Source organism: Delphinapterus leucas, chromosome 19, assembly GCF_059928025.1.
Source record: "Delphinapterus leucas isolate spDelLeu-1000000601 "Yukka" chromosome 19, BTC_Dleu_Yukka2, whole genome shotgun sequence".
Taxonomy (NCBI): Eukaryota; Metazoa; Chordata; class Mammalia; order Artiodactyla; family Monodontidae; genus Delphinapterus; species Delphinapterus leucas.
In genome coordinates this window covers 59033895-59171304 of record NC_143147.1, presented here as the reverse complement: position 1 = coordinate 59171304, position 137410 = coordinate 59033895, and the positions used below count along the sequence as shown (strand labels likewise).

At 58.6% G+C, this 137410-nt stretch overlaps 4 protein-coding genes across 17 annotated transcripts in view; 3 read left to right on the top strand and 1 right to left on the bottom strand.

Annotated features, from left to right (window-relative positions):
* Window positions 1-6654, top strand: part of RPTOR (regulatory associated protein of MTOR complex 1) — a 349270-nt gene extending 342616 nt beyond the window's left edge. For 2 of the 6 annotated variants that reach the window (XM_089901573.1, XM_089901575.1), the window contains 5 exons: window positions 141-268; window positions 2001-2087; window positions 2957-3073; window positions 3343-3472; window positions 4136-6649. In XM_089901573.1, the coding sequence (XP_089757699.1) occupies window positions 141-268; window positions 2001-2087; window positions 2957-3073; window positions 3343-3472; window positions 4136-4204 (531 nt within the window). In that variant the 3' untranslated portion in view covers window positions 4205-6649. Of the gene's footprint in view, window positions 1-140; window positions 269-2000; window positions 2088-2956; window positions 3074-3342; window positions 3473-4135 lie in introns of all 6 variants that reach the window. The other 4 variants (XM_089901577.1, XM_089901571.1, XM_089901574.1 and 1 more) reach the window with 3 other exon arrangements.
* A 10741-nt stretch (window positions 6655-17395) lies between these two features.
* On the top strand, window positions 17396-29023 carry CHMP6 (charged multivesicular body protein 6). 2 transcript variants are annotated; one of them, XM_089901570.1, is made up of 9 exons: window positions 17419-17524; window positions 18523-18608; window positions 18985-19094; window positions 19246-19333; window positions 19912-19998; window positions 20798-20863; window positions 21101-21181; window positions 22222-22276; window positions 22924-29023. In XM_089901570.1, the coding sequence occupies exons 2-9, from the start codon at window positions 18600-18602 to the stop codon at window positions 22977-22979; spliced, it is 552 nt and encodes a 183-aa protein (XP_089757696.1). In that variant the 5' UTR covers window positions 17419-17524; window positions 18523-18599; the 3' UTR covers window positions 22980-29023. The 2 variants fall into 2 exon arrangements, with proteins under 2 accessions (XP_022445092.1, XP_089757696.1); XM_022589384.2 differs by lacking the exon at window positions 18523-18608 and having other exon boundaries at window positions 17396-17524.
* A 22225-nt stretch (window positions 29024-51248) lies between these two features.
* On the top strand, window positions 51249-121545 carry BAIAP2 (BAR/IMD domain containing adaptor protein 2). 8 transcript variants are annotated; one of them, XM_089901568.1, is made up of 15 exons: window positions 51250-51414; window positions 66604-66679; window positions 68130-68216; window positions 92306-92367; window positions 93060-93131; window positions 93764-93901; window positions 105051-105203; window positions 107884-108108; window positions 108290-108491; window positions 109146-109347; window positions 110319-110387; window positions 110799-110961; window positions 112808-112842; window positions 115542-115585; window positions 121069-121545. In XM_089901568.1, the coding sequence occupies exons 1-14, from the start codon at window positions 51361-51363 to the stop codon at window positions 115567-115569; spliced, it is 1566 nt and encodes a 521-aa protein (XP_089757694.1). In that variant the 5' UTR covers window positions 51250-51360; the 3' UTR covers window positions 115570-115585; window positions 121069-121545. The 8 variants fall into 8 exon arrangements, with proteins under 8 accessions (XP_089757689.1, XP_089757691.1, XP_089757694.1 ...); XM_022589380.2 differs by having other exon boundaries at window positions 115542-115589; XM_089901563.1 differs by lacking the exons at window positions 115542-115585; window positions 121069-121545 and adding an exon at window positions 113818-115137 and having other exon boundaries at window positions 51249-51414.
* Window positions 121546-123119: 1574 nt separating this feature from the next.
* Window positions 123120-136426, bottom strand: LMTK1 (lemur tail kinase 1). The gene is given in 14 exon segments (XM_089901836.1): window positions 123120-124483; window positions 124485-124560; window positions 124674-124811; window positions 124938-125114; window positions 125329-125476; window positions 125572-128227; window positions 128656-128805; window positions 130245-130366; window positions 130443-130527; window positions 131818-131951; window positions 132889-133054; window positions 133134-133252; window positions 133795-133874; window positions 136279-136426. Coding segments are annotated over 14 exon segments (4137 nt in total). The 5' UTR covers window positions 136304-136426; the 3' UTR covers window positions 123120-124422.
* Window positions 136427-137410: the final 984 nt, after the last annotated feature.

Here is a 137410-nt window from a genome sequence, read left to right as displayed (position 1 = left end):
CCCGGTGGAGAGAAAGGAAGCAGCTCCACGCCAGGGTGACGAACGCACCCACGGCGGCTGTAAAAGGGATCCAGCAGCTAGTGGGGGTGGGGTGGGGGGCCTGATGCCAGGGTGCCTCACGGGGTCTGTGTCGGCCCTAGGACATCCCCACAGGTGCCGACAGCTGCGTGACGAGCCTGTCCTGCGACTCCCACCGCTCCCTCATCGTGGCTGGGCTCGGCGACGGCTCCATCCGCGTCTACGACAGGAGGATGGCGCTCAGCGAATGGTAATTGGGCCACGCCTTCCCCTCCCTCTGCCAGACAGAGCCAGCCCCCAGAGCCAGCTGGGCACTCCCCGCAGAGCCACATCCCCCAGCGTGTGGAGGAGCACGGCTTCCCACCAGCTGTGGATGGGCTGTTTGGAACACAGGTTTGGGGGTCGGGGGGTCCCAGCAAGGCGCTGCCCTCCTGGGCTCCATTCCCACCTGAACATAGAGAAGGCTACTGCCTCCCGGGTTGAACTCAAGAATAGCCAAGAAGATGGCGTCAGGGACACGCGTGGGTGCTGTACAGCGCTGGGCCACATGCATTGTCACGGCTTTTCTGGGCACTGCCCCTCAGCCCTGGGCTGAGGCCCAGGTGGGGCCCAGCACCGTGCCCTGTGTGGGCCAGTGAGCATGGAGGTCCAGACGCCAGTCACACACGGATGGTAAATGGCAGAGCAACGCTGGAACCCAGGCCCAGCCGTCGCGGGCTCCCGGGTGATGTTTACTGAACACCCACCTTGTCCCTGAAAACAGGCCTGGCCTTTGAATGGGAAGCAGCAGGTGGGCCCATGTGCAGCCACAGGAGCTAAAGGAGCCCTCGTGGGAGGGGACGAGGGGACAGGACTGAGCTGGGCCTGAGAGCAGGCGAGCACCATCAGTGACCCCAGCCGGAAGAGAGGGCAGCTGTGAGGTTGCAGGGCCGGGAGCAGTCAGGGGAGTCGGTGCAGGACCCAGGCAGGCAGCAGAGGCGTCAGCCAGACTGTGGCGGGAATTTGGGCCTGAGGCTTGGATGGCGAGTGGGCCCAGGCAGCCCCTGGCTTGCATGTTCCCTGTGGGTCTCTATGGGAGGGTGCCCACTGAAAACCCACACTACCCACCAAAAGCAGCCATCGTGGAGGTGGGGGAGCAGGGTTTCTTTTTGGGGTGATGAAAATGTTCTAAAATTAGATGTGTGATGGGCGCATAGCTGTAAGAATGTGCGAAAGTCACTGAATATGTGCTTTTAAAGGGAGAGTCTTACAGTATGTGAATCAAATCTCAGTCAAACTGTTATTTTAAGAAGCCTCTCTAGGCAGGCAGTTAACTGGCAAACCAACCCAAGAAGATCTGAGGGTCACAGAACGGCCGTGAGGGAGGGGCTGGGGTCTCCAGAGCCCCCTCTTTGGCCCAAGGTCTGAGGACAGAGACGTGGGGTCTTCTGTGCATCCCCAGGCACCGAGACTTATGTGTGCTGGGTGTGACCTGTGTCCTGGATGCCTTCCCAGATGTCACACTCTGCCCCCACCTCCCCAGCACGTGCATCCCCCGTCCCGTACTCCCTGTCAGGGACCCTCACCAGGCCTCCGGGAAAGCCCCTGTGCCCCTCCATTTCGGCAGCCTTAGAGTCTGGGCTTCTTGGTCTTGACCCTCAAACCCACAGGGAGATGCCAGTGTGAAGTCCTGGTAGGGGGGCTGGCGGTGCCCAGGCCCCGGGAGGGCATGACAGCCACCCTGCCTCCGGAGGTCCCAGCGTGGCCCAAGGTGTTTGGGAGGCACCCAGGGAGGGGCGTACCTGGGGGGTTCAGTCACTCACAGTGAACACAAGAGGGTGAGGGCAGACCTCGCAGCACCGGCGGACCCCGGATGCTTTAAATAAATGCTCTGTTCCCTCTACTCAAAACAAAGTCCACCCTGCCTCCCATCCTGATGCCTCGGAGCATCAGGGACACCCACAGTTGTCACTGGGCCCTGACCCCACCTTTCTCCCCTCCAGCCGCGTCATGACATACCGGGAGCACACGGCCTGGGTGGTGAAGGCCTACCTCCAGAAGCACCCTGAGGGCCACATCATGAGCGTCAGGTAATGAGCATGGAATATTCATGAGACATTTTGCTGTAAAAACATTATTTTCCCTCCATCTAAAATATGTCCTTGGTATTTAAACAGTTGGGAAATGATGGCATTTCAGGGTAGTAATTAACTTCTGCTCTGGGACTGGCCAGAAAGGTCAGAGCCGGCACAAGGGTGGGGACAGCAGGTCCTCCCACTGGAGAACTTTGCCTGTGGGTGACTTGCAGCGGCAGGGGACGGGGTGGCAAGGTGGCTGGGCAAAGCCTCCCCGCAGCAGCGGCATCTGCCTGGCGTGTGCCAGTATCACTGTGCGGATCCGTTGTCTGCCCATAAGTCCATTCCTGCTGCCGGTAAGTCCTGTGCTGAGAGCAGCGCATGTTTATTTGCCCGTTAAAGGGACAGAAAATGTAATTTACTGTCACAAAGCCACCATTTCTTCAAAGAGATGCTCTTCCCTTGTTTGTAACGTGAAAACAGAACATAGCTCTCAAAACGATGTCCGCCAGGCCCAGGGCAGGGAAGAGGTGGCCTACTGTCCTCACCTCCCGCCCGTCGCCGCATCCGCAGCTGCACAAAATCTAATCTCCGGCCGGAAATGAATAACTCACAGCCTCCCCTGTGTCTTTGCTCACCGCTGCTTCGTGCCTCGGCAGCTGGGCCCTTTCTGGCTCTGGGGAGGGGTCCAAGGGGCTCGGCAGCAGGCCTGGCTGCCAGGGTCGGTGGGGTGGGCCCATGTGCCATCCAGGGGCCTCCCTGGACACTCTGAGGGTCCAGGGGGCCATGGCCTTGAGCTGCACGTGTGGACGGCCCCTGACCACACATGGCCCGTCCTGGGGCCGGTAGGCCCGCCCAGCGTCACCACAACACCCTCTCGGCAGCGTCAACGGGGACGTGCGCTTCTTCGACCCTCGGATGCCGGAGTCCGTGAACGTCCTGCAGATCATTAAGGGGCTGACAGCCCTTGACATCCACCCCCAGGCAAACCTGATCGCGTGGTAGGTGCCGGCCCTCTTCTCTCTCCCCGCCCTGCCTGACCAACTCCCGGGGCCCTGTGTAAACCGCAGGCACTACTGCCCGCCCCCACACCTGTGGAGGAGAGCTGGGTGGAGGGACTGAGTGTGTGGCCCCTTTGCTGCTCCTCACCTGCCTGGCCTCCCGGCCCTTGAGGCCCAAGTCCTCTCGTGGGGGTGACCAGAGAGGAGCCCCATCTCCTTGTGAGCACGCCCGCCTCCCCACGCTGACTGCCAGGCCTTCTCGTGTGCAGTGGCTCCATGAACCAGTTCACCGCCATCTACAATGGCAGCGGAGATCTGATCAACCACATCAAGTACTACGACGGCTTCATGGGCCAGCGAGTCGGCGCCATCAGCTGCCTGGCTTTCCACCCACACTGGGTCTGTGTCCCCGCGGGAGGCGAGGAGGGCGGGCGGGAGGCTAGCAGCAGCAGCAGGAGGGGTGCTGCAGCCAGGCCCCTCCCCGCACCACAGTGTGGCCCAGGGTCTCCAGGGGCCGTAGCCCCCAGACTGCACTCACTGTAGAAGCAGCACCAAATTCCCTGTCAATCAAAGCAGATGTGAAGTAGCCCCGCCCTTTCTGACCCCTTCGGCCCCTATAGAGACCCAAGTCCTGGAGAAACTTCCCCCTGGAAAGCCCACTGGGGCAGGAGCAGCCCAGACCCCTGTGACCCGGCTGACAGCGCCGTCCTTCGTTACAGTCGGCCGTGTGGTTGGGGGCTGCTGTGTTTTAAATTAGGATTCTGCCAACCTGCCTTCGTGCAGCGTGAGGCTCCCTGGGAGCCTGGCGTGTGGCTCTCTGCCTAAACGCACGACATCAGGCTCCCAGAGCTGTCCCTGGGAGGCCATCCTGAAAAAAAAAAGTGTGGGAGGCATGGGGAGTGTGCGGATTCCCTGTGACAGGGAGGAGATGATGCATCTCTGCAGAAGCCGCAGCCGATGGGCCCTCGTTCCTGCGCCTGCCTCGTGGGCGGAGTTGGGGTGTCAGGGCCCGGCCGGCACCCCCCTGGATGCTCACTGCCTGCTCTCTGCTCCCTCCTGCAGCCTCACCTCGCCGTGGGCAGCAACGACTACTACATCTCCGTGTACTCGGTGGAGAAGCGCGTCAGATAGCGGCCCCTCCCCACAGGCCGCCATGTACATAGTGGACCCACCGCACTGCCCTGAGCACCTGCCTGACCTGGCTGCTGAGGGCTCGAGAGGGCCCGCACTGTCTGTCTGTCTGTCTTCGCTGTCATGCCCAGGAGCCCAGAGAAGGGGGCTCTGCTGGAGTCCTCGGTGTGATGGTTGCTGCTCTGATGAAACACAGCTCCTGGCCTGAGGACACAGTAGCTGTACATCCCAGTCCCCTTCCCGTCCTGTTTTCTTCTGAGGTTTTTAAGGGGGAAACACTTGTTTTGTTTTCCGAGTGATGCATTAGTCCACAAAGGCTCCAGACGGAAGCCAGCCTCCTGGGGCTGCACGTCGTGCCCCCTCCCCCCCACCCCCGGGTGTCCTCCTGGGGATGGTCTGAGCGCACTGGATGAGCTTGAGATGGAGTGAAGGACAGATGGAGGCGGCCTGCCACCCACTGGGTCCTCACCCCGGGCCCATCCGGCCAAACGGCGAGGCCGAGCGTGCCCCTCCCCACACAGCCACCCTCCCCGCAGGCAGGACTTCCGTCTGAGTGTCAGCTGTTCTTGCTGCAGGTCTGTCAGCAGGAGGGGCCCTGGTTTGGAAGGAGAGACAGGTCCCGTGGACCACAGAGCTTGTTTCTCTCAAGTGCTGCTCTTCCCCAGCAGGTGTGGGAACCGTGGCCTCCCCACCTGCACCCCACACGCATCACACGAGCACACATGGAGGGGCCACCAAACCCCAAGAGTATCGGGGTGAACGGTGCCACCCCAGCCCTCTGTCCCCACACAAAGGGGTGCAGCTCACGCTTGCGAGGGACACCGGAGAGCTCCCGGGAGGGCAGCAGCTTCACATATGTCCATGCACACGCGTCTGTGACGGCGCGCTGAGCAGCCACACCTGGAACACGAGACACAGCCACAATGATATTTTGAAAAGCATTTTTTCCATTTTCCTTGGGAATCAGGATTATTCAGAAATAGAGGGATGAGCTGGCTTAGCTACTTCTGCCAATAAGAGGCCAATAATAGTGAGAATGTGAGGGAGAGCCATGCTGTGGATGTGGGTGGGCTTGGCGGGGCGCAGGGCTGGGCAAGGGGAACAGCCCTTCTGCAGCCCATAGGCCATGCCTGCTCCCCCGAGAAAGTTCCAGGACAGCATCCGCCATGTTCTGGGCAAGCGAGCAGCGTGGGGTCGGGGAGACCGCAGAAAGCTCAGCTCCCCCGCACACAGCCGGTCACCTCCACCCGGCGCTCCAGACGGCGACTTGGGAACCTTCCAGAAGCTGAGCTCCACGCACAGATGCAGAGTTGACTACCCACAGCCAATTCACGGAGCGGTTCCACTCCAGATTTTGAGCTCATATGCAGTTCTGTTTGTTTTGAGACAAAACCATCCCCTGGCCAAGCGCAGAGGCCCCGCAGAGGGGCTGTCTTCAAAGGTCTGATGCGAAAATTCAATCATGAAGTTACAGAGTCTCGAGAGAGCGTGACCTAAGGGTTCATTTATCTCTATTTATTTTACCAAAATGAGAATTGAAAGACTTTGATGAAACATGGAATTGTAATACGAGAGTAAGAGCGATAAACTGTTAATAAAAGATAAATATGCAGAGGGTTGGCTGGAGGCTCTGTCTTTTAAGGCAAGTCCTCTGTGCCCTCGGGGACTCCAGGCACCAAGCAGGTGGTTCTCGGCCCTAGTTCCCCTTAGGCACAGCCCCAGCCCTGTGGCTTGGACAGTTGGTCCAAGAAAAGGCACTTGGGGTGCCTTTTAAATGTGGGGTCACCCCACTCTACCTGTGAGCCCAGGCTCCCAGAGGGATTCCTGCTGCCACTTCTTGTGTCTCTTTTATTTACCACCTGCAGTTAGAGGCCAGGAGGCTGCGTCCGCTCTATTCTGGGCATCTGCCTTCCCACGCCCATCCCATGGCTCGGGGACCGCAACTCCACCCTCAGCCAGCATCCCCTCTGACCCCAGCCTAAAAGGTCTTCCGCTGTCAGCGCATGACTCCTCAGGCCCACCTGGTGGTCCAGGGTCGTCCCCCCTTTGGGGGCTGGAACGTCATCTACTGCAGGCCCCCCCTGCTCCAAATGGCTCCTGATTCTAGACGGGACCCTGTGGCTCCGCAGGCCTTGCCATCCCTGGACACTTCCTGAGGTTGGGTGGGGATGTTCGCACAGATGCGGTCAACAGGCCCGTGGGGTCCCGGCCCCTCAAGCGCACCTCACATCTCAGGGGTCCCACTGAGATGTGGGTCCCACTGGAGACGGCTTGGGCACCGGCTCTTGCTGCCCCCGTGACAGGAAGTGGGGCCCAGGCGTTAAGTAACTCACCCAAAGCCACACCCATTGGGTGGTGGCAGGAACCTGCATCCCAGCCAGGCATCCTGACCTCAAGGCCCGGAGAAAGACCTTCGCTCCGCAGAGGGGTTGTGGTGGGCGGGGAGGCAGGTGGCATCGGGTACCAGCCATGTACAGTGGGGCTGAAGGGGCAACCGGAAGTGAATGGGGTTCACTGGGCTAGACGGGGTCGACCTGACCAAGGACGAGGGGCGGGCCCCCGGGGAGACCAGGTAGGCTGTGACAAGGGACTCAGTTGCTGGGGGCACAGGGGGAAGAAAGGGGCCAGGACTTGGGAAGGAGGCGGGCCACCCGGGCCCTGGTCCCAGACCAATGAAGCCCCCATGTCAGCCCCCATGACTGCTGTAGCAAATCACTCCAAACGTGTTAGCCAGGACAGACTTACCCTCCCGATCCTGGAGAGCCCCACGCCGGACCTAAAACCAGGAGTCAGCAAGGTTCCTTCCGCAGCTTCCAGGGGAGAATCCCTCTTCCCCCTTTTCCAGCTTCTAGAATCTGCCCTCATCCCTTGGCTTGTGGCCCCTTCCTCTTCCTTCAGAGCCGGCGGTGCTGGTGAAGTCTTTCTCATAGGGCATCACTCTGACTCAGACTCTGCCCCCTCACTCTTTCAAGGACCCTGTGATGACATGGCCCCATAGGATAATCCAGGACAATCTCCCCACACGAGTCACCGATTGGCAACCTTAATCCCCTTTGCCACGTGACCGACCTAACAAGGTCCCAGCTCCCAGGATTAGGATGTGGGCCCCTTTGGGAGACTTCATTCTGCTGACCACTCTCTCTGTCTACAAGTCCCCCACCAAGCAGAGCCCCCAAAGGCCAAGGGGCGGGGGCTGGCCAAGAGGAGGTGGATGGACGCTGAGATGGGAAGGAAGACGTCAATCCCTGTTCTCAGTGCCAGGAGAGGACTGGGAAAAGGGCATCAGGCCATGGCCCCTGCTCTCCAGAGCCATCCGTGCAGGGCCAGCTGCCCCCACATCCCTGGGGAGTCCCCCAGGCCTGGCGCATGAGGGAGGCTGCCGGGAAGTGGGTGGATTCCCCAGCACAGCCAGCGCCTGCTCCAAGGTGGGGAGGGGAGCTGTTGCCATGGAAACCCAGGGTCTGAGCAGCTGGAACTCCTGAATTAAATTATGGTTTGTTTTAAACAAGAAGGATACCCAGCATTTACTCAGCTGCACCCGACACGCTTCAGTGGAGAGAGTAATATTTTTCCCATTAGCATCAGTTATTCTGTCACCAGCCCTTGAGTACAAATCAAGTGCTCATAAAAATGAAAGATGGGCACGTGGAAGGAGCTACCACAGGAGGGCGCCAGGCCAGGCCCAGGCCCACACCCTCCACTCGGCCCCGCACAGCCGCGGTGAAGGGCCGGAAAAGAGAGCCCAGCTGCACCAAATGACCAGTGTCGGCCTGCAGGCCAGGAGCTAGGGACGACTGTATGGGGCAGCTGTGCAGAGACAGCCATCCAGCCGAGGAGAGAGTGGGCAGGGAAGTGGCATCTCATGAGGTCATCCAGCTCGGCAAGGCTCTGCTCTGTGGGTCACTTGGAACCAGGGAGGTCCCTCCTGGCTCAGCAGCTTTCGGCACAGGACCACCTGAGACGTGGCCGCAGGCTGGTCCTCCTGCCGGTGCTGACGCTGTGCTTCCACACACAGGAGGGGCCAAGAATTCCCGGCAAAGACGTGTTCCCCACGGCCGACACGCAGACACACATGCGCGTGCAGGCGGGTGGTGGTGATTCCAATCTCAGGATATGGGGCCGGCAGAGGGAGTTTGGGAAAAGGTGACTACAGACAAAGGCTGGGGGTGCCATGAGGCTGGCCGGCCACTATCTTGTTCCTGGAATTTCTGCAGGTGCTCCTCTGGGAAGGGGTCAGAGGGGTTGACCTCTCAAGTTTGTTCTGTTTCTCAGGTTCAGTTGCACAAGCTCGTTGGAGGCCCATGTGCCCCAAAAAGTGGCCAGTGCCTCACAGCCTGGGGCAGGTGAAGATGGGGTACGACCAGAACAGGTGAAGGAAGAGGGGGACCAGAGAGAGGCTGGCAGCTGGTATGTGCCCAGTTGTGTCCTCTAAACTCAGGCTGAAGTCTGAACCCCCCTAACTCCCTGCAGCCCTGCCCCAGCGCCCCGTCTGGAGGGGCCAATTCGGCACAGCCCCTGCCATGTGCTGGACAGGGGGGACAGTGGTGCTTTGTGGGTGGGGACAGGGACTCTGGCGAAAGCATGGGGTGCAGGCACGGACAAGGTGGCTCTGAGGCCGAGTCTCATAGGACCAGAAGCAAGTGGGGGAGGATGTGGGAGACCCAGGCTGGGTGGGGAGGGCAGAGGCCCCTCCCGAGCCCTGTGGTCCCGGCAGGTGGCCCGGCCTCGAGGGTCAGCGTGGGGCTTCGGGGAGAGATCGAATTGGGCTGTTGTCAGCCCCTGAGCTAGTTGGTTTCCACCAATTTCTCCTCAGCAGCATCAGGTGGAAGAGACACCCTGACAGGTTGATTGCAGCCCCTGGATCTGCGTCTTGGAGCAAAGGTCTCCTTTGCCTCCACCTGGTGGGGCCGGGACTCTTTCCGATGGTGGGAGGTGGGCTTCATGTCCCCACCCCTCTCCCCGGCCAGCAGGCACATCCTGAGACACCCACCCACCCGCCAGCCCCCCTGGTCCCCAGGGCTGATGTGCAGGGAGGGAGCCAGGGGCCAGCACAGGAAGCCGCAGCCCCACATCCACACGGCCTGAAAGTGTGCAGCTGGGACAAGTGGCTGAGGATCAGAAATCCGGGTGAGGCATCCGATACACCGACCCAGACGTTGCTGCTGTGTGAAGGAGGAGAGGCCGTGAAAGAGGAGCTGAGGGGACAAGCCACTGCCCGAGTGTGGGGCAGACACCAGCGGGGCACAGGTTCTGGTCCAGCAGAGCCTGCCCAGTGCCTCTCCACACAGGAGACAAGACAGCGGAGCTCCCAGAGAGGCCCCCTAACTGCGGGGGAGGGACTGGGGTGAGGAGGGAGGGGCCCGGTCCAGAGCTTGTCACCAGCACCCACTGTGCCCTGCCCTGCAGGAGGAGTGGCTTGGGGGCTGTGCTGTGAGAGAGCCCGGCCACACTGGACAGCAGCCCTAGTTCCACAGGGAAGGTGGCAGCCGCCAGCAACAAGCATCACCAAAGCCCAGGCAGAACCACATGGAGTTCCCTATTGGCAACTGATTCTCAAAAAGGGTGACAAAACCATTCATTGGGGAAAGAATAGTCTTTTAATAAATGGTGCTGGGACAACTGAATATTCACACACAAAAGGTGGGCCCTTACCTCACACCATATTCGAAAACTAACTCATAATGGATCAGTGACGTAAATATAGGAGCTAAAACTATAAAACTCCTAAAAAAAAAACATGGGGGTAAATTTTCATGACCTTGAGTTTGGCAATGGATTCTTAGATTTGACACCAGAAGCACAACACAAAAACTAGATAAACTGGACTTCATATAAGTGAAACAATTTCATGCATCAAGAATGTGAAAAAAAAAAAAGAATGTGAAAGAAAATAACCTACAGAGAAAATATTTGCAAATCATATATCTGATAAGGGTTTAATATCCAGAACGCATAAAGAGCTCTCACAGCTCACCAACTGAAAAACAAACAACTCAATTCAAAACTGGGCAAAGGACTTGAACAGACATTTCTCCAAAGAAGATGTGTTATGGAACTAAACTTGGCTCTGTTGCCCACACACAGTAAAGCCAGTCTATTGACACCAGGTTGTGGTGAAGGAGCACAGCACTGATTGTAGGCACTAAGCAAGGAGTCCAGACAGCTAGTGCTTAAAAGGCCCAAACTCCCTGAAGGCTTTCAGGGAAAAGTTTTTAAAGACGGGGCGCGGGTGGGGGGGGGCAGGGGGTGATCAGCGCGTGAACATTCTTCTGATTGGTTGGAGGTGAGGTAATTGGGAGTCAACATCATCAACCTTCTGGTTCCAATCGTTCGTTCTGGGGTCTCCATGCTTGTGGGCAGCACACAGTTAACTTCTTCCACCTGGTGGGGGTTTCAGTATCAGCAGAACACCTCAAAGGACGTGGCTTCTCCCAGCTTCTCCCAGCTAGGGCAGACCCATGGCAGATCCTCCCCCCACCCCATCTGTTCTTCTTGGACCCACCTTCCTGAAAGCCCTGCAGGGGTCGCTGCCTGTTGGTGCTGGGTGCTGTAGTGCAGGGATGCCAGGGCGCTACGATGCTGGGTGTGGGATGCCAGATGCTGGGGTGCCAGGTGGCTGGTGTGTTGGGACCGGTGCAGGGTGCTGGGATGTGGGGTGCTGCCCCCACGGGGCACAGTGTCCGAGATGCTGAGGTGAGGGGTGCCAGGTGCTGGGGTACCAGATGGCCTGTGTCCGGGGGTGGGTTCCCGGTGTGGGGTGTGAGGTGCGGGGTTCTAGGTGTGGGAGTGCTGAGGTTCCCAGTGCTGGGATGCGGAGTGCTGGGGGACGGGTATCCGTACCGCCTTGCAGGGAGCCGGCCCACATCCCAGGCCCTGGCGTTGTCCCGCGTCCGCCCGGCTGTCCTGCAGCGCCACCGCGTGGCCGCTGCGGGGCTAGCCTTTGCCCTCCCGCAGCCCGGCTGAGCGTCCTGCGCTACACTTCCAGGAATGAAGGTGGACGCCCCTGCGGCCCTGCACCCCTCCCCGAGGCCCCGCGTTTCTTCTGCTCTCAAGCCCCCAAAAGATGTGTCTCAACCCTTGACCCGCTGCGGCCCAGCGTCCCCACTCATGGGTCCCTCGAGGGTCACCAGCAGGCAGGGCCTTCCCCTGCAGCCCCTCTCCCCGCGGCCTCTCTGAGCTCCGCCCTTCCCCAGGACGTCCCCCCTCCCAGGACGCCCACCTGGGAACTCCCACCGGCCCGCACCCGGGGCTACCCCATCCTCTGTGCCCACGTAGCGTCCATGCAGCTGGTCCCGCCAACACCTCATCTGTGTCTTCAGCACTATTTCCTGGGCTCATACCCAATGTCTGGGACTTGGCCTGGATTCTTCCGACTTCTTCCAAAAGATTCCTTGGCTCACCCCGCGTTCTCTGCTGCTGTCACCCACCGCCTCCTTAGTCTGACCCCCCAGGACCCCTGACCCTGGGGACCCCTGACCAGGACACTGACAGTTTTTAACATGCTGCACGTTCACCCCCGGCCAGCCCCCCAGCTCGTCCTCCCTGGGGTGTCCTAGCCCGACCAGGCATCGGCATGACCCACATTCTCACGTTGGGTTTGTCCCAGAATCGCTGGTGTTTCGTGGCCTCGAAGAGCGCCTATTTTGGAGGAAATTCCCTCCTCTCTGCCCGCGAGCACCCGCCCACCCCTCTGCGGATTGGCTCAGGTGAGGGCATGACGCCCGCAAGGCCACAGCTGATTGGCCTGGAGAGAACCAATCAGAGCCCTTGTCTGGGAGTGAAACCTGGAGGCCTGGGAAGGTGGGCACCCAGCGGAGGCTGAGAGGTGGGCAGAGAAGGTGGACGGAGGATGAAGGCTGAGGAACGACGACGGGACGGGCAGGAGGTCCCGGATGGCCTCCCGCGCTGGTCACCCAAGGTGGCCTCAGTTGGTGGAGGTTCGAGTCCTGCCATGTGTTCCTTGGCCCGCCACCCCGGCCCACAAGGCCCTGTCAGCTACACCTGTGAGCAAACCGGCCCGCGCGGCCGCACTTGCACTCCGCCTGCTTGCCCCAGTCTGCGAGTCAGGTAAGGGCCATCCCGTTGTACCTTCCCTGGAAGGCCTCCCATCAGGATTCCAGGTTAATTTCCTCCGGTACTAAGTGTTCCATCCGAGCTGTGGATGGTGGAAGAGGTGTAGGGGCGGCCAACTGGGGCCTTGGCAGGTGTGGTTGTGAGGCAGGGGGTCACTGTGCCGAGCCTTTCCTTTCGAGTCTACGAAAGCTCCCACGCCCCCAGGATCCAGTGATGGGACCCCTGACCTTCATTCCTGAAACCCTGGTTTTGAAGGGCTGAATCTCTGTAATAAACACCTTCCTGCTTGAAATTCCCAGAGAGATGCCAGTTTACAGAGGATTCCATGATGCATAGTTAGTGCCAGAAGTCAGTCCAGGACAGAGCCCTTCGAAGACAGAAACCCAGAACTGGTTGTACACAGCGATGATCTCATTATTGTGTTATGGACTGAACTGTGTCCCCCCAAAATTCAGATGTTGAAGTCCTAACCCCCAATAGCTCAGAATATGCCCTTATTTAGGGAGACGGTCTCTACAGAGGTGATCAAGTTAAAAGGAAGTCATTCAGGTCGGCCCTGATCCAACATGACTGGAGTCCTTATGAAAAGGGGAAATCTGGACACAGATAGGAGGCTACGTGAAGATGGAGGCAGAGGCCCGGTGATGCTTCCACATGCCAGGCCTTGCTGGCAAACCACCAGAAGCTGGGAGAGAAGCTGGGACAGAGTACCCCTCACAGCCTCAGAGGGAGCCAGCCCTGCTGACACCTTGATCTCAGACTTCCAACCTGCAGACTGTGAGACAATAAGTTTCTGTTGTCTAAGTGGCCCAGCCCGTGGTAATTTGTCATGGCAGCCAGGGAGACTAATACAGTCTGTGGCAAATTGGACGCGGGTGGTGGAGACATGCTGCAGCCACACACTTTTCTGTGATGACCTGGAAGGAAGTGTTTCCTGAAAGCCAGGTTCTGGGAGCCCAAGCAGCCGCAAAGCAACACCCTGGGGGAAATCCGGACTGTGGGGTGGGCTGGTGATTTCTGACCACACTGGGAAGATTTCATTTTTTTAAATGACAAGCAAGGGATTTTAAATTCTCTGTTCAAGGTAGAGTCAGAAAAGCAGAAAATGTGTAGGACTACTATAAAAGAAAATCTTGTTTCTTGTAGCAAGACTGCTGTGTCTGGAAATCATTCCCCAAGTTTTATCCTGTGGGTTGTAGGATTACAATGTAAATTGAATTCTCAGCCTCACCAGGTCAGAGCTTTAAGTGTGAAAGAGTCAGATGGAGAGAGCTGAGTGGACTGATCGTGACCCCCCATAATCCCATTGAGCCTTGCCTCCCAGCAGAAGCAACCCTGCTCCCTGTCTGAGGCAGCCCTCCCGCCCCCACTCGTGAAGACCCCACCGAAGCAGCTACCTGCTTCATGCCCCAAGAATACCAAGATATTGCTGACTCACACTGGAGAGTCTTGCGGGGGCGTCCCTCACAGGTGCCCGTGGCAGCCGACCCCCAGGGAGCTGGACAGAGTATGGGCACCTGAGACTCGGGGCCCCACTGTTTGCTTGTGTCTGTGAGAAGCTCCTTTGTTGCTGGAAACTTGAACTTAACATGGCCCAGCTAAGGTGCCAGGAATTTCTTGGTATAATACAGAGGAAAGCCTACAAGGGCTGGGGCAGACAAGGACTTGACATGAATTTATCAGGTGCAACCAGCTCCTTGAGCCCTTCATGGCCCCGAAGCACACACACTGGACAGAGGCCCCAAGAAAGCCCTTGGTGAGGACCTCGGGTTCTTGAAAAGCCCTCCGAAGTCTGCAGGCCAGGCATGACGGTAGAGGTGCTGCCCTCAAAACAGGGTCCCTGATTTCTCCTGGGAACCCAGTGGGGCAAGGCCCAGAGCTAAGGTGGGCAGGTCACTGAAAAAGCAGCAAATCCAAGGGACTTCCCTGGTGGTCCAGTGGTTAGGACTCCGCTCCCAGTGCAGGGGGCCCGAGTTCGATCCCTGGTGGGGGAAATAGATCCTGCATGCCACAACTAAGACTCGGTGCAGCCTAAATAAATAAATAAATAAATATTTTTTTTAAAAGACCCAATTGGCAAAAAATTTCAAAACAAATAAAATGAAAAATGTTAACCATCGTCTGAGCCTTCAGCGAGTCATAGTAACATCAAAGACCACTGATCACCATAACAAATATAATAATGAAGAAGTTTGAAATATTGTGAGAATTAGCAAAACATGACACAGAGACAGGAGGTGAGCAAATGCTGTTGGAAAAATGGTGCCAATAGACTTGCTCAATACAAGGTTGTCATGAACCTTCAATTGTTAAAAAATGCAATATCTGTGAAGTGAAATAAAACGAGGTACACCTGTATTGTAATTGTTTTGGCCCCTTTTTTTTGGCTGCACTGCACAGCTTATGGGATCTTAGTTACCCAGCCAGGGATTGAACCCGGGTCCTCAGCAGTGAAAGCATGGAGTCCTAACTACTGAACCACCAGGGAGTTCCCTGTTTCAGCATTTTTTAAGCAGTAAAGCATTTTTTTAAAGATTTTTTTGATGTGAACCATTTTTAAAGTCTTTATTGAATTTGTTACAATATTGCTTCTGTTTTATGTTTTGGTTTTTTGGCCGCAAGGCATGAGGGATCCCAGCTCCCCAACCAGGAATCAAACCTACACCCCCTGCATTGGAAGGTAAAGTCCTAACCACTGGACTGCCAGGGAAGTCCCAGCAATAAAGCTTTTTTTTTTTTTTTTTTTGCGGTACGCGGGCCTCTCACCGCTGTGGCCTCTCCCGCTGCAGAGCACAGGCTCCGGACGCGCGGGCCCAGCGTCCATGGCTCATGGGCCCAGCCGCTCTGCGGCATGTGGGATCTTCCCGGACCGGGGCACGAACCCGTGTCCCCTGCATCGGCAGGCAGACTTTCAACCACTGCGCCACCAGGGAAGCCCCTTAAATACATAGTATTTTAAAGAACATTATTTAAAAGGTCTGCACACCATCTAAAATCACCTGAAGGATCCCACATAGTAGTCTGGATAAAGCTCTTTGGGGCTTTATCCAGTCCATCTTTGGGGTAGACTGCACTAAAGGGAAGTTGTATTTCCCTTATATTCCCTGGAGTGTCAGGAACTTGGTCTTCTTAGAAACTATCCCTGGGTCAACAGCAGCTTATAACTGAAGAGCAAATTAGTGAAAGTCAATCCCATGATCACCTAATAATAAGAAAAGCCAACATTTGTTGAGCACTTACTATATATGCCCATGTGGTTTTCATACTTTTGAGTCTTATTTTCTAATTCTAAAAACTAAAATAGATTTTTACTGAATAGTGGTATGACTGATGGTATATGTTTCTTAAAGGTCCAAATGTAATAAAAAATGGAAAAAAGAGTATAGTTGATTTATAATATCGTGTTAGTTTCAGGTGGACAACTCAGTGATTCAGTTATACAAAAAGACCTCTGAGTATTTCAAGACAGCTGCCCCTGGGGATCCTGCCATAGAACACAATTTCTCTCTTCCAATGTCTCTCTTGATGGACTGGGGGTAATAAAGCATTTTAAATTAAGGTATAAAAAAATTAATGTATGTACATAAAGGTATGTACATCTTTTTTTCAGACATAATGTTATTGCACATTTAATAGACTACAGTATACCATAAAACATAACTTTTATATGCACTGGGAGAGCAAGAAATTCCTGTGAAATATTGCAATATTTGCTTTCTTGCAGTGGTCTGGATCAGAACCCTCAGTGTCTCGGAGTCGTGCCTGTATGTGTGCGGTGAGGGGTGGCAAGAAGTTACATCTGTATTGAATCACAGGCAGCTGCTAAGGTGTGACTGAACGGGCAGGGACTTGGAAGAAACAGGACCTGGAAGATTGGTCACAGGAAGTCTGGGGGAGAGATGTGGATGGACTTCTCAGAGTGGACACAACACATTTGTGTCCCAGGGAAGGCTCACAAAAGAGCACCCTCTGCCCAGGAGGCTCTCCATGGCCAGGTGGATGCATTGCACAATCTCTGGACATGAGCCAACGGCTTTTCCCAGGCCCCCAGCGCTCGGTCAATGGGCCTATGGACAAAGTGACCATGTGGGCAGGGATGGAGGCTCTACGGGGCTCAGTTACATGGACTTCCCCTCACTGAGGCTCACCTGGCCACCGCTGCTGAGGGCCCAGTGGGTCAAGAGCACTGAGCCCCCCAGATGGCATTATTACCTGTGGGACCAGCCAGCTGCCAAACAGCAGATTAGCTAATCAGGACTCTTCCCTCAGGGGGCAGTGATGTGTCCTCACGGGAACAGATACTCTGGATACAGATTTGCCTCCCCCCTCGCCCAGGCGGCTTCTGCCAGCGGCACTGTTGTGGACTGAGAGGCCCATCGTGGTGTCCTCGCAGCACTGCTTCTGATCAAGGAGTTCATTTCACAGAAAGGGGTGAGCGCTGGACTCATGCCATGGGACGCCTCATCTTATCATGACCCCACCGCCCAGGAGCTGCTAGGCTGCTAGAAAGGTGGCGGGGCCCATGCAGACTGGGCTGCGGGATCAGTTGGGGAGACCAAACAGGGCTGGGTGCCATCCTATGACCCCCACCCCAGCCAGGACACACGGGTGGGAGCCAAAGCTGCAGGTGTACGTGGCGCCCCGCCCTATATCCCCGATGCCCCGTAGGGGCTTCTGCCCGGGCCCACGGAACCAGAAGGTGGGCTCCTCCGGGGACTAGTCACCGGCCCGAAGGACAGAGCGGGTGGAGCATGCTGCGCAGGGCGCGGTTCAGCGGACACTCTGACGCGCAGGGTTGTAACATCACTAAACGCAGCATTTTGTGGTCCGAGCCGGCGGCGCAGTGACTTGTGAACAAGATTTCTGACCGCCCGGGAGACGGTACACGCTGTCACCCTGCGAGGGTCCCACCGTAGTGGGAGATGGAACTTTTAGTCTTGAAGTCCGCGCAGGTGAGGCATTCTGGAAATGCACGTGAACCACGTGATCCAGGGCCCCAGAACCCCGGCCGCTTCTCGGGGCGGGGCCTCCGTCTGCGGACAGCCGCGTTCCGCGTTCTGCGGCGCTTGGCCCCGCGCGGCCGCCGTAGCGGGGGTGGGTTGGGTCCGAACTACGGTGGCCGCGACGTGCGGAGCCGACCGGGCTGGGCGGCGGGGCGGGGGCCGGGCCGCGCCGGCCGCCATGGGCAACCTGTTCGGCCGTAAGAAGCAGCAGAGCCGGGTCACGGAGCAGGACAAAGCCATCCTGGTAAGACGCCGGGCCCCGCAGGCGGATGGACGCGAGCCGGGGACACCTGGGCCGGGCGGGGAAACCGAGGCACGGCGGCTACCGGCTGCGTTTCCGCTCTCGCCACGGGCTTCGGCCCCTCCGGCCGCCCAGCCCCACGCCGGGGCCGCAGCCCCGGAGCCCGTCTGGGGCGGTGAGCGGTGGGCTCCCGGTGGGGAGCGTGTCCGGGTCCGGTTCCCAGCGAGTCTGAGCGAATCCGGTTGCTGCGGGTGTAGGCGGTCCCAGTGCGGCGACTGAGCTGTGCCTCGGGTCCCGGGAGGCGGTGCCCGCGTTTCACTGTTTCCTGGTTGTACCTTGTCAGCGGGCAGGCTGGTCACGGGGTGGGAAGGCGGGCGCCTCTCACGGCAGCAGGGACAGGACGTGCGGCTGTCGCCGAGCCTGACCCACCGGCCATGGGTTGCGCTGGGGCAGACGACCTCTAAAGAGAATGGAGCTGTGGAGGGAACTGGGGAGCGGCCGCTTGAGACAGACTGACCACGTCTACACTGGGGGCTAGTTTCTCACCATGTTGAGTTTTAAAGATGTGCACACCTTTGACCCAGTTAACTCACTCCCCATAACCGACCCTGAAGACATAATCTTCTATCTGAGAAGTGCCTTGTGCTTGCAGGTGCTCACTGTAGCGTTACCTGAAATGATGAAATCTGGAAGAAGTGTAAATGGCTTAAAATAGGGAAGGAGAGACTAAGGCGTGTAAATGGCCTTGCATCCTTTTTGGGACACTGGGGTCCTAGGTGATTGGCACGGTCACGTGAACCTCTCACCTCAGTGCACCATCTGTTGTCCACTCACGTATGGTGATAAGTGTCAACAGCAGGGGAGCTGATGGCAAATGGCTGAAGTCCACAGAGGAGTGAAGCTGGGAGGGAAGGCCCCAGTCTCCAGCCATGGCTGGGCTGGGATGGTGGCACACGGGTGACTGTCACCAGTGACTTCTGCGTCATCTCTTCGCCTCGGAGGTGCTGGCCACACTCCCTGACCAGCGCTCACACTCCTCGCTGATGGCGATGCCCTGCCATGACGGCGATGCCGCGCCATGACGGCGGTGAGAGCATGCCCTCCACCCCGGTGCTGAGGACATTAGGACTGGCTCTCTGTCTGGGGTGGGGGAGATTTGTAGGATATTGAGCTGCATCCCTGGCCTCCACCTCCTAGATGCCAGTGGCATCCCCAGTGTGACAGCCAGGGATGTCTCCAGATAGTGCCCCACTTGCCCTGGGGGGCAAACTTGTCCCCATGGAGAACTCAGTTTCAGAGGATGTGCTTCCATTGGTGACAGTTGGGGCAGCCTGGCCTGTGGGGGGCCCTTCAGTGACCCCAGCAGCCTCTGTACTGGCTCTCCTGGACACCGGGTAGCCCGGTGAGTGTCCAGCGTGCCCTGAGGGGGCTTGGTGTCAACACAAGGCCTGCTTTCCCGGCAGCAACTGAAGCAGCAGCGGGATAAGCTGAAGCAGTACCAGAAGAGGATCACCCAGCAGCTGGAGCGGGAGCGGGAGATTGCCCGGCAGCTCCTGCGCGACGGCAGGAAGGAGTGAGTGGGGCTGGGGGCCAGTCTTCGGGAGATGGGCTCTGTTCCGCATCGGCCTAGAGCAGAGGTGGGGTAGGCCAGGAGGCTGGTCAGTGCCAGGCCAGGGCACCTGATGGCCATGGCTGCTCGGTCACTGCTTGGGTTCCCTCTGCAGACGGGCCAAGCTGCTGCTCAAGAAGAAGCGATACCGGGAGCAGCTCCTGGACAAGACAGAAAACCAGATCACCAGCCTGGAGACCATGGTAGGCCTAGTAGGGGTCGGGGGGTGTGGACCATGGACCATGTAGGCACCAGAGTCCCCTCAGAGGACTGAAACCTATCATTTTCCTCTCCTGGACCTCTCAGCCCGCGGCTATGGAATGGGTCAGGCCTGGAGGTGGAGGAGAATCTTTGATGGGAGCCTGACCGTCTTAAGGGGCTGCAGCAGGTTGGCTCTTGCAGGATGGTGGCTGGGGGACTAGGCCACTTATGGGTGGTGGAGTGGGCGGGGAGTCTGCCCCAGTGACTGAAGAGGTGTTGGGATCTGCAGGAGGCTCCCAAAATGATCCAGTTTCAGGACCCAGAGCTCTAGTTCTGCTCTTTTGCTAACAGAGCTGCTGGTTATAAGCAGTCTACTTTGCGGTTCCTCCCACGCCCTCTCAGTTCTGCCTAAGTTTTGGTCAGGGCAGCGGGAAAGGATAGAAGGAGGAGGAAGGCAGAGACAGTTTGCTCTGAGGCCCAGCAGTCTTTGTCAGTGATAGTGTGATCCTAACTCCCTTCCATGGGTCTACATGAGGCGGCAGAGAAGGTGGGCCCCTGACCACATGGGTTTCTTCCTCAGGTCCAGAGTATTGAGTTCACTCAGATTGAAATGAAGGTGATTGAGGGGCTGCAGTTTGGAAATGAGTGTCTGAATAAGATGCACCAGGTAAGTCTCGCAGGACTGGGGAAAGAGAGGAAGGGCAGCCAGTGGAACAAGGAGAGGGTTAGTCCCTGAGGCCACACCTGCACGCAGGCCTTTGGGCATGAGAGAAAGCCAGTCACTACCGGGAGAGGGTGATGGGAGAGGGTGACAGTCTAGTGGTACAAAAAAAATTGTACCGTATCCAGAGATGCTAAGGTGACTAGAGGGACAGTCTGGTTTTAGTGGGGGGGGTGGGGGGGGTGAACTAATCTGGAGGACTTCCTGGAGGAGGTGAACACAGCTTCATTTCAAGAAACAGCACAGAGGTAGATGGTAAAAGGAGAGGTGAGGTGCAGAGATGGCATGCCCCGGCCCCCACCCCGTCTCATTCCTGATGAGTGGATGGCAGTGGGGCTGGGCAGAGAGCTGAGGTTACACTGCCTTTCTGACTGTCCAATGTGGTGGTGACCAGTCAAGCAAAGGTGCCGCTTTGAACCCAAAAGAAATCAAGTCATCTGGCCAGGGAAAAATTTTTATACTTCTGACTACCGCTAGGGTTGATTTGGATGCCAGAAGGGCCAGCAGGAGTCCAAGGAGGTCAGTTGAGGCTTCTGAAAAGACTGTCTGACAGCTCCATGCCTCTGTGGACGGGCCCTGCCTGGGACAGAAATAACCAAAGATGTGTTATATCCCGCTTGGCATGGCTTCATTTAAACAGGAACAGAGGGGCTAGGCCGTGCGCCCTGCCAATGCAGGTGACCTTCGTGTAGGGGGTTCTGTTACGTGCTTCACTGACAAGACTCAAAAACTTGTAACCGATCAGGTGATGTCCATAGAAGAGGTGGAGCGGATACTGGACGAGACGCAGGAGGCTGTGGAGTACCAGCGGGTAGGTGTTGCCGCACCACGGGGCCCGCCATCTGGCAGCCAGCGAGGACAGTGGCCAACTCGCTGAATGTCCTGCGCCACCCTCAAGGGCCAGGCCTTCCCGCACCACGTGGGGGCTGCCTTCTTTCTTTCGAGTGAGAGGAGCCTTAAGCTGGGGTTGTCTCCTTCCTCCATGAGGGCCCACCTTTCCCCCACCCCAGCCCAGCCATGCTCCTCACCTCTGCTCCTCCTTTTGCAGCAAATAGATGAGCTGTTGGCAGGAAGCTTCACTCAGGAGGACGAAGATGCCATCCTGGAGGAGCTGGACGCAATCACTCAGGTAACAGGACCCCCGGCACTAACACAGGCCCAGGTGTAGGGACCCCCCCTCCAGGAGGACTCTGCTCACTGGCCTCAGCGAGCGACTGTGTCAGGTTTCACTTGAGCACACAGCCCTGGTTCTGCAGCTTGTTTTCTTCCCTAAAACAACTGGTATTTGTGCTAAACTGAGGTCCCTTCTCCCCATCCACCTGGCTGACTGCAGGGCAGGACTGGCCTGGAAAGAACATTTTGCAGGTTGTCCACCCAGGTGTTGCAGGCCTCAGAGCGAACCAGGTGCCAGGACAGAGCAGAATGCCGACCCTCCTAGCTCCCTCAGCCCTTTCCTCCCCAGTGGGCAGTGTGTGGGTTTTAGATCAAATGGGGGCTTTTTCCCTCTTGTGGCCGGTCACTTGCTGTCACACACAGGGCCTCCATGTGTTGGCCCAGAGGCCTCTAACCAGCCAGCCATCACTTCAGGCCCTGAGTCTGTGTTTGCTCCCTGATGGAGGGCATCTCCATCTCTGTGGGCCCCTGCCTAAGCAAGCCGAATTCACACCGTGCCCACCAGCCTGCCACCCCCAGCCATAGACCAGGCCAGGCAAGCAGGTCCTTAGCACTGCTGCTCGCTGCCTGGGGGCCCTATGTGCACCTGCCTGCTGAATTACTTCCTCCCAAGGCCCGAGAGGTAGACCAGCACTCGCTGGAACAACAGGTGCACCCAGGTACCACCACCTGAGGCAGAGGCGCCACTGGGGCCCCTGACCTGCATGGGTGCCTGTTTCAAAGCCCTTGTCTCAGACTCAGAATGGAACTTTGGGTTGGGAGCCCCTCAGGCTCTGGGCCGTTGGAAGCAGCCACCTTTTGTGGTCACTGTGCCCCCGGTGATATGAGTTGCAGAGATGCCAGAAGCCAGGGAGGATGCACCCTGGGCTTGCATGCTGGAGGATTTGTGTCCTATTTAAATCCCGCTGAGAGCGGCTAAGTGAACAGGATGCTGTTCTCTCCAAGAGAAGGACAAGGTGATTGTATCTCACAGCCTTTATCCTCTGTTTCTTGCAGGAACAGATAGAGCTGCCAGAGGTTCCTTCAGAGCCCCTTCCTGAAAAGATCCCAGGTACCCTCCTCGTTATGTCCTTTGGAGAACCGTGTGTTCTAGAGCAAAGCAAAATATCCTGGCCTCTGGGCCCTGCCCTTCCTGCCTGCTTGGTGGGCGTGCTTGCTGGCACCAGCTCAGGCGGAGTGCGGGCCTCGCCCTGGGGTTGAGCCCAGGTTTCTGAGCAGTTTCGGTAACCTAGTAAGAGCCAGACCCCGTTCAGAGAGGCGAATCCCAAAGTTAGAGTCGGGAAAGGGCCAGTTGAGCTGTGCAGGCTCTTCTGGGTCCAGCCCAGGACCAGCCGTCCACTAAATGTCACTGGGACGACCTTCCCCGTGGCATCGCATAACACGCCTTCAGAAATTCTCTATCCGCCCGGACTCGTCTTTCGCGATTCCTCCTTAGTTCTTTCTGCTCCCTTGCTGCTGCTTGGCCTCCTTTCTGGGGTCCGTGGGTTAGGGGTGCACGTCCTGAGTGCTTGTGCCCAGTGCCTGCTGTTTGTCATCCCTCCTGGCTTCTGTGTGTAACTCGCCTTTCTCAGAGCTGTGCCCGTTCTTCCCAGAGCGCGAAGCCCTGACCTGGCTCCTTGCTGCCTCCTGTCCTTTTCGGGAAGTTCCCGCTTCTGGGGTCTTCTGTACGCGACAGACATCTCTATGTTTCCTCCACAGAGAAAGTGCCCGTCAAGGCCAGGCCCCGACAGGCGGAAGTGGTGGCAGCCTCGTAACTTGTGTGGGACTCACGGGGATTCCAGAGGACTGGGGCCCACAGAGTTTGGGTGCATGTCCGGCCCTGGCCGGGCTCCCAGGAGGCTGGCGCCGGGCCAGGCGGGCCGGGAGCTGACGGAGCAGCACAGCACCCACAGGGCTCCTGATCAGGATGACTACGGAGCATTTCCCTGGCGCTGCTGTCTTGCTCTCGTTTCTGGATTAAATGGCAACATTCAGACTCTCCAGCCAAACGCAGCTTCTGCAGCTGTGGTTCCCATGGGCCACGGCCAGGCCCAACGCTCCTGGTGCTGGTCACACCTCCTGTCCCGGGTCGCGCGGCTCCACGGGCCAGTGTCTCCGCCACCCTGTCTTCTGTGGAAGGCACATCAGACCTGGCCTCCCCACCCTTCCCTTTCCCTTCTTCCTGCTGCTCCCATTAGCTGGCAGGGCTTTGGTTAAGGGGGCCCTCCCTTGGCCTGGCTCCTGGACGTGCCCAGTTTCCATGTAGACTTGGGGGTGGTAACCTCTCTGCTTCCACCTCGGCGTTTGTGGGTGGTGGACCAGGAGGGGTGCATCCCTGCTGGATTTTGATGACTCTAGGAGGTCTGCCCACCCCATCACTCCTGGGGCCATACAGAGGCCCAGTCCTGCTGACGGACATTCCAGGATAGCCGGCCGGTGTGGCTGCGGGTCCCCGAGCTGCCAGCTTCGAGCTGTTAGCAGCCAAGTGGAGACTGGGAAGGATGGAAATGACTTCCCTAGTTCACAGTTCATTTTGGAATTAGACAATCTCCCTGAGATTTCACTCCCAACAGGAAGACAAAGGGGACCCTCTTAGCCCCCCAGACAGGCCAGCCCCATATTAAAGTTGACACCCACACAGCCTGCTGCCTTGTGGACTGGGGTCCGTGGAAGGGCAGGTTGGTGTGGTTCCTCCCTCAGGTCCCTGGAACACAGTCCCTTGACCCTCCCGGGGCACTTGGCACCTGGCTGGTCAGTGCCATACAGGGGCTGGGGCCTCAGGAGCCAGGTTCTAGCCCTGCCCGGCTGTGGGTGGAAGGCAGTCACCTGTGGGCACCTGCCCACAGCAAGGTGCAGGGCGGTACTCTGGCCCCACCTCCCTTAGAAGGGGTGCTGCTGGTTTCTCATTTTTCAAGGGGTTTTGTGTGACTCCCGTGGCTGGTGGCTGGGAGGGCGTGCAGTTTGGTGCCTCTGGGGTGTGGGGGTCTGGTTTGGAGTCCTGATGTCTAGGTAGGAAGCCAGATGCCCCAGGGAGCGAGCAGGCAACAGCAAGGACAGACAAGTGGGTGTCCCACCTGAGGGGGGCCTCCACACCCTCCACCCAGAGGGCATGGTGGGCTGTGGCCAAGTTGCCAGGTCTGGAGTTCTTCAAGAGGAGCTAGAAACCCAGGCTTTCAGCGGACAGTCTTGCTTTGTGTGAAAGCACCCTTACCGGGTGCATGCACACCTCAGCCAGGAGGGGGCTCTGTGCCAGCTGATTTGGAGGATTTTGCCAGAAGCCGACCTTTCCAGCGCCACTCTGGCTGCTGGGCCCCACCCCGGTCCTAGGGGCAGTTCTGATTGAGGAGGGGAAGGAGGTCCTGCCTCTCCTGCCTGTGAGTGACCCATCCCTCTGCAGCAGTGGGTCCCAGGCTGGGGGAGGGAGGGGCAGCCTCTCCAGACCCCACAAGCAGGGTGGACACCTCCCCTTTCCCTCTGCCTCCCAGGACCCAGAGCTTGGGGCGGCCTGGGAAGCTGCCCATGGCAGTGCCCTGCCTCGTCTCTTAAACCGTTTCACCACTGGGAGCTGTGTGGTGGGCTGTGGGGCACCAACCCCTGGCCCTGGTGAGCGCTTGGAGAGCCTGCTCACGGGTGTGTGTGGCCCAGCTCCCTGGGATACACCCGTTCCCAGGACGGGAGGGTCATGACCAGCCTCCTCCTGACCTGGGCAAGGGGTACCCTCGTGTGGAACAACCCAAGAGTTGGGGAGGGGAGCCTCATCCTCTCGCTGTCAACAAGTGAGATTTCACGTACCAACCAACATGCCTTTTTCTTTGTAAAAGTTCATCCCTGGACCTAGGGAGGCCGTACTCTGAATCCCAGCTGACCTAGAGCTGACTCCTGGGCTCCAGCCTTGGAGGTCACCTGGCTCATAGGCCCCCTGTGTGTGTGTTGGGGCAGGGGGAGCCCATGCAGCCAGGATGAGACTCACATCTTCCTGCCCAGCGCTGAGCCCCAGTCTTAAAATACCAGCTGTGTGAGCCTGACCTGACCTCCTAATCTGGGGGGCATAGAACTCATGACGATCACAAACCAGTCACAGTTAAGTACAAAATCTGGGAGCAGAGCTGGCATCCTGCCCAAGATCAGTGGGGGCCTGGTGGGGGGCTTGGAGGAAAAGGAGAGGCCGCAGTGAGCCGCCTGCAGAGGGCCTGGTAGCAGCTGTGCCTGGTGGGTGAGAGGGGCGTAAGGGGGAGCCATGGGGGCCTTCTGACCACAGAGAGGACTTCCTGGGAAGCTGGCAAGCCTGGCATCTAGAAGGGATAGACCGGGACAGTAGAGAAAAGGACCCAGGGACCAGGACCGTTTGGCTGGAGGCACATTTGTGGTACAAGCAGCGTGGAAAGTAGAAAAGCAGGGGATGGGGAGTTGGGGGAAGAGGGCACCCAGGATTGGGTGGGGGTACTACTGGGACAGGGTAGGGGAGACAGAATGGGAGGTGCCTAGACAGGGTGGGGGCCGTGTCCTGGTTGCACTGTGTGCCCTGCCCTGGGGAGGTGTTTGCCCTCCCCCCTACCCACTGCTGCCCCATGGGGTCTCCCGGTGACCCCCACCTGCCCATGGGGAGAGCTTGGTGATGTCAAGTGGGGCGTTGTCATGACAACACGGGAGCTTTGCCTTCCCAGGAGAGGTCCAGAGCCAGGTCACTGGCCACATCCCCAAACTCAGCAGGAGACCCCACCACCCCTTGCATCTCTGCTGGCGCTTGGCCACTGGGGTGGGGGCAGCAGGTCAGCAGGTGGAGCTGGCCTCATGGCCCCAGTCAGAGCCTTGACTGCGTGAGCCAAGACACCCAGCCTGGGGCCTCCCCAGTGGACACCTGCACCCCTTGGCCAGGACAGCTGTCACCTTGGCATGTGCTTCACCCTTTCAACGATCCCTAGCATCCTTGCGGCCCTGTGTCTGGGGATCTCAGTGAGAAAATGGGAACACTCCAGATGTTTCTTCCTTAGTCATCTGCCCCCTCTCTGCCCAGCTTTCCTGAGTGACCCTGCACACAACCCCATCTCATCCCTGGTGCCCCGCCCTCCCCAAGGACCAGGTCTCAGGCTGGGGGCTGTGGCGTCCTCCAGGGCTGCTCTCGCTACTTGTGATCTTGTTCCTGAGGAGTCTGAGGACTGGTCTTGGAAGGAAGGAAGGTGTGTTCTTTCCTGAGGCAGGCACAGGCTAGTGTAGGGAAGGCATTTAAGGGTCATGAGCGACACTGGCCTCTGATCTGGCTTATGGAGTAAGTAAACCTTCCTTAAGAAGCAGAAGTTCTGAAACGAACTCAAAAGAGTAAGAGCACAGGGAATGAGGACCGTGGAAGCTGAACTGTGGATGCAAGGTGCTTGGCGGCGCTCTGACACCCGAAGAGTGATCTTCACTTCGTTTTTGTGGGTTTTTTGGTAAAAGCTTCATTGATTGTGCAGTTCAGTCATTTTTATTATGTTCTCAGAGTTGTGCAACCGTCACCACAATCAATTTTAGAACAATCCCATCATCCCTAAGGAAACCTTGTACCCTCTCGCTAGTGCCCTCATCTCCCCTCCCCACAGTCCCTGGCAGCCACTAGTCTGCTTTCTGTCTCTATGGATTTTCCCATTCTGGACATTCATACACGTGGAGTCACACGATGAATGACCTTTAGTGTCTGGCCTCTTTTACTTAGTGTGATGTTTTTGAGGTTTACCCATGTTGGAGTGTGTATCAGTTCTTCATTCCTTTTTATGGTTGAATAATGTTCCATTGTGTAGACGGACCACATTTTATCTGTTCATCACCTGATGGACATTTGCGTTTTTTCCACTTATTCACTTTTATGAATAATGCTCCTTTCTGTACACATTTTTGTGTAGACAAGTTTTCATTTCTCTTGGGTATAAACCCAGAGTGAGTTCCACTCTGGGTCATGCAGTGACTCTTAACGTTTGGCCACTGGAGGAAGTGCTGCATGTTTTCCTCAATGGCTGCACCATCTTTCATCCCCAGAAGCAGGTGTGAGGGCTCCACTTTGTCCACAGCCTGCCCAGCACTAGCTATTTCATATCTTTTTCATTATAGCCATCCTAGTAGGAGTTATCTCATTGTGGTTTTGATTTGCATTTTCCTAATGACTAATGATGTTGAGCATCTTTTCTTATGCTTAGCGGCCATTTGTACATCTTCTTGGGAGAAATGTCTGTTTAGATCTTTTACTCATTTTAATTAGGTTGTCTTTTTATTATTGAGTTGCACGACTTCTTTATATATCCTTGATATTAGACTCTGATCAGATATAAGATTTGCAAAAATTTTCTCCCATTCTGTGGGTTGGTCCTTTCACATTTTTACTAATTTCCTTTGAAACACAAGTGTTCTTTAATTTTGATGAAGTCCAGTTTATTTTTTCTTTTGTTGCTTGTGCTTTTGGTGTCATATCTAAGATACCATTACCTAATCCAAGGTCATGAAGATTTATTTCTATGGGGCTTTTTTAAGAGTTTTATAGTTTAGTGCTTACATTTAGGTCTTTCATCCATTTCAAGTTAATTTTTCTATATGATGTTAGGTTGGTGGTCCAATTCATTGTTTTGCACGTGGATTTTTGTTGTTGTTTTGTTTTGTTTTTTTGTTTTTTGCGGTACGCAGGCCTCTCACTGCCGCGGCCTCTCCCGTTGCGGAGCACAGGCTCCGGACGCGCAGGCTCAGCGGCCATGGCTCACGGGCCCAGCCGTTCCGTGGCATGTGGGATCTTCCCAGACCGGGGCACGAACCCGTGTCCCCCGCATCGGCAGGCGGACTCTCAACCACTGCGCCACCAGGGAAGCCCAGGATTTTTTTTTTTTTTTTAAGAGTTGGTTTCTTTTTTTGTTTTTTAGAGTTGGTTTCTTTTTTTTTAATAAATTTATTTTGCATTTATTTATTTTTGGCTGCGTTGAGTCTTCGTTTCTGTGCGTGGGCTTTCTCTAGTTGCTGCGAGCGGGGGCTAGTCTTCATTGCAGCACCCGTGCTTCTCACGGTGGCTTCTCTCGTTGCGGAGCACGGGCTCTAGGTGCACAGGCTTCAGTAGTTGTGGCACACGGGCTCAGTAGTTGTGGCTCACAGGCTCTAGAGCACAGGCTCAGTAGTTGTGGCGCATGGGCTTAGTTGCTCCGCGGCTAGAGTTGGTTTCTGTTTATTCGGGAATAACTGTGGTCAACTTTCATTAATGTGGAAGCTTACTGATTAATTCTTTTCCAATCATTCTAGTACCATTTGAAAAGACAGTTATTTCCCCCGTTGAATCCTTGGCACCTTTGTCAAATATCAGTTGACCAAATGTGAGAGTTTATTTGCAGACTCTCAATCCTATCCCATTTATATGTTTATCCTTATATCCTTATTGTAGCTTTGTAGTAAGTTTTGAAATCAGGAAGCGTGAATCCTCTAACTTTGTTCTTTTTCACGGTTGTGTTTGCTATTCTGGGTCTCCTGAATTTCCATATGAATTTTAGGATCAGCTTGTTAATTTCTGGAACGAAGCCAGGTGAGATTTTGATGGGGATTTTGTTGGATCCATAGATGAATTTGGGGAGTGCTGCCATCATAGCAATATTAAGTCTTATGATTCATGAACACAAGTGTCTTTTCATTTATTCATTAATTCCTTTCAACAATGTTTTATAGTTTTCAGAGTGTAAGTTTTATACTTCTTTTGTTAACTTTATTGTTAAGTATTTTCTTCTTTTTGATGCTATTGTAAATGGAGTTTTTTTCTTAATTTCAATTTCAGATTATTCACTGCAAGGGTATAAAAATAAAATTGATTTTTGTATGTTGATCTTGTATCCTTCAACCATGCTGAACTTGTGTATTAGTTCTAGTAGGTTTTTAGTGCAACCCTTAGGATTTTCTATATGCAAGATCATATCACGTGCAAATAGAGATAGTTTTACTTCTCCCCAAACTGGATGTCTTTTAGTTCATTTCCTTGCCTAATCTCCCTGGCGGAGACCTCCAGGGCAGGGTTGAATAGAAATGGATATCTTCATTTTATATGTTTCTATTCCACTCCCACCCCTAAAATACTAAAAACAGGAAGAACAAGTTCTTACAAGTTTTTGAACAAAATCCAGCTCATTTCTTTTTCCTTTCCCATTCATCCCTTCCTACCTTTCTCCCTTCTTCTACTTTTCTTTTTGAGCAGGGTGGGGTGGGGCTGACAGGCCAGGTCACGCCTGGCCCACCCGGTCTTCAAGCTGCACTTGTCAGTCTTTGAGATGTTCCCGTGGATTCCGTCGTGAAATGTGAGCTTGATAATGGCATCATCGTGTGTGGGTTTGCTGCCAGGCGGGAACTGGCCAGTGGCTCTGCAGCAGCAGAGGGAGAAGATCTCCCATGCTGTGATTCCAAGCTGAGAGGGGCAGCAAGAGAGTGAGCAACACTCAAGATGATGGCCCCAGTGGTAACCAAAGCCCCCAGACAAATGTGTTAACAAAGGACGTGTTAAGTCCCATAAAGGCCGCCAGTGTATGGGTTTATAGGTTAAAGCCTTGTTTGGTAGCGATGTATTTGAAGAAGGTCTGGGAATTTTGCTTGCAAACTCTGCAGGTGAACTGTGGGTGCAGCTGCTAAATCTTCGATGGAACCTTAGGCTTCACCACTAGAATATCCTCTTAGTGGGATGCTGCAGTCCCCTCACCAGCTACGTTTACAGTGCTGCCCCTGCGTCAGCAATAAAAGACTAGGTTCTCTGCTTCAGCAAACAGTGCCACGGAGAAGGGCAGAGACGGGTCTGACGTGTTTGCTGTGCTGCCCCCGCCTCCTGAGTGCTGATGTGCTCATATAATAGGTACCCCCACAGCTGTGTTCGATTCACGATGATCGACATTTCCAAAGTGCTCACTGGCTAAACAGGCAGATTGCAGCCGTCTAATTCCTCAGGCAGAACGTGTCATTCCCCGGTGACGTCTGCAGAGCGAGAGAGGGTCTCTGTGTGTCTTTATATATTGTTCTCCTCGTGTGTTTAAAAAACAATACATTCTTAAATACAGTATTGCCTTAGTACTGTAGTTTCCCCCTTGTAGTCTTGCTTACTCCACTTATTTTTTAATAAATAATATAAAAATATACCCGTCTCAGTTTCTCTACATTAGTTCCAAATCAGTAGCATTTAACCTAAGTTTAGCTGTAGATTTAAAGAAGCCATAAGAACACATTCGTCTATACAAGGGGAAGTGGGCACTTCCTTATCAAGGGTGATAACCCAGAGGAAACCCATTTTCCCATGGACCGTTCGTCTGACCCACTGAGGCACACCTCGTGCCTGTACTACCGACTGAACAACCTCATGTGGAGGAGGTGACCTGTGGCTTATCCTGTGCATCTGTTGCTTTGCCTACCCTCAGTGTACTGGCATGAAGGGAAGTGAGGGGAAGCAAACACACTTTTTTTTTAATTGATGTATAGTTGATTTACAATGTCGTGTTCATTTCAGGTGTCCAGCAAAGTGATTCAGATATATACAGAGATATAGATATATATAGAAATATAGATAGATATAGATATTCTTTTTCAGAGTCTTTTCCATTATAGGTTATTACAAAATATTGAGTATAGTTTCCCGTGCTATACAGTAGGACCTTGTGTTTATCTATTTTATATATAGTAGTGTGTATATGTTAATCCCAAGCTCCTAATTTATTCCCCACGACCACCACTTTCCTCTTTGGTAACCATAAGTTTGTTTTCTGTGTCTGTGAATCTGTTTCTCTTTGGTAAGTAAGTTCATTTGTATTATTTTTTAGATTCCACATATAAGTGATATATGATATTTGTCTTTGACTTACTTAATATGATAATCCCTAGGTTCATCCATGTTGCTGCAAATGGCAGTATTTCATTATTTTTTTATGGCTGAGTAATATTCCATTTTGTGTGTGTGTGTGTGTGTGTGTGTATATATATATATATATATATATATATATATATATATACACCACATCTTCTTTATCCATTTATCTGTCAGTGAACACTTAGGTTGCTTCCATATCTTGGCTTTTGTAAATAGTGCTGCTGTGTACATTAAGGTGCATGTATCTTTTTGAATTAGAGTTTTTGTCTTTTCTGGATATATGCCCAGGAGTGGGATTGCTGGACCATATGGTAACTCTATTTTCAATTTCTTAAAGAACCTCCATAAAGTTCTTCATAGTGGCTGCACCAAGTTACATTCCCACCAACAGTGTAGGAGGGTTTCCTTTTTACCACCCCTCTCCAGCATTTATTTGTAGACTTTTTTGATGATGGCCATTCTGGTGTGTGGTGAAACCTCATTGTAGTTTTGATTTGCATTTCTCTAATAATTAGCAATATTGAGCATCTTTTCATGTGCCTGTTGGCCATCTATATGTCTTCTTTTGAGAAATGTCTGTTTAAGTCTTCTGCCCATTTTTTGATTGGGGTATTAGTTTTCTTGATATTGAGCTATATGAGCTGTTTGTATATTTTAGAAATTAATCCCTTATCAGTCACATCGTTTGCAAATATTTTCTCCCATTCCACAGGTTGTCTTTTCATTTTGTTTATGGTTTCCTTTGCTGTGCAAAAGCTTTTAAGTTTAATTAGGTCCCATTTGTTTATTTCTGCTTTAATTTCCATTACTCTAGGAGACGGTTCCAAAAAATTATTGCCTTGATTTATGTCAAAGAGTGTCCTGCCTATGTTTTCCTCTAGGAGTTTTATAGTATTCAGTCTTATATTTAGGTCTTTAATCCATTTTGAGTTTATTTTTGTATATGGTGTTAGAGAATGTTCTAATTTCATTCTTTTATAAGTAGCTTTCCAGTTTTCCCAGCACAACTTATTGAAGAGACTGTCTTTTCTCCATTGTATATTTTTGCCTCCTTTGTCATAGATTAATTGACCTATGAGGTGTGTGGGTTTATTCCTGGACTTTCTATCCTGTTCCATTGATCTATATGTCTGTTTTTGTGCCAGTACCATACTGTTTTGATTACTATAGCTTTTATAGTCTGAAGTTAGGGAGTGTGATTCCTCCAGCTCTGTTCTTCTTTCTCCAGATTGTTTTGGCTATTTGGGGTGTTTTGTGTTTCCATACAAATTTTAAAATTATTTGTTCTAGTTCTGTGAAAAATGCCATTGGTAATTTGATAGGTTTTGCATTGAATCTATAGTTTGCCTTGGATAGTGTGGTCATTTTAACAATATTGATTCTTCTAATCCAAGAACATGGTATATCTTTCCATCTGTTGGTGTTATCTTCATTTTCTTTCATCGGTGTCTTATAGTTTTCACAGTACAGGTCTCTTGCCTCCTTAGGTAGGTTTATTCCTAGGTATTTTATTCTTTTTGATGTGATGGTAAATGGGATTATTTCCTTAATTTCTCTTTCTGATATTTTGTTGGTAGTGTATAGAAATGCAAAAGATTTCTGTATATTAATTTTGTATCCTGCAACTACCGAATTCATTGATGAACTCTAGCAGTTTTCTGGTGGCATCTTTAGAATTTTCTGTGTATAGTATCATGTCATCTGTAAACAGTGACAGTTTTACTTCTTCCTTTCCAATTTGGATTCCTTTTATTTCTTTTTCTTCTCTGATTGTTGTGACTAGGACTTCCAATACTATGTTGAATAAAAGTAGCAAGAGTGGGTGTCTTTGTCTTGTTTCTGATCTTAGAGGAAATTCTTTCATCTTTTCACTATTGATGTAATGTTAGCTGTGGGTTTGTTATACATGGCCTTTATTATGTTGAGGTATGTTCCCTCTATGCCCAAAAACACACTTTAATTCTGACTTATGTGGCACACAGCCAGCAAGGGAACTTGGACGTAGTGAAGTTCTGAATAATAGGTAAAGCTGAAACCTCAAACAAAGTAGAAATTCTACAAATCAATTGTTTGGGATTAACTGCATCATCTCCAGATTATTTTTCTTACATTTTAAAGTAATATATGGAGTGTCTGGCTCTGTTATGGTAGCATAAGCTCACTTCAGCCCATCTCTGTCACTGTTACAACTGAAAACTCAAGGGGAAAAAAAAGGAGCTCCCTAAGGACTCTGCAAAGTGAACCAAAGCAGGTGGATTGTGGAGGCAAGTTCAGACTTGCTGCTGTGACCCATGTGGGGAGGAGTTTCCATTTTATTTTCTCTTTTCTTTTTGCTGTGGGCGGCCTCAGTTGCAGGACCACACAGCAACACCAAACAAAAATTCTGGTAGAACTCTGCCTTTCTGGCAAGAGGAACTCTACCAGAGGAGCTGAGTTCTGGAAAGTGCAAGGGTCCTGGAGAGGAGAGAGTTGGAGAAAGGGACCTGTGCCCTAGATAAACCAGCAGAAGTCTTGGGTTCACCTCCAAGTTACACATGCGCAGGACAGACCCAAAGCAGCACAAAAAGCTTTTGATAACTGAACTTAGACTGAAACCACTGGCCACTGGAGGCAAGTGGGGCTTGTGGTCTGAGCTAACCAGGTTGATGGGCTGCTGAGGCAGAACAACATTCTCCAGACCCAGAGCCTACACAACAGTCAAAATGTCCAGTTTACAACCCCAAATTATGCAAGGAGAGAGACGGTCAACAGATGCCAGCTCTGAGATGACCCAGGTGGTAGAATCATCAGACAGAAACCTTAAAGTGACTGACTTACTGTGACTGCATCAAATAAGGCAAGGCCAAACACACCTGTAACAGATGCAAAGATAGACATTCTCAGCTGAAAAGGAGAAACTGTGTCAATGAACAAAATGGAAACTTCAGAACTGAAAACTAAAGTGCCAGAAATCTAAAACAGTACTGAACATGCTCAACAGCGGAAAGGAGATGGCCGAGGAAAGACTCAGTGAACTTGAAGATAGAGCAACAGAAATTACTCAATTTGGAGAACCGGGAAAGAGAAAAGATTGGGGTGGGGTGGAGTGAGGGGGAGCCTGAGCCTCAGGAACTTGTGGGACAATATCAAAAGGACTAACATGTGTTTTTACAATCCCAGGAGAAGAGAAAGAGATTACAGCAGAAAAAACATTTGAAGAAATAATGGATGAAAATTTCCCACATTGGTGAAGGATATCAATTTAGAGATTCAAAAAGCTTGGGTCCCCAAACAGGATAAATTCAAAGGAAAACATGCCTAGACATATCATAATTAAACTGCTAAAAGTCAAAGGCAAAGAAAAAATCTTGAAAGCTGATAGATAAAAATGAAACATTACATGCAGAGGAACAACAATGTGAATGACTACAGATTTCTAATCAGAAACCACAGAGGCTAGAAAATAGTGAAACAGTGTCTTTAAAGTACTGAAGGACTTCCCTGGTGGCGCAGTGGTTAAGAATCTGCCTGCCAGTGCAGGGGACATGGGTTCAGGCCCTGGTCTGGGAAGATTCCACATGCCGCAGAGCAACTAAGCCCATGTGCCACAACTACTGAGCCTGCACTCTAGAGCCTGCAAGCCACAACTACTGAGCCTGCATGCCACAACAACTGAAGCCCGCATGCCTAGAGCCCGTGCTCCACAACAAGAGAAGCCACCGCAATGAGAAGCCCGCACACCGCAACAAAGAGTAGCCCCCCCTCGACGCAACTAGAGAAAAGCCCACACACAGCAACAAAGACCCAATGCAGCCTAAAATAAATACATAAATTTAAAGTACCAGAGAATAGAACTGTCAACCCAGAGTCAATATCTGGCAAAAATATGCTTCAGGAATGAAGGGAAATTAAAGACATTCTTCGATGAAGGAAAACTAAGAGAATTCACTGTGTAGTCCTGCTCTAAAAGAACTACTGAAAGAAATTATTCAGGCTGCAGGGAAATGACACCAGATGGAAAATGAAGGAAGAACAACAGAAATGGTAAATATATGGGTAAATTAAAAAGATAAATTTTCCTTTTAAGGTTTAAAAAGTATGTATGACTGTTGAAAGCAAAAATTATAATGTTGCCTGGTGGGATTTTCAACATATGTAAATGTAATAGGTGTGGCAACTATAACACAAATGGGGAAGGTAGAGGAACTTACATGGGGGTAAGGCCTCCACATTTTAGTTGAAATGGTATAACACTAACTAAATAAACTGTGAAAGGATAGGAATGTATATATCAAAATCCCTAGTGTGACCATTAAAAGAATAGAGATACAGCCTAAAAGTCAGTAGGTAAGTTAAAGTGGAATACTCAAAAGATTCTCAAATAATCCAGAAGGTGGCAGAAAAGGGGACCAGAGGAGACAAATAGAAAACAATAAAATAGGAGACCGAAATTCAACTACTTTAATAATTACATTAAATGTAGATGGTCTAAACACACCAACTAAAGGCAGAGACAGTCAAATTGGAATTTTTTAAGAAAACACTATATGCTGTCTACAAGAAACCCACTTTATTTTTTTAAATTATTTATTTATTTTGCTGCGTTGGGTCTTTGTTGCTGTGTGTGGGCTTTCTCTAGTTGTGGCGAGCGAGGGCTACTCCTCATTGCGGTGCGTGGGCTTCTCATTGTGGTGGCTTGTCTTGTTGCGGAGCACAGGCTCTAGGCATGCAGGCTCAGTAGTTGTGGTACACGGGCTTAGTTGCTCCACAGCATGTGGCATCTTCCCAGACCAGGGCTCGAACCTGTGTCCCCTGCAGTGGCAGGCGGATTCTTAACCACTGCACCACCAGGGAAGCCCCAAGAAACCCACTTTAAATAGGAAGACAGAGATAGGTTAAATGTAGAGAAATGGGGAAAATATACCATGGGAACACTAATCAAAGGAAATCTGGAGTGGTATATTAATATCATACAGAGATAATTACATAATAATAAAAGAAGGCATAATAATCCTAAATGTGTTTGCCTAACAGTAGAACTTCAACATACAGAAGGCAAAAACTGACAATTAAAGGACAAATAGTCTCTTAGAAAGTAGACACCCCTCCTTCAGTAAGTGAGAGACAGCAGGAAGTCATTAAGGATATGGTCAACCTGAGCATTACCCTGATACCAAATCACATGAGGTCATCACAAGAAACCTGAAGACTACTATCCCTCATGAACATAGATGCAAAATCCTCAACAAAATATTAGCAGATTGAATCCAGCAATATATAAACAGGGGTCTTTGTCCTGGAATAACCTGTTTTTTACAGGATAAATCACATGGGGTTTATCCTGGAAATGCAAGGTAGGCTCAACCTTCAAATATTAATATATTTCACCATATCAACAGACTAAAGAAGAAAAACCTTATGATATCTCAACAGATACCAGAAAAGCATTTTTAAAACTCTTAGCAAAGTAGGAATAAAAGAGAATTTCTTTAACATTATAAAAGTCATTTACAGGGACTTCTCTGGTGGTCCAGTGGCTAAGACTCCACACTCCCAATGCAGGGGGCCCAGGTTCAATCCCTGGTCAGGGAACAAGATCCCACATGCCGCAAATAAAAGATCCCACATGCTGCAACTAAAGATCCCGCATGCCGCAAAGAAGATCCCACACATGGCAACGAAGATCCCACGTGCCGCAACTAAGACCCGGCACAGCCAAATAAATAAATAAAATAAATATTTTTTTAAAAGTCATTTACAAAAACCCTATAGCTAACACTACACTTCATGGTGAAAGGCTGCATGCTTTCCCCATAAGATTGGGAACAAGGCAAAGATGACTACTCTTACCACTTCTATTCAACATCACATTGGAAGTCCTAGTCAGCATATTAAGCAAGAAAAAGAAAGTGCACACATGTTGGGAAGGAAGAAACAAAACTTTCTATTTGTGGATGACAAGACTACATATGTACAAAACCCCAAAGGAATCTATAAGAAATCTACTAGAACTAATCAGTACATTTAGCAAGATGACAGAATGCAAATATGCAAAATTCAATACGTGTTTCCTAGCAATGAACAACTGGAAACTGAAATTAAAAATTTAAACACGGGAAACAGACTTCCCAAGCAGGATGGGACAGTGTGTGGCAGATCAGTGCTCCCGCTAAGAACTAGAGAAGCTAGACAAAATATATAAATCATCTCTTTAAATGTATCAGAGAACTGCAGCAGCAATGGAAATGAACAGGGGGCAAAACAACAAAAAGATGAGCTGACCATCTGTAGGCAGTGCTTGCCAAGCATTGGTTTATGCTGGGTTTAGTGACAGACCTGGAGATTTGAGGGGCATCTAATCATGAGAAGAATGGAGACTTGGGGGCTGATCTTTCCTTCAAGACTTTGACAAATTTAGGAACATATGAGGATGCTAGTTAAAGAGCTAATGTGAGAACCTCTGGAAAGTTGTCTACCATCCTTCAGTGCTGAGGACACAAAGACCCACCAAGGGAGGCGCTGGTGTTCACCCCGGGCTTTCTGGTTAATGTCCTGGAGGACCAACCCCTGGAAGGAGAAGCAGATGGACTTACCAAAACCATAAACCACCCCAAGTGCAGCTCCGTCCTGGTTGGGTTAAGGTGGTCAGCCTTCTTATGGAGGAAAAGGTTGATTCTTACCTGCTGGAACACATCATCATCTAGAGGAGGAGTTGCCAAACTTTTCCTTAAAGAGCCAGATAGTAAATGTCTCAGGAGGTATGGTCTCTGACTACTGAACTCTACTGTCTCCATGGAGATGCTGTGTAAACAAATGGTCATGGCTGTGTTACAATAAAACTTTATTTACAAAAACAGGTATCTGACCCTTGGGCTCTAGTTAGCTGACCCCTGATCCGTTGCTCCCACCATCTTTAATACTTGACACCAGCATTCATTCAGAGGGCCAGATGACTGAAAACCAAGAGGAAAAACCCATCAGTGGCAGCAGGTCCACAGGTTCTCTGGGCAGTGGTGTAGCAGGTGAGAACTGTGAAAGATCTGGAGCCAGAACGTTTTTCTAAATAGAGGAAACAGTGGAGAAAGTAGATTAAAAGGTGGAGAATCGGAATCTATATAAACAAACGTTTAAGAGTCTGCAAACCCCAGGCTTCCCTGTCCAAGCAGGTCTGAGCACAAGTCACTTCATCCTGGGCAAGTTAGTCTGCGTCTCGATATTTCACCTGATAAATGAAGCTGTTCTTGTGACCATAAGTGGCCAGAGGACATTAACTGCCTGCCAGGGGTGGGGGTGAGGGTCCCCATTGGGGCTGAGCCTGTCCTACATAGGTCACAGGCCCCCTTCCCTGCCCCCTCTCCTGTGTGCCTGCTCTCTGGGGGAGCTTGTGAGCAGCCTGGTGTGAGGAGGCCAAGGACAGAGGACCACACAGGCGTCCAAGGTCACTCTCACGGCCCTGGGGGGAGGAGGCAGTGAGGTGGGAGTGCAGGGGCTGCTCGAGGATCTCATCCTCATCCCTGTGGTGCTGTGGGATGGCACTGCAGCACCACAGGGGACGGGGTCAGGGCTACATCTGAGAGCCTCGCGGGGCTGCAGTGTAGGGACTGGTTTGTACGGGGCAGAAGAATGCGGGGATCAGGGGAGGGACCAGTGCCTGGGTCTAGGGTGGAGGGGCGGATTGGAGAATAAGGAGCACAAAGCTGAGGGGCTTGGGGGCGGGGCGGGGGGCAGGTAAAGCAAGAGAAACTCACCCAAGGTGGAGAAGCCGTGGTGGGATGGGACCTGGACTTGGTCCCCAAAGGGGGACTGACAGAGGGGATTCTGGGTTGGTGGTCAGAGCTGGAGCCCAGGGAAGAGGTCTGGGCAGGAAATACATACTGTGGAGCCATCTGAGTTTAAAGGGGGGAACTGAGCTCCACCAGGAGCCAGGGTGAGTGAGGGGCGGGCCTGCAGGCAGGGGCCCTGCACCAGGCTCACTCTGTGGTCCCAGGGGAGCAGGTGAGGCAGCCTCTTGACTCCCTGCCTGGGGTCTTGGTCAGCCCCACTCCGCAGGGCAGTTCCTTCCTGGGGCCAGTTCCCTCATCAGCAAATGAGGGCCTCAGTGGAATCGACGTGGTGAGCTGTGGAGAGGCGCCTGGTGTGGCCCATGGAGGCAGTAGTCACGGTCAGTTCCTGCTGCCCTGGGGCCCTCGGGTGCCTCAGTCTGCAACCGTTTCTTGTGCTTGTTTTGAGAAATTAACTTGATTCTTAGGCCTGTCGATACTGGCAGCCCTTCACAGGAAACCTTCAGGCTCGGGCTCCCTTTGATTAGCACCCTGAGGAAGACTGGGGCTTACTGAGGGAGGACAGGGCCCCTGGGGGTTTCCAGAGTTAAAACCATCTGCGTGAGTACGATGTGCGTGTCCCCAGCTGTGATCTTGGGAGCTGTGTATGGTGCAGGGTCAGGGCAGGTGAGTGAGGGCGCCATGAGTCAGTAGTTGGCACAGCGGGTGTCAGATTCCCCCTCTCAGGTTGGGGGACCCTCAGTGTGGGGAGTTTGTGGAGACGGCCACCAGAGGATGGGAGGGGGCTGGGAGGCAGGGGGAGCCATGGTGCCAGCTGTGGGAGTGCAGTGGGCAGAGGTGGCGGCGACAGCAGCAGCCCCTGGGTCAGGTTCGCAGGGCCAGCTGGGCCTGCTTGATGGACCAGGTGGTCCTTGGGCCAGGCCTGGCTCAGGTGGCTCTTCAGCTTTCCTGGAAACCCAGTAATCTACCTGATCTTTCAACAAAGCCCATTTCTGCTGGAGTCTCTGAGGCTCTCGCCCACCAGGGCCAGCAGATGCAGCTGCCCATGCCCTAGGTGGGGTGGCTCTGACTCCCCGTGGCCAGCCGCGTGGCCTTGGGAAAGCCCCTCCCAGCCGGTGCCTCAGCGCGATGAGGCTAATGGATGCCCGTCCCGCCCCGCCTGTCCTGTGGGCTGGTGGTCAGAGGCCTTGGGGGGTTGCTGAGCCCAGCTCCCTGGCTCCGGGCCACCACCTGGCAGCACAATCCTGCCAGGATCTCAGACAGTCTGGGCTCCCACCCAAGGCAGCAGGTCAGGACTTCCACTCACTCTGCATGGCCAAGCGTGGGGGCCGTAGGGCCTTTTTTTTTTTTTTTTTTTTTGAGGTACGCGGGCCTCTCACTGCTGTGGCCTCTCCCGTTGCGGAGCACAGGCTCCGGACGCGCAGGCTTAGCGGCCATGGCTCACGGGCCCAGCCGCTCCACGGCATGTGGGATCTTCCCGGACCGGGGCACAAACCCGCGTCCCCTGCATCGGCAGGTGGACCCTCAACCACTGCGCCACCAGGGAAGCCCCATAGGGCCTTCTTAACACACATCTCAGGTGCCCGGTCTGCTCGGGAACCCCCAGCCCACACGCCACTCTCATCAGACCACGGGCTTCAACTTAAAGGCGCACAGGAATTGCTCAGCTCATAGAAGTAGTTTTGGTGGTCCTTGCTGCTTCTAGAACTCTGCTAGGCTGGAAGATTCAGCTGAACTGGGTCCAGGGAGCCCCTCGTTCAGCTGGGGAAGCCAAGTTTTGGTCAGAAGCCTGTGAGAGGAGGCCCAGGTGCAGGCTGGTTGGCCTCCATGGAGTATCCCAGGCTCACTCCCCTGATGGAGTTCTCAAGGAAAGGTACTGAAATTCTACAGAATTCTGGTTCCTTTTAAAAAGGGTGCTGGACTTCACTGGTGGTGCAGTGGTTAGGAATCCACCTGCCAGTGCAGGAGACACGGGTTTGATCCCTTGTCCAGGAAGATCCCACATGCTGCGGAGCAACTAAGCCCGTGCTCTACAACTACTGAGCCTGCGCTCTAGAGCCCACAAACCACAACTACTGAAGCCCGCGCGCCTAGAGCCCGTGCTCCAGAACAAGAGAAGCCACCGCAATGAGAAGCCTGCGCACCATAGCAAAGAGTAGCGCCCACTCGCCACAACTAGAGAAAACTCAAGCACGGTAACAAAGACCCAACGTAGCCAAAAATAAATAATAAATTAATTAATTAAATTAAATAAAAAGGATGCCATACACACGAAAAGACATTCAATTAGGCATTGGGGAAGTTAAAACCACAATAAGATTGCACCCAACTAAGATGGCTAGAATTAAAACAGAACAAAAAGACAGAAAATAACAAGTGTTGGTGAGGATATGGAGGGAGTGGAACCCTTGTGCTGGAGGGAGTGGAACCCTTGTGCTGGTGGGAGTGCTCAAGGGTGCAGCCGCTAGGAAGACAGCTCGGTGGCTCCTCAAAAACTAAACATGAAACTACCATGTGACCCAGCAATTCACTCCTAGAGTAAAGTGAAAACAGGTGTTCAAACCAAAACTGTACTTGACTGTTCATAGCAGCACTATTCACAGTCACCTAGAGGCGGTAACAACCAAATACCCGCCACCAATGAATGGATGGACAAAATGTGTTCTCCCCACACTGGAATGTTCACTCAGCCATGAGGACGGATGAAGCACTGGCACATGAGACAGCATGGATGCTCCTCAGACACTGAGTGAAAAATGCCAGGCACGAAAGATCACACCTCGTATGATTCCACTGATGTGAAGTGACCACAGAGACAGGCCAGGGGCTGGGGGAGGGAGCAACGAGACCTAACTGTTAATGGGCACGGCACGGGGTTTCCCTTCGGGTGATGGAAGTGTTTCAGGACTAAATAGAGTTAGTGGCTACACAACGCTGTGAATGCACAAAACGCCACTAAAGTGGACAGAATTGTATACTTTAAAATGGTCAATTTTCTGTTATGTAACTTTTATCTCAATTTTGAAAAAAAAAGATGTCATAGGACCCTTTGAAAATACGCATCACAGGGAGCAATTTTCTCATAGAGTGTAAGTGGCCAGGGGTCCGCACAATCCCCACGTTCCCTCTGGAGGTTCCAGGCGGCCTCTCCCATGCACTATTTTCATCCCTGCTGGGTCCTGGCGGGGTGGTACTCCCCTCCTGAAGATGCGTCTTAGGAGAGTCTGGTCCCCAAAGCCAGTGCCCTGACAGCCACCTGCTGACTGCCCAGTTTCAGGGGCAAGCATGGACACCGCCACCCTAGGCCAGGTGGCCCCTTCCCTGTCTCCACCGCTCTGCTCCCTGCAGCCCCTACACCGGGGTGTCCTCCTCTGGCCTGGGGCCACCACTCTGCGCCTGCCACGCGTCCCATCACCTTTCCATGCTGTCCACCAGGTGGCAGCGGAGGCTCCCCATGTGGAGTCCCTGCCTACCAGCAACACCAGCACCCCGCGTCCTCTGAAGACCAGAAGCTGAGATGCCGGGATCACATCTCCCTCAGGGCAGAGCTCGTCATCAGCACGAGCACGGCCGCAACCTCAGTCCTCTCTGCCCAACTCGGGAGGCCGAGCTCCAGACGCTGCACTGGGAGCCTGAAGGCTGGAGTCTGTCCTGCAAAACACCACAGGGCCGTGCTCCTGCAGCTGACACCCCATGAGACCCCACCTGCCTGGAACCACTTGCAAGCCACCACCTCAGCTTTCCGGGAGGGCTGCACGGCAAGCCCACCACTTTCCAGCAGGGAGCCTGTTCCTGGTGGGGAGCCTTGGCTTTGATTTTTCCTGAGGTGGAATCAAGGTCTCTGGGGTTTTCCTGGTGGGAAATCTATGAGCCAAGGAATGAAGGAAAATTACAACCGAATCCAACACCACCAGCCCCAGGGGTTCTGAAAACCCAAGACCTGAGGCTGCACAAAGGACTCTATTGGCTCCTGCGGCCGCAGAGAAAATCTCAAAATCTGGGTGAGAATTAACAGCAGATTCCAGGGGCTGAGCTGCCAGATCTCCACAGGGGCCTCGTTTCTGCCAGCAACAGAGCGACACTGCAAAGGTCACGTGGAGCCAGTGTCTGGTTGGACTGGGGGTTAAAGGTCACCTGGATCTGTTTAAATTGTTTTTCCCCCATGGATGGAATCTTCTTTTTGTTTGGACAGCTAGTCAACAGCTAAGGTTTTCCATGAACCTCTACAAAGATGTCTGTCTTCCCATTTTTGAGGGGAAAAAAAGAGCCTAACGGGGCAAATGATATTCTCAAGCTTGACCCTAAAATAATTTTTTCAAAATCCTACTACTTTCTGACCGGACCTGTCAGTGAAGAAATTCCAAACCACTCCATGTTTCCTGAGGCTTTGACAGCTCGGTTAGCAGTTTGAGTACCGTTCAGACAGCTGCCTGGTTCTGGACAGAAAGGGGTGCCCCACCGTGTCCCTGCAGCCGGCATCAATTCAGCCCAGTCTTCGCTGGACCACCGTGGGGCCTCCTGGGGGGACCTGCCCAGGCATCTGGGTGGTTCTGGGGCTTGGGGTTTGCTTTCACTACAGACTGGACTCGGGGCGTCGCAGACTCTCCAAAGACCCCAGCCCCTCTGCTCTCAGGCTTCCTGCCACTTGCTGCAGGAGCTCGTGGTCAGACAAATAAACTCGGTCCCACACAGGGGTCCAGCCAGCACCCCCCAGGCCCGTGGAGCCCAGCTTGGCCCCTCAGCCAGTTTTGCCTTCTCACTATCCAGTTTCATCACAGTCCTTCTATCACGTTCTGGGGTGAGCCACAGAAGCAGGTGATGGTGGTTACGTGCTACTCAAAGGGACGGGACCTCACGTTTCCTGAGCGCCCACCACCACTTGGGCTGGGTCCGTGGGTCACCTCGCCTGTGGGACAGAGCTCCCTGCTGTCCAGCATCGGCGTCTGATGGCCACGGTGGCCATCCAGCATTGGCTGTCCCACACTGTGCAAACCCACAGGTGGACAGTGGGCCGATGTCTTCCTATGAGAGCAGTCTCGTTTGGTGTCCACATAGTCAGAACACGGAGAGCGCCCTCAATATCCTTGGTTCCCAAATACAAGCGAAACGGGGAGACCTGAGTGCCAGAAAGAACAGAGGTGGGAGAGAAGCCCACACTGCAGGCCAGCAGCTGCTGCCCAGTGCGCAGGAACTGCCCGTCTGGTCCCTCCCCACCTCCAGGGGACACACCTGGACCAGGCAGGCCCAGCTGCCTTAGGGCCTAGACAGGGAGACGATAGGCGGGTGGCTCCAGACCCCCATCTCCTGGGAACACCTGGCACCAAGGCAGATGTGCTCGCCTCTCCCGAGACCCGTACACTGCTTCTCGTGCATTTGGGAACCGAGGACGTCAGGGGGGCGGGGGCGGAGCTCTCCGTGTTCTGGCTGTGTCGACACCACACGAGACTGCCCTGATAGGAAAACATCCTCCAGTTGTCCAAATGCCACAGTGCTGGACAACCGGGGGTGGGGGTGGGGAGCGTCTGTCCCACCGTCAAGTTGACCCACAGACCCACGCGAGTCGGCCTCAAAGCTCCCCGTTCGGGAGCTGTGGGACCCTAGGTGGGGTTTTAGGACCTGCAGCAAAAGGAGAAAGTCAGATTTCAGGGCTGAAGACATTTTCTAGTCTGGCTTTAAATAAACATGGAATTTAAAAAGAGAGAGAGAGAGAGTGCGGAGCCCCCAGCAGCTGAAATTAGAAGCAGCAGCCTGGGCAGGGAAGCCATCTGCGCACGCGAGGCAGAGCCTGGGCCTCGCTAGCAGCACCAGGAGCCGGCGCTGCAGGTACAGGTCTGCCCTCTCTGCCGGGACATCCAGGCATGTTTCCTGGAGTGTCCTCTAAGTTCACGTTCCAAAGAACAGATTTCCTCCTCTCCGCTCCAAACATACCTTTGAGATCACTTTCAAGGCAATTTAAGTCATTTAAGAGGCAGAGTGATATGAAAAAATGGCATTTCAGGGGTAAAGGAAGTAATTACATTGAGGGTGAAGCCAGCGTCTTTCCTCATCCTTCCCCTGAAGCCGAGTGACCACCGAGCCGGTGTGCCTGCGGTGGCCGGCCTGGGCACACAGCACTCAGCCCCTGGGCCCTTCGAGTCGCTCACCTCTGGCCTCCTGACCCAAAACGCCGTGTTCTTTTGACCCAGGGGCTTGCACGAGGGCCGACGCTGGCTTCCTTAGCTTGCGGTCTCCCCGCTCACAGAACCCTGTCGCAAGCTGGGTTTGCACATAAGGTGGTGAGTGTGCCCGAGATGGGGGTGGGGGGTGTTTGGATGGGCTCCTCGGCTGCCTGCCTTCGGCTCCCCCCTCCCCACCCAACCCAGCCCAGACCTGGCCCCTGAGCTTGGGCTGCCCTTCCCAGCCCGCCCCGTCCAGCTCTGGACACAAGGCCCAAGCAGGCAGCTTGCCTTGGCGTCCTTCCTCTGACCCAGCCCTCCTGCCTCACCTGGGCCAGTACAGGAGGCCCAGGTACAGGGGACTCTGCCCAAGGCCTCATCACCTGCCCAAGGTATCTAAATCTGCATTGTCAGTTAATATATTCGAACAAGCGAGTGGGTGACCGAGCTGGCAGACGCAGGATGACGCTGAAATGTAATAAGAGGGGGAGAAACACCGAGTGAAGCTGAGACTCGTCCTCGCCCCTGCGCTCACCCCCACGCTGCCTCCCACAGGCACCTGGAGTCACGCCGATGCGCCGGATTATGTAAGAGGGCCCGCTGCTGGCGAACCTCTCCCCACCCAGCCCGGTGACAGGGTGGCACCTCCTCTGGCCCCTCCACCCTCAGTGGAAGCCCCTGTTGGCCCCTCCTGGGCCTGGCCAGTAGGAAAGCTCTGGGAACTTCCTAAGCTGCCTTGCTAAGAGGGTTGAAGCTAAACCAGGAAGGGCATGGGAGCCACACTCCTTCATCTCGGAGAGGGCAGAGGGCCCTGCTGGTCCAGGCGGTGCCCATGGCCGGGCAGATAGGCGCCCCCTCCTCTCAGGCGGGGCCCGGCTCAGAGGTCCTGCGAGGGCAAAGAGGGCAATGTCACTGATCCCTGGAGGCACAGGGTGAAGCCCGTGCCATCTGCAGCCAACATTTTGGTCAGAGAGATGAAAGCCTCTGAACCACGTTCAGCTCAAGGGGGAGCAGGTTTTGAGGGAAGAGCAAATCTAAGTAAAAGTCTGGGGAGGAGGGAGCTAGGAGCCGCATCTGGGTGGCAGGAGATCGGCCATCAGCTGGGCCCACTCCCCCCATGCCAGCCTCCTGCACGGAAGCCACGTGGCAGAGCGGGCCCGGGGCACCCTGTGGGGACAGGGCCACTGCTCTGCCTACTGAACCTACAGACACCAGACTCTGGGGTGAGGTGTAGGTGCCCTCCTTCAGACCCCCAGGCCAAATGGAGGCTTGTGCCAAGGTCATGGGTGCCCCCCCTTTAGTAAACTTTACATTTTAGGACTGTTTACATTTACAAAATTACTGCAAAGATAGCCCACACCCAACAGTCTCCCCTATTGTCAACATCTCACATTGCTGTGATGTGTTTGCTACAATTAAAGGACCAACATGGAATCACTGTTGTTAACTAGAGTCTGGACTTTATTCAGGTTTTCTTAGTTTTTACCTCGTGTCTTTCTACTGCTTCAGGACCCGTCCCGGACCCCAGGTGACATTTAGTCATCATGTCTTCTCGGGCTCCTCTTGGCCAGGACAGTCTCAGGCTTCCCTGGCTCAGATGATGTGCTGGGCAGGGATCTGCAGACTGTCCCTCTGCTGGGATTGGTGATGTTCCTCTCATGATAAGCCTGGGGTGATAGGTTTGGGGAGGAAGAGTACAGCGAAGTGCCTTTCTCAGCACGTCAAGGCCACGTACGGTCCCCGTGGCTCACCCTGCACATGTGGCCTGGCTGGCCTGGCTGAGGTATGCTTGTCAACGTCTTCCTGGCACCTGTGCTCTCTGGAAGTCGCTGCGCAGCCCACACCGAAGCTGGGGGTCTCCTGGAGCAGCCGCTGTAAAGGGCAGCTTCTCACGTGCTTTCCCACGGGCACTCGGGTGCTCTCTGGAAGGTCCTGTCTAACCACTGACGATGACAATCTCTAAGACACACTGAGGGCTCGCCATGTGCCGGGCACAGTTCTCGGTGCTTTTTCTGCCACCTACACCTCGGCTCTCCCAACACCCTGCTCAGGTACCTTGCCCGCCTAGAATCTACCCAGGCCCCCATGGCCGTCACACTGCTGCTGTCCCAGCAACTGGCCCCGGGTACTGGCTCCCCAAGTTGGTGGTCATGCCATCAGCAGCAGCCCCAGGTAGACGCCAGGCTTCGCCCTGTGGCAGGCAACATGGCCCTGCCTCATGCTGGACAAAGCCACAGTGTGCTAGAAGCCGCTGAGGTTACCTTCCTGACAGCAGGACACAGGCCTCCGCCCACCCCGGAGCTTCTGGCTCCAGGCACCCCCATGCCCTCTTGCTGACAACGCCGACAGTGTGAAGAATGTGGGCCGAGGACCAAAAAGACAGTACTCTGGACACAAGTCGGACAGTTCTGCCCAGTGACCCTGCCCGGGCCGGTCGCCCAGAGCACCTGGCGTGGAAGGAAGAGGCAGCAGTGGCCAGAGAGGATGGGGAAGATGAGACAGTGCCCATGCCTCCGCTCTCTTCTGCTCTGGAACTTTCTGGTTACTGATTACAAGTGCTCTAATCCAGGAAGGAGAAAAGGAAGAGGAGTTCTGATTGGGTGGATTCTTCTCTTAGAGAGACAGGGAGGCTGCCAGGAGGAGGGGGGTGGTGGAGAAACAGCTCCCTTGACAGGCACGAAATTTCCCTGTGATCTGAGACACATCGCCACCCCCTTAGGCCAAGCTCAGCAGAAACCGGGTTGGGCTGGTCAGAGAGAGAGATGGTGGTGAAAACCCTTCAAAGTTTTGCGGTCACCTCAGAAAGGGCTCCTTCTGTTTAGCAAAAATTCACAAATCCTTGTGCCTGCCTTGCCAGGAGAACAGCTTGCTTGAAAAGCAGAGGCTGTCATCCTGTAATTAAATCTGAGACCCCCCCTCCCTACGTGACGTTGAAATGAAACCACTTACATAACGCAACTAAAAATAAGTTGATGAAGAGATGCACTTTGATTCTCCCTTTTTCTAGCCTTTTTCTCCGGGGCCACCCATGCTGGGGTCAGCTGACCCGGGGTCAGTGTCCGCAGCACCACGTGGTCAGATTCTTGCCTCCGACCCCTGCTCCGCACCCTGTGTGCGCGAGGCCCCATCACCGGTGCACGGGGCAGGGGGACCTCAGGTTCAGAAGTGGGATGCTGTGGGTCGCCATGGCTACACACCTCCCTCGTCGCTCGGCCTGTGGAGGTGAGGACCGGCAGTAAGAAGTGACGGGAAACCGGCATCGGGCAGATTCCAGCCCATCTGCTTTCTCAGTGATTCCTGATGAGCTGCTCATTTATAGAAAGCCGCTCCCCGACCCCAAGTAGTGCAGGAAGAACAACACCCTGGTCCGGGTGAGAGCAGTAGGCTTGGAGTGCTGGGGGCTGAGTGTTCTGTCTGGTCCTGGCCCTCTTGCTAGTCCCTGCAGAGCAGGCGGGAAAAGCAAAGCCTCTCCATCATGACAATGGCTTCTTACTGGTCTAGGAGAGGGATGGGCCTGACCCCAAGTCTAAACAACCCCCGCGGCACTGACCACCAACCTCCAGGCAAGTCACTCGATCCCACAGCACCCCGACGAACTCTCAGAGTCCAGGGGAAGGGAAGGAGGTGGCGTTGGTAAAGGTACCGAGACAAGCAGGCCCTCCTGACTCCCGGGAGTGGCACTGGGGCTGCCTTGGCAACCAGCCCACCCCCTGGCCCTGGGCACTGCTCAGGCTCTAGGTCCTCACCTGTGGTACTCAGCCCTGCCCAGACACTGCTGCCATCTGAAAGGCCTCCCACCTAAGAAGGGCCTGAGAGGACACTGGTGGTCTCCTGGCCCGAGGCTCTGACCTCCTCCTTGCAGCTGAAGGGGTGAGCACCCAGCGCTGGGCACCTTGGCAGGCTGGTGGCTGGGGGAAGCTGCCCGGTAGGGGGCGGACTTTCTCGCTGCGGTTCTCCAGGCCCAGGTGCGACCCCCTCGCCAGTCCTGCTCTGCACCTGCCATCAGCCCCACGTTTCTCAGTGCTATTGGGCAATGCGCTTATTTTCACTCGCCCCAGGTGCTCTGTGAGCACACTTCTTACTGATGGCTTCCCTTCTAACTGTTCACCTCCTGCCCAGCTGTCAGCTGGAGGGTGCAGGCCAGAGGTGAGGCTGCAAAGCACTTAGCCCAAATCAGGCAGGCCAGGCTCTGAGTGGGTCTCCTGCCTCAGCTGCTACCAAATGTGAGCGTCCCGTTGGGCAGGAGGAGGGCAGTCAGGAGCAGGGCCTTCTAGAGGGTGGGGCGGGGCTCAGGGCCATGGAAGATTTTCTGGTGAGGCCCCTCTCCTTTCTCTACTGTCTTGTGGCTGATGGGAGCAGACAGCCCGGGGGGAATTCTCCCCAGGCTAATTCCCCTCCCAGAGTGATGAGCCCCTCTTTTCTCCCGCCAGCCTCCACCCACCATTCCCCTAGTCCCGGTCACTCCACTCCCTTCAGACGAGCAACAGCTCTTGCCCTGCACCCACCCAGCTCCATGTTGGCCCGTGACTCCATGCAGGTCAATGGATGTCAGTCCTAGGGCTGGAAGGATGTAAGCGTGCGCTGCATCTAGCTGGCCTGGAGGAAAGGGAGCTGGGGGAGGAAGACGGGCCTGACTTCTGTCACCTGAGCCAACAACGCCCTCATTGTCAGAGCCAGTTTGAGCTGGCTTTCTGTTACTTGCAACCAAAAGAATCCCAGAAATTACTTACACCGGAATCTACCTTAAAACACTGCAAGCAATAAAACGGGGGCTGGTAGCAGAAAGGAAATTAAACCAAGAAGAATCTCTGTGAACGAAGGCTGGAGGTTAGGACAGAAGGCAAATGCTTCCTGAATATCCCTTCCAGTTTCTTCGAATCCACGTGAAGCAGAGTGTAGTCCATTCAAGTCAACGACCCTGTGGAAGAAACCTGTCTTATGTCCCTGCTGTCTTCTGGACTCCCCCACCTCTCTGGGGTGGGGCACGGGGGTGGGGAGGGAGTCTGTCTCCTGGGGCGCCTGCACTTGAAGGGATGACTGTCCAGGGATGGGATGCTGGCAGAGAGTGTCAGGTTTAATTAAAGGGAAACACTTAGATCTGGTGTTTTACGATGTAAAGCAATTAATTCCTCTACGTTAGTCTAATTTACGTAAATACTTCTCCAAGGGAATTGTACGGAACCCTCTGTGCCAACTTGGTCAGCTTATTCAGCAGAACCTCCCAGGAATCGCCTTCAAAAACCAGGCATCTCTGACCCCTTGATCCACCTGGGAAGGTTCCCCCTCCCCCAGGTTTTCCTACCCCACCAGAGTCCTCCCTGCCCCCCCTCCCCTTGAGTCCTCCCTCCCCAAGGAAACTGCCCCCAAAGAGGATCTTCTGCCACTACGAGGGTCCTCTGTTTCCCTAAGCGTTCGCCCTCAATCCTTCCCACAGGATCGTCTCCCCACACCCCCTCCAGAATCTGCCCCCCAAATCCCCCCTCCCCAGAGTCCTCTTCTGCAACCCAGGGCCCTCCCCTCTCCAGAATCCCAGCCTCAGGCCCCCCTCAAGATGCACCCCTCACAGGGTCCACCCTTCTCCAGCGTTCTCCCCAGGGTCCTCCCTCCTCCGAGACTTCCCTCAGGGTCCTCCCTCCCCAGAAGGGCTGGCCCGGGGATCGCAGCCACCCAGTGAACTTACCTACTAAAATGCCGGGTCGCGGCCGGACCCCCAGGGCACAGCGGCGGCCTCTCACCATCCTGCACCAAGCCCGTGCGGCAGGCATCCGAGCGCCCAGGGACCCTCCCCTACCCAGCGAGGGCACCCGACCCCGACCGCGTTCGGGGGAGCGGCGCCCAGGACCCGGCCACCCCGACTCGCCACTTTGCTGAGTGCCTCCCCCACGCGCGTTCGCGGCCGGCGTGCCCCCCCAGCTTCTGCTCCCTTCTTCCTGCGCCACCCCGCCCCCGCCTCCCCGCCCCCAGCCCGGCTGTCGCCCGGGCCCCCAAGGCTGTTCCCAGGGCCCCAGCCTGAGCCGCGCCTCCGCCTCCTCCCCCGCGATCGACGGCGCCAAGGGCCAATCGCTGCCTGAAGCCGGCCCACAAGCCCCGCCCCTTACCCGCCCCCTTCCCCGGGCTCCGGAACCCGCCAATGGGAAAGGCGTTGCGGGGTCGGGGCCTGTCGGTTGCCTAGCAGCAGCGACTGGGCGGGGGCGCCAGGCCGGGGGCGGAGATCCGGGTGCGGCGGGGGCGAGCACGAGGTGGGCGGGGCCTCAGGGGGCGGGGCCTGATCGGCTATAAAGGCGGACGCCGGCCGGACGCCGCGCTTTTGGTTTGGCTCTGCGCGCTTCGCGTTAGTAGTCGTTGCCGCGTCCGCAGTCGCAGCTGCTTGCGCCCCCGCTCCGGTCAGTGTTGCAGCCGGACCAGCACCATGTCCCTCTCTCGGTCGGAGGAGATGCATAGGCTCACGGAAAATGTCTACAAGGTGAGCTCTGCGCCACCCGCGCGCTCGCGCCCGCCCGGGCGGTCCCTGGGCTCTCGGGGGTCGTCCCGGCGCGGCCGCGAGGACCCAGTACCGGCACGGCATAAGTTGGCGCGGGCGCCCTCGTCCAGACAGCCCCCTGCTGCTCCCGGGGGCCGGAGCCCTCGGACCCGAGTGAGGTGGGGGCACGGGCGCGGGCTGCGGTGTCCGGGGTCTGCCGGGGTCCGGGGCCGTGGCTGCTCGTCGCTCTGCGCTCTGTGGTGGTCCCGCCGGGAGCGGTTACGCAAGTCTCGGGCACTTTTTTCTCAACAGGCTTTTCCTTTCCACAACTCCTTCCCGGGCGTCTGTGGACGTGGCCGGGTGGGAGGTCGCGCAGGGGCAGCTTCGATGGGTGGACAGATAATCCGTCATCTTATGTAACCGCGGAGGGAGAAGACTAATTGTGTAGGAGGCTGGCGCGCCCGCCTCTGCTTCTGATGTGTGAGGAGTCGGCTCGCAGCCCCCGGTGCGGAACGCGGGTGTGCCCGCCGGACCCTCGTCGCCCCCGCCCCGGCATGTTTTGCGCCTGTGTGCACGTGGGCAGACACCCGAGTTTCAGTTTCTTAGCATCCATTTTTTCGGGTTGGACCCCCGCCCCCACCAGCACAGACCCAGGCTCCGGTGGCTCAGGGCTGTTCCCGGCAGCATTTCCTCACGGGAGATTCGTTCCTTGGGCGGTCCACGCAGTCCTCTTACAAAACCGTGCTCTGTTTCAAAACTGTGCCTCGGGGTTAAGCGGTGGTCGGGGGCGGGGAGGGGAGGGGGGTTCGGAGTTGGTATTTACGCGGCGGCGGCTGGTTCATGGCGGCGGAGTGGGTTTGCAGCGCGCTGGCAGAGCAACAGTTTCTAATTGTGTTAAACAACTACGCTGTGCCTCTTTAGCCAGCGGCCTGCCAAGCCCTCTTGGCGCGTGGCGGGGGAGGGCGGGGAGAGGCCTCTGGGGGGCCGTTAGCTTTCAGCTGGAGTCCGGCGCGGCTGGAGTCGATCATGGCTGCTAATAAAGGTTTTTAAAGTTGTAGCTAGGTCACCTGGAAGAATCCTGAAGCTGGGTCAGGGTAGACTAAGTCAGTTCTGAAGCCATGTTAGAGGTGCTGGTAAACAGGAGACTGACGAAGAAGCAGCGCGTAAAAGGAACAGCTCTTGGGGGTTTTATATTTGTCTCACATAGAGTCGGTGGCATAGGTTTTTGGTCGTGTTGCTCTGGAAATGCTCTCAGGGGAGGGAGGTTTATTAAATTATTAGTCATTAGTTCTATTTCGACTTGCTCATTATTGCAGGGGGTAGAAGAGAAATGTCTGGCTTGGAGTTTTTTTTTCCCTGCTTCTGCACTGAAACCACTAAACATGAACTTTAATGGCGAGAACTAGGAGGGAGTGTGTGGCGTGGCTTTGCTCTGGAGAATCCCATGATCAGCCTTAATAAAACACTTATAACCGAGCAGTCAGGCGTGTTGTTCCAGCTGAGCAGCTTCTGGATGGAGCTATGATTTGTCTGTAGGTCTGAAGTGAAATCTGTCGGCAGGATGGTGGCAGAAAACGGTTAGGATCCCAGCTTTGGGGGTTGGGGCACACGTTCAACAGGCTAGTTTGCGGTTTGTGCTCGGCGGGTCAGCTGATGACTGAGCTCCCACGGGAAGGTGTGGCTGAGACCAAGGACTTTCATGTTGGACACATCGGAAAGTGGGTGTCCACAGGCTGGGCACCTCACACACTCCTGGCTGGTGACGGCTGCAGAGCCCGTTGGCAGGTCGGTTTGTGGGCGGTGCTCCCCTGCCACTTTGCGACCTGACTGGTGGGTTTTTGGTCCGGCGCTCTTACTGTTTGTGGTTTGTCACTGGGAGCTCGGGTTCTGCAGCAGAGCCAGGACAGGTTGGGCAGCTTCAGCACACTGGCTGGGCAGAGACCAGGCCACCTGAGGCGCAGTCAGGATACAGCCAAAGCCACTGTGTGTGGACCCAGGCCGGTCCGGCTGGTCCTCTGCTCTGTCCAGGGATGCTGCTGCCTCTGTGTCTGGGTTGGCAACTTGTGGGAGAGTGGCTGAGACGTGGCCCTGCTTGGTGTCACCCCAAGCTGCAGCTCAGCTGTTTGTTTTGGCCCCTGTGTCTTACCAGCTGCAGTTCTGAGCGGTGTTTGTCTTGTCAGAGAAGGGAACGGTGGGGACACTTGTCCTTGGCCTTGCTGATTAAAAATGCGAGACTAAAATGTACAGTTTTGATTCTCTTCCCTGGAAGAAGCCCTAGCGCCGGATTTAATCTCTCTCCCTGTGGCCCGGTTCCCGTGGGAGCTGTCCTTGGGGAATTTCATGGAAGATTAAGGGGCGAGAAATGGAATGGTTTCCAGACATCTGCTGAGAGCTCACCCTCAGACCACGGGTGCAGGGACAGGGACTGAAGCCCTCTGGGGGCTCCCTGGGCTGGGCCCTCAGGGGATGGGGGTGCAGGCAGCAGAGCCTGGAGCCCAGGACTTGGCTCTCAGGCAGCCCTGGGTAATTTGCCTGGGGTGAGGAACAGAGTTGCGGGGTGGGGGTGGGGAGTCTGCTGCTCAGGATTAAGCCCAAATTGCAGCTCTCTTGGGAGAGGCCGCCAAGCATCCCCTTGTGCTGGAGAAAGAGGGCCTTCTTTAACAGCTGACCCTAGACCCCGGCTTCAGGCGAGTGACTGTCAGGTTCGTGTATTTCTCCCGGTCCTGTATCTCAAGAGAAGCCCTGGCTCCAGGCACCCCGATGACCTTGGAGGGGGGTGGCTCTGGCACCTTTTGTAGGAACAGCACCACGGGTCTCCGTCCTGTCCTGAGGATGTGGGAAGGTGGGGGACAGCCTGAGGAGAAGGATGTCTCTGGGAAAGCTTCAGGCATGGCTCTTCAGGGTGTCGTGGGCCTTGGGCCTTGGTCACCAGAGGCCGTCCAGTGGTCCTCACTCTGCAGCTGTGTGGGGAAGCTGGCCTGGCCTTGCGTACCCGCCCTGCGAAGGCTGCTGTGGCCAGCAGGTCCCTGCAGCCGGAGTCGGTCAGGTTTGCCACCATTGGTGCAAGGTGGTGGGCGTCAGCGCTGGCAGGAGAGACCCCACCTGGTAGGTGAGAGCCCACTGCTGGCCAGGCCTTGCCCGCCACCCTCCTCCAGGTGGGAGCAGAGGGAAGCACGAGGGCCCAGGTCCTCTACTGCTGACCCTAGACCCCCTTCCACTGCTCAGCAGTCACAGCAAACTGTTGGCCGCCGTCAGAAGCCTGGCGCCTAGAGTGGACAGAGCTCCGCCGGCTCCCCGTTGGGGATGGTGAAGTGGCTGCTCTGACAGGCGCTTCCTTGGCAACAGAAACGCCTGCTGGGGAGCAGACCTGAGGGCTGTGTGTGTGCATGTGAGTGTGTGCTTGTGTGACCAGGAACATGTGTGCACATGTGTGTATGTGCAGACGTGTGTGAGCTCGAGCACATGCATGCAAGTGCCTGCTGGTATATTCACAAGTCTGTCCAAGTGAGCACGTGTGTGCATGAGTGCACGCATGTGCGTGCATGTGGTGCTTTGTTTTGCTTTAAAGGTGCCTCGGGTGCTGCATTGGGGTAGAATCTTCTCATAAAAAGAGGGGCCTGATGTCCCTGAGTGTCCTCAGAGCTGCCCTTCCATGGAGCGCGCTGCGTGGTACCCACTCTTTCCACCACCAGCGCAGCAGCAGTACTGCACCTTCCATCCCTTCTGGAGTAGCCGGGGCAGTTTCTTTGTTGCATTGATCTCTGGGTAACTGGCTTCAGCTGCTCGTGCCCAGGTCGCGCCCCTGAGGTTGCTGCTGGACCTTGCCGAAGTTTGCGGATGGTCATGAGGTGGCTTGGTGCCTGGGGTGTGGTGGCTCTGCAGAGTTCCTCACTGGGCCAGGAGTGTTTTGCCTGCGCTGCCATCCCTATTGGTCTCTCCTGGAGAACGTGTCTTTTGTTGGGGAGGCTGCTCGGTTCACGGGACAGACCATGTGCACTTGAGGTTCTGGGTACTGGTCCAGGGCTCTCGGGGCATCAGTGGGGAGGGCCATGGGAGGTGCTGTGGAAGCTGCGTGCTTGTTGCCACCTTGTTTTAGGCCAGAGCTCCTTGAGAGCCAGCAGATCCGTCCACCTCCCTCCCTCCCTCCCTCCCTCTTCGGCACAGGTGGTGCTGGCTGGGCTGCCCAGGTTTTGGGGCCTTTCAGGGGAGGACAGGCCATTGAACAGAGGGCCCCGTCCCCTCCGGGCAGGAAGGCAGGCTGGCAGGGAGCCCGAGGCCCTCCTGGCACTCCCCCCCAGTTTGCAGGTCTGGGTCCTGCTCAGGGGAGCCCCACACAGGACTGAATGGGTGGCGGGCAGGGCTGGCCTTGTCACTCGGCGGTCCCCACTCAGGCTTGCATGGCCCCCGGGACAGGCGCTGCCTGGGCTGCCCTCCAAGGGCAGGCACACCTGAGCAGTGATCTGGTGGGGGGCTCCCTGGGGCACTGGCTGGCTGGCTCCTGTCCTCTTTCCTCGACCCTCAAGTGCACCGGGCCAGGGCCCACCCCATGAGGCCTTCCTGGCCACTGTGCCCGGGCAGTTTCCCATGAGGCCTCAGAGTGGAGAGGCTGTCCTCATTACGGTGCAGGCCTGTGCCCGCTGAACACGCTGCACCGGCGTGCCCGGTGGGGCTGTCTGCACTCTGCTGCTGCCTGCGGCCGTGGTAATTACAGGCGGGCGTGGACTGTGCCTGCCCGGTACTTGCCCCACCCCCCAGCTCTGATTCATTCGGGCCCTGATTGTGCTGCACAGCTGTGAGATGACTCAAGGGGCCCCAACCAGAGGGTGCAGGGCGCACGAGGGTATGCACCCATTTCCCCCACCAGGTGGGTTCCCAAGGGCTCCAGCCAGCGGGCCTGGGAGGAGGTTGGCACCCAGGCTTCTCTTATTGGAGAAGATCCTTTTGTCCCTACCTGACGTGCTCCCGAGCAACAAGGTGTGGTGACTCAGGACCCACATGGCCCCTGACTGTGGGGACCCTGGCCTGGAAGGGTGGCCAGCACATGTGTGTCAGTGCTTGGGAATGGATGAACCTCGTTTCTGATTCTGGGGCTCTCGCTTTGCTCACTGTGACCATCTCTGTCGTGAGTCTGCTCTCTTAGCTGTTTGCTCCACAAGCAGTGGCCCAGGACCCCCGCAAGTTCTGAAGGCGGTGCCAGGCTCCTGTCCCCACGCAGAGTTCCTTTTTCTCAGGGCCTGAAGGCAAGCCAGGGCGTTAGCCAGAAGCACCTGGTCCTGCCATGTCCTGGGGGCCCAAGGGGTCAGTTGGTGGTGTGAAGGCAGGGCCTGATGGGAGTCCTGTCTCTAAGAGGCGACCTTGGAAACCTCAGGGGCAGGCAGGGGGCCTGCACCTGCCAGTGAGCTTGCAGTGGGTGTCAGCAGGACCCCTTTCTGTCTGTCAAGGGGCAGTGGGGTGGCAGGTTGGCCCCTCCAGCTGCCTTTGGCCCCTCCTCCCAACTTTCACCGCAGGAGCCATCCTCTGCCTTGGAGGTCTTGTCTGGTGCTCTGCTCCTGCAGCGAGCACAATGACCAGGATGGTCGCAGGTCCCTGCAGGCTCCCCTTGCAGCTCCAGTGCCTGTCTGGGGCCTGGTGGAGCCAGTCCTGACGCCCTGGGCTGTGAGTTGAGCATCCCGAGGGCCTCCTGCAGACCCCTCGGGGCATGTGCGTGAGAGAGGGACCCCGCGCCCTTGGGTCCCAGGTACCCTGTGGCGTAAGGGGCTGGGAGAGGTTGTGCACCACAAGGAGGAATCAGGGCCAACAAAGGGGAACAGCGTGCTTTTTTTCTTGCTTGGGATATTTATTTTCTAGTTATGAAAACAGTTCTTTTAGAATTACTTGGACAGGTTTTTTAAAAGTCATATGTCAAAGGCACATGACATAGGGCTTCCCTGGTGGCACAGTGGTTAAGAATCCGCCTGCCAATGCAGGGGACACGGGTTCAAGCCCTGGTCCGGGAAGGTCCCACATGCCGCGGAGCAACTAAGCCCGTGCGCCACAACTACTGAGCCCGTGCTCTAGAGCCTGTGAGCCACAACTGCTGAAGCCCACACACCTAGAGCCCGTGCTCCGCAACAAGAGAAGGCACTGCAATGAAGAGAAAAAGAAAAAGAGAAAGCCCGCGCCCAGCAACGAAGACCCAATGCAGCCAAAAATAAAATAAATAAAATAAATTAATAAATTAAAAAATAATAATAAAGACATGAAATTAATTGGTAGGGTTTTCCTAAAACCTCTTCGGATTCAGAGTCTGACTCTTCGGAGCTTTGTTTCAGCTCACAGTCATCAGGGTCAGGGTGTCGCCTGGGCCTCACCTCTGGCCGTCCAGGTGTTGGTGAAATGGGGAGTTTCCTGAGCACGGCTGTGGGATTTCTTCCAAGCCCTCAAACCCTTGTTCTGCCACTTTTGTTTGCTGGCATTTTGTTTCTTGACCAAAGAAGGTTTCCCCACGACAGCCAGGATCTCTGTTCCTTCTTACTCGCTAAGTGGTCTGTAGATGTAATGTCCCCGCTTGCCCCTGCCCAGCGGTGCCAGGAACAGTCACCAAGCAGCCCTGTGCCGGGTGACGACACACATGTAACAGGTTGTGAAACGTGCTGGGATTTCACAGGTGTCTGTGCTGTGAAAGAAATCGACATCCTGACGTTGGAATGGGGGTGGGAGCTTTGTGGAGGAGAGGCTGTGCCCCCCCACCTCTGGGAGCTAGAATTCCATCCAGCAGGGCGTTTGCATCTCTGAGAGCCAAGCATGGGCAGAGCTGACCTGCTGAGCCAGAGTGGCCTTGCTGCTTCCAGCGGGGCTATTAAAAGAAGGGGGTGTGGTAGAGCCTGCATTGGTGCTGATGTGCCCCAGGTGGAGGGGACCGGGGGTCCCTCCACACCCACTGCCCCTCTGAACCCACTGTGGGGCAAGTAAAGCCCCTCTGCCCTAGCCAGCACCTTGGCAGAAGCAGTTGTCGTCCACACCTCTATTTATTCCCTCCTGCCCTCCCATGGAAGGCACGTCCTTTGCAATCCAGGGACTAATGGTTCTCAGGCTGTGGCCAGTCCTGCCCTTGGGGATCCAGGGCCTTGCTGGCCACAGGCAGGGAGGCAGCCAGGGGCTACAGTCAAGCCCCGGCAGGAGACCTGATTTCAGGCTTCTTGCACAGGCCCCCCCCTGGGCAGGGGACCATGAAGTTGGGTGAAGGGGCTGGACCGTCTCACGCTCTCATTCTGGCTGTGCACTGTGGGAGGTGCCGTGGCCGCCTGGGCTTTGCAGTTGGCTGGTAATCCTGAATCATCGTGAAGAACCTTCAGTGGGTTGCTCGGTCCAGGCACCATGCTGGGAGTGGTGTTTGTGACCTCATTTATCTCTAAACCTGCTTCACGAGGGGCCCTGGGTGTCCCAGCGGGTGGGGGAGGCTCAGAGCCGTGAAGCAGCACATCGCAGCCCGTCCCGGGTGCCCGGCTGAGCCAGAGCCTGCTTGAGCTGGGCCCTATGGCTTCAATCCTGCTTCTCTGTTTTTCCATTTGGGAGCCCTGAGGGCTTCGGGCGAGGGTTTTTAGCTTCTGTGCCACCGCTTTCTCATTCGTGATTAGCTGGAACCAGAGAACCCTTCCTGGCCACAGGGAGCATCAGGAAAGTGGTGGCTATGGTTGGGAGCTTTCAGGATGAAAAGTTCTTGGAGGAGCTGGAAGTCCGTGGAGAGGGCAGGGAGACCCAGCCAAGGCCTCTGTTGCTGCCGTCTGATTTCCCGGGTGCTGAGTGGCCTGTGTACCCACTGGCATGACAGCCTCCCCAGCTGGCTCGTCCCACCTGGCGGAGGGCGGCAAGAGGAGAAGCAGCTCCAGAGTGTTCCGGGGCTGTGTCCCTGCTTGCTCATCGAGGTTCCTCGTCCAGCGGGGAGCCCAGCCCTGTGAAACTCGGGTCAGAGCCTTGTCGGGGACAAGGACAGGTCAGTGGCCCTAGAATGTTCTAACCAGTTGAGCAGTAACCAGATGATAAGAGAAGTGATGGTTGGGCCTTCATAGGGCAAGTGGGGATCGGCCCAGCGACTGGGTCTGCTCGGGCAGCCAAACAGAGCGCCACGGGTGCTTGAACAGGCAGAGAGGTGTGTCTCATCTGAGGCCTGGAGGCCAGTGTCCAGGTGTGGGCAGGGTGGTTCCTCCTGTGGTCTCTCTCCTGGGCATGTGCAGGCCACCTTCTGCCTGTGTCCTCACATGGTCTTCCCTCTAAGTGTTGTGTCCTGATTTTTTCTTAGAAGGACACCAGTCCTGTGGGAGTGGGACCCACCCAGATGACCTCGTTTTACCTTGATTGTCTCTGTAAAGACTCCCTGCAAAAGCAGTCACCAATGAGGTGCTGGGGTTAGGCCTAACACATGAATTCTTAGGGGACGAATTCAGTCCCTGACACCCAGCAGCCGTAAGGCCCCCACCTCAAGGTGCAGTGGGCTGGTATGTGGGGGGTCACGTGCCCTGGGGCAGGGCTGAGAAGTCAGGCAGGTGTGGCAGGGCCTGGATGCTGGAAGGCGTCTGGGGCCTTGCAGGGTCCTGCTCCTCTGAAGTCGGGACTGGCCGGATGTGCCTCTGGATAGGAAGGAAGTGGCCGGGCTGGTGGGGCCCGCGTGTGGACCCTGCTGTGCGGCTCCTGGTCTGAGGGGGAGGCTCTCCCAGTGGCACAGACCCCACCCAGCGCTCACTGGCCCCTCCCCAACCTGAGCCCACTTGTGGCTTCCTGCCCCCAAGACCTATTCCAGGAGGGGTCAGTCGGGTTGGGGGCACCTGAGGATCCAGGTCCTGAGGGAGAGCAGGGGTGGGAGGCGGGTGTCCACAGCACCAGGAATCGGTGATGGTGCTTGGTCCCTGAACGTGGGCCTCTGGGGCTGTGGGAGCTTGGCTGCCCCTTCCTTACCTTGCATCGCCTATGCCCATCCCCTGCAGGGGCCCAGAAAGGTCCCACCCTCAGATCAGGACCGGGAGAGTTGGCCAGAATTTTGTCTTTTTCCTGGTGTCGCCCAGCCCGTGGCTCAGGGCCTCCTGGGCCCCCTGCCTCAGGGACGTAGGGGTGACGAGAAGGGGTACCCGCCCCTTGGTCCCTCCTCATGGGAGGCCGCCATGCTCCCTGGTGTCACTCTGGGCTCCGTGCCAAAGACATAAGTTGTCACTTTATTCTAATGTTGGCAGCTTCCCCAGAAGCTGGCGGAGGCCGAGAACCAACGTTTCGCTGCAGGGCCGCTTGTCAGCCTCTCACGCCCCGGGGCGACCCTTTGGCCGGGCTGCCAGGCCAGCTGGAGTGCCCCCTGCAGCATGAGGGCCAGCTCGGCTGCCCCCCAGGCCTCTCCTCTGGCTCCCAAAAGAGCCAGCTGTGCTCCCACCGCCTACCCCTCGCTAGGCGGCAGGGGACTGTCCTGGGCAGCATGGGTGCCTTGATTCCTGATGCTGGGTCCTGTTGCAAATGCTCTTTTGTGCACCCTTCTTGAGAGGCTGTGGTGAGCTTGGCCTCTCTGTGCACTGGTGGGGCCCTGGCCCTTGTCCCCGCTGGAGGTGGTTGGGCTGAGAACATGCATGCCTGGGGGCGGGGGAGGGGTGGTCTGTGGGGGGCTCATGGCCCATGGGGGGCGTCTCATGGAGGACGTGGGGAGGGGGGCCTAGTGCTGTTAAAGTGAAATCAGCCGGAGTTGATCCCTGCTTGGTTTATTCTTGTTCGTTCGGGGGACTTTTCTGCAGCCACCACCAGCTTTGACTGTCCTGTCCTCACCGCACAGGCCACTTCATTCTGGAAGCCGCTGCGTCCTACTCCCTTTGTCAAGTGCAGACCCATTGTTATCTTCTCTCTGGCTGTAACCAAGAGAGATCCAGCGCAAGTTCTGCCTCCTCCAGGAAGCCCTCCCAGCACTCACTGAACTCCAGTTGGTTTTCTTCCCTTAAGAATGGTCCCCAGGACAGATGTCCCAGTTAATATAGGGGAGCAGAGGCAGGAGTCATGCAGAGCTGCAGTGTGAGCTGGGCCCTCTGTCCAGAGCCTCAGGTAGTCGGTGCTCCTGTGGAGGGCAGTTACAGCAGGCAAGGACAGCCTCCCTTGAAGGACGGCTGCCACCTTCCCCTGGCAGTGCCTGGACAGTGGCCCCGCGTCAGATGTGGGTTGTTGGCTGCAAAGCTGGCGCCTGCTCTTCCTGCCACAGAGGTGGGATGAGAGGACAGGTGGTCAGGGGTAGTCAGGCACCAGGCCCCCCCCTCAGATGACCAGGTATCCTGGCGTCAGCCCTTGCCCTTGCTCTGACGTTGCTGGAACGTGGCTCGTGAGGGAGCCCAGGGCAGGCGGAGTTGCTGTGTGGCACCTGGTCCTGTCCTGCCTGCCTCGGTGACCTGTCCAGAGAGCACTGAGGCCCGTGTGGAGAAAGGGACAAGCTGGGCTGTGCAGCCAGCCTGTAGTCGAAGCCGGGACTGGCTCCACCAGGACCCAGAAGGCTGGCTCTTAGCCTCCCCGAGCCTCTCTCCATCCGTCTGTAAAATGGACAGCGGCGCCCCCCACCAGTCCAGTGAAGATTCGGGGTGATGGGGTGTAAGGCCGCCCCTCCCCAGATGGCAGATAGAGCCCAGCGAGGTCTCATCCCCTGAGTTTGTTGTAACAGGCGTCGACTGTGTAGGGAGGATGCAGCCTGGCTTGGCCACGACACGCGTGCACACCCACACATGCACACATACGCACGTGTGCACTGGACGCAGGCAGACACCCCACCCTGCCTTCCTTGACTGCAGGAGGGCAGGAGGGGAAGCAGGAGGCACGTCACTTCCCTGTGTCAGCAGAGAAACTTTGCTCTTTGTTTGTGGCAGCCCTGCCAGGAAAGTGCTGGAGGGGGGCTGTCGCCAGGAACCAGAGCCGTGAGGGATAAATAGAATTCCCGCGCTGGCGAGTGGCAGACCCTGGGCGCGGGCGGGGGAGCAACTGGAGCACAGTCCCTGGACAGAGCCCCCTCTCTCGTTGCGACCCCAAATTGGGGATAGGGGCGTCCTGCTGCCCCTCGTCCTCACTGGCGAGGCAGACCCGTGATCCAGGTCACTCAAAATGGGCGTCACTGTGCAGACGCTGGAGCGGCCAGGCAGGAAGGCCTCTGCGCTCACGGCTGCTGGGGTGCTGACGCCACCGCCCCTGCAGCCAGGCCCGGCCCCTCCCATCGGCTCCTGTGGACATGCAGGGCTGGGGGCCCGGGGTGGGGGTGGGCGGGCCAGCCCTACCGTGGAGATTTGGTTTAAGGCCTGGATTCCTGGGACTGCAGGGGTGGCAGGGACATCCAGTTTGGGGACATCTCGGCAAGAGGGCCACCATGAACCGCGCCTGAGCTTGCGAGGGTCTCCGGCAGAGATCCCTCCTTTCCCTGACCTTTCTGGGGCACTTGTGTGGTGGGGTGGCAGGGAGCCCTTGCAGCGGCCCAGCTTCCTGAGGGCACCTCGCAGGTACTGAGCCAACCAAGGAGTGATAGAAGGTGGCTAAGCGCAGTGCTTGGCCCACGCCCCCTGCAAGGGGGTCGCACACACAGTCGCCACGTGCCACGGCATGGCGTTTGAAGGGATTTGGTTTCATCTGCGTAGCACAGGTGTCAAGTTTGGAGAAGGCGCTGGTCGCTGCCCACGTTGTCGGGTCTCTGTCCCGGCTGCGGAAAAGTGGTCTCAGGATGCAGAGCCTCTCCCAGGCCCTTGAGTTTCACGATAGGCGTGAGGATGGCCTCGCGGCACAGAGAGGTGTGTGCGGGGAGGCCGCCTTCCTGGCCTGGCCTTCGTTTGCACACACCCTTTGGCGTCGATAAGGAAATGCATTCCCTTCCCTTTGGGAAGTAAACAGGTCTCCCTCTTCCCGCCCTCTGTGGGAGGACGTCTTGGAGTTTGCATCTCAGCTCCCTCCGTTGCTCCAGTAAAGAGTCCCATGGAAAGACACCGTCGTTCCATCACTTCTGAAAAAGTATCTTGGGGCGGGTAATGTGTAGCAGAGCCCCACGGCCTCCTCGCCATGCCAACCGTGCCTCTGTTGGCTTCCAGCTTCCCCTCCCAGGGCCCCCTGGTGCGTGGAGGGGCTGCGCAGGCCCCTGGTTAGGGGAGCGCTCACTTGCAGTGGGCGTGGCAGGGCCCCACTACGGGCCTCTGATGGTGGCTTTGGGCCCATCATGGGCCTAGCACGGCCCCCTGGGTCCAAATGCCTCTGCCTGAGCCCTAGGATGGCAATGGACTCAGGCTCTGAGAGGCCCCCAGTGTTGGGGGCCCCCTCCCACAGAGAAATCCCCTGCAGACAGGATCCCCCACCAGAGGGGCTAGGCCCTTTTTGGGCCACCAGGGTCCCTCCTGACAAGGTCGTCTTGGACCTGGCCGGTCTCTGGTGGTCGCGGTTCTAGGAGGTTGGTGACCTGGAGGTGGATGGGAGCCCGCTCTCTGGCCAGAGCAGCATCTGTGAGGAGCCGGGAGGAAGAATGGCTTTTGGCCAGGGAAGGAGGGCCTCCCTGGGACACCAGCCCCACAGCATTTATGCCTCTGCCACTGCCTCCAGGCAGGCGAGTCAGCTGCACCTGTGTGACCCGGCGGTGCCCTGGCCAGGTGTCCTGGCCGACACCCCAGCACCCCTCCTGCCCTGCCCCTCGCTCCCACATTCCTCGTGCATGAGCTTAGCAGCTGTGCTAAGGAAGCGAAACCTGGCGGCTGTCCCCGTGTGTCACTGGGCGGGCGTGGGTGGGCTGCCGAGGTGACCCCCTTTGTTGGCCTGGGTGGCTGCTGGCCTATTTCCTGCTGTCATTGAGGATGTTTGGGGCTCTAGGAAGGGAGCTGTGGAGCTTCCTCTCCTGCCCCCGGGATGGGTGGGGGCTGCAGTCCTAGAGCTCTGCAGCCCAGGTCTGCCCTCACATATTCCCACCCCAGGGCCCTTTTCAGCCCTGTGCCCATCGCTGCAGCGAGAAATACATCTTACACTGAAACGCTGTACACACGCGCGAGCACACACACAGACGTGCGTGTGCATGTCTGGAACACCAGAATCGGGGACAGAAGCCACCCTTACTGGGTCTATACCCTGCTTTTGGTCCATTTCCTTTGAGCAGACACATGTGCCCTCCAGTGCTTTTCTGCCCCGACGCAGGTCTGGGTGGCGTTGAGCAGCGAGGCTGAGGGCTCAGCCAGCCTGTGCGTGCACCCTTGGCAGACAGCCCCACACTGAATTCCCCTCCGTGCCCTGCCCGGATGCCAGTCCCTCGTCTGCTGCCTGATACGTGACATCCCTGCCCTGACTGCTAGGCACTCCTCGGACTGGATGCATCCAGAATTGGGTTCCCCACTGCAGAGTCGTCCCCAGACCACTGAGCTTCGTACTGCCCCCTGACCCCATCCCACATTGCAGTGGAGCCAGCTCTCTGATCCACCTTCACATCTTAGGTTTCTGAGCAGCTCTGAGGGGTCTCCTGCGTCTGTGCGGTCTCAGCTACAACCTGGGCTCCCTGGAGCAGTCGGGGTACACTTCCTTTTGAAATGTAGTTGGATCGACCCTCGGCTTCCTGTCAGGGAAAGCAGGTGTCCCTGCCACGGGCTGCGAGGCAGTAGGTTTGGGCCATTAACTGCACACTTCCTGCCTCCTCTTACCTCCTGCCACCCTTTACCCTGCTCCTGGCATCCTGTCCCTGACACCAGCAGGCCCTGGCCTTGGGGCCTTTGCATGCCCCTGCCTGCAGCCCTCCTCTCTCGACGACATGCTTCTCTCCCCTGCTGTCCCCTGAGCCGTGTCCTGCTGTCTCGTTCTCCAGGTACGGGGTCCTGCCCGGTGTGTGAGGTGGGCCTGCCTTCCCTCTCGGAACTTTGTCCCATGGAGTCACTGCTGCGTCCCCCTGTGTGCCTCAGCCCCGGTGCAGCCCATGGCAGGTGCCCTCGCCTTTGTCGTGTCCAGAAAGGAAGGTGCACCTGCTCTCTGGACTCAGGCATGTGTCAGGTGTATCTCCTTCCCAGGTTCCCTGCACGGCGTAGAGCAGGTGGGCACCCAGCCCCGGATGTTAGGAGGTGGTGGCTCAGGCTCGGGGTCTCATCACCCTTGGGCACAGGTCTCTGTTCCTCTTTGTGCTGGCACTCCAGGCTGCTCCTCAGGGTGGGCGACATAAGTACTGGGTTTTTCTGGAGCCCAGATCCCACAGCCCTTCTCGGAATCCATGTTGGCCCTGCTGGCTGAGGGCCTGGAACAGGAATGGAAGGGTGTTACCTGGGGCTGGGGCTGCTTTTGGCCTGTTGGCTGGGATGGGGCAGGCACTGCCTCTGTTCATGCAGAAGCACCTGGGGCTCTGCGGTCTGCCCACGGGGCCAGGCGACTTCCCCTCCCTGGTGACGTTTCTCTCTTACCCTGCGGAAAGATCAGACACATATCACAATAATTGACCCGAAGATGTAGGATGTGGCCGAGGTGGGGTTCTCCTTAGAAGCTTCTTGCAGTGTTCTCGCTGGCTGGGGTTGGCACCCAACCATCAGGGTACATTACCCAGTAGAGCTCACGTTTGGCTGTTGTTTGCGTGTGCCTGTTTTTATGCCTTGTAATTAAAACATTTATTTGGCCTTCGCAGTGAAAATCTAATTTCTTCAGTCTAAGGACTAGTGGTATTGGCACCAAGACTTGAGTCCATCAGGCGAGTGGATCCAGAGCCTGCTGGATTATTCATCGTGTGGTGTTTGCAGTCAGGCTGTGCATTGCTCTAATCAGAGCTGACATTTCGTAATTGATGTGTTGAGTGAAGATCGTGGTGGGAGGGGGCTCCAGGCAGCGATGAACCTTTTGTGTGTGGCCTGCGGAGGGACCTTCCTCGCTGACTCAGCCCTGCCAGACAGGGTAATGGCACCTCAGCGCAGCATATCTGAGCACCGGATGTATGTCGGGTACTGCCCCACGTGTCATACGCGTGCTCACTTGTTTAATCTGCAAGGCCCCTATGGAGCAGGTTCTGTTCTTTCCCCCATCGTACAGGTGTCAGAACTGAGGCTTGGGAAGGTCATTTGCCCAAGCACATTCAACAGGGGCAGAGCTGGGATTTGGACCCGGGGCCCGGCCATGGCTTCGTGGTCTTGACCCCGCATGTGATGCTTGTGGGATTTTCCCCTCGCCGTTCAGGCCCCCAAGCCGCCGGGTGCCTTGCCTCTGATGCCGTTCCCTGCTCTCTTCCAGACCATCATGGAGCAGTTCAACCCCAGCCTGCGGAACTTCATCGCCATGGGCAAGAACTACGAGAAGGCGCTGGCAGGTGAGGCTGACGTCCCTGGCCCGCGGGTGCAAGTGAGGACGTCTCAGTAGGTGGACAGCTCCTGGGGCCTGATTAGGGAGGGACTGCGGTGTTTCCAGAAGCACACCGTGGCAGAGTGAAGGTGTAGGTGCTGCACCACGGAGGGCCATGATGTTTAGCGCACACTGTGGACATGGGGCCAAAAGTGGCAGGATGGTTCCAACCCTGGAGTTGGGGGGGGTCGGCCTGCACATTTCAGGCCGATGGTGGTTCCTTTGCTGAAAGCATCACCCAAGGACATCTTACCCCCGGGGGTTTTCTCTCAGAGCGACGTAACTTCATTCTCAGCTGCTCAGCGTCAATGGCCTAGGGTAAATCCGTCAAGGCCCGGCCTGGGGTCTCCCGCTCGCGTGCCCCAGCCCTTGGACATGAGGCACAGGCCTCCTTCCAGGCTCCTCCACCCCCACCTGGGCCCCCAACAAAGTTCTGTGGAGGGGGGGCCTGGAGGTGTCCTCCCTTCCCCATTTTCCTGGACTGCCCCATAAGACAGAGCCCCTCAGCTGCCCTCGGCCGCCCCAAGGCCAGGCCTGGGCCCGCTAGGCTTTCCTTTCATCTCTTCCAAGGAGCCCACCCTGCCCGGCAGCGGACGCGCTCCAGCTGCTGGGGTGCGGAGCCCGCATACACTTCCAGACTGCAGAGCAAATTGCGTGTGCTTAATTGAAAACTACCTAAATAAAATGTGATCAAGTGTCCAGTAATAAGTCCCTAACTGGGTTCTGGAGAAAACGGATTAGAAATAGTAATTATGCTGTTGGCGGGTGCTCCCCATGGTGCTGCTCCAGAGGCGCCCTCGTCCTCCTTCCAGCGTGAAGGGTCTCCGAGTTCCTGGAGGAAGCTCCATCCCAGGCAGCGGGCACCAGGTGTGGTCCCAGGAAGTCAGCAGGCCTGGCGCTTTCCGTGCCGGTCCCTTGCGAAGTCAGGTTAGAGCAGAAGTTGCCCTGGGAAGTGGTGTGAGTCCCCCCGCTCCGTCCCCGTGGTGCTGCCTTTAGCCCACTTTGAGCGTGTGACTCACTCCCACTTACTTGCTCTCTCTGAGACCACAGACAGGGACAGAGTCCTCAACCCAGGTTGGCTGGGGGGATCTTCCTGCTGACCCACTTTGCAAGTCTCCTGCCTGGGGTTGGTGTTTGTCTCGTCAAGACACCAGGCCTCGTGGTCGGGGTGGCACACTGCGATTTGACTTGAAAAGCTCTGGACCCAAGCGGTACACTGTGCTCTTACACAGAGAAGGAGCTCTTAGGATTGGAACGAGAGAACATCAGCAAGAAACGGGCTTAGGTCCTGCCGGGGCCGGAGCCTGCTGGGCACAGGGGAGGCGGCTGACTGCCAGGCAGGCAGGATCGCCGAGTAGGTGCTGCAGGTGTTGCTGCTTCCCAGCGAGGGAAGTGACTGCCCCTTCCTCTTCTCTCAGGTGTGACGTATGCTGCCAAAGGCTATTTCGATGCCCTGGTGAAGATGGGCGAGCTGGCTAGCGAGAGCCAGGGCTCCAAAGAACTCGGTAAGACCCCTAAATGTGGCAGAGACCCCGGAAGTCCCTGAAGTCGTTGGATGTCCCCATGCCGATCTGGGACCCCTCCCTGTCCTGTGTCTGGTCCTTTGATTCGGGATCAAGTTTTCCCTGTCCAACAAGGGAAGACTTCCTAAAATGGCAGTTGCCCTTGGAGCTGGCGAGGGCTGTGGGGCACACACCCTGCTGAGAATGGGGCGCACCGGGCGGCTCCAGGTCCCCTGAGAAGCACAGTGTGGGGATGAGGAGACAGGCAGATCCACGTTTACGGGTGTGTTTGTGGCAAAACTTGAATGGCCGGCATAGAGGAGCCATGTGAAAAGTTGGACTCAGATGATGGTCTTTAATGGTGTGGGGAAAGGTTCTTGGTATAAAAATGAGCAAAAAAGGAAAAAAAAAATGAGCAAAAACGGATGGAAACCCATAGCATGGTGTGACGAGATTTTGTAAAATTACATTGGGGGCATGTTTATCTCAATACAGGAAGAGACCCCAGAAGCTTAACAGGTAGAATTTCTGGGATGGATTATTTTCTTTATGCTTTTACTGTGTTTTGCACATTTCCAGCATGAGCTCACGTTACTTTTATAGTCGAGGCACACAGTGTGAAATGGCAAGAGCTGTGGGCTCCCTTGGAGAGGCTCTCGGTTGTTGGCAGGTTTGAGGGTGTTTGTTTTCTCTGTGTGTCCATTAATTCCAGCTCCCAGAGGTGCCTCTGTCTTATCTACGGTGCGGCCTTTAGCAGAGGCTGCCCGCTCTCGCTCGCAGCACTGCCCTTCAAACTTTTCACACCGTCCTACCCCATAAGTCAGGCCTGCCCACTGCCGGGCTTTGTGATGCCCTCTGCTGCTCCCTGTTTGAGGACACGGTGGCCCAGCTGGCCCTGCCGTCCCGGCCCTGGGTCCACACCTTCCCCAGCAGGCCTGCCAGGTGTGTGTGCTGTGTGTCGTCTGCCACCCCGGCAGAGCAACAGTGGCGTCCGGGTTTTCCTGAGAACAGAGAACAGTGTAAAAGCCAGACACAACTATGGGACCTTCCTGGGCTGGGAGCAGGGGCAGGCGACCATGTGCAGGCGAGGCTGGGCAGAATGAGTGACCAGGGCTGGACTCCTCATGTGGGCTGGGCTCTGCTCACCTGGATGTGGGCCTTTCTTCAGTGTCTACAGAGCTGGCTGGTCTCCGGCTCTGTGGCTCTAGAGGGAAACCTGCTGGCCTCTTGGGGATGCTCAGCTGACCTGCCCTGGGCAGCCCCGTGAGGACATGGAGGCCGGGGTGCTGTGGTCGGGCCTGCGGGCTCGGCCTGGCTGGTGACCTGTTGGATGTTTGGGCAGATGTTGGCCTGGACCCCTTTGTGATCAGCGATGGCCGTGAACCGACCGACTCTGAGCTCAGAGGCCACGCGTGGGCCCCGCCCAGCACTTCTGGGCATCCCGGCTACAACTCCTGCAGCCACCGTCTGGGCCCCTTGGAAGAAAGTTGGGTGTTGTGTGTGATCCTGTGTGTTTATACACGGCTCCTGTCTGTGAAAGGGGCACTTTCCTATCGTGGTTAATCATGGTGGCCTTCTCCCCGCAGTCACACACACGTGTGGAAGGGGAGGGTCTGTCCACGGGGAGATCGGGTCCCACGTGGCCCCATAGTGAGGGTGGGCATGTGCGAAACCACAGTGAGATTCCCCTGGGCAGAGTCCTTGGGAGTTGTTGCTACAACAGGCCCCGTGAGCAGGACAGCAGGCAGACTTCTGCTGTGGAGTCCGCACATGGAAGGGGCGGGCAGGGGGTTGGAACATCACCCACCACTCTAGGAGCTGTCTGGGCTCCGGCCTGAATCAGGGAGCTTCTGGTTTACTTGTGGGTTTTTGAACTCTCTCCAGGGGCTTTTGGGGCTTTGTGCGTCTGCGGAGGTGGCTGGTGAGGACTCTGTTTCCTCTACTCCCAACGGTTCTGACACCAGATGTGGGTTTTCCTGCACCAGCCAGCCCTCCAGTTTCTGAGGACCCCAGCTGGGCGTCCCATAGTTCAGCTCACTTCTGACACCATCTACCCGGGGTCAGTGCAGACCCACAGGGTGAGGGCCCCATCCCGAGAGACTGCCCCCCACCCCAGAGGCTGGCACAAGTCATGGGTCCCCAGTTCACCACAACTCTGCCCAATTTGGCTACAAATCGGATTCCCACCACTCCATCCTCAGATCTGGTAGTTTGCTGGAATGGCTCACGGGACTCGGGGAGGCTTACTTCAGAGTCCCAGCTTGTTGTAAAGGGTATAACGAAGGACCCAGGTGAACGGCCGGAGGAAGGGCTGCACAGGGCAAGGTCTGGGAGGGTGCCGAGCGCAGGAGCTTCTGTCCGCGTGGAGTCGGGGTGCCCCACCCTCCCAGTCCATGGCTGTGTCCGTCACCCTGGAAGCTCTCTGAACGCCGTGGTTTAAGGGTTTCCAGGCATGAACAATTGTTGGCTCCGTCTCCAGCCTCTCTCCCAGAGGATGGGGGTGGGGCCCAAAGTGCCACTTCTAACCCTGGCTCGGTCTTTCTGGTGACCACCCCCATCCAGGAGCCCACCCAGAGTTGCCTCATTAGAACAAAGGATGCTGCTGTCACCAGGGGATAACAAGGGATTAGGAGCTCTGTACCAGGAACAGGGGCAGAGACCAGTGTGCCTTTCTTCTCAGGTCACTGTCAGCCCTGCTCTGGGAACTGAATTTTTTCTTTTGGCGACAGCTTTACTGAGATGTAATTCACATGCCATACAACTCACCACTGAAAGTGTACAATTCACTGGTTTCTAATGTATTCACAGAGCTGTGCAACCATCACCATATCTAGTTCCCAAACTTTTCCTCACCCCCAAAATGTAAGCCGTCCCCATTAGCAGTCCCTCCCCCTCCCCCAGCCCCTGGAAGCCACTGATCTGCTCTCTGTGTCTGTGGCTTTACCTGCTCTACGTTTCATATGGATGGAAGCGTGCACTGACCCATCGTGACCATTTGCGTCCAGCTTCTTTCAGTTAACACCGTGTCTTCGAGGTGCATCCATGTTGTAGCGTGTCGGCTCCGTTCTTTTTATAGCTGAATAATATTCCATGGTGTGGACTCCATTCCCCAGTTAATGAACATCTGGGCTGTTTCCATGTTTTGACCAGTTTCCACAGCACTGGTGTCAGCAGTTGGCACAAGTGTCTGTGCGGACACTTCACGTGTGCCTGGGAGGGGAACTCCTGAGTCACACGGTCGGAGTTGAATTTATATTAAAGCAGCACACACCCTGGTTTAAAAGTAAGTCTCCCTGCCCCCCACGTGCCCGAGGCCCTCTTCTCAGCCCTGCATGTCGTCTGCCTGTGTTTGCTTCCATACATGTAAATAGGCAGGTTTGTGCTGCTGTTTTTCATGTTTTGTTTTGTTTTTTAAATCTTTCGGCCATGCCGTGCGGCATGCGGGATCTTAGTTCCCCGACCAGGGAGCAAACCCGCACCCCGTGCGGTGGAAGCACGGAGTCTTAACCACTGGACCGCCAGGGAAGTCCCTGTGCTGTTCTTTTTAATTTTGGACATTATTTAATTAATGTTTTTCTAGGAGATTTGGATTTAGCATTTTTATACCACTTCTCGCCCCACCCAATAGAACGATGACAACTTTTGCTTAAATCGGTGTCCAGTATAGCCTTTGTGCGGTGCTGGCAGGAATACTGAGCTCAGACAGAGCAGTCTGACTGCAGTGCAGCGGACTGCACGTCTGAATTGGAAGCATGATGAGATGGACATGAGTGCACACCTGCCTAGGTAGTACACACCTGCCCAGGTAGCAAATGGCCCTGTCACCCCCAGTATTTCGTGGGGCCCCCCAGAAAACCTCCTGCCTCTGTCCCTCCGTGCCCCCCACCCCTTGCCGGGCAACCACTGCTGTGTATTCTGCCCTGAGACTCGGTGTGTATTTGTTCAAGTTTTGTGTAAATGGACTCGAGTAGTGTGTGCTGTGCTCTCTCTTGGTCTGGCCTCTTTTATCTCATGATTGTTTTGAAAGTCATCCCAATGTTCCACATACCTCCAGACCATTCTGCCTTCGTGGCAAGTAGCTTCCGCTGCGTGGAGGTGACCCGTTGTTTATACATTCTTCTGCTGATGGACATTTGGGTTGTTTCCAGTTTGGGGCATTTCCACGTCTGCATTTCTCTAACGAACTAACGACATCGAGCATCTTTTCACATAGTGTTTGCCGTTTGTTTATCTTCTTTGGTGAAATGTCTCTTCAGATCTTTGTCTCCCTTTTTTCAGTTGGGTTTTTGTCTTATAATTGAGTTGTAAAAGTGCTCTGTGGGGGACTTCCCTGGTGGCGCAGTGGATAAGAACCCGCCTGCCAATGCAGGGGACATGGGTTCAATCCCCGGTCCGGGAAGATTCCCACATGCCGCAGAGCAACTAAGCCCATGTGCCACAACTACTGAGCCTGAGCTCTAGAGCTAGAGCCCATGCTCCGCAACAAGAGAAGCCACTGCAACGAGAAGCCCGTGCACCGCAACGAAGAATAGCCTCTGCTCGCCACAACTAGAGAAAGTCTGTGTGTAGCAACAAAGACCCAACATAGTCAAAAATAAATAAAATTAAATCTTATAAAAAAAAAAGTGGCCTGTGTATTCTAGGTTGAAGCGCTCTCAGATGCATACTTTGCAGATACTTTCTCCCAGACTGGCCTTTCGTTCTTGTCACAGTCGTTTATTTATTTATTTATTTATTTGGCCGTACCACATGGCATGTGGGATCTTAGTTCCCCAGCCAGAGATCGTACCCCCTGCAGTGGAAGCGCGGAGTCTTAACCACTGGACCGCCAGGGAAACCCCTGTCACAGTGGCTTTAGAACAGAAATATTTAATTTTAATGAAGTCCAGTTGAGTGATATTTTTTCTTGAACTGTGGTCCATAGGTTTTTGTTACTATTTTGACAACTTTGTTTTTGCTGGAGTTAATAATTGCTTCCCTTCATTTGCATAGTCGTCAGTTTGCGGTCATTAGCTCGCTCCCAAACCCAAGACCGTGATCTGGGACTCCTCCCTGCCGGCCGCAGTCCCGTTGATCTGGCTGCTTCTCCCCCTCTTGGAACTTGCCTCCCGGAGCCCCAACCTGCTCTGATACCCTGGGCCGGTGGCTGGGCCATGCATGGGACACCCCTTCTCCAGTCTGGGACCATGTTTTCTGGGTCATGGGTCCTGTTTCACTCCCTCAATTAGGGAGATCATCCTTCCTTTTAATGGTTCCTCAGTGGGAAGAGGGGAAATAACGTTTCTGAGCACATGTCTGTCTGCGGGTGTTTCTCTACCTCGCACTGATGGCTTAGAATTCCAGGTGGGAGACCGCCTTTCCTCGGGGTCCTCACCCCCGTCCTCTGACTTCTGGTGTTGCAGTCTTCACTGTCGTTTTGGCTGATTTTTTTTTTTTTTTTTTTTACCGTGAGTTTTTTGTTTTTCCCTCCTGGAAGCTTTTGAGATCTTTGTCCTTGGTTGGCTGTTGTGAAATTTCCAGACGTAGCTCCAGTGTGTATGTTGGGGGAGGGCCCAAGGGGGCCTGGAGAACAAAGCATCCCAAGGGTGGATGTGGTGTGTGGCCTCCCGGGCCACGGGAGGGGGCAGGGGTTAAGCTGCAACTCCGACCTTGGGTGAGGCCAGCAAGGGCACCAGGAGGGGCAGAGGACAAGAGCAAGGGTATGTCCACAAGCGCAAGGTGGACAAAAACGAGGCATTCTGGCAGAAATGGGAAAGTCTGGAGAGGAGGGAGGGGGGCGAGGCTGGGGGAAGGGGGCAGGGCCTGGCAGGAGCTGGGGCTTCTGGCGGTGGGAAGCCGGGTTTGTGCAGCCTGCTTGTTGTACCCATTACGATCCGCCTGTTGCCTGCAGTAGCGGGTGCTGCGTTTTCACTGCTGTAGAATATTCCGTGAACACGTGATGAACACAGTGTATTTCTCTGTCTTCTCGATCAGTGCTTGGGTTACTCCCGGTGGGGGTGGGTTTGCTGCTCTGAACGAGCTAGTCCTCAGGACCATGATGCCAAGCCCACCATGGGGTGACCTCCACGCGGTTCCACAGCAGCCACTGCCCCGGGGCTCACCGGTGTGACGCCACGGGGCTCTCCCTTCTGGCCCTGTTGTCTTCCCACATGACCAGTGTGTGAGGGTTCTCATTGCTCTTGTCTGAGTGAGGCTGGGCACCGCTGCCTTCTATTCCCGTGCCCTCGTGCCCCCCTCTGTGTGGGCGAGTCCCACCCGGCAGGCCACCCAAACCCCAGGCGCCGAGGCAGCAGCTCTGGTCCACCTGGTGCTGGAGGGGAGGGGAAAACCAAACCGGGACCAGCATCTCGGATACCAGCAGGACAGTTGTTTCCGCTTTGTTGTAACTTGGGGCGTGCTGGGTGCCCGTGTACCAGGGGCCAATGACCCAGCCCAGGGGGGATGCCCATCCTGGGGCTGCCCTGCAGTGACCTGCTGAGAAAGCTGAGGGCTTCCAGGTCCTTCTGAGCTTTGAGGCCCTGGTAGAAGTGGCAGAAGTTTCAAATTGGGGACCTTTGCTCTTGGCTGGAGTGTGGTGGGGATTGGGGTTTGGTGGTGCACTTTGGCCACTGTCCTTATGGAACAATGTCACTGGGTCACTTGCCTAGAAAACGTTTTCTTCTCAGTTTCTTGGTCTCGTTAGCTCTGCCTGTGGCCCTGGGCATCTGTATGAGCTCCCCCTCCCCAAAAGCTGGTCGGGACCCCAGGTAGGGGGGCCTGTGCTGATTCCTGAGTTATCTGAATCTTGGGCATTCACTGACAGGCTGTTTGGTCTGGGATGTGTCCCATGTTTATAGGTTTCTGTTATGTTTGAAGAGAACATACATTCCCTGCTTATTCCGACTCTGGGTGCAGGGTGCCTAATTGTGTTCAGATCTTCAGTAATCCCACCTCCTTATTGGTAAGTGAGAGGCATTTTTCTTACTCGCCAGGAAGGTGGGCTCGTCAGTTTCTCCGTGAGGTTTTTGCTTTATGTGTTTTCCAGCTGAGTTATTGAGTGCGTAAACTACAAGTTATGTGCAGTCGTGTTTTCCTGACAAGCTGAACTTTATGAGGGGAACTCCTCTGTTCTCAGTAACCCTGTTTTTAGTTTGTTCTGTTTCATGCTGAATTTGTTTTCCTCCACCCTTCCTGTCTGCAGCCCTGGGGAATTACTCGTTTCTGACCACTTTCTTCTCGATAGACCTTACTCCCCAGGATGGGAGGGAAGAGATGCAAGGTCTCTGCTGTCCTGGGGATCAACCAGAGCCCTCAAGGGGTGAGTGCCTCTGGGGAGGTGGTGCTCCAGCCGAGGTGTGGCAGCAGCCTGGAGGGAGCTCTGCTAACACTGATGACATCTTGAGCCAGGCGCCGGGCTTCTGACCAGAGACTTAATCTCGAGGCCCTGCAAAGTGGGGCTTCATCTGCCTCTTGCTGCCCACTTCTGCTGGGATCCCTCTGGGTGTGGCCCCTGGTGGCCTTGGGGTCAGGGATTGCCAGGCAAGCAGTGGCAGACACCCTGGCCGCTCCCTGGTCCCCCTCCTTCCTCCGCTGCCCCATTCTGCCAGCTCTTCTTGCCTTTTCTTTCCCCCGAAGGGCAGGAGCTGTATGGTTCCTGCTCTGCTCCCTGGGCCAACAGCCCACTAGGACGGTGTGGGATTCAGCCATGCCGACCCTCATCTAATGCTTCGGGGGTACTGCACCCCCTCCCCATCTCCCTACGAGCCTTGCGCTGCATGCTTCGTGTTTAGAGTGAGGGTCCCGAGCAGCACATCACCCCCCCGCCACGTCAGCCAACCACGTACTGCCCAGAGCTGCACCCCTTATCACTAGAGCAGAGGCTTCTAACGTGAGGTCTCCTGCTGTGAGCGAGGCTGAGGCCCGTGGAGGTCAGAAGTCACAGCCCAGTCGCTCTGCTGCTGCCCCTTTGTTCCTCGTCCCTGTGGAGAGCGAGTGGCCACTCTGCCTTTGGTCCCGTGGCCAGGAGGCGGCTTGGGGCTGCAGCTCCAGACCTCACAGAGGAGACGGCCTCTCATCTTCACTCCACTCGGCTCTGGGTTCGCTTTGATAGGCAGGCTGCTTAGTCGGGGTGCAGGGATGCCCGCCTTCCCCATCGCCTCGCCGCCCTCTCATCCCCCGCCACCAGCCACTCACACTTGCTGTGGACTTGTCTCCCTAACCGCCCCCCTCACGGCTCCGTTGAGGCACACCTGGTGCCGCCCCCGTCTCTTTGATCTGTGTACTCGGGGCAGCTTTTCCGAGGCCCTGTCTGCTTGCTTTCCTCACTGATTTCTGTGCTCGTGGGACTGACCGGCAGCTCAGGGCAGCGGGGGTGTCCCATCTGGGTCCGAGGCTCCAGGCCAGTCCCCGGTGTGTGCAGACCCAGGCCTTCCCCAGGCCAAGGAGCCAGGATGGTGGCCCAAGGGAGGGTGACCCCGATCACAGCACCCCGAGGAGGCTCACTCTCCAAGCTCGTCGACCACAAACTTGGGGGTTTGCTAAGATCTGGGAGTGAGCATGTTTTCATGTTTGTTTCTCCTGCTTCTGTCTCTACCTTGAGCCTGGGGGCCACAGGGCAGAGGGGGCAGGTGGCTCCTTTGCTGCTGGCCACAGCAGGGTGCACCCAGCCTCACCCCGTCCCCCTGACACGGGCAGCCTGAGATGCCAGCATGGTGGGGAGCATGGTGCAGAGTGGGCATTTCCAGACTGCTCCGGCCTGGGCTCCGGGGCTGTTCGGGAGGGAGCTCGGATCTCCAGGCAGGCAGGCTCCTTTTGCCCTGAAGGAGGGAACAGTGCAGACGCTGTCCTTTTATCCTAGGCACTGTCAGCAGTGCCATGTCCCCTCTGGGCTCTCCCATTGCCTTAAGCTTTAAGTCACAGGACACTCAGGTCACATCAAAGCAGAGAGAGCAGGTGGAGACACCCCCCCCCCGCCACCGGTGCCTGTCACCTACTGGCACAGACCAAGTACGGTGGCATCTCAGCTGTGCCCTGTCACTGTTCCCCTGGGGTGATCCCGATGGCACCTCGTCGCTTCTCCATCCAGCCTCCGTGTGCACTGTCGGCAAGCCCGGCCTTGGCCATGGGGCTGAAAGCACACAGGTACCCCAGTCCAGGCGGTGGACAGGCTGGCTTCCGGGCCCTCTGCTCCACCATCACGGCCACTCCAGATGGGCCTGGTGCAGCATCAGTCTCTGTGTTGTCCTGCTTGCTGGATTCTTCCCCAGTGTTGGCTCCTGGGGTGCCCTGCTCCTGGGGGTGCCACCATGGACCTTGACCTCATCCTTTGTGCAGGGGAGGCCACTGTCCTGTCCCCCTCACCGAAAGCCGTGCCACCATCTGCAGGAGCCCCCAGGGAGCTGGCACTCCTGAGCACATCCTGCCCGCTGGGTGGCCCACTGCAGCCAGGCCCCCAGCTCTACTCCCCAAAGCCACTGTGCAAAGAGCAGGGCTGAGCCCAGCACAGGCAGGAGTAGGAGGTGGAGGCCAGAGTCCAGTGCACCTGGGCTCCGGGCACAGTGCTCAGGTGGGCAGGTGACTCAGGGGCTCTGTGCCAGAATCATCCATGCAAGAAAAGAGGGTCAGTCAGCTGCCCTGTGTCTGTGCAGGAGGTTAAAGTGACATATCCTGTGGAGCATTCTAGGCGTTCCTGGCCGGCAGCACTAACATGAGGCCATCATTGCAGCGAAGGGCCCAGCCTGCCCTGAGCCCTCTGTTTCCTCTGTGCGTGGCCGACCTTCACGCTGGGCCCGTCCCTCCCGAGCCTGTGTCCGGGGCCTCTGCCAGAGCCTCACCTGGACATTTCGTCCATCTGCGCAGCCGAGGGCCAGCGGCTGAGCGGCTGTTTTGTTTGGCCCTCACCATCTCCTGAGGCCTCTGTTGCGTTCTCTGCCTTTGAAGAGCCCGCTTGTTTGTGATCCCGGGCATGTGTGTGCTTGCAGGTGCCCTGGGCCTGTGCTTGGCCGCCACCTGCCTGCACCCATACTGGTATCTGCACCGCACCCATGAGAGAGCAGGAGCTCCGTGCTGGGCGGGGCCTCGGGGCAGGAGGCGGCTCCCTGCACCTGAAACTGGGCCAGGTTTGGCCCCTGAGTCACTGGATTAAGGTGTGGCCTGAATACTCCCCTGGCGTTTGGCTGCTGTCCACGCCCAGCTACCCGAGTGAAGAACCGAGGCAGGCAGTCCCATGCCACCTTTGGAGACTCGCCCTGTGGGACTTGGCTACCTCTTCTGGTTCCTGTAGATGCCGGCTGACTTTCCCACGACTGCCTCATGCTTAGAGGCACGGGGTGGCCCTTTCCTGCGTATGGGTCGCTGAAATTGCAGGGGCCATGTGACCCCAGGGGCCTTTGAGCCTGTTGCCGGATAGTTTCCTTGGCAGAGGTAGTTCTGAGATGGTGCCACAGGCCATCCACCAAGTCGGGGGGCTGCCCACCAGGTTGGCTCCCGTGCTCCCGGTGAGGCCGGAAGGTTGTCGGGCTGCGTCACGGCCCCTTCCATGTCATGCAGAGCTGTCAACACCTGGCTGGGGAGCCCGAGTGTGGCCCTGCCTTCCCTACAGGTGGGTGACTGTCTGTCTCACGTCCACGTGCTGTCAGACCCTAACAGCAGGACCCACCTTTGACTGCTAGACCTGACAGACGCCACTTGGAGGACTTAATTACAGCCGCACAGTGGGAGCCAGGTCGATTTCACATCCCTGAGGGTCCCGACTCAGAGGCCCCACGTCACCCTACGCTGTGGTCCCATGATGGCCTGGCGTCCCCAGGCTGGCCTGGCGTGGACTCCTTCACCTCCTCTTCCCAGCTGATAACACCAGCAGCCCCCGCCATGGCACATGGAGGGGGTGTCCCTTAGCCCCTGGGAGAAGTGGCCGGCACACGGGCGGTCACCGGAGCCCCAGGAATAGGGTCCACGCTCTCCTGGCCTCCCTCAGGCCTCGAGCAGATCTTGACACCAGGCAGGTTTTTTGCAGAGTCACGGCCCTCGTGTCCGGCTTTGGGTGGACACTAGACCGGTCAAAGCCTGGGGCTGAGCACAGGGTAAGAGGGCAATCTGGGTCCCCTCTCAGGGGCCCCTGCACTCACATGACTGCTGTGAAGGGCCAGGGGCTCCAGCGTGTCCACTTGGCCTGCCCTGATGAGAGCTTTATGGGGCAGGCTCGAGCCTTTGTCAGGAGGGATTAATAAACATCTTAATTGGATCTGCCTGTTCTCAGCGACTCTGGCCATAGCAGGAGAGACGGCTCAGGGTGTTTTCATGCTTCCTCGGTGGCCAAGGGCCCACTCCAGGGTGGGAACATCCATAGGGAACAGCGGTGTGTGGCTGTGGTGACCCCACACCCTCTGGCCTGGTTCCTGGGGGTCCTGCTTGGGAGGAGGGGAAGGGGGCCCCCAGCTGTGGTTCATTCTGAGCCTGGTTCTGGTGGTGAGGTGGGGCTGGCAGGGTCTGTGAGGACCGGGCCTGGGGCTTGTTCCCACTGGGCGGGGGCATGTGACCTGACCGGGGTCCACAGCAGGAGGCTCGCCGAGGTCTTTTAAAGCCCATACTGCAGCAGCACGCCTGTGAGGGCTCTCCCACCACGGCCAGTCTGACTCGAGTGCCTGGGTGGCTGGAGGGCCCTGGGGGCCCCCAGTCCCGTGACCCCGCCGTGTCTCCTGTGAACTGAGGTCCCGCCGGCAGCGTGTGCTGTGTTCTCAGTGTGTCTGCAGCTCCCCGCCCCCAAGTGAGGGGCGGAGGAAGCGGTCCTTTGTTTATCCTCCAGCAGGGAGCCGGTGGCCCTGGAGCATCCCACACATGGCGGGGGGCCTGGTGGGCACAGGTGCCGGCTCGGGAGCCTCTGCAGCAGGTCTCCACCTGTTCCGAGGGGTGCTGGCCCCTGGGTCCCCGGCGTTGGCAGGAGGGCAGGTGTGTCAGAGGCACTGTGGATGCTCTGACCGCAGAGGCCTGCTTACCTGATGAACGGTCCTCAACGGGGCCTGTTCCTGTTTGTGTCTCGCATGATTTAGAGCGAGTTGATGCCTGAGAAACCGTCCCCAGGAGAGCTGATGTCCACTTGGACAGTTAATCGGGGGCATGAGTGGGCAGGTTAATGGGGGTCCTCATGGCACTTGGTGAGGATCGGAGCAGCGGTGCCTGCCCGGCCTGGGGCGCAGCCTCACGGGCTCTGTGACCCCTGGAGGGTGGCCGCCCTGGAGGAGGGTCATCCACGCACCTTCCAGCTCTGGCCCTGGCCTGCCCGCCCTGCCGAGGTCCAGGTGGCCTCCTGTGGTCGGGGATTGTGGCCTTGGCCACTCATGTCCCTGCTCTGGGTGGGAATGTGGGAGGAAAACCCCTCCCTCTGTCCACACCCACGTTTCCCTGTCCCCTTGTGAGTCGCGTCAGGCAGGAGAAAAGACGGCATTTTGAAGCGCGGTGATGCTGGCGGGTGGAGGGTCTGTCGATGTGAGTTCCTGCCCCGCTGTCTCCCGGCAGCACGGCCAGCGTCTCGCAGCGTGCCCTTTCCTGCTGCTGCTGCGGGGACCCGGCTCAGCCAGCGCCTGCCCGGCCCATGGGCAGAGGACGCCAGGTTGACCCTAAGTCCCCGCCTCCCTGTCGCCCAGGCTCAGCCCACGCGCTCCACGGCCTCCTGTCGGCCAGTTCCTTGAAGCAGCCCTCCAGTCGGCCTGGGCGGCCAGCCTGGGAACCCCGAAGCCCCGAGTGTAACTGTGGATGCCTGAGAGCGTGTGGATTGGCCGAGGACACGTCCAAGTGCATATTTGGCTTCAGGAGGCCCGGGGCAGGCCTGAGCTTCTGAGATCTGATCAGACTCCCGGTGTGGCCGATGCCGGTCCAGGACCTGACCCGGAGCAGGTAGGGCAGAGGCTCAGGACAGGAAGGAGGCCAGCCCAGACGGTTGGGCCACGTGTGGTTGGTGCCTCCTCCACCTCGTTCCATGACACTCCGGTGCCTGAGCGTCCACTTTGGACACAGCACTGCTCCCGACACCGAGGGGCCGTGTGGTCTTGCTCTCCTTCAGAGCAGCAGTCAGGGAGGGTCACTGTCCGCTATCATCACCATGGCAACAGCCATCGATTTTTGTCCTGGTTATCCTTTTGGCCACTTGCCATTTTTTGCCATTTTGTAGGCAAGAGAAGAACCCTGCTTCTACCAGGGAGGACCTGGTGGCTTTGAGGCCAGCAGGGAGTATGGGGGGGGTTGGTGGCTGATCCCAGAGGGGTCCCTCAGTGCTGTCTGAGCTCCGCATCCCATACCGCTGGCTCTCAAGGCCGACGCGACACCCCCGCAGCCCTTGGCTGTCTGTCTTCCCAGAACGCAAGAGCTCTATATTTGTGCCTTGTTCAGGCGTATGCTAATGAGCTCTCAGAGGCGCCTTTCCGCTCTGGAAGCTGCCAGAATAATTGAGCATTATGGATATTTGCTTCAGAAGGCTTCAGGAGGCAGCGGGCGCTCCCAGCCAAGTTTGAGCAGCTGACCCCTTGGCTCAAGAGCCCCTTGGCCACCAGCAGGGAATGGGAGCTCTGGCTCCTCCTGGAATGACAGATCCTCAAGAAATGAGTGTTTTGGCGCTCTCGGTGGCTGCCAGTGACCAAAAGGAATGCCATGACCACTTGGCAGTAATAGTGCGTCCTGCTCGTCAGGTTCAAGTCCAGCTCTGCGAAGACAGGGCTGGAGGTTCAGTCTCTAAAGGAAGGTCAGACACCTTCTCTGTGCCCCCAGCACCATCTGGGGCGGCTGTACCTGGGAGGAGGCGGAGAGCTCCTGCCCACCCCACTGCAGCACACGCCCGCACACGTCAGCCTCGTGGTCGCAGAGTCACGGCTGTGCTGGTCTCACCTCTGCGTCTCCTGGAGAGGTAGTCAGGGGTCTGGTGTCAGTGCCCAGGTGGGGTGAGGGCTCCCGGCAGGCCTGTGGCTGCTCTGGTCCTCACCATGGTCCCCCAAGCTCCACCCCTCACACTCTGTTGGGCTCCTCTAGTCGGGGGGAGGGTTGCTAAGGTGGCCCTGGCTGGACTTGATCAGGGAGCAGAGGGGCCGTCCTGGCACCCCTGCAGTCGTGCCTCGTGACCCCACCCAGATCATCCTTCATGTGACACCTGCACTGGTCAGTCGGCTTGTTACTGGTCAGTAACCGTGCAGACGTTCTGCTCTCAATTCCACCTGGGCCACAGCCTCCTGGCCACCCCAGCCTGGTGTTTCGGTGAACCCCAGCCCCTGCCTGACGTGGCGGTGCCGGTAGAGAAGGGCCACTCTCCCTTGGAGAGACCTGGCACTGTAACCCCAGGTCTGGAAGGACTTTGATCTTTGTGGTGCAGCCGACAGCCCTGGGCCACCCTGCCTTTTCAGACGGCTTCATTTCTAGCTGCATCGGGGCTTGGCTGCCCCCTGACCGGCCACGCAATTTTATCCCCAGGAGGGAGCAGTATCAGCCACTTTGGAGTTGGGGCGGGGCCTCGGGAGGCGGCTCCTGGCGGTGGAGGGACAGTAGGACCCTCCCCAACGCACTATAAGGCTGCTCCTGGGGACCCGTCTGGGCTGGGAATCTGGCTGGGGTGCTCATGTCCTGGGGTGATCTGGCTTGACGTCTACTAGGCGGGGGGCCAGCAGGTTACAGGGAGCCCTTAAGGATGAGCCGCGTGGGCAGGGACTTAGCGCTGGATGTTCCCATCCTTCCCACATGTTCTCAGATCCTGTCCTGGAAGGCTTATGCTCTGGGAGTGCCCAGGCAGCTGGGGAGCTGGGCTCTCATCAGCGTCCACCACATTTGTAATGCGCTGAAGACACCCCCTTCTCATAGCATCAGCTCCCCCGGCACCCTGACACTGTGCCTTCATGGGAGCCCCCCGGGCTCTTGTCCACAGAGCCCTGTGCAGTGTCCCATCTTCACGGCCAGGGTCAGAGACAGGCACAGCCCTCTCACAGTGGGAAGGACACAGGTGTGAGGATGGGGGTCGTGAGCAAGAGACCAAGCACTCAGGACCCCTGCCCAGGCCTGACTTTGGCATCAGGGACGAAGGGCATAGGCAGGGGAAGAAAGGGCACCAGTGGTGCCCTTGACCACATGTGGGTGGTACCCTCCTGCCGGCCGGGGCCCAGCTCCTCAGAAGGACGGAACAGGCATGTGGGCCGGGGGCTTTCCCTATCTTATTGCCCAGTTCCTGAACCTCTTCACCCACCATCCTCCTGCTTAAAGAAAGAGGGGGTGTGTGGCAGGACCGCTGGTGTCAAGGTGGAGTTGCACCCAGGTTCCTGGCTGTCCACTGTTACTGGCAGGAGCAAACACTTGCCCAGCTCTGGGGCAGGGGCTGTGCCGTGTGCCTTGTCAGCCCAACCCCCTAATCAGGAGACACGTGGTCTTACTGATTTAATCCTGGGTTGAGGTACAAACATGTACGCGTAACCCATGAGACAGTGAGGTCAGCCCAGGCAGGCCTGGAGCCCTTTCCCCGCAGATGCCTGGACTATCAGGCATCTGATATCAGGCATCAGGACTTGTCACCCCCAGGCGGCCCCCCAACAGACATCCCCTGGCTGGTGGACGGGCACCAGGATGGAGGCTGGTCTCTGCCCTGGGGGGTGGTCCTGCTGTGTGGCAGTGGGTTTTGGAGGAGGCCCCTCCGTAGGTGGTGTTGGACTCCCCTCCCCACCTCCACACTTCCCACCCCAGCCAGGGCTCAGCCGCCTGTGCCTTGCAGAGATTGAAACTGCCCTCTGTGACCTCCCCCACCCCAGGTCCCCAGCTTCCTCCCGCTTCTTGGGTTAATCAGGTTTTAGAAGTTTCACCGGGTTGCCCTCTGGACACTGATCTCGGGGGTGATGCTTCGCTGTGGGGGTCACAGTGCTCTGGGGGACCTGGCCCTCCATGCAGCTGTGCCCAGCCCCGGGGTCCGGCAGCCGGGTCCTTACCCTCTTCATCCCGTGCTGTTGTTCACTCTTGCTGGGGGTCAGCTCAGGCCGCTGGCTGTCTTCATGAGAACCATCTCAAAGCAGGCTTTCTCGGGTCTGTGTTGCTTTGGCAAAAATGTGTTCTTTTTTAAGCCTAAATGGGTGATAACTCATCTTCTCCTGAAATCCTGTCCTCGCTCCTTTGGGATCAGGAATCTAGCATTATGGCCCAGGAGGGGCCCTCAGGTGGAGTCTGGTCCACCCTCAGCTCATAGAACAAGGTGGGGAGCTGCACAGATCTGCCGGGCGCCGGCCTGTGAGCGGCTAGACTCTGGGGCCTGAGCCCCGCTCCCACCCCGGCTTGTTCCCAGTCTCCCAGATCCACGCTCCCTCTCAGCTTCTTGTCATTTGCAGATTATAAGAACATGTGTTTTTTTCTGCAAAAAAAAAAAAAAGAAAAAACCAGAAAAGCAGCCTGAGCCTTTAAAAATGTCAGCATTGTGAGAGATGCAACTCGAGAGGACTCTTCTGGATTAAAGAGGCTGAAGACTCCCGACTCCACAGAGGAAAGATAAGAATTCTGGTGCCGCTGAAGGTTAAGTCCTCATAACCCACGATTAAGCCTGTTTATGACTTACTTGTTCCAGATGCTCACAGAGCAGCATTTAGATAAACAGTACGCTGACTTATTGCGAGAGAGAGACAGAGAGAGAGTGAGAGAGAGAGACAGAGACAGAGAGAGACAGAGACAGAGAGAGACCTGAAGAGCCGCGCGTGAGGTCCAGGGTTGGGGAGCAGCTCACAGGCGGCGGTGAGTTGGGGCACCCGGGCCCCGAGGTGCGAGTGCTGAAGGAAGAGGGTCTGTGTCGGTGGCCGCTGTCCTTGGGTCGGGATGGCCGTGGGCCTGTGCACACAAGTCCGTGCTATCCAGGTGCAGAAGCTGACATGCTGGCCACGCCGTGATGTTCACTACTGTCTCAGGTGGTCCGCCAAAAAGTGTGTGCACGGCTACCTAGGTGCATGTGTCGGAAAGAGAGCCGGGGAACCTGGTGAGGGGTGAGCGGGTACCCGCTCTGTTATTTTGGCCGCTTTCGGGAGGTTTGGAGATTGGGCTGAGAGGAGAGTGTCTGTCTTCTAAGCGCTGATAAGAACAAATTCACGGCCCCTTTGATCTCCGGGCCATGGATGGAATCCTCTGGGTGTGGCTGTAGATCCGGCCTCCAGCCACACTCAGGTCCCCGTGTCAGTATTCAGTGCCCTGGGGGACTGCCTGGTGCCTTGTGGAGCTCAGGTAGGAGGTGGGGCTACACCTGTGCTGGTCTGGGGCTCGAGAATCAGTGAGATGAGGCTCCCTGCCAGACCTCCCCACCGTCTCTGTGCCATCTGCAGCCACAGGCATCCTCGTCCTCCCGGCCTTCGGGCGGCCCTCCTTCCCGACCTGCCTGGCCCACTTGCCCCTCACTCTTCCTCGTTCCTCACTGGCCCACGTTTTGTCTGCCTCTCCCAGGAAAGAATGCAGGCACCACAGAGGCAGGGCCTCTGGTTAACTGTCTCACCTGGAGCGGCACCTGCACGGAGCAGGTGCTCACAGAGCAGTCGTCAGTGTGGTGACGATGAAGGTGAACGAGTGCCCCAGGCTGCGAGCGGGTCACCTTTATCTCAGTAACAGCTCTCACATGAAGACACCAACCTGCAATTTCTAGAGTCGGTCCCTTTTAAAAATCTGGTACCTGTAATTTTCTCTAGTCTTCTGGAATCTTTTATCTTTTCCCAAAGAGCCCAGTTTGGGGAAACACTTGAATGTTTCTGAGATCTGAGATGTCAGTGGTGGGTCCTACGTCCCCGAACACGTGTAAATCGACTGCTCCTCCAAACCATCTACAAGTTCTGAGAGCACCCGGGGTGGGTGGCTGATCCTTCTCTGTCGTCTGCTAATAGGACGGGGCCATATCACAGCAGGGTGCTGCCCTGCTCGAGTCCTGACCTTGCCTGGAGCTCCAAGCGAGAGCAGCTCCGCCCCCTTCCCCTCCTGTGAGCTGTGGTCCTGCCAACACTGCTCTGTTGAGAGGCTGCCCCACTGCCGTCCTCCCGGGTGTGGGGCCTTCCTGCACCTGGGCCTCCCCCTCCTCAGCTGTGCCCTGCACCTTCCAGCTTATCGCCCCAGCCCCTCTGTGCTGACGGGGTCTCTAGTTTCTGCCTTTTTCTCCCCTCAGTGGGTGCCTTCGGTCACCAGGTGCTGGCCAGCACTCACACTGGCCAGTGCCAGGCCTCTCCACCTTGTCCTTGTACTGAGGTTCTTGCCAGGGGCTGTGAACATTTTTGAGAGTCTGTTGGGACTTTTTTCATATCGGTGGTGAAATAAAACACTTAAGGAAAAGAAGCAGAGCGACTGAGCCGTGGTGCTCGCTCTGGCTCACGATCCCAAGGTTTGGCAGAAGCCAGTTCCTGCTGGGGGTGGCCAGTGGGGGCAGAGGGTCCCCCGCAGACAGCCCCCAACCTCCCCACTCAGCTGGGAAGCGAGAGGGTTGCTGAGTCACCCAGACTTGCTAGAGAGGCGGGCTCCTCGTTGTGGAATCAATTCCTATTCCTATCTGCAGCCTCATCTTCCCGGGGGGGTTGGACTAGCCTGGAGCAGGGAGCGGTCCCCTCCGAGATGGCAGTGGGCGCCTGGAGGGGCGCTGACCCTGGCTCCCTCCTGGCAGTGGAGGGCTCGGTCTGGCTCTGGAGGAACCTGGGAGGGCTTGGCAGCTCTGAGGCTCCAGCCCCCCACGTGGTCACAGTACTGGCTGGAGGCTCCCCTTTTACTCACCTCCCCCCAGGGTCTGCTGGCTAGTGGACTCTTGCTCTAAGCCGATGGGAAAAAAACCTCAAAAATCATATTGCAAAGATTGTGTACGAAAAGAATTCAGAGTTATTATAAAATAAAACTGCTTCCTAAGGAGAGCTGATTATCACAACAGCCAGCACTATTTGTAACGGCCTGGAAGTGGAAACGCCCAAATGTCCACCGATGGACATCATGGGCGACTGGATAAACAAAATGCGGCTCATTCCCTGGAATGTCATCCAGCTGGGAAAGGAATGAAGCACTGCCACATTGCCACGTGGTGAGCCTCAAAAATCAAAAACATGCTTGGTGAGGAAGCCAGACACAAAGGCCTGTGTCACGGGATCCCACTGATACTAAACGCCCGCAACAGGGAGATCTGTACAGACAGTAGATTAGTGGTTGCCCAAGGCTGGAGGGAAAGGGGAGTGACTGCTGATGGGGACAGGTTTCTGGAGTGACGAGAACGTTCTGGAATTAGGAGTGGTGGATGCTCCTTGAGGACAGAGTGGCCTGTGAGGGGCTACACAGGCCTGGGCCTCAGCCCTCCCTGTCCAGCCACCCCAGCTCCAGTGTTGTGTCCTTGTTGGGGGCCCTGTCCCTGCTGGAAGGCTGGACCAGTTCTTTCTGCCCCTGCCACCAAGGGCAAGGCCTGGCTCCCAAGGCCGCACAGCCTCTCTTCGGGGGCACACGCACCGTCTGCAGGATGCTCAGGCTCCCAGGCCGCAGTCGTGCAGAGCAAAGGTGGTGGCGGCTGTCCCGACGTTGTGCTGTCTTAGCCACACCAGACAGAACCAGCCTGTGTCCGGCCAGACTGTGTTGGAGGGGAGGGAGGTGAACAGCACGTCGCCTATGTCGGTGAGGAAGTGCAGCATGTGCCGACGTGTGCATGTGTGTGTGTGTGTGTGTGTGCGTGCGTGCGTGTGTGCATATGTGTGTGTGTGTGCGCGCGCGCGCGCGCGCTCGCGCTCGTGCGCTTGCTGCCCCAGCCCCTTCCCTGGGGGAGGGGAGTTGCCATGTCTACCGAGTTCCACTCTTAACCCAAAGACACAAGGCTGGTGTTAAAGGTTACCAACAGTACCAGGAACTTTTACACTCAGAGCTGAAGGGTGTGCAGCCGGAGGTGACTCACTGCTGAGCTGGCTGCCTCCTCACAGGGTAAACACTGGGTGGGAGGGCGTCGCCTCATTCTCAGATGCCTGTGTTTCTGTCGGTGGTTTTGTCCTGGATGAAGCCTCGTGGCACCCAAGTGTGCCCTCTCCTGTCCCTGCTCCCAAACCCTCCTCAGTGCCAGGTGGCCTGCCTGCTCCCCTCCTGTGGCGCCCTGGGGCCTGGCCACCTGCCTGCCTCCCCCTCTGTTCACACTCCTCGAGACCCTGGCGGCCCCATCGGTGGTGACAGCCGATTACCCTGCTCCCCCGCTTTTTGGCAAGGCTGGGTCTGGACTCTATTTTAAACCTGGTTTTTCGAGTTTAGGGCCCACCTGTGCTGTGGACCGAGACCTGGGTTCCCAGATGAGGCCTGGTAGAAAGCCCGGTGGCCTCCTCCTCCACGTATGGGGTGGGCCTGGGAAGGTGTCCCCACCTCGTGCTGGCCTTTGAGCCCAGAGAAGCGGGGAGGCTCTGGCCGGCCCCATGGCTCCAAGGACCTTCACTCGCCCGCCTCCCAGGACCCGGAAGGGACCTGGGTGAGAGGACGAGAGAGTGTCCGTGCCAATGCCTGAGGCCCCCCGCATTCCTGGGAAGCCTAGTTCGGGGCACAGCCTCATCCCCGGGCAGGGGTGACCGCCCCCTGCAGCTGGCCCAGTGCCCCCACAGTGCTTCAGGGTCCATATGCTCACACAACCATCATGTACACATGGCTTCCTGCAGCTGCTTGTATAATGCACCTTAAAAATCCCCGTGTGGACCGGCTTGTGGCAGCCACTGGCTTGTAGCTCAGAGCATGTGCCCACTCCCCGCTGCGTGCACAGGGACACAGGCGGAGGCTCCGGTGGGCGGAGGCGATGCGGTGCAGTGTCCAGAATTCTCAAGAAGCTTCACACACTCTTCTTGGCAACAGGAATTCTTTATCTAAAGGACTTGGTATTTGTTGTTGTTATTTTTCAAATGTTTTCCTTCAACTACTTTTGTGTGGCCGTTCAAGGAAATACATGTGTTCAGTTTGATCCGGACACTAATTTACGATTCTGGGGCCTCAAGCGTGACCAACGGTGCCACTTGCTCTGTGTCTTATTTATGGACTTCATGTCCCTTGAGAGACCCCACAGGGCCAGAGGGTGACCTGTGGGTCTGGCTTTCCTGTGCGTGCCACCCTTGACACACAGAACAGCATCCCCTCCAAGCATATCGGATCTGGGGATGCTGAAAGGCCATGGCGGTGCCGGGAGCCTCTTCCCACTCGGGAGCTGCGGGTCTGAGCAGGTCAGGTCAGGGTGGTGGCAGCCTGGCCTTGTCCCCTGGGCTGCCTGCTTGTATTTGTCCTGGTGGTTCCTTTTCAGCCAAGGACGGGGACCAGGCACCTTCTGTCCCCCGTTGTCCTCGGCCAGTTCCCTGACTCATAGACTGCCCCCTGGGGTCGGGATGGGGTAGAAGTGGGGTCAGGGCCAGGAGAGGATGAGTGAGACTCACATCCCATCCTGCTGGGGCTGCTCAGCCGCAGCTCAGCCCTCAGTGTATGGTTGGTTGACCATCGACCATGCTGCCCCCAGGCAGCCACGGTGGGGGCGGGGCCTTCTTGTCCCCAGGTGCCGCCCCTCCCTGCCCCGCGGCACCCAACAGCACTGTCAGGCCTGAGGTCAGGCTGCCATTTGGAGCCTGAGTGGAAAGTAACTTCCAGGGACTCTGGGCCCCCGACAGGCCTGCCCCTGTGCCCTGGTGCTGGTGTCCGTGGCCCTGCCAGCATGCGTGGTGCTCAGTAAATGTTTATCACTGTGGATTAGGGGATTTGTGCATCGGGAGCTCTGGTGTCTGCCCCTGCTCATGCATCTCCCGGCTCCGTCCTCTCCCTCCCGGCTCGTGGACAAGCATGGTCCTAGAGGCAGACCTGTGTGGACCGGCTCTGATCCCTGTGGCCCGCCCAATCACAGCCCGGTCACTTGGCTTCCTGGAGCCGCGTGTCCACGGGGCCATAGCAGCACCCCAGGGCTGCGGGGAGAGAGAATGGAGACTGAGGCGCACACATACAGCCACACGCGTACCCACTCAACACCCGCGCACACACAGCCACACACGCTCACACCCACACCCCCTGCATCCATGCACGCACTCATCCCCACGCACACCCTGTGCACCCACACGCACACACGTGTACATTCTGGTACACACATGCCCTCCCCCACCCGCACCCACACAGACACTACCCACTCACTCACGCTCACGCAGCGTGGCACTGGCCCCGACCGCGAACATCCTTCGAAGCCTCAGGCTGGGCCTGGGAGTCTTCCTCTCTCTGCAGTAGCTGTAAGCAACTTGGTGCCTTAGGTGCCAGCCTGGGCCCCCCAGGGGTCTGTGCTTCCTCATGTGGTGCCTGGGAAGGGGCCTTCGCACTGTCGGCACAGGCAGCCTGCTGGACACTCAGCCCAGGGTCCAGCAAACCACAACTATATGTGGTCTGACCCCATCCTGAGGGGACCCACCAGCATGCCTGTGTCTCCTTTTCTTTTTTTTTTTTGGCCACACCCCATGGCTTGTAGGATCTTAGTTCCCCAATCAGGGATCGAACCTGCACCCTCAGCAATGAGCATGGAGTCCTAACCATTGTGCCGCCAGGGAACTCGCCCCACCTTGTCTCCTGACAGGGACACGCGGTTGGCTTTGCAGGGCCTAGCCCCTGGCACGCCGTGGCTCCTCGCAGCTGACAGGTGACCCTTGGGGCTCCTTCGGAAGCACTCTTCTCCCCTCCTCCTCCTCCCTCGACAGAAGTCTGTGCATCCGAGGCGAAGCCAGGCCTTTGGGCACTCAGCCCAGCAGCGCACTGAGAGTCAGAACTCAGAACTCAGACGGGGGCGGGGCACCCGCTGGCTGGAGAGGCCACCCTCGCGTGCACTCCAGCAACGGAGAGTGACCCTGGGAGGCAGGGCCCGGGGCCTGCCAGCGGAGGCCAGCACTGCGGCCATTTAACAGCCCACTGACCTTGGGCAGCCTGCCCCAGGGATTGGCGATCTGTCCCTAAGGCTTCTGCCTGTGGTGATCACCGTGCTCTGTGGTCATCAGGGCCACAAGAGCACCAGCAGCTAACCGAACGGCCCGATGACCAGGAGCTGGCCGTCCCCAGAACCCAGCTGTGCTTCTGGGAGGGCAAGCGACCCCAGGGGATCGTCTGCGTGCTGTCCTTGTGACCTTGGAGGGTGGGCAGCGTCACCCCATTAGGGCAGGGGCCACAGGAACTGTTCTGCTTTCTGGCTGGCCTCGTGGGGACCAGAGGTGCTCATTGCGGCTGCCCCCAAAAGGATCCTCTGGGTCACGTGACCCCTGAGTGGCCTGGGTGTGAGCAGGGGAGGGTCGTCCTGGTGTGAGCAGCACCTTGGGACAGGGTTAGTCAGCAGGTGACTGCCCCCGAGGGCGGGGACGGGCCCTCCTCCACGTGGCCACAGCGCGGTTAGTGCCCGCGCCGGCACGGCTGCTTAGCAAATACTCGCCAGTGAATGAATGGAGCTCACACTGCCTGTTCCAGACCCACCCTCTGCAGAGGAGGAAGTGAGCCATTTGTGCAAGGAGGTCCTTCACGCTGCCCCTGTGGGTGTGGGCAGTGGCCCCGAGGGTCTTCGGAGGCAGGTGCCATGAGTGCCCCAGCTCGGAGCTTCTGTTCCACAGTGTTGATTTGGGGTGGGTGTCGGGACTCTGCTGACCATGACGTGTCTTGGGCCATGGGGTCCCTCCTTTCACGGCCACCCTCCTTCCACGCCATGTCCTGGGACGCACAGGGGCTACATGTTGTGGCTACCTCTGCCTGGGCCCGAGGTAGGTGGGCCGCTGGTGGTTGGCGCCTGTGAGAGGAGATGCATGTGCTCACAGGGTCGCACGCAGGGTTGAAACCTGCAAACGTAGGGTCTCCGGTCTTCTTACCTCTGCCGTGAATCTCAGATCCAGTGCAGATGCCTGAGGCCCCCAAACCCCCAGAGACACCAAGCCACTGTGTATCCTTGTCATTCTAGAATTTCCCATCTCCTCTTGGCGGCATCACCTGGAGAGGCACTCCTCCCCCTGCCCCCAGCACACCCCTGCCCGCCGGTCCCCAGACCACAGCAACCCCAGTGCCTGGCCCACTGGTACCTGCTCCCCAGCCATGGAGGGAGTGATAAGACAGTGATTCTGAGTAGCTCACTTTCCTCCTGCTTTTCTCTCCTGCCATCTGCCTCCCAGGGGACGTTCTCTTCCAGATGGCCGAAGTCCACAGGCAGATTCAAAATCAATTGGAAGAAATGGTGAGTCCCAGCCTCCCAGTGGGACCCCCGGGGAGGGAGGGGCAGATGCAGGTGAGCAGGCGCTATCAGAGGCGAGGGGAAGAGCCGGGCATGTGCTGTGGCCATGCATCCGCTAGGGAGGTATGTGCCTTCCTGTGGCCATACCCAGAGAGGTGGGGGTGTCCCCAGGGCCTGAGAGAGAAGTCACACACCAGGGATGTGACCACCATGGGGGCTGAGGATATACAGACGGACCTGGAAGAAAAGGACACGGGCAAGATGGGGTGTCATTCTCAGCTGGCCGCAGGGCCACATGGGGACACATCTCGAGTGGTGGCCTGGGGAAGCACAGGTGCACCGAGACTGTAGGTCCTGCCAGGACCTAGCAGGTCTACGGCTCGTGTCAGCTTATGCCTATGTTACCCACCAGCACGGGAGAGCAGGGACAGTGGGGAGGCGGTCTCTGTCTCCCCGAGGGAAGCGGAGCCTCCATGCCTGTCGAAGGCCAGGCTTCAGTTCAGCACTCACTCCCGGGGCCGCCTGGCCCCGTGGGGCCCACCTGTCGCTGCGGGGTCATCGGCTCATGGATCAGACAAGCTCCTCTCGCCCATTGGGGTGCCCAGCGTCCCAGGTGCCATGGTCGTGGTGACCGCCCCCCCTCTCCCGGGGCAGCCACACGTCGGAGCTGACGGCTGTTTTCTCTCCATGTCCAGCTGAAGTCTTTTCACAACGAGCTGCTAACGCAGCTGGAGCAGAAGGTGGAGCTGGACTCCAGGTACCTGAGCGTAAGTAGCCCCCACCCTGTACCTGCTGGTCACCCTGAGCTGCTTGGGCTCTGCTGTGTGTGAATCCTTCCCTGTCTGAACGGTTTTCATCTTCCTGTGAGCTCTCCATCCTGTGGGTTTCCTGCAGCTCCTCTGACATTCATGCCCATTTGAAACTAAATGTGACCCCATGAGTGGGCTCTTGAGTCTGATGCCCCACATGCCAGGTTCCACTACCCCCGCCTCTCGGCCGCTTTTTGTAAAAACGATGTGAGGCAGCCGCCCTGTGGAACCTGTGTGAACTCCTCTGACCCGCTGTCGTTTCCTGGAGTTCTTCATGCCCTGACCCTGCCCTGTCACCTCTCCCAGGTTGACAAGAAGGGCGAGGGGCTGGGCTCTGTCGGTGTTCATTACATGATTTGACCTGAGGCACTTCCGGCCCTGCGGTGGGAGAGAGCGAGGCTCGGTGGGAGAGAGGGAGGCTGGCTGGTTTTCCCAGCCCTGATCTTTGCCTCCAGGGTGGGCAGAGCTGAGGCCTCAGGTTTGCAGCTGCACAATTCCTGCCGTCCACAGGGTCGGGGCCGCTGTGGCCCAGTTGAGAGCGGGAGGGGCGCACCAGCTCATTGCCCGTGGTTTTGTTGTTTGAATCTCAGGCTGCGCTGAAGAAATACCAGACGGAGCAAAGGAGCAAAGGTGATGCACTGGACAAGTGCCAGGCCGAGCTGAAGAAACTCCGCAAGAAGAGCCAAGGGAGCAAAAACCCCCAGAAGTACTCGGACAAGGAGCTGCAGGTGGGACTCGGCCGCCGCGTGCTGGGGGCTCTGCCTGGGGACACAGGAGTGTTGGGTCCCCGGTTATGGTTTTGGGACTTCTCGGGCCTTTTAGTGAGCGGTGAAGGGCAGGCGCTCTTGTCTCTCCCCAGCACTCACCCTTCTTGGTCTCGGGGGGCGAGGCTGATCCCTCCTGATGAAACTGGGCAGAGCCAGGCTCCGCTCTCCTGGGGGATTTTGGGTGGTTGGGTGCCCGGCATCCCGGAGCCAGCAGGACAGCAGTCCCATCCTGTAGCCTCGGTGGGTGCCAGAGGGCTCTCCACCGAAGGAGCAGAACCCAGACGGAATCTTCCTGCCTGTTGCTCTGATTCCTACCTCGGCCAGAGATCCCAGACCGTTACTCTGACTGCCTTGTGAATGCCTGCTCCCAGCACAGACCCAGAGACCCCGGGGCAGGGAGATGCTGGCTGGTCCAGCATCTCAGTGACCCTGCAGCGTGAGGCAGGTGGCATTGCAGGGCACGGGAGGGGCAGCCCTGGTTGTAGGCGTTACGTGCTGGGGTGAGGGGCAAGGATTTAGGACAGCGTGGCCTGTGACGGGCACGGCCCTGATACACCTGATTCACCAGAACCCTGCAGCCGGTTGACACAGATCAGGCCCAGACGCTGCTCTCCAAGGTCGCACGTCTCAGATAAGGAGGAACAGGATAGCCCCCAGTGGTCGGCAGTGGAAGCTTCCCCTGGGCACAGGCATGGGGGTGACCCCTGGGGTGAACCCCTCACCTCCTGAAGCCCCACCCTTCCTGCCAGTGATCAGGGCAGTGAGCCTGGGGGCACTGCCTGGGGCCCTCTGTGCATGGTGCACGCGCATGCCCCATGGTGCCCACACCGCTGCCCGCAAGCACCTCTGGAGCACGCCAGGGCCAAGAGGCCGGTCCTGCCCACTTGAGTGCGGCATAGACGAGCAGGCCTCCTGCTCCCCCGGGGCGGCCCGGCCTCTGCGTCCCTCTGTGCCTGGGGCACCCAGTGGAGAGGATGAGGGGCGCAGCGGCAGCTGAGAACCGCAACCCGCTGTGTGGGAAGCAGCCGCCAGTCTCCTGCAGCCCCTTACTCAGGTGTGTTCCTCACGTAGTCGCAGTGACTCAACTCCCGCTTCTCTGTAGCATCCCTTCCCCAAGTCAGACGCGTTTCCCCACATCCACAGTCTCGTGACCATCGTCTCAAAAGACCGTCTGTAATCCGTCACCACCTCGAGGCCTCCCCTCCCCGCAGCGAGAGCGCTGCTGCAGGGAACCCTCCCGAGTCACCCCCGCCCGGAATGTGCTCCTGGGAGAGGGTCATGAGGTCGGGGCTGGAAAGACACCTGCACTGGTGTGTGTCCGTTTTTCTGTTCTGTCCCATCCTTGACGTGTTTTGCCATTTTGTTTCCTGAAAACCTTGCCCCGCTGCCTGGGAGGGCAGTGGCCCCCTCAGCGCCCTATCTGAGGGAACCCTGGGGACTGGTTTGGGGGCCTGGTGACAGGGACAGGAGGCTGGCTTTCCAGGGCTTCAGCCTCTGCACCCCCCGCTCCTTAAGGTGCTTTTTTTTTTTGGTGACAGCTTGATCAAGAGGTAATTCACATACCATATAACTCACCCGTTTGATTTTGAGTACGTTCATATAGCGTTGTGTAACTGTCACCACAGTCCATTTTAGAATGTGGTCACGGCCCCAGAAAGAAAGCCCATCTTCACCGGTCCCTCCCCGCCCCCCGGCGGCATGACCGGGATCAGACGACACGTGACCTGCGTCTGGCTTCTTGCCCTCGGCGTGATGTTTTTGAGGTTTGTCCACGTTGTGTGTGTCAGTGCTTCGTTCCTTTTTATCATCATGCACCCGTGCTTCATTCCCCTTTACGGCCATGGACTTGGAGGCTCCGTCCTGTGCCGAGGCCCTCTCCCTGGACGAGCTGGTGCTGCTGTGGCCAGCTTACTGAGAGCCGTCAGAAGGGACCGTGTCCCGGCCGGTGCATCCTGTGGCTGGGAGAGGACAGGCCGGGCAGACGTCAGTGCGTGTGGGCTGCCGTTATCCATGGTGTTCACTCCTACATGACTCGGAGCCACATGGGCCTGGGTCATCGTGGCTCTGCTGCCTGTGGTTCCCAGTGGCCCACTCCCCTTGCCCCAGAGCCCCTGCCACCCACTGCAAGACCTCTCTCTTCTGGAGAGCCCTGACTGCTCCACTCTGGAGTCTGGGCCTGCAGGGCCGAGAGGGTGGGATCTGCTCCCCAAGCCACGCAGGGCCAGGGGGACACAGCACGGGCTCTGCAAACCTTAGTCTTTCCGTACGGGCAGTTGGGTGGTGGTTCTCTCCTTGCGGGGGGTCTCCCAGCGGTTCCCCAGCTTGGTGAGGCCGGCCATGTCCAGCCTGGCCTCCTGGGACCTGGGAGACATCCAGTGCTGACCTTTCTTCCCATGTCCAAGGGTCACCCCACAACTGAGGCTCCTCTCTGCCCTGTCTCCTCAGCACAGCCCTGCTGCCCCCGCTGAGGCCCAGTCCCCTCCCGGTATCTCCCCTGAGGCTCTCGCTCAGGGGCCTCCTCTTCATCCCCCTGTGGCCTGTCCCCGCCTGGGCATAGCCATGAGGCCCTGGCCGTTGGGTTTGGATCCCAGCTGTGCCCCGTGTGCACTGGCCGTGTGGTCACGGTGAGCTCCATGTCCTCTCGCGGTTTCCCCGCTTCGGAGGGGTGTACCTCGGCCTTCCTCCCATCTCAGAGCAGGAAGGGCCCTGGGGCCTGAGCAAAGCGAGGTCACCCCTCCCCGTTCTGTGCACTTCCTCGGTTTCCCTCGTCTTTCCCAGACCCACCCCACCCCCCTCTCTACCTGCCCCTTAGCCTCCTGAGGGTGTTACTGCAGTGGTTCTCCCCCAGTAATCGAGTTCCTCCCAGGGAGGGCTGGGGGCTGTGTTCCACGCTGTCCCTCTCGCCGTCCAGCCCAGGCTGCTGACGCGGTGATAGGTGGCATGTGATGTTATTCCGGTTGTGGTTGTCTTTCCAGCGACAGTCCAGCCAGTGTGTTTTTTGTTCCCTGGTGGCGCTGAACCTGAGAGGCCAGGCTGGGGCACCCTCAGAGTCCCTCATCCCGCGTCTGTGCCGGAGGGGGTGGGTGCCCAGTGTGCTGTGAGACCGTGGAAGGCATGCTGGCCGCCTGTCCCGTGGACGGTTCTGGCCTACCTGGTGGCCTTGTGGAGGTGCCCAGCCCACCTGGGCATGTGAGGGTCCTTTGGCACCTGGGTCTGTTCCTTCTGGTTCTTGGAACCTTTGCAGACTGCCAGGAGCCAGGGCCTGATGTCTGCTTTGAGGTGTGGCTGCTGGGGGCTGGGAGGGCCTTAGGCACCTTTTGGTGTGATAGCCCCTCCCCTCCCCACTGTTTCCCCTAGAGGAAATGCCTGGGCAGGGCAGGTGTGTTGAGCCGGCCCTGCCCCTCGCCTTGGCTGAGGTCCTGCTAGTCACAGGAAATGGTCTGTTTAAGACCCTCTTTTTTTTTTTTTAATTTATTTTTGGCTGTGTTGGGCCTTCGTTGCTGCACCCAGGCTTTCTCTAGTTGCGGCGAGTGGGGGCTACTCTTCGTTGCGGTGCGTGGGCTTCTCATTGCGGTGGCTTCTCTTGTTGTGGAGCATGGGCTCTAGGCGCACAGGCTTCGGTAGTTGTGGCACTTGGGCTCAGTAGTTGTGGCTTGCAGGCTTTAGAGCTCGGGCTCAGTAGTTGTGGCGCACAGGCTTAGTTGCTCCGCGGCATGTGGGATCTTCCCGGGCCAGGGATCGAACCCATGTCCCCTGCATTGGCAGGCGGGTTCTTTAACCACTGTGCCACCAGGGAAGCCCAAGACACTTTCCCTGAGGAAGAGCAGGACTCTGTTCTCCCTGTCTCCATTTCGTAGAACGGCCGACACCCCAGCTCTCACGCAATCCACTCCTGTAGTGGATCAGCCGTGGGGGCAGCTCTGTCGGTCCAGACTGTAGTTCATGGCCCTGCCCTGGAGAGCTTGGCCTCGCCTGGACCCACAGGACATCCTGGCCACTAGACCTGCTTACTCCAAGCAGATGTGTTTGCACGCTGTCACCAAGTGGGGGCAGGATTCCAGACTGTTTGGGCCCCTGGGGAGGTGGGGAAGGACCCCAGGCACCCGTGCCCCCCCCGCCCCGCTCTCTTGAAGCCCCCTCTGTATCCCCAGGGTCTCCACTCCGGGGACCTTCACCGGGGCCTGGGTCACATGTAGCCCAGTGGGCAGTATGTGTAGGTGGGTGTGGGCCTGGGCCCCACAGCTGGCACAGGGGCCACACCTGGGCGTCCCCGAGCCACAGAAGCCCCTGGGCTGACGTGAGCTGCGGCGCCTCTTCGTAGAGGAGGTGGGACCCCAGACCGACGGAGCCCATGCAGCTCTGTTTTCTAGGTACGGGGGCTCCCACAAGTGGATGCAGGTGTGGGCTGACTCAGTGGTCCCAGGATGGGTGGACTTCCTTGGGTCAATCCCTGGGGTCACCTGTGAGCCTTCTGGCACCCCTGGTCCATGTGTTTTCCCTCCCTGACTGGAGCTCAGTGTGGGCAGGATGCTCGCCTGGGAGGGTAGAGAGGCCCCCGAGCACCCGCCAGGCAGGGGTTGACCCTTGGAGCACCTACACACCTCCCCCGAGGCACCTCAGCTCCTGAATGGGGCGGAGCCTTGTCCCCCGTGAGCGTGTCTGTCTGTCTGTCCGTCTGGGATGGGCTCCCCGTGAGTGGGACGGGGCCGGTTTCGTGAACTGCTGATAATTGAGACTGTGTTTTGGGATTTCCAGCGAGAGAATTGATTTTAATTATAGGTCAGGGAACAGGCACTTAGAGGCATTTGGGGCACAAACTAGGACAGAGGGTTTTTTCTAGAAGTAGGGAGCACACCAAGTACTGCCCACACGGCTGAGGTCACGCCCTGCACCTCTGGTCATTGCCGTGCTCGCCGGACCAGGCGCTGACTGAAGCGCCCATCTCTGTGGAGGCGGCTACAGGGGACAGTCAGTGGAGGACGTACCGTGTGTCTGACAGGGCGTGGTCACAGGCCTCGTCTGGCGCCCTGTCTCTGGCCCAGGGCCCCCCTCCCCAGGCATGCGGGTGCGTGGTTGTACTTTAGCCTGTCAGGTTCTCAAAGCTTCGGGGTGATTCTGATGGACAGCCGGCCCCTGGCTGGCTGGCGGTCTCCAGGGCTTCTGACGGAAGGGTCCGGGCTGGGGTGGGACTGGTGCCGAGAGCCATCCCGGATGAAGCACTTTGGGAAGCAGTGCTGGGTGGAGTTGGTCAGGCTCTGGGTGCACGATCCCCTTATAGATCCGGAGGGGCTTGGCCAAGGATTTCTCCCGTTTCTGTTTCCTTTGGCCCCACCCCCAGCCCAGCTCTGATTAGGCAGGGGTCCTCGTCCTCCAAGGGACACCATGACTGTTAGGAAACCCAGCAGTCATCTGTGCCTTTGGGATTCGCGTTGGTGTGTGGCCGGCCGGTGGGGGCCACGGGGAGGCAGTGTGCCCTGTCCACCCTTTGTGTAGGCTCTGAGCTCTGAGGGGAGGGGCCGCCAAGACTGCAGCAGAGGGGAGAGCCCAGGAAGAGAAGGCTGGAGGCAGATGGATGGGCGTGGGTGTGGGGCGGGGTCACCCCCAGTGTGGGCCAAACCTTCTGCCTGAGCGCAGAGGGCCAGGGCCCTGGACGGCCCCTGCCGGCCCAGTGCCAGGCTCTCAGCAGCCCAGCACTTGGAGCTGCTGACAGCTCCGAGGCAGGATTCTGCCGTTGGGATGGCAGAGGGCCCACCCACCCAGCTGGGGTTTAGGTTGCCAGGGGCCCCCTCCTCTGCCCTGATCCATCTTCCCCGTTCCCTCTCTGAGACGCAGAGAGTGGGGCCTCGAGTGTTCTGGGTGTGGGGTGTGGCTGTTGCCGGGGCCTGTGCTGACTAAAGCAGACGGTTCCTGCAGTTTGCTCCCCCTCACTGGGCTCCCTTGTTCCGGAAGGCGCCTCCAGATTGCCCTCTGAGAAAGGGGAGAGATTTGTTCTATTTCAAGGGATGTGTAAGTAACAAAGCAAAAACAAAATAACCATAATTTAGATCTTCAAAAAAGATAATGGCAGAGGCTGCTCCTGTTAACCGGTGGAGTTTGATGGCAGTGGTTTAAGCCCCTTATGCATCTTTTGTTCTCATTTTAAAAAGCTCTTCAGTGTGAAAGGCGGTCTGTGGACAAGGCACCGCATCCCAGCAGTGGGACATCTTCTTTCCTTGGGGTATAAGCAGTTAGGGGTCCTCCTGGAAAAGAACAACTGAGAAGCCAGAAGCCACTGCGCCCTCTTAGGGCTTCTGTGTCCACAGATAGTATCAGGATTCTCAGTCCTCTGGGGGACTCTTTCCCTTCCCTTGGTCCCCCCCAGACCTACCCCCAATTCACCAGATCAAGCCACACAATTCCCCCTCCAGACTGGGCTGCCTACTTGGATAGCACCGTGGGAAATCTGGGGCATCTTGCACTGTCAGAGCTGCGAGGGCTTTCGGGGGCAGCACCGGGCACACGGCACCAGTCTTTTCACACTGAGAGGTGGGCATGTAAAAAAAGTAAGAAGAAACAGGTGAAGTGTTTTATTTAGCGGCACATGTTTAGAGTGTTATTTAGACACGCAGTCATTATAACAAATACTAGTGAGGTGTTTTGCGTTCCTGTTTTTCTGCTGAGTCTTTGAAGTTGGATGTGAATTTTGTACCTGCAGAACCTCCAAGGTCACGTGAGGCAGGGGCTGCCATGTCGGGTGGTGACGATCTGGCTCAGCCCCTGAGGAAACTGAGACCCAAAGGGTCCAGAGACTTGGCAGGGACCACTCAGCAAGGTGGGCACAGGAGCCCGGGCTCCATCCTCCTCCAGGTCCCAGGGCAGCAGAGCAGACCCCAGACCTGGAAGGCGTGGATCCTGGAGGCTTGGCGCGCTCCCTGGTGGCCACCCGAGGCCTTGGCTCAGCGTGCTCACAGATTGCTGAGACCCCGCCCCCTTGGACCGCAAGCCTTTGTCAGCATGTCCAGCCCACTGGTGTGGACAGAAGTGGCCCCACGTTCTCTCCTGGGGTCTGGGCATGGGGATGCCCATGGGCGCACCCCTCCCAGCACATCCTTTCTGGACACGCCAGCGTGTGAGTGTACTGCACAGGGCGTGGGCAGTGGGATCTGTTTGGTCACGGACCGCCACCACCCCGCCCCCCCCCACCCGCCCCGCCAATCTAGTGATGGCTGTGGGCCCTTTCTCAGGAAATTGGGAAGCCCGGGGCCCGTGGGTCCCTGATGCTTGCAAGAGGCACTGCACTTTCTGCCTAAGGATGTGCCCACAGCACATTCCCCGCAGAGCTGCCTGCTAGCTGTTGCATCTGCTGGACCGTGGGCAGGAGGGCGCAGTTGCCCTCTCCCGAGCCTTGCTCTGAGCTCTTGTGCTTAAATGAGATTTTTAAGGGTCCTCCAACAATCCACTGAACCGCTGCCACAGCCCTCACCAAGCTTCACCCACTGACCCAGGCTGTCCTCCCTATTCTTGGCCTGGGTGCCAGGTGCATCAGACCAGGGAGTGGGCACAGGCCCGGTCAGCAGGCTCCAGGGAGGCCACTGGCTGCCCCCAGAAGGTGCCCAGTGACTGAATGAATGCAGCTTGGGGGCGTCGGATTCTGGCTGTACCTTCCCTTCCTGTACATCACAGCTAATCGGGTCCCCTCCTTGTCTCCTTGGAGTAATGGTTACTAGTGGTGACAGCTGAGGCCCAAGGATTCCGCTGTCATTCACCAGCTGCAGTGGTTAGGGGCAGCGTTGGGGTTTTGAGAAACGTGGGAAAGCCACGATGGCCTATCCGGTGAGGGAAACCAAAGCCTCGGGTGTTTTCTAGAATGCCCCTCCCCCGCTCTGAGTCACTGGCTTGCTCCACAGAGGAGAGGAGACATGTGCTCTGATCACTTTTGTCTTCTCGGATTACAGGGCTGTTCAGCCCAGGGTGACTAAGTGGGAGCGTTCTGTGGGTCTTAAATGCTTTCAGCTGGGTGTTTCTATAGTGTGGTCTCCATAGCACCCGCTAAGCAAGGAGCAGGGGAAGGTGGGGGCAGGGAGGATGCAGGACGCCAGGAGCCTGGCCACGGTGCCTGCCCGTGGCAGGGACCGGCTTGGGGCGTTTTCTGGGGCCTGTTGCTAAGTCATCAGAGCTGTAGGGTCAGGCACGTTCTGTCCTCTGCACGTCCCAGAGAGCGCGGCCACTCCTGCACATTTGGGGGGTGTCCCTGCCGACAGCGGCCAGCTTGGCCTGGAGGCTGCAGCGGGGGGCGGGGCGGGGGTGTGTGTCCTCCTCCTCCGCCCGTTCGAGGGCGAAGCTCCTCACTTGGCCTGGATTTCTAGGATCTGCCCGTGAAGTGGTGGCCTCTGTCCACAAGGAGGCAGCGCCCTGGGAAAGGAGGTCAGGAGGGCCTGCCGTCGTTCCTTGATAGAAGTGGCAGCCAGTGTCCTGGCCGGCTAGCTCTCTGCCCAAGCCAGATGATTGGTGTGGGGACCGTGGAGGAAGGGTCGGCTCTCCAGGTCCTTGTGGCCCCCGCCTGGGCTGGCCCTCCTGGCCGGTGTAGCTCGACGTCTCTCCTGCCCTATCCCAGGCACCTGTGGTCCCTGGGAAGACACTGGGTGGCTCTCGTAGCCCCAGGTTCCCTGCCTGAGACCTGAGCTGCTCCTGGCCATTCTTGGGGCTCGTTTGAATAAATGGAAATCTTAAAAATAAACCACCACTCCCTCCCTCGGCACGGGAGGCTGCCAGGCAGCTAATGAGGCCAGCGCCCCGCGCCATCTCGTCCAGAGCTGGTTTCTCTCCCCTCCAGGGAGTGGGAGCGTTGAGGTGAAAGATGTTACCGCAGCCTGAAAACCCAGAAACCGTCGGCAGGACGGACGGGGACACCGGGCCGGCACGAGGAGGAGCCGTCCTCCGCAGCGGGCTCAGGGCGGGCGGACCCTGGGGGCCCACGTCCCAGTTTACGCTGCTGTCCTGGGGTAACCGCTGGAAGAGGTGCCTTGCCCTCCCCAAAGTCCCGAATTAGGGGACAGTGGGAGGTCTCCCTTGGGCCTTCCTGCATGAGGCTCCGTGCTGATCTCTCAGTGCCTCAGTCCCTCTTGCCTGGGCGTGGGGTCTCCACGTGCCTGGCTCACCCCGCGCCCACCCCTGGCCAGCACTGGAGCAGCCCCCAGGGAGGGTAGGAGATGGTGACCCCGGTGAAGGGCTGGCCGGCTGGGGCTTACCCTGGGGTTAAAACCCGAACTCCTTCCGGAGCCTCGCAGCAACTTTTCCTGAGGCTGCCCCTTAAGGGGCTCCCAGGACCCCAGCCGAGCCCCTGTATGTGCCCCTGTATGCAAGGATGGGCAGGACAGGCCAAGGGAGGCGTCTTTATTCAGGGCTGGTTGAAGCCTGCAAGGCCACGCCGACGTCCCACTATCCCCTGGACGTGGTAGGACAGCCACGGAGCAGAGCGGGCATGGGACGCTCCGGGGGATTTCAGTCTAGCATTGGGTATTGTTTAGGTGATAGGGCGGGGGCAGCGGGGTTGTGCATCAGGGTCCCCCTCTCTGTGAGGGAGCCCTGCCCCTTCCAGGCCCTTCTGTCCAGAGGGTGTTCCCGCCCCCAGGCTTCCTGTCCGCATAAGGGCTTCGGGTGTGAGCCACTCCCCCTTGGTGGGCAGCATCTGAAGGGACCTCCCCACACAGCACGGCCTTGCCCACGGTGGCCTCCACAGGCCCCCAGTAGCACCCCAAATCTGCAGACTTGCTCCCCTACTTCCTGGAGGAGCCACGGTGCAGGGGGTGTTCTGCAGGAGCAGGGGCTGCAGGCTCTGATGCGCACGTGTCTCAGAACCCGGAGGAGAGCACTTGGAGCTGCTCGGGCTGCTGGGGTGGGGGGCCGCGGCAGTGGAGGCAGGGCTGGCCTGGAGGCCTCTCTCCTCCCGCACAGACTTTCTCAGGCACACCCACCCCGAGGTGTGGCGGCCCTGCGGCTGCTCAGGAGGACCAGGGCCGGCGGCTCCTTTAGGGGTGGGGTAGTGGACTGGCTCATTTTGGCTGCCCTCCCAGGGCGAGGAGAGGGGGTTCAGTGTTGAAGGCGGGGTGATCTGCAGGCGTTGGAGGGGGGAGCAGGGTCCCAGTCCTGGTGAGGGCGCTGGGCAGGCCCTGCCTGGGGTAGTGTGCTCAGTCACGCTGACTGAGCTGAGCTGTGCGCTGGTGAGAGCGCTGGGGACGGCCCACACCCGGCAGGCGGGCCCTCGCCCTCCGGCTGAGCGCGCTGGAGGGGAGGGGAGGGGAGGGGAGGTGGCAGGAACAGCCTGCACTGCGCCCACCGGCTCCGCACCACCCACCCACGCTGAGTCAGAGCTGGTGGAGGAGCCGGGCGAGTCGGGCGGGGGAGGCCGCCCCCTCGTGGCCTGGACCTGCCCGTGCCGCCGGAGGGCGGGGCTTGATTCGGCAGAGGCTGCTCCCTGGCCGGCCAAAGGAGAGCGATACCAGCTTGAGGCGGGGAGTCTGTGCCCCGTGTGGAGCGTGGAGGGGTGAGAGGGGAGACAGGAAGGGGGCTGGCAGGGCTCCCACACCCGGGAAGCTGGGCCCTGCAGACCCACACCCAGACGTGGAGAGGGGCCTGCAGGCCTCCCTGGGACAGCTGCCCCTAGTCTTGCTGGTACTTTGTTACTGAAACTTTCCAACCTGCAGAGAACGTTCTGGGGTGCCCCAGTATCAAGCGGGGTCTCCTGTGTCTGCGTTCTCTGCCCACCCCCATGGGATCTGGGTGTGAATTAGTCATTCTCCATCACAGTGCCAGCTGAGCTTTCCTGGTCTACCGAGCATTAGGGTGGCTTTTATTAGGTTTGGAGTCCGGGTCCGAGGGAGGTGACCACCGCCACCAGCCTCACCAAGCAACCTGCCAGCATGGTCCCCACATGTACGGCTGCTGGGGCACCAGGGGGCAGTGGCACAGCAGGGCAGCCCCATGGCCAGAGTGAGCCACACGGCCAAGCCCCACACCAGTGCGCCGGCCGGGAGGTGTGCTCCCCTCCGTGGGGCCACCCAGAACTGGAGGTGAGCGCGTGCTGTCCCATCGCTGGCTCATCTGCCTCTTCTACTCCCTCTCCCACCCCCAGTACATCGACGCCATCGGCAACAAGCAGGGGGAGCTGGAGAGCTACGTGTCCGACGGCTACAAGACTGCTCTCACTGAGGAGAGGAGGAGGTTCTGCTTCCTGGTGGAGAAGCAGTGTGCCGTGGCCAAGAACTCCGCCGCCTACCACTCCAAGGTGGGTGCTCACTCTGCGCGGGGCCGAGCCCTTGTTGGCGAGACGACTGCCGCCCCCGGGAGCACCGGGACGCGTCCAGCCTGGAGCTGTCGTGAAGGACCATTGTGCTGAACGTCCCATGTGTTTCGGATTTCCCCAGGCCGAGAGTTCTGGAAGGAGAGTTACCAGGTTAAATCTGCAGGTGCTTTAAGACTGCCGTTAGAAGTTGCCGGCTGTGTTTTTGAGAGCACTTACACTAACAGCCCCCTAAGAGGGTCTCCTCCAGGGACCGAGCTCCTTGGGAGGGGCTGCAGTGCCAGGGAACCCCTACAGAGGCCAGCTTAGGCCCCCGGGGCCAGCGAGGCCCAAAGGACACACCTCCCCTGCAGGGACAGGTAGCTTCACTGGGGCTTCTGTTCCTGTAGTCCACAGGTAGGAGCTGGGGTGGGGTCAGAGCTGTCTGCGGGGACATTCCAGAACGTTCTGAGAGTTAGGTGTGGTTAGGCAGCTCAGCCAACCAGGGAGGCCCTCGTTTGTGTCCTTTTTCCATAAAGGGCTTCTGCGGGTCAGCACCTCATACACATGCTTGATCTGACTCAGCTTCTGGTCCCCAGGCTGGAGCTGCCAAGGAGACAGATGCCCTCCCTCCGCGGAGAGGCTCCTGCTTGCCTGGGCCTGCCCAAGGGCCTGCCGCCACCACAGGTGCAAAGCAAGGACGGTGACAGGACTTACGTCCTTTGCAGGGTCGGGGGTCGGGCCACCCCACCGAGTGGGGCTTTGCCGTCAGGTCCTGTGCCCCGAGGGCTCACTGGCAGCAGGGCGGTGCTTGTTGCAGTTCTCCAGCAGGGCCTCCGCAGCGCCCACGCGGCCCCAGGCAATACTGTGGCAGGCATATGCGCCCTCTGGCGGCTGGGCCCCGTGACTGGTCAGGGAGAGCGCAGGCCCATATGTGCCGGAAGGGCAGGAAAGCAGTCCTTTTCCAGGATGCCACCATCTCCGTCTCCTGGGGGGCCTGATCACGTGTATGCGAGACACGACAGCTAACTTTCCAGGGAGCTGGACGCCAGCCCCCTGGTAGGTTTAAAAGAGGCACAAGCCCCCCGGGCTGGGGCACCGGGGCACAAAGGCAGCACCACCCCAGCCTATTCCCAGCAGCAGGCGCCCGGCATTTCCCTGTGCCTGGGTTCAGGCCCAACAGCGACAGGGCCGTCATCAGGGTGGGAGCCCTGGGCTGCGGCGCCCTGATTCTGGGTTGTCCCTGTTAGTACAGGGTCCCTGCTGACCCGCTTTCTCACCACCAGCCCAGACCCATCAACTATTTCTCTCAACCAGGAGCCAGTTAGTAAATATCTCGTTTTGGTTATTGCACAGAGAAGTGGCCACAGAAGGGTAAACCAACGGACGTGGCTGTGTTCCAGTCAAACCTTGTTCACAGACGAGCAGCCAGCCCTCGGGTGGTTGTTTGTTGGCCCCTGGTTTAAACCAACAGGTGGTAGAGGGGGCCACGGCCTGCTCCAAAGGGCTGTTTGTCCAGCAACCTCCAGTTTCCCCATGTGGGCGCCACCTCCCTGCCCCAGACACAGGTCAAAAGAAGTGGGAAGAGAGACTTCCCTGGCGGTCCAGTGGTTAAGACACGGCGCTTCCACTGCAAGGGGTGCAGGTTCGATCCCCGGTCAGGGAACTAAGATCCCTCATGCTGCGCAGCACTGCCAAAAAATAGGGGGGAAAAAAAAAGTGGGAAGATAAGTGAGGAGAGACAGTGAGGGCTGGACAGACCCTTCCGAGGTCCTGGAGACCATGACTGCCCCAAGCTGGGGGGCAGCTCCACCCAGGGGGGGTCTGGGGTCTGCAGTGGAACATGGGTTGTGTCACCTGTTGCAGGTAGGGTAGCCCACTTTGGTCAGAGGGCCAGGAGAGGGGGAGGGCACAGCTGCACCCCAGGCCCTGAGTGTGTCCGTGTCGTGGACACAGGACCCCTGAATGGGCTGCAGGGAACCTCAGGCTGGTGTCTCACTCTGGCTGCACCCCCATCCTGGGGCCCCGGTCAGGCCTGTGGCTTCCTCATCCTTTGTCAGGCCCTGTGCTCTTCCGGCTAGCTGTGTCCTGGGCAGGCCCTGGTGCACGCTGGAGGGACAGCTGGGCTTGCGGGCCCCTGGGTGGTGCCCTGATCATAGCTGGGCTTTGGGCAGCTCTGTCCCTTCCCCACGGTCCCCTCTGTCCCTGCGAGGTTTCCTGGCCCTCAAGTCTGCCCGAGTGGCGCTCTTCCTAGTATCTCATGGTTTGCCCACAAAGGGCCTTTCTGTTCCATGGCTGACCACTTGAGCACCTGTCCATTTCAGCTCCCTTGGGCCCCTGGGGAGGCCCCGCCCTGATCAAGCCTTGGTTTGATCTCATTCCTGAGGGTCCCTCGACTGCACAGCTCACTGCATCTTATCAGCCCCTTTCCTAGGTCGGGGATCAGGGACTTACAGGTGGCTCATCTGGCTGTAAGGTACCCCACCTGGCGAAGAGCAGCCCTAGCCAGGTGTGCCCCTCCCGGGGTGGGTGTGTCTCTTTAGAAGCCTCCCAGTGCCAGGTGGGAGCCAGGGGGCTGCATCAGTGAGGTCGGCAGCAGGCCCTGGGCTCCCCCAGCCCTGCGGGCAGGCTACAGGAGCCTGCGGCTGGCCCTCATTGCCACCCTGTTTGGCTTTCTCCGCTTCAGGGCAAGGAGCTGCTGGCACAGAAACTGCCGCTGTGGCAGCAGGCCTGCGCCGACCCCAACAAGATCCCAGACCGCGCCGTGCAGCTGTTGCAGCAGATGGCCAGCAGCAATGGGTCTATACTCCCCAGCGGCCTGTCGGCCTCCAAGTCCAACCTGGTCATCTCAGACCCCATTCCGGGGGCCAAGCCCCTGCCAGTGCCCCCTGAGCTGGCCCCGTTTGTGGGGGTAAGTCCTTGCTCTGGAAAGCTTTGTGGGGGTGTGGGGGGATGGCCCCCCTTGGCACCAACGGTTGGCATCCCGTAGCAGCTGGGGCGCGCCCCTGCTGGGGGCAAGGGGTTCTCCACACTGGCCTCACCCGGGCCGGGCCCTCCTGCCACACCGCCCCCATGCCGCCTCTTCCCGACAGCGGCTGTCTGCCCAGGAGAACACGCCGGTCATGAATGGCGTCTCGGGCCCCGACAACGAGGACTACAACCCCTGGGCTGACCGCAAGGCCGCCCAGCCCAAGTCCACATCTCCTCCGCAGTCTCAGAGCAAGCTGAGTGACTCCTACTCCAACACGCTTCCTGTGCGCAAGAGCGTGGCCCCCAAGAACAGCTACGCCACCAGTAAGAGCTCCGCTGGGGCCCCGGCCCTGGCCCGCCCGTAGTAGCAACATCACACCTGAGGGGAGGCTGGGGAGGTCCAGAGGCTCGCAACTGTGCATGCCTGTGTGCAGCACCCCAGGGGCCCCTTTGAGATTGCCTTCCTGGACCCTTGGGCTTGGCCAGGCTCCCCCATTAAGTGAACATGGTAGGGCGGGGCAGTGTGGGGACGCCAGCAGCTCAGCTGGTGACAGGAGCAGGTGGATGACGCTGGGGAGGGCTGTGCTGACCGTGGCACAGGTTCCCGCCCTCCCGCGTCTGCCGTGGTCGGCACTCTCCCTCCTGCAGCCCCACCGGTGGCCTCCGCCCGTGAGGGTCTCCTGATTAGCAGATGGGAAAGCTGAGGCTCAGGCCCAGAGAATTGCCCCTGCTGGTGAGTGGCAGGTCAGAGGCTGAATCCACACGCACCCCAGCTCCCAGGTCCTTCCGCAGTGTGAGCCAAGCAGCCCTGGAGGCCTGGTAGTCGTCCATCAGGATGGACAGTCCACCTCCAGGCCCACCTGGGGCTTCCTAGCCGCTCACCATCGGGCAGCTGAGCTGACGGGAGGGTGACTGTGACCGTGCCCTTACCCGCTCGGGGCAGAGATCCCCCTCACACCTGCCCTGTCATCCCGGCAGCCGAGAACAAGACCCTGCCCCGCTCGAGCTCCATGGCAGCTGGTCTGGAGCGCAATGGCCGCATGCGGGTGAAGGCCATTTTCTCCCACGCGGCTGGGGACAACAGCACCCTACTGAGCTTCAAGGAGGGCGACTTCATCACCCTGCTGGTGCCTGAGGCCCGTGACGGTTGGCACTATGGCGAGAGCGAGAAGACCAAGATGTGAGTCCTGTGTGGGCGGTGGGAACGTCGGCCTCATGACCTGGTCCTCAGACGTCCTGACTCTGGGCTCTGGGTCCTCCTTTGAACTGATGGTCCAGGTCCCACGTTTCTGTTGGGAGGGACAGATGTAGCCGAGGGCCCCCCACCGTCCCTCACTTCCACATCCCCTGACCTAGCCCATCATCCCACGTGTGCGTGTGCCCTCCCAGTCAGCAGAGGCCAGCCTTCCACCCCAAAGCCTTTCCGTGCATGTGAGCAGCCCTCGTGCTGGGGTTCTAGAAGTGGCCTTGAGCCGGATGAGCCGCGCCGTCACCGCTTAATTGAACGCCTGTTGCCAAGAGGCTGTGCCAACGCCTGGCTCTTGTTCAGCCAGGGCCCGCCCAGGTCAGGGGCTGTCCGGTCCCACCTGCACGCTTCACACCCCACTCCACCGCTACCACCATTGTCTGCATGCGTCTGTCCGCCGTGTGAGAGACCTCTGCCCCGGGGCAGAAGCAGCCTGCCTTAGCCGGGAGGGAGAGGCTGCGCCGAGCCTGGCTCTGGCCCACTGGCAGCCGCCACCCTTGCGGGGCAGCTCTGAGGAGCAGGGGCACCGGCAGGGCACCTGCATCCCCAACACCACGCCTGCCTCCCCCAGGCAGCCTCTCACGTTGGTGCCGTGGTTCTGTGTGGCCAGTTGGGACTGAGGCCCCGCCCAGCTGGGCCACATGGCAGGAAACCAGCCCTGTTTGTTGAAGAAGTAAGAGCCCTGCCTGGGTCCTGGCACCTTCCCTCACCCCCAGCCTGGCTCCCATCCGGAGCAGGGCAGTTCCGAGCTGGATGCATGCCCCGCGTGGGTGCTGGGGTCTCCTGGTCTCCCTGGAGCGTGCACACGTGTTCCCTCCTCAGGTGCAGCCAGGCCGGGGAATGGGTGGGACTTGGCGCCGGAACACAGAGGCCCCGGCACACTCTGACAGGGTCTGCTCTTCCAGGCGGGGCTGGTTTCCCTTCTCCTATACCCGGGTCCTGGACGGCGACGGCGGTGACAGATTGCACATGAGGTGAGCGTGCCGACAGGGGCAGGTGGCCCGTAGCTCTGGGGAGGGGCTGCGCGTTTGAGGCCCTAGGGTGCAGGGGTGCGGAGGTGCTCTGAGGGCGGCGTCTGAGAGCCCCGGGGGTCGCTGCCAGCTGTGGGGGGCGGGGTGGGGGCCCCGTGAGCCCCCCAGGTCCCTCTGGCCCTCGGGAAAGCAGGAGACTCGCTGCCAGAGCCAGCGAGGGGCTGAGCGGCTGCCGTAGGGCTCGGCTCCCCTCCCGCCTGCACGCTTCACACCCCGCTCCTAGGAGGGGGCTGGCCCACCGGGGCGGCGTGGCTGCACCCCAGGCCCCGGAGAGCAGCCTCTCGTTCCGCCTCCCTTGCGGGGCCCGGCGAGGTGGGGGGCCCGAGCTGACGGCCCTGCGCCGCGTCCCCACAGCCTGCAGCAGGGGAAGAGCAGCAGCACGGGCAACCTCCTGGACAAGGAAGACTTGGCGCTCCCGCCCCCCGACTACGGCACATCGTCCCGGGCCTTCCCCGCCCAGACAGCCGGCACTTTCAAGCAGAGGCCCTACAGCGTGGCCATGCCTGCCTTCTCCCAGGTGAGCTGGGGGCCTTGGCAGAGGCCGTTGATGGGTGGGCTCGGCTGCAGTCCTGTGTTGGCACCTCCACTGGAAGGCCGTGGGCTCGGGGGTCTGGGCCTGGCATCTGTACCCCTGCTGTGGCCACCTCAGGGGACACGGCCAGATGTCCTCTATAGTCTCAGGGTTCTAGAGAAGGCACGGTGGCCCCTCTGCCTGCCCTTCCCTCGGGCTCGGGTGCTGCCGGCCTTGAGACTGCTCTGGACGCTGCCTCTCGGGAGGAGCCCCTTCCCTGAGAGCCGTGGGGCTCCTGCCATCATGGGTCCGAGTGCAGACGAGTGCCGGCCACTCAGGGCCTGAGACGTGGCCGGAACCTTCTAGCTGGTGTGTTTCTGGGGCCCTTAGGAGGCAGGGCCGGGCACGCGTGGTCAGGCCACCTGGTACCAGGCGACCAGAGGCAGAAGACTGAGGCTTGGGTCCCCGGTGGATCCCCTGATGGATCCCCCAGTGTGCCTGGTGGTCTTGAGGTCAAGGCGGGGCTGGGGTGTGAGTGTGGACGGTGCTGCACAGCTCTGCTGGGGAAGCTCGTGGGGAGGAGGGGGCCCAGGCTTCCAGGACGTTCATCTGCTGTGGCTGCGTGGTAGGCGGGGGCCAGCAGCTCTGTTCTGGTGCCGCTCTCTAGGGCAGGGCCTCCCTCGGTTTGGGGGTTGGGGGGCCCAGGCAGAGGGGAGAGGAAGAGAAGAGAAACTCCGGTTTCTCTAGGGCTTGAGCAGCCAGAGAGTTGACCCAACAGCTGGGGCTCCCATATTGACAGTGTGATGTCAGAAGTGGGTGAGGCAGGGAAGGGCTCTGGGCACGTGGTGGCCGACCCTCCCTTCCAGCTGTCCCTGTCCGGCAGCTGTCCTGTCCTCAGCCACCTCTCCTTCCTGTGAGGAGGGCTCAGCTGGTACATGCTGTGTGAGGTGTTGAGGGTGGAGGGAGCCGTCTTCAGGGAATTGACGGCTTAGGCAGAGTGAACACGTGATTCAAGACAATTTAAGTGGTGAGAGGGGCAAGGCCGAGGTGGTGAGGCTGCACCCTTGGATGGAACCTTTCGGAGAAGGTGATGTTGGGACTAGTGGCCAGGGCAAGCAGCGGGGAGGGAGAGGCTGATCCCACCTTGGGAGAGGCGTGGCGCCTCGGGGGGCCACAGGGCCCGCCTGCTGAGCAGTGAGACACTTCAGTCCCTCTGCAGCCTCACCCAGGCCTCAGCAGGCCTGGCCTGGAGAGGTCTGACCACTGCTTGTTGCTCTTGCTTCCTGGTTGCTGGTTTTGGTTTTGATGCTTAGAGAGCTGAGGAGGGTGTCCCCAGTACCCCAATGGCTTCGGGGCGGCAGCTGCTTCAGGGCCAGGAAGCTGCAGCTGGGTGTGGGGCGCTCAGGGACCGGCGCAGGCGTGCATGAGGCAGGCGTGCGGGTGACCTTCGGTACAGCCGCCCTCCCCACGCCAGCCTCCGCCAGCCTGGCTTCCCCGACGCCCCACCGTCAGTGGTTTCAGTCTCTGGGTTCCCCAGGAAGCCCTCACTTGCCAGGTGTTCCTACCATGTGACCTGCAGGGCCTAAGAGCCATAGGGAACATGGGTGGGAGGGCGTCATCAGGTGATCTGTCTTGTGTGTGCCCGGGAGCGTGAGCTCACCGTCGGCCGCTGGCCAGATAAGGAGACATCCCTGTGAATTGGGGAGATCACTGCTCAGGAGGGGAGGGGCCCCTTCATGTCCTCAGCTACAGGCAGCACTGCACACCCTGGGGTTAGGAGGGGACCCTGCCCTGCAAATCTGGCCTCACCCCCTGAACCCCAGCCTGACCTGTTTCTTCCTTTCCTCCCTAGGGTTTGGATGATTACGGGGCGCGGGCCGTGAGCAGGTAAGGGGTTTTGAGACTCGTCTTGGGGAGCTGTGGGTTTTGGGGAGCTGTCCCACCGGAGGCTGGAGTTGGGTGTCTCCCCTCCCAGGCCTGCTCTGTCGGGGCCTGGCTGGAGACCATGGTATCGCCACTCTGAGTCAGTGAGCGGGGCCCAGGGGCCTCTTCTCTGCCCCTCACTGCGTTGTGCCTTCCCCCAGTCCGCTCTGTAGGGCAGGGCCCTCAGTGCAGGATGCCCTGTCCCCGGCAGTAGCCCAGGGTCCCCAGATAACGCCGAGTGGGGGAAGCAGCCCCTCCTGGAGCTGCCTTCATGCTCCCCTTGCGGGCGGGTGGGTGGGTTGGAGCAAGCCGGGCCTGGCCCTGTGCCCAGGCCGGAGTCAGGGACCCACTGCAGCCACTACTGGGGCTCCCATTCTATCCTGGTGGGGCCCTCGGGCTCCCCACAGCCGCAGCATGACCCCCTCACCTGGTGGTTTTGTGGCCCTGCTCTTTCCTGGCGTCCACACCTGCTTGTCCAGACCTCGGCCAGGAGGGGGGCCTGCCCCTGGGCTCGTCTCCCCGGAACCAGCCCAGGCCGGTGCAGATGGCTCAGGGCTGCAGCCTCCTGAACCCCTGACCCGGGCGCAGCCCTTGTCCAGGCTCTGGGGGTCTCCTGTCACCACTCCCCCAGGGCCGGGTGGCCAGTCGCGCGGCTGGGAGGGCAGCTGCGGGGGAGGTGTGCGGCCCGGCAGCTGTCCTGTGCTTTGTTTCACAGCGGCAGTGGCACGCTGGTGTCCACAGTGTGAGGACGCTGACCCCGGGCAGCTGCTGCTCAGAAGAGCTTCCGCCGTTCCCCGCCCCCCCCCAACCCTGGTCTGTCTGGTCTCCATCGGTTTCCTCCTCGGCTCTCGTTGGTTTCTTCCTGGGTTGTTTCTCTTTCCCACTTGCCCCCTCACCCCCGCCTTTTGGTTCGTGACCCCAGACTCTGTGATCCCCCAGGGTCCATGGTGCTGCCCCATCTCCGCTCCCTATGTTTACACGCCCCCACCCGTGTGTTGGGACCTGCCGCCGGGCAGCGCGGGCGGGGTGTCCTCGCCGCTGCTCCCCATCCGCCGTATTCATGACACGCTGTCCCTCTTTGAAGGCTCACCGTGAGCCAGGTCTAAAAAGTTTGAAGAAAAAGAAAAATCTTTAAAAAACAAAAAAACAAAGATAAAAAACAGGAAAAGGACTTTTTTTTCCTGAAAAACAAAAACAGATATGCATGGACTCCGGTGTACGTACTGTTATCTCTGCATCTGACCCCCCAGCACACGCTGGCACCTGTGTCGGGAGAGGGAGGGTGCTGGGGGCTCCACAAGGCTTGTGGGCCCGGGGGCATCCTTCCAGGCCGCACCCAGAGAAGGGCTCGGACTGAGCCGGGGGGCCTCCTGAGGAAGCTGGCCGCTCCTGTGAGGGAGGCCGCAGCCCCCAGCCCTGCCTGCCCGCCAGGCCGGGCTCCTGACCGCTTCCTTGTCCCGGACGCCGTTGGACGATGTACAGACCAGAGCACGGCGCCAGCCTCGGGGCGCCGTGACCGTGACCGCACAGTGCACTGGCGGGAAGGGGGACCGGCCGCACTCGGACATTCCAAAGACCTCCAGAGACCACCCCCCACCCCACGTGTTCTGGAAATCATTTCTTTAACCAGCCTGTGAAGGAGTGAGGGCGGCTCTGGGCGCTGCACCCCCGCACCTGCCGTCGGGGAGCAGGCAGTCCCTGCCTAGTCCTCCCTAAACGCTCTCGTCTCTCTGTGTGTCTTGGTGACTTCAGAAACAGACATGCTGGACTGAGTGGTTGGCTACTGGTATTGCCTCTTCACGCCTTGAATCTGGGAAGTGAGCGAGGGCGCAGCCGCTCCGTCCTTCCCGCCACGGGAGCCCCCGTGAAGCTGTGGACGCTCCTTTTTCTGATGTGATTTAGCAAAACCCTCCCGCCCCCTCCCGTGGACTAGAACATGGCTGGTAGCATTTGTGAGAGAAGCAGCTCAAGACGCAGACAGACCCTGTTTTATAATTAAGGAAAAAACAAAGCCAGAACATGGACCTTTGTAAAAAGAGCCTTCTATGTTGGTGTTCTAATTTTGCTAAAAGATCTCAAATCCAGGGGATTCCATGCTCAATGGATGAATGTAGACACAAAACCGCAAAACTTGTATGAAGATGTAAAGTGCTGAAAATATTTTTCCTGTTTCCTTTTGTCTTTTTTTTTTTTTTTTTTTTAAATCTGAATTGTGCCCTGTACTGCAGTTGTTTGAATAAAAGTTTTATTTATTGCATCGAGTTGGGTGTGGCGCCTCCTTCCAGCCCCTCTGCGTGTGTCCGGGCCATGTGCAAAGCCTGGCCTCCTCGCCGACAGAGTAACCAAGGTGCAGCGTGTGCCAGGCCACACTGCTCTCCCTGGGGGCACCTGGGGAGGCCCGCACCCTGGGTGAGAGCCATGTGGGCCTGATCCGGGGACGCCCTGCTTGAGCTGCTGTGCTCCTTGGAGCTTCCTCCCTGCAGACCCCTCCCGCGGGCTGGAGAGCCAGCTCTGCCCTGTGGCTGGTGGCACGTGCTCCTGGCAGCATATGCTAGCTGCCAGGCGTCCCCCCATCCTCCATCCGGCTTATGTCCCCTCGGAGTCCTCAGACCTCACTCCCACCTGCTCCACGTGCACCAACCGAGCCCTGTGTTTCCTTGCAGTGCCGATGTGGAAGTGGCCAGATTTTGAGCGGCCCCTGACTAGAGTTAGTAAGTTGCCCTGGTTTTCTTACGCTGGGGTCCGAGGGTCTGCTGAGCCTGCGTCTGCTCTCGGCTCTGGGTCTTTGCCTCCCTGGACCTCTCCTTGGGCTCTCGGATTTCCTCCCTCTGGAAGCTTGCGGGTCTGGCCTGGCCCTCTGTCTGGGTTCCCTGTTGCTTCTGCTGGGTGCTTTGGCCATAATCGGGGTGAAGCCTGGTGATCAGCTGCGAGGCTGGCTTTGGGCTTCTTTGGCTGAGTGCCCCTCAGACCGGTCCCTGAGCGTGGGTCTGAGCCCAGCCTGGCTGGCTCCTGGGTTGGTGAGTATCGCAGCCCCTCGAGGGCTGGGGAGACCAGGATGGGTGTGGGGATAGCACCATGGCCTGTGCCCAGGTGAGAGCCACAGGCACACGGGAGCAGCAGCATGCATCTGCCCCACAGGGGATGAGCAGATGCAGTGGCTCCGTTCTGCCCAGGCTCAGCTGCTGTCTGCCCCGACATGGCTCCAAGGGGCTACTCCAGGCTTTCCGGAGCAGGCCCCGGTGGCCTCCTCCAACTCCCAACTGGTGATGGTCCCTTCCCCTGTGCCCTTGGAAAGCAAGCGCCAACAGCTGGGGTGGGGGGATGCAGGGGGAGCCCACCGCTCTGGGCCCCTGTGCCTGGGTCTGGGCAGCACTGCTGCCCCTCTGCCCCACCCCAGCCCTGTCACTGAGAAGTCTGCTGTGTGAAGCTGGCACATGGGCCCTTTACAAAGATGGTCATCGCTTCACCTCCTTGGGTGTCATGGAGATGCCATCCTCCCTCCCTGTGGGCAGCAGGTCCTGGACTCTCCTTCTTCCTCCTTCACTGCCTTTGTTTTGCGTGTGTGTGTGTGTGTGTGTGTGTGTGTGTGTGTGTGTGTGTTTGTTTAGACCACACTGCGCGGCTTGTGGGATCTTAGTTCCCTGACCAGGGATCAAACCTGGGCCCCCAGCAGTGGAAGCACAGAGCCCTAACCACTGGACTGCCAGGGTTTTTTATCTATATATATGTTTGGGTGTTTTTTCCTGCCTTTCTCTTGATGAGTTGCAGTGTGAGTTCTGGAAAACTCTAGAGACAAGTGCTCCTGAAATTGGGGGATGGGAGAAATGCCTTTGACCCTGGCTCAGCAGTGGGTGACCTGGGCCACTCTCCTCCCCTGCGTCTGTCCCTCTTCTGAGATGCTTTGAGACACCTGCATCTCCCGCCCCCACCTCTGCTGCCCTCGTGGTCCCTCTGAGCTGGTGGAGCCCAGCTGATCTCACCCACTGGAAGTACTGGAAGGGGGTGAAGGCTCAGGAAGGCTCGTATGGCCTCTGCCTAGAACCCCACCCCTGGATGGAGGGCAGAGCCCCAGGGGCACGGCAGGCGGGGGTGCACTCATCTCTGGGAGCTCACAGCACGGCGGCCGCAGGGTCTGCCTGTCCTGATGACCCTACCAGGGGCGGGGGTGTCACAAGCCACCTCTGGTTGGTTGAGGGACGTTGCTCAGCTTTGCCAGAGCTCACAGCCCTGGGAGGAGGGCCGGGGAGGAGAACGACTCAAGTCCAGAAGGGCCGACGTCCTGAAGTTGTGCCACGTTTTAAAGAGGAAAACGTGGAGGAAGTTGAAATCTATGCTGTGACTGCTCTTCACTCCTTCTCTGCCCCGGAGTCACCACAGGACACAAGCCACGCTTCGTGCTGACCGGGCTGTTCTCAGAACCACCCCCTTTCTTATTCAAGAAGTGGATTCAGAAGATAACCGAAAGCGATTCCACCAAATCCTCGGTGACGAATGTTTCGTGAGCCTGGACCCGAATGCTGCTCGGCTGCAGGGGTCCCACCTCGTCAGGCTGTGGGGGTCTGCAGAGGACTGGGTGGTGGGGACAGCCATTCCTGGCGGGGGGCCTGGCTCATGCCTCCCTTCACCATGCCCGGGACTTCAGGCCTGACCCCCGGAGGGTACAAATCCATTCCGTATAAAAGCTACCGGCTGTCCCTGTGTCCCTGCTCAGGAGGGGGACAGAGCCCAGCCACCAGTCGTCCACCTGAGTGCCTGGTGGCCCTGCCTGGGGAGGGGCCCTGGCGTCCTGACAGCACTGACCCTCGCATACTCCAGCGTCTCCCATTTGGGTCAAGAAGAGCTTGTTCTGTGTGTGGGTGGTCTGCTGTTGATTCGCCCCGGTGTCCACCCCTGGGCAGTGACGGACGTCTGCAGGACAGCAGGATCGGCAGTGCCTCAGGTCCAAATCTTGTCATGTTTTGTCATCCCAGTGTTGACCCAAGTCCCTCACCTGGGGTCACTCAGGTGCCCTCCCCGGGGGTAGCTCTTAAGCCTCTTCTTTCACAGAACATCCCAGAAGGTGGTGAGCACCTAAGGGGGCCTCACACTTCCTCTGATGCTGAAGGGTGGGAGTGTCCCACCCAGGGGTCTCTGGCCGGGGCTGCAGGAGGGAGTCGTTCCACTACAGCTGCCACCTCCTTCCTCAGAACCCGCAGTGTGGACAGCACATGCTTCTTCCATGGTCACACTGTTTTGGGGGATGGTGTGGGTCAGAGGCCAGACACCCTCTTCAGGGAGGTCTTCCTGGTTCAGGTGGCAGTGTGGGTTTGCCACTGACCCTTTTTTTTTTAATTAATTGAAGTATAGCTGATTTACAATGTTATGTTAACTTCTGCCATGTAGCAAAGTGATTCAGTTATACCCATATATATTCTTTTTTATATTCTTTTCCATTACGGTTTATCACAGGATACACTGAATATAATTCCCTGTGCTATACAGTAGGACCTTGTTGTTTACCCATTCTATATATAATAGTTTTCATTTGCTAATCCCAAACTCCCAATCCACCCCTCCCCACCCCTCTTCCTCCTTGGCAACCACAAGTCTGTTTTCTCTGTCTGTGAGTCTGTTTTGTAGATAAGTTCATTTATATAATTTTTTTAGATTTTATGTATGTGATACCATGTGCTATTTGTCATTCTTCACTTAGTATGAGAATCTCTAGGTCTATTCATGTTGCTGCAAATGGCATTATTTCATTCTTTTTTATGGCTGAGTAATATTCCATTGTGTATATACCACATCTTTATTCATTTATCTGTCAGTGGACATTTAGGTTGTTTCCATGTCTTGGCTATTGTGAATAGTGCTGCTGTGAACATAGGGGTGCGTGTATCTTTTTGAATTAGTTTCATCTGGATCACATGGCAACTCTAGTTTTGGGGGGAACCTCCAGACTGTTTTCCATAGTGCCTGCACCAATCTCCCACCAACAGTGTAGGGAGGTTCCCTTTTCTCCACACCCTCTCCAGCATTTGTAATTTGTAGACTTCTTAATGATGGCCATCCTGACCAGTGTGAGGTGGTACCTCATTGTAGTTTTGATTTGTATTTCTCTAATAATTAGCAATGTTGAACATCTTTTCATGTGCATGTTGGCCACCTGTATGTCTTCTTTGGACAAATGTCTAGTTAGGTCTTCTGCCCATTTTTCGATTGGGTTGTTTGGTTTTTTGTTGTTGAGAGGTATGAGCTGTTTGTATGTTTTGGAAATTAAGTCCTTGTCAGTTGCTTCATTTGCAAATATTTTCTCCCAATCTGTAGGTCGTCTTTTTGTTTGTTTACGGTTTCCTTTGCTGTGCAAAAGCTTGTAAGTTTGATTAGGTCCCATTTGTTTATTTTTGCTTTTGTTTTTATTGCCTTGGGAGACTGACCTAAGAAAAACACTGGTACGATTTATGTCAGAGAACGTTTTGCCTATGTTTTCTTCCAGTTTTACCGTGTCATGTCTTATATTTAAGTCTATAAGCCATTTTGAGTTTTTGTATATGGTTTGAGGGTGTGTTGTAACTTCGTTGATTTACACGTGGCTGGTCACTGACCCTTTCTGAAGAGAATGTAGGTGCGTCAGGACACACCCGGCTGGAACTCCCTTTTGCCCCTGGCTCTGGTCAGCACAGGTGCCATCCTCCCTTCTCTGGGTCCCTTCCCCTGCTGGGTCCCCGACTCTGGATGGACAAACCTGCCCCGTTTCCAGCCCCACAAGACCCCCCGCCATGACCCTGGCTGCAGACCGCCAAGGGCATGGAGCCCTCCTCTAGGACAAGAGTCCAGTCAAGGCGGCCGCCCCCATGGCTGCCCTGCATCCTCCGTCCCAGGGCAGATGACGCTGGTCACAGCAGAACCTCGGTTTCAGAACCTCCAGGCTGCCCCTGCCTGGGGCCAGTGGGGCCGAAGCACATCTGCTCAGACCCAAGCCTGGGAGGCCAGAGAGGACCTGAATGAGGGAGACTGAGGCCCCGCCAGCTGGAAGGGCCTTTCATCAGGTGCAGATGTTCCGAGGCAGGGGTGGAACGGCTGCAGGTGCTGCCAACTGTCAGGCAGCATCTTGGAGATGCAGAAGCCACACAGTGCTCCATCAGTCTCCTCTCACTAGTTCATCCTTTGGACTCAGTTGTTCAAAGTGCCTCAGTGTTTTAGAAAATGCCAGGTCCTCAGGCAAACACAGGGTTGCCCACCCCACGTTCTATCTTCCTGGGCACCTGGACAGAGCACCCACCCAGCTCCTGTGGACGCCCAGCCACGTCAGAGGCCACTCCCGCCCCAGGTAACGGCTCCCGTTCAGGCCGAGCCCTCTGTGTCCCACGTGCCATCCGTGCTGTCACCCTTGAGACTGCCTGACGTCCCCCGGCCTGCTCTCCTGTGCTGCCTCCACCTGGGCAGGTCCTCGGAGCCCGCCGAGGAGGAGAGGCCTCCGTGAGCACGAGGCCAGGTGCCAGCCCCACCCTGCACTCATCTCGTTCCATCTCAGCCCCTTGTCTGGTGCGTCCGTCTGTCTGTCAGCCGCAGCCTCGGCACGCAGGGGCAGGCACGGCTTCTCTCTGAGGAGGCGGTCAGCCCCTCCGCAGGGGCTGCGGGCGTCCACTCCTTCCAGCCCCGTTGTCGCTGGGGTGCCTGCGCCTCGTGTCTGTCGTGTCAGCATGGGATGGGCCACTCTCTGGGCCCCCAGGATGCGTGGGCTGGGCTTGTGCGCTCTGCTGAGCTGTGGCTCTATGTGTCAACAGCTGTGTCCTTGCAGACGGGCTCAGCTGCTGCTCTCGGGCAGGTGGCGGGGGCGGGGGTGCTTGGCCTTGGGGGGCGGCGCACTGAGCTCGGGTGCGGCTCATGTGGGGCTGCCTCAGGTTGCAGAGAAAGGACCGGGGCTGATGTGGCGGGGCCCCCCACCATGCCCACCCACCCTGCCTTTGGGAGGGTTGACGGTTCGAGGTGGGGCACCTGGGGGGGTGAGCAGAGGGTGGCGCGCAGGGGCTCAGCTGGCCTTGCGGACAGCGCCCCTTTCTGGCTCTCCCCCGCGGCCTCTGCCACCCCCGGGCCCTGAGCTCAGAGGCTGGGCCATCGGGGTCCAGGTGGGTGCCGTCTGTAGCCACAGGGCGGCACTCAGCACCCCTCCCGAAAACCACTCAAACCACTCTTCTCTCCTCTTCTCAGGAATCCCTTCGCCAGCGTCCAGCTGAAGCCGACGGTGACCAATGACAGGTCTGCCCCACTCCTCAGCTGACGGCCACATCTGCACCCACTGCCCGTGGGGCTCCTTCTCCCACACCCTGACCTGTAACCTGTTTTGTTACAATCTGCTTGCTCCCCATTTAGAGAATTCTCTCCTTCCAAGCCCTTCTGCCCCCACCTCAATCTGGCCTGGGCTGGACCCCGGCTGTTCCTACAGGGTCAGGAGGTGGCATGGCTGTGGCCAAGGAGAGTGAGGGGGGCTGGCCCCTGGAGCGGGGACCTGCTGCCTGGGCTGGGCGGCCAACCTTTTGGATCAGGCCCATCTGTCGTGTGGGCCAGGGAGCCCCCAAGGTGCAGGGAGGGCCATCGCATCAGCTTGTAGCTGTAAGGGGAGCCCCTGTCTGGTCAGTAATGAGGCCGCCCACCTGTAGTACGTGCCTGCAGCAGCAATGCAGGGGCAAGGGGAGGGAGGGAGGGGGGGCGAAGGGAGGGGAAGGGGGGAGGGGAAGGGGGAAGGGGGGAGGGGAAGGGGGGAGGGGAAGGGGAAGGGGGGAGGGGAAGGGGAAGGGGGGAGGGGAAGGGGGAAGGGGGGAGGGGAAGGGGGGAGGGGAAGGGAGAGTGAGGGCCTGCCTCCCTTCCTTGGATTTAGTATGAGCACAACTTCCTGGCAGACCCTTGATTGGGGCTTTGCTGGGTCTCCCCCCTCCCACTGGCAGTTTTGTGGGCCTCTCTGTCCCAGTTTCTCCCTGCCCACACCCTAACTCCCATCCAGAACTGGCTGCAGGGCCCCCAGCTCTCCTCCCTGTCCCCAGGGTGGTCGGTGCTGTGGCCTGGCTCCCCAAGCTGTGTGCCATTGAGGGGGGTCCTACCCCAGGATTCCTGGGTGGGCCCCCTCAATGCTCTGGCTGTTTCCATATTTCAGCTGAAATATAAGATTTTAGAAACTATCGGATCCATGCTGTTTCACATTTAAGGCTGAAATACAGCCGTGCTAATAACCACGTTGGTGACAGCAGTCCTTACCTCAGGAGACGTTCAGTTCCAGGGCAGCGTTCGCTTGCTCCTCCCAGACCCTCCCAGGAGGGGCTCTGCGCACAGCCCAGAACACGAAGCACAGGGGGTGGGGCCCCAGAGGCTCTCACCTTGCAGAAGCTGGAGGCAGGCCGGGTGGGGCGAGGCAGGGTCACAGGGCAGATGTTTGCGATGGAGGGGCACAGAAGCCCCACCTCCTCACAACCCACCTTGCTCCCAGCTCACCGCCCCCTCACCCGGCCTCCCCGTGCTGAGGGACAGGGGCCGCCTCTGGAGAGGCAGGAGGAAGAGCTTCCGGGAGAGGTTCCCTCTCACCCTTACCTAGGTAGGGCCAGCTTCCAGGCAGGAAGTGAGGGCTGCAGGCGTCAGTCCGCCGGCCCTGTTCTGGGAAGACACCCCAACCTGGGCACCCTAGGGGCTCAAGGTCACTGTGTCCCTCCACCAAGGTGTGCCAAGGACAGCTAGAGGAAGGGGTGGTCTCCCTCCTGCATCCCCCAGTGGTCAGAAGGGACTATAGGGACCCCACCCCAGCACAGCCCATGCCCCCTCCTGCCCAAGGCTTTATCTGCAGACTCCAAAAGAAAACACGCTTAGCATGAAGGCTTTTTTCCTTAGCTTTGATTTCTCTTAAAAAACAGACAAGAAAGGAACAAGACGATCATTGTACCAGCATCATAAGCCTCAAATAAACAAACAACAAATTCAAAACAAGTCCCCACCCCCACCCCAAAAGCAACAATAAATTTTATGTCTCTTTGGCAACAATAACTTAAAAGCATCCCTCTTCCATCTGTTCTGACAACAGCGTTACAAAAATACCCCCTGTGCTGCCCTGCCCCACCCTCCCTCCCAGCTCCACCCCTTCCCACTGTCTCCATCCCTGCACTAGGAACCCCCTGACACTGACCGTGGGGGGCAGCCGCCACTTTCCTTTGGCAGCTGGGCCGGGCTGGGCCCTACCTTGCAGAGGGGAGCCACAGGCACCTCTAGACAGGGGCTGAAGCAGCAGGACTGCGACCTGAAAGCCCCCCATCTTTCGGGCTGCCCACCTCAGTCCCCTCGCAGGGCTCCAGTGGGACCCAGGCAGGAGCCGGCCCAGACCCTGTGGGGAGGGAGAGCTTACGGTCTAACTGATTCAGTGAAGGGGAAACAGCCACAGACCTGGAGCAGGGACACACGAGCCCGGTGTCCTCTTCTTGCACTGAGCAAACCCTGAACCGGCAGAAGGGGCAAAGGGGGCAGGGAGAGGCCGTCCTAGCAGGCCTGTACCTGCCCTCTCACCTGGGCTGAGGACACAGCAGCCTGTAATACACCACAGGAACCTGTGGGCAGGGCGTGCGAGGGCCCCTGGCCTCAGAGGCCAAGCAGTCTTGACAGCGGGGGCCGGGGGGAGGGGGCAGCTTCAGGGTGAAGGGCGGCGGCTGTAGGGCATCCCTAGGGCCTAGCAGCAAACCCAAGTGTCCAGGACAAATCCTGCCCCAGGGCAGCACAGGGCTGGTGTGCACAGATGCTCTTATGTCCAGCGCCTGCCCTGCTCCTCCAGGGTGCTGCATGGGGCACCGAAGCGCTTGGAAGCTGCTGCTGACCACTGCCAGGATGAAAGTCCCCACCACTCTTGGTCACCATCCTCGCTGCTGCCGGGAAGAGAACCGGCAGGGGATCCGAGCAGGGGCTGCCTGGGGCTCAGGCCTCTTTACAGCTGCCCCCAGCACCTGCTGTAGGACCTGGCAAACATGTTTAGGGAGACACTGGGGCCACAGGGACTCCTGAGAGCACCCTCCCCTCCAAGGACAGCCAGAGTCCCCTCGCCCAGGGCTTGCACCTGGCCTCAATCCCTGGCTTACGGGCCACTGAGCAGCTGGGGCTGCAGCAGGCCTGCCTGCCTATCTAGGTAGGAGCCAGACGATTATCCTTCCCGCCACATCACCAGGGATCGGGCCCAACAAAGCTCAACGTCAGCCCTCTGAGTCCTCTTTTTACAGGTGGGAAAACAGACCCGAGCAGGACTGGGCTGGACCAGGGTCACACACTCGCCTCCTGGTGACCTGCCTGCTTGTTCAGATATCCATTAAGGACACACTGTGTGACACAAACAGACCAGCACATCCTTCCCTAGAGGCTGCAGCCACATGCCAAGGGCCGCAAGGGAGGGGCTGGGTCTGCCTGGGGGACAAGATAACTAGGGGCATCTTAGTGGAAGTGAGCTTTCAGGGAAGCCTAGCAGAATGGGGTGGTGGCAACTGGGCAGGTATGAGCCCACCTGGTCTGAGGTTGACAGGAGTGGAGCTTGGAGGGAGGAGTGAGCTAAGGCCCCTGAGTAGGGCCCCACGTGGGCACCTGAGCCACCACCACCATCTCTGGACAAGCCATTAGATCTGAGATGGGGGGCTGGTGGATGAGGCAGACCAGCAGGGGCTGGGAAGGTTCTGGCAGGAGAGGCTGCTGCAGGTCAGAGAGCAGGGTGGGGGGTACTCAGTGTCCAGCCTGGTGCCTTCGGAGAAGGGAGAAAAGAGCGGGGCGGTGTGGGGGGGGGGCAGGAAGTGGACATCCAACCTACATCCCGAGAGTGCTGAGCCAGCTTTGCCTGGGGCACTGCATCTCCTCAGGGCGGTGAGGAAACGTGCCAAGGTGGCCACAACAAACAGGCCTGGCGTGACCTGACCTCTCTGAGCCTCAGTTTCCCCGTCTGAAAACTGAGCTTGTCCAGAAAATGAGAAATAACGAGCGCAGGGCCTCGCGCCCAGCAGGTGCCCTTCCCAGCCGCCCTCACCACTGTCCTGACTCGGTATCCCCTCCCGCCAGCCCCACCGCAGCCTCACCTCCCACGGACCCGGAGTCCGAGTCGGTGACGTGCGTGATGGAGAAGCGGGATGCAGGCGCTGGTGAGACAGTGAAGCGAGAGAAGGGGCTGGGCTTGGCGGGCGCAGCGGGGACGCACGGGGCAGGCTCCTGGGCCGGCGTCGGCGGGAGGCCATCGTCCCACTCGAACCCTCCGCCTGCGAGGTGCCCGCCGTCAATTGTGGACCGGATCGGGGAGGCCCCGCCCGGAGCAAGAAGTCACGTCCAGGCCCCGCCCACCAGCTAAGTCACAGGTCCACCCCCCCACCCCGCCATGTTGCCCCGCCTCCATGAGGGCCCCACCCACCCCCGTTGCTCCACCCACCCCCGTTGCCCCACCCTCGCCGCCGCATCACCCCGCCTCCAGCTCACCCTCTTCGGCCGCCGGGCCGTCGGGGGAGCGGTCAGCCCACCGAGGCCGGCCGGGGGTGCTGGGGGAGCCCGGGCTGCCCACCGGGAACGTGGGGGACGACTCCTTGGCGCCAGGGAAGGGCTCCCCGAGCTCCCGGGTGGGGCTTTCCTGGAGGATCAGAACAGCACGAGTCTCCCATGGCTTCCCGTCCCGCCGCAGACCCCCACTCCGCCACGCAGAGCCCACCCAGGGCGGCTGCCCACCTGGTCGAAGAGGTAGACGGTGACGTTGTCGAAGAAGGACACGGCTTTCTTCTTGCGCTCCAGGTCCTCGCAGAAGGCCTCAGACAGCAGGCTGGGCATCTTGAGCAGGCTGCGCAGGTTGCGCGCACTCTGGCTCTCCGCCACCACCACTGGCACAGGCGGCGCCTCCTCCTCGCTCTCCTCGCTCGGCTCCTGGATGCTGTAGCAGCGGAGCTCCTCGTCCGACTCGTCACTGTCTTCGCTGTCGTCCTCTTCCTCCTCTGGCCGCCCCTGTGGAGCCGCGGGGACTGCCGGCAGGGCCAGGCAGAGTGGGGTTCTGGGGTCACCTGGACCCCCTGTCCGTTCCTGCAGGCCCGACCCTGACAGCAGTCCCAGGGTCTCCTGGAGCTCGGAGCGGTGGCCTTCTGAGCTGGTCCGGACCGGAGTCAGCAGGAAAATCTTAGAGCGCCCGGGGCTGGGCATGGGTGGCACCTGGGCTGGGTCTTGGGGCCAGGGAGGCTCCAGCCTGGGGCCCCTGGGGCAGGCGCTTGGCTCTGGGGAAGAGTCCTCAGGCAGTGGAAGTGGCGGCACCTCCCTGGGGCCAGAGCCCTGTGCCTCCCCAAGCATCCCCAACTCAGGGGAGGGCAGTGCAGACAGCAGCCTGGGGCTCTTAGGGCTCTCCAGATCGGGCTCTGGCCCGGGGACTGGGACACCTCCTTGCTTCTCCTTGGGGCCCAAGGGGGGCTCTGGCTCCGTGTCCAGGTCTGAGAAGTAAGCAGAGTCGCGGTAGGGATTCTTCTCGCTGAGGCCACCCAGGGAGGCGGAGAGACTAGTCTCTGGCCCGGGGCTCTCACCCTCTGAGGCCAGCTCCTCAAAGGCCTCAGGCTCACAGGGCTCGTGGGCCTCCTTGAGTACAAACTCAGGGGACTCATAGTTCTCCGTGTCATAGCCGCTGTCCAGGGCTCGGGGCTGCCCGCCAGGGGTGCCAACAGCTAATGGGCTGAAGACCTCAGAGCCGCCATCACTGGCTGAGGATGGGATGTCCAGGGAGTCCAAGGAGTCGGGGGTCCCCACCTGCTTCTGTAGGGAGCGGAAGGCTGGTGTCACATCTAGTTTCTCAGCCTGCGGGCCGTCGCTGGACAAGTCAGTGAAGACACCAGAAGTGGCCTCAGTCGTGTCTTCGTCTTCACTGCCTGGTGCCTCCAGCTCAGGGGAGCTGCTGCCACTGTCGCTGTCCAGGGCCTGGACTGGCTCGGTGGCAGGCTGTGGGCTGCCAGTGGGCGTGGGTGAAGCAGGCAGGGTGGGCGGGGTGCTGGCCTCCTCGGCAGGAAGCAGGGCTCCCTCTTGGGATGGGGATGGGATGGAGGGAAGGGGCAGCTGGAGTCCAGCAGAGCCCTCGGCCTCCTCTGCAAGCCTGGGCTCTGCCTGGGGGCTGTCACCACCACTTCTGGCTGCCTCTGTCCACGGGGATGTGACCAGGCACGGGGCAGGTGTCAGGCCCTCAGCAGGATACAGATGGGGGAGGCCAAGGCAGCGGCCCATCTCCTTACCAGAGGAGGCCCCCTTTGGCCCAAGGAGAGGCTCTCTGGGGTCCTCTGGGATCAGAGGATGGCCCAGCTCAGGGACGGTCTGTAGGGCCTGCTTCACACCAGGGCAGCAGTCCGTATAACCTGAGAGGCCCGGGACCCAGAATTCTGGTGCTCGGCTGCTGCTGTTGTTGTTTGCAGATACATTGGAGCTCCAGTGTCTGTGCTGGGCAGCCCTGGGCATCTCAGCCTCCCCCAGCTCTTCCCCACCTGGGGATGGTTGGGCCCCGGAGCTCGCGGAGGGGGATGTGCCCAGCGGGTCCTCAAAGAAGGGCGGGCAGAATGCCCCCACGCCCCAGTCAATATCCTCTGCTCTGGGCTCCGCCAGCATCGGGGTCTCCGGCGAGGGTGAGCGTGAGGTGCAAGGCAGGTCACGGGCATGACTCCTGCATAGGTGGTAGTCGCAGTGGCCCCAGGGGCCATCAGCGGTCGGCGCGTGGCCCAGCAGTGGCTCCATGACCAGCGAGGCGGCCGTGCTGCCGTCAGAGTCGTCGTCATGGTCACTGCCGTCGGGGCACAGGGTGGCAGCGAGGGTGCTGGGGGCACAGCCAGCACAGTCGGGGTCGTGGCCTGCGGCAGGCGCGGGGTCTTCCAGGCGGATGAAGTACTCGCTGCCCACCGAGGGGCTGTGAGCGCTGAGCACCGGCACCACACCTGGGGGAGCACCATCAGGGACGCAGAGCTCCTGCAGACGCGCGTCTCTGCCCGGGCTCAGTGCGCCCTCAGGTGGCGGGAAGGCATCGGAGCCGCGGCCGGCTTCCCACTTGTACTCGAAGTTGAGGCCACGGCTCGTCTCAGTCACCGTCAGCACGTCGTCACCATCCGTGTGGAAGCTGTCGCCAGCAAACTGCTCCAGCAGTGGGAAGGATGAGGTGGCCGCAAGCTCGCCCATGCCCCCCAGTGCCAGGCCTGCCGCCCCCAGCCCGGGGACGGCGCCGCCCCCGCCAGGCCGCAGTGAGCGCCAGCGCCGCTCAAACTCCTCCTCTGCCTCGGTGGCACCCTTGGCACACAGGTAGGACAGCAGCAGGTGCACCTCCTCGGCCGTCGGCCGCTGCTCAGGCTGAAGCCAGCAGAACTGCATCACCTCATACCTGCGGGAAGGGATGCCCTGGGGCTCAGTCCCTGCCCCCCCACGGGTGGTAGTGCCTGGCCAGGACCCCAACCCCCAGGGAGTGAGCCAGTCCGCCCTCAGCATGAGGGTCTGAGTTCCGCCCCTTCTCACACTCAGAATCCCGAGGGCAGTTACGGGCATCTCCTGAAGTGGGCGCGGTGGTGTGGGAGACAGCAGTGGACCAGGGCACTGTTCCCTCAGCTCATCCCTGCCAGGGCTGCAGGCAAGTTTGTGTTTTGGATAAAGCGGCCATTCCACTGTAGGCACAGGGTGGGGCCCAGAGGTCACTGCTGGCCGGGGGGAGCCAGAGGGAGCCACTTACGCTCTGGGGACTCGAAGCACCCCCCTTTGTGTCGTCCTTCCTGCTGGGGACACCCCCAGCCCTGCCTGGCCTCACAGGGTCCTCACCAGCGGTCAGAGAGGGTCAGCTGCAGCTGGGGCTTGGGCAGCTTGAGCTGCTGCTCCCGGACCGCATAGGCCAGCACCTGCCGGTCGGAGTGGTGCGGATAGGGCTGCGCTCCCAGCTCGAAGAGCTCCCAGATGGTCACGCCCAGGGACCTGTGGGGGTGACAGCCATCAGAGGGCAGGCACGGCTGGCCAACGCACGGCTCCAAAGGGTCTCGAAGACTTGGGTGCCAAGGGCAGCTCCTGTCATCACACCAGCAGCCAGAAGACGGCGCCTTCCTTCAGTAAATGGGCAGCATGTGCCCCCTGGCCGGGTCCGAGCCCACGCCCAGGTGCTTGGACAAATAAACGCCAGACTGGTCTCCCACAAACCCCATCAACATGTTCACTCGTTCACTCCCATGCCGGGCTGAAGCGCAGACACTGCCAGGTGCAGGAGATGCCCTGGAGAAGCTCCCAGTCCTGCCAGGCACCTGCGGAGGCCAGAGGGAGGGAGTGTGCTAGGGTGTGAGGCGGAGGGAGGGGTGAGTCTAGGGACACCCCAGCCAGCGGGCCAGGCAGCCAGTGCACGCGGGGCTGCGAGAAGGCAGCGGGGATCTTTCCAGTGGGCGGCAGCTTCACCCAGCTCCCGGGGACCCCAGGCTGTCCCACGAAACTGGGGGCATGAGGGACAGCAGATTTGGCGACAGAGACGTCACAGTGGGCCTGGCCAAAGCCGTCTAGGGGAGGGACCCCAGTCAGTGTGGGCTGGTGGGCAGGCAGGGGAGGGTCAGCCAGAGGGAGAGGCGAGTGGGGGAATGGAGTGTCCGTGACGGGGGTACAGTTAATGGCTCAGGGGAGACCCCTAGAGAGCTCAGGAAGGGGGACTGGGCCCTAGATCCAGGCCCTGAGGGTTTATCAGGAGCAGAGGGAGGCCAGACAGGCCTGGGAGGCTGGGAGGAAGCAGGAGGGGGAAGCAGAGGCTAGTCAAGGCCGGGGACAGGGGACCACCACAGCCAAGCCTCTAGAGGCTGTAGTCCTGGGTCCAAGCACCCGCTCTGTGCCCAGCCCCAAGCCTCCAGGCTGCAGTCACAGGAGACACCCAGCCCCACTGTCCCCTCTCAATGCGAACAGGTGCTACCACGAGGCCCCACGTCTCATCAACTTGCCCGAGTGCTCTGACCCTGATGTCTTCGGGCATCGGCCCAGCGGGCCCTGGGAGGGGCAGGGCTTCCTCCACAGACCCCACGGGCCCTGCCGCTCTGCCAGCCCAAGTGCTGTGGGCCGTGGCACCGGGCAGCGACAGGTAGCTCCAGAACCCCCACGACCTCACCTGAGGGTGTATCTGGCCACCTCCTACAGAGCGACAGGGCTACACAAACAAACACGTCCTCACACATGTGGCCTTGCTTGGCGCGGCCAGCCTGCATCCCCTCCAACACCAGGGAGCCGGCAGGCGGGTGGGACTCAGCCCCCCAGCGCCCCGCGTCCTCACTGGACACTCACTCGGCACCGGACAGGGCAGCCATGAGGGCTGACAGTCGCAGGTGAGCATCAAGTCGTCGGCTCTCAGGGGTCCAAGTCCTCATGACGACTGCCGGGCCCACACTCACCACACGTTGCTGGCCTTGGTCTGGTCCACCACCAGCAGGTTGCAGTGCACCTCGTCCACCAGCTCAGGCGCGATCCAGCGCAGTGGCACCCACAGCTGGTCAGCCGTCACAAAGTAGTCCTCCTGTCAGCACGTGGGACAGTGTTACCCCGCGGGCAAGTACGGCCGGCCCTGCCCCGGCCCGAGCCGGCCCACTCACCCTGTATTTGCCGTGAGACAAGCCATAGTCGCCGATCTTCACCGTCAGGTCGGCTGTGAGCAGGCAGTTCCTCAGAGCCAGGTCACTGAGGGTGGGAGGGTGGGAGGGTGGGGTCAGCCGGCAGTGCCGGGCTGGGGCATCCAGGGCACTGAGGGGACTGGGCTGCTTGTCGTCGGGGGCATCCTGGGCTCGGTTCGGTCGGTGCGTGGGTGGAAAGGGGCATCTCAGAGGCTGCCCGCCCTGCCCCTCACCCAGCACTGGACACTTTAAGGGTCTGAGTGGATGGGGCCACACATGTTAGAAGGCAGACAAGGAAAACGAGGCCCAGGGCCAGCTAGAAGGTGCCCAAGGGCTCTCCTTGGATGAGGTCTGCCTCACTGGAACCCCATCCCCTGACCCCAGTCCACTCCCCTGCTTCTCCTGGGATACCAGTCTGCTGACCAGTCCCTCGGGGCGAGCCAGCCCAGGGACACCGCAGTCTCCTCCCGCCCGCCACACTGCCACCCTCAGCTCCCTGAAGGCAGGCATCAGTGAGGCGACTGAGTGCCCCAGGGTCCTGCCCCTGCCCTGTGCACACACAGCCCCTGGCAGGGTGGGGGTGTGGAGTGCCCACCCAGCAGTGCCGCTCACCCCCGCCTTTGCCTCCCACCCACGGCCGGCCTTGGCTGCCGGCTCCTCCCCTGCCTGCCTTGTGGCCCCACGGGTGTCTGGGGCCCAGGGCCCTGGGGCAAACGCGGGGTCAGCACACATCGGCCAAAATGCTGCTGTGCTGGGGGCCACAGATGGGCGCCTGGGGCTGGGTGGGCTCGGCGGGCCGGTCGGGAGGCTGGCAGCTGCCCTCTTCAACAAAATCACTGATGCTGGAGTTGCATGTGTCATCACTCAGCACCAGGATATTGTTGGGGAGGACGGCCCGAGTGCTGTCCGGGGCTGGTGGGGCCACGTCCATCGCCACTTCTTCTGGCATGTCCCCCTACGCTGGGCCCTGGCCCGTCTTTCCGAATTCAGGGGCCAGGGCGGGAAGCAGGACAGAGCCACCCCTCCCTCCGGGCCTGAGAGAGACAGAGGAGAGTAGGGGCCGCTGTAGGGCCACCAGGCAGCGCTGACCACCCTGGGGACAGAGGATGGGCTTCAGGCCCTACCGCATGCCCAGCCAGGCCAGCTGGACAGTGGACGTCGCCTGGCTTAACCCTCCTGCAGAAGCAGGTGTTCAACTCCCATCTGCCTGGTGTTTATTATTTGACAAAATCCCTTTGTACAGTGGTCCCTAGAGGCTGAACGAAGACTAACCCGGTTAACTGAGGATCCACCTCACGCGGCCCCGGAGCAGGTGCGGAGGCCCTGCAGAGCGCCCGTGGGCTGCCTGCGCCCTCACCTGTGCACGTAGTTGTGGCGATGCAGGTGCAAGACGCCACAGGCCACCTCACAGGCCATGCGCTGCAGGGTCAGAGGGTCGGGCGCCATGGACTCTGCCACCCGACAGCTCCGCAGGTAGCCCTTGAGGTCCCCCTGCCGAGAAGGGCAGCACTGTCACCTGCTGGTGGGGAGCGGGTGCCCGTGCAAGCCCACCACCCGGCCCCGCCCTCCTCAGCAGGGCCCACGGGGGGACCAGGCATCCTGCTGCTGCCACAGGGCTGCCGCTGCCCAGAGAAGCCCGTGTCCGCCCCCCAGGGGCCAGCTCTCAGTAGGATGACCCCGCAGGCAGCAGACACTTTCCCCACACTGACAGCCCCAGCCCCAGGCAGCCTTGCGGGCCAGCAGGGTCACATCCCGCATACAGACCCCTGGGGCCCAGATGCTCGCCACCTCTCAGCTGGTGGGTGGCAGACAGGCCACACGAGCAGTGACGCTGAGCCTGGGCGGAACCCAGAGCCGGTGGCCAGAGTGTCCTCCGGCAACTCCTTGACCTGCTGATGACCTGCTGACGCCGCTCAGCTCCAGGGAGGGCCCAGGCATCCTGGGGAAGCCTGGGAGGCTACTCCAGGAGTCCAGAAACTAGATGGTGGGGGTGCCCACACCTGTGGAGGCCGCCTCCCTGTCGGCACGCGGCTCAGCCGTGTGTGTTTGTGTGGCGGGGGGCCCAAGAGCAAAGTACGAGCGAGGCCGTGGACTCGACGCAAGGGCCGTGAGCCCCCCGAGCGGGCCGGGGTGCCTCTCAGGAAAACCTCCGTGACTCGGAGCAGCACAGGCAGATGGGGGAGCCCCCCTCCCCCAGGGTACAGTGGAATCCCAGCCCGGACGGCCACTGTCTCTGAGCGGGGGCCACCTCCTTCCTCCCCCAGGCCGCCTCTGGGAGGTAGTGGTGCAGAGCCACCTGGACCCCACTTTGGGGGGCATGTGAGGCCCAGAGGGTGGAGGTGAGGGGTCCCCGGCTCAGCAGGAAGGCCAGGCCCACCTTCCAGTAGCATAGGGCAGGGGCTGGAGGGCCAGGGAGCGGGCGACTCACCATCGGGCAGAACTCCATCACCAGCAGGTAGGGCGTCACCTCGGCGCACTGGGCCAGGCACTGGAGCAGGTTGCTGTGCTGCAAGGCCCTGCGGGAGCCAACAGGCTGCCCCCTGACTCGCACTCAGGGCCGGGCAGGAGCGGGGCGGCACAGAGCTTGCCTTTGTCTACAGGGCCCACAGCCCCACCTCCCGGCCAGTGGCCCACCCCCTCCTCCGGCTAAGCCTGTCCCCAGGTGCCACCCACCTGTAGGGCTGCGCCTCCTCCAGGAACTGCATCTGCTCCTGCACGCTGGCGCTCACCTTCAGCTCCTTCACCACCACCTGGGTGCTACTGATGCCCGAGTTCACCTCCCCGAGGAATACCTGCGGGGCAGGCGTCACCAGGTGGGCGGACTCCACCGTCCCCAAGCTCTGCCCCCAGCCTTGCTCTTCCAGCCAAAGCCGTCTGTTTCTGTGCCTCAACGTAGTCATCTGCAAAATGGGCTCTGGACCGCTCCTGGGAGAGCGAGCCCTCGTGGCTTTAATACTCCGTCTTTTGTGTCTGCCTCCCCTAAGGTCCCCAGCTGTTCTCAGAGCTCTGGGGGTCTGCAGTGAGGAAGATGGACTCCTTGTCCCACCCAGGCTGGCGGTCAGGGAGAAGCCAGGAGCCAGATGCTGCTCCCCATCCCTGCCCACTCAAAGGCATCTCCCAGCATGATACCAGGATCTGCAGAGAAGAGGCTGCTGGACCCTGAGGTCCCCAGGGAGGGGCCCAGTAGAGTACGCCTTGAGAGGGGACCCCAGGGCTGGGGAAGTTTCTAGGAGAAGCAAGTCGCCAACCCACCCTCTCCACCTGCCAGGCAAAAGAGCGGACCACGCCGCCAGTCCCTCCCCCATCCCCACCAACCCCTGGGACGGCAACTCACCTTCCCAAACCAGCCGTGGCCAATCTCCTCCAGGTACAGGAGGCTGTGCCGGCCCAGATCTGTGGACTTGAGCAGCTGCACTGTAACAGGGCAGGGGGCTCAGAGACGCCAGCTCAGCCTCCATCATCGCCCCATCTTCTCTCGCCTGGCCCCTAGAGGGGCTGCCTGCATGGCCTGTTCTGGGGAGCCACCCAGAGCCCCCTGCTCCCTCCTGATGGGGGCGGCCATCAGGAGCAGGGCACCTGCTGCCCAGGGGAGCTGTGGATCTGCAAGCCGCATCCATGCATCTTTCTGAGTGGGTCTGGAAAGGCTGTGCCCCAAGCTACAGGGACAAGCCAGGCTGGAAACAGCAGGGCCTGGAGCCGGGACCAGCGCACAGGCAACGCTGGGCAGGCAGTGTGGCTGGGGCGGAGGCCATGGGGAGGAGGGCAGTTGAGTGGCCCGTCCCCTCACCCCTGCCGCAGGCTGGCATTCCAGCGCCAGGCACGCCAAAGGCTCCTTTGTTGGGGGCTGCTTGGCACAGCCCTGTACGGAACACACTGGGCCCATTCTCCTGCAGGCTGGGCTGGGTGAGGTCAGCAGGCAGGAAGGTCAGTGAGGGCCCCAGAGGAAGGGCCAGACCTGCTAAGCCCACCCACACCCCGCCTGTGCCCCAAGGGATTCCCCGAATTCTGCTCCCACGCCAACTGCCCAGAGGGCCCAGGGGACAGGCTGAGCCTGGCAGCCAGTAGACTCAAGGTGAGGGGCTGCTCCCAGGGACTGGAGACCCTATGGAATGTTGACCTTGATGCTGAGCAGAATTGGGGTTAAGGGGTCCCACTGGGGCCCTGAGTCCCGGGGCTCCTCCCCCTGAGGTCCAGCCTGCTGCCCCCCACCTCCAGCCTGGGGTCTCCCCAAGCAGGCTCAGCAGTCTTGACAGTGGGGCAGTGATGGAGGTGGAGCATGCTGACTGCCAGCCAACGGGAAAGGTCTCCTGGCAGCTGCAGGAGGCATGGCAGGCCGGGTCCCGGGGTTCTGGGGTCCGCACCCAAGGGGCAGCACCTACAGAGCCAGGCTGGGGAGCCTGAAGGCTGGGCCATCTTCCCCCATGGTTTAGAGGGGTAGTACTTGCTGCCCAGGCTTTTAATCCTTGACCTCCAGGTGGGCTGCCCTCCCAGCATCACCCAAATCTCTCCCCCTCCCCAGAAGCAGGGCACCCTATAAAGAACAGAAGAGAGCTAAAAACTAGAAAAAAGCATGCAATCACTGCCCCCTCCTGGATCCCTGTCCCCCTACATCCCCAGGGACAGTCCCTTAAGCGGTGGAAGACACTGGGTCTCGAAGATTCCTTGGGGTCCCAGGCACACACTGCCAGGGGCAGGTGACAGGCCCAGGCCAGGGGTACAGTGTCCCCTGGGGGGGCCCCTTGCTCCGCAACAGCTCCTAGCGTCCAGCACTGTCAGCACAGGCTCAGAAACTCCCATGGTCACCCAGGAAGGTTGGGGGGCTTCCTATAGCAGAGACCCCACCTTCCAAGATTTTATGGGGTGGACCTTTGAGCCACTCAACAGAGTGGGACCTGAAATTCCTGCCTAACTGGTGAGGTCTCCTCTAGGAGACACCTGCAGGGGGGTGGGGAGTGACAGTCATGGTGCAGGGGGTGCTGGGCCCAGGCCAGCACCTTGGAGGCCCCCAGCCCATGGTGAGGGCCGGGCTTCGGCACCATGGTCAGGACCAGCAGAGCCCAGAACACACGCAGGTGGGGCAGGCCTACCCATTACAGGCCCTGGTGCCAACAGAACCCCCCCTGGACCTGACACCCTACTCAGTGAGCCTGGAGGAGCTGGGGGTAGGCACAGGCCTGACCTAGGAGCTGCCAGGGAGGGGGCCTGGGGCCAGGGACCCCACCCACCAGCCTCCAGACACAACTGGGGGATTCTTGCAGTGCTGAATCAGGCAGATGTGGGTTCAAAGCCCAGGTTGGCCACTGACCTTTAACCTCTGGAGTGTGGGCCCTGCATCTGCCATGTGGGTTGCCAGCCTGCTGGGGGGACCACGGGATGGGGCGAGTGGGAGACATGGCAAGGAAGCCACAGGAAGAGGCCCCGCCTGCACCTGCACGCGCTGGGGGGACCCAGGCCCCTCCTTCCCCCACCCCAGGGTCCTGAGCAAAAGGCTCCACCCACAGAAGGAGCCCCAAAGAGCCCCTCCCCCCCAGTGGGTGGGCCCTGCTCCTGGGCACCACGGAGCCCATGTATGGGGTCCAGCATCCCAGGGACCGCAGAGAAGTCCCTCCTCCCAGCACATGGGTGCCCAGCCAGGACCAGAGGGAGCAACCCCCACCCCCTTTGCACAGTGGCCCCAGCTGGCCCAAGCCTGCTCACAGCGCCCCAGGTCCCAGCAAAAGGGGACACACACCAGCCCCTTGCCTCCCCTCCCCGGGAGCACTGACCCCAGAGCCACACCCTACGCCCACCACCTGGGCCCACCTGGGGGCTCACTCACCTGAACGCCCGGGCTGCTTGGCCATAGGCAGGGAGACCTCGGTGAGTGGCAGGACATACACGTCGGGCCCGTTCTGAGCCGCTGCTGCCGGGGAGCCCTGTGCCGAGAAGTCGGCCGCGTACTCTTCCCCCTCGGCATTCTCAAACTCCTGGGCCAAACGGGTGACACATGCGGTGAGCTCCAGGGCTCCCCAGAAGGGGGAGGGGCAGGGGACGGGGGCAGGGCAGAGAGAGAACAAGGGGTGCAGGCCAGCTCTGAAAGGCCCCTTTCTTCCCAGAGCCCCGCTCCCCCCAGCAGCCCTGCCAGCTGCCCCCTCCACCCACCTCCTCGCTCCTCAGGGCAGAGAACAGACCCCACTCCTCGGCTGCCCCCTCCGCAGGGGCACCAGCTGCCCCCAGGAGGGCGGGGTTTGGTTTGTGTTGGTTGGGGAGTGGGGATTCACCTCCCACGGGCAGAGCCTCAAGGGTGGTGGCCGTGAGCCCCAGGGCAGCCATGCCTCGCCCAGCCTCAGCCCACCCACATCCACGCCTACCAGGCTCAGGCCAGGGTGGGCAGCACCAGGCCCACACTGGTGGGGGGGGGGGCGGCTGGAGGTCAGCTGCCCCTGCCCATCCAGAGTCAGCCCTCCACGCCTCTCAGCCACCCCACCTCCCAGCAGCCTTTGCCCTGGGCGGGGGTACCCCATGGTCAGTGGCTTCAGGGTCGTGGCTGGGGAATCCAGGACAGGGGCTCCATCATCCCACCCACCCTGACCCAGCAGACAAGACACTAAGCGCCCCTGCTCCTCCCAGACAAGGAGCGTTCCTGAGAGCCCACCCCCCGGCTTCAGCCCCAGGCAGGTGGTAGCTGGCAGCACCACCTACCATGGCCATCTGCCTGCAGGGCCCCTGGACTTCGACCCAGGAAGGCGGGCGTCTGTCCGCTCCCCGGGCTCCTTAAGAGCCTGGCCCTGGGCACCGGGCTGGGCCCCACCTGGCCCGGCTATTTTCAACTTCAGCTGCCCCTTCGTCTGTCTGAGGAAGCCCCCTCACATTCCTGAGCCACGGCCAAGTCTCCCAGGAGCCCTGGGCCACAAGCAGAACCACAGTACTAGCGCCACAGGCCTGCCTGCCTGACCAGGACAGACCGCTGC

What these genes read in the sequence shown, in the direction of transcription:
- CHMP6 (XM_022589384.2), top strand. Translation starts at nt 17,459, where the DNA reads ATGGGCAACCTGTTCGGCCGTAAGAAGCAGCAGAGCCGGGTCACGGAG. An exon ending in AGCAGGACAAAGCCATCCTG is followed by an intron (nt 17,525 to 18,984) that starts GTAAGACGCCGG and finishes CTTTCCCGGCAG; the next exon opens with CAACTGAAGCAGCAGCGGGA. An exon ending in CCTTCCTGAAAAGATCCCAG is followed by an intron (nt 22,277 to 22,923) that starts GTACCCTCCTCG and finishes TTTCCTCCACAG; the next exon opens with AGAAAGTGCCCGTCAAGGCC.
- BAIAP2 (XM_089901563.1), top strand. Translation starts at nt 51,361, where the DNA reads ATGTCCCTCTCTCGGTCGGAGGAGATGCATAGGCTCACGGAAAATGTC. An exon ending in ACTCGGACAAGGAGCTGCAG is followed by an intron (nt 93,902 to 105,050) that starts GTGGGACTCGGC and finishes TCCCACCCCCAG; the next exon opens with TACATCGACGCCATCGGCAA. An exon ending in CAAGAACAGCTACGCCACCA is followed by an intron (nt 108,492 to 109,145) that starts GTAAGAGCTCCG and finishes TCATCCCGGCAG; the next exon opens with CCGAGAACAAGACCCTGCCC.